Source organism: Dendrobium catenatum, unplaced genomic scaffold (genome assembly GCF_001605985.2).
Source record: "Dendrobium catenatum unplaced genomic scaffold, ASM160598v2 fragScaff_scaffold_651, whole genome shotgun sequence".
Classification (NCBI taxonomy): domain Eukaryota; kingdom Viridiplantae; phylum Streptophyta; class Magnoliopsida; order Asparagales; family Orchidaceae; genus Dendrobium; species Dendrobium catenatum.
Window position 1 is genome coordinate 1011094 of NW_021319113.1, and position 133425 is coordinate 1144518.

Genomic DNA, 133425 nt, shown 5'->3' on the forward strand with positions numbered 1-133425 from the left:
CTAGAACTCAGTACTGCTCGGTACTCGGTACCGTCGGTACTTGTCGGTACTGCTCAGTACCGAGCGATACTAGAACTCAGTGCTGCTCGGTACTGCTTGGTACCACTCAGTACCGAGTGAGTACCGAGTGATACTAGAACTTAGTACCGCTCGGTACCGGAACTCGGTACCGCTCGGTACTGCTCGGTACAGAGGGGTACCAAATTTGTTCCGGGGGCGCTACCCCTTGACCCCGCAACCTGACCGGGCAGGTCGAACCCCTCCAGGGAGCAGCGCCCCCTTGGACCCCCGGCATAGGCGCAACATATCTATACTTTTTATTAAAAAAAATTCATGTTTCAAATTCATGTGGATTAATTGTGTCAATCCTTTGTACTTTTAATTAAAAACTTCATCTACTGGCAATTTATGTTTTTGTTTATGTTGTTGTACTAAACATTTAAAAATTTAATGCTTACTTTTATTTTGATATTATAAGATACAATGCTACAAATGATGTTGCTTTCATTTTTTTTTGTCATTTCAAATATTATGCTTTGATTAATTTGTTATTTTTTATGTATGATTTATATATTATAATGCCATATCCGCGTCGTATCCGTATCCTGTATGTTTTAGAATTGTCGTGTCCCGTATCCATATCGTGTCGTATCCATGTCGCCATATCCATATCGGTGCAACATAGGTTTCAGTGGCCTTGCCCTTGGAATTTCTTTTCCATACAAGCATGGCAATGCTATATGCTAGAGCACTACAACGCTCCAGGCTTAAGCTAGAGACAGAGAGCAGAGCGTTGCAACACTCCAAACCTCGACGTCACCGTGTTGCGAGCCGGTTAGAATAATTTTTCTTCTCTTTTTCTTGTTTCACAAGAGGGTTGCATCCTTTGGTACATTGAAAAACGTCGCTTTATCTACTCCGACTGTAGAATGAAGAGAGTTGAGATGAGAAATAATGATAGAATTTGAGAAGAGTGATTAGTACAATTTCTCCCAATTTTAATAGAGAACTTCTTGGTGTGGTGTGGCTCCATGATTTTATTTTGATTTCAAAATTTTGCACGTTAAATCCTGGCATTCATTTCCGTTGTTTTTATTTCTTATTTGTTTTGCTACATGGTTTTCTTCCCAACACTTTGGGATTGAATTGGGGTTAATTTTATAAAGTTTAGGTACTAAATTGGGACCAATTTTATATCCTAATTAAAACAAGAGGGATCATTTCAGATCAATTTTATATAGTCAAAAAACTATATTGAGAAAATGTAATATTTAGGGACTAAATTGATCACACAAAAATAATTTGGGGACTATTTTGAATTTTTTTTTATGAGAACTTAATTAATTTATGCTTCTTCAATAGGTACCACTTGGCAGGAATAGAGCCTAGTGATCATGGTTGAGAACATTCCACCTCTAATAGGTACCACCGGCTCCCTCTCGGTCTATCTCTCAGCTAGACGGGCACAAAAGACAAAACCAAGCAGGAACTCAATCCCTCTTATTTCTCAAGAGAAGGCCGACAATAAAGGCACAGCAGGAGAACAAAAACTCAGAATTTCGGCAACTATAATGAAGGCTCTGAGCCTCTGATATTATGTTAAATTTAGAGGATTTGAAAGGAAAATGGCTTAATTTTATTGCATAAAGCTCTCCCTATTTATATATCTACACAAGATCTCTTAATAAATAAAAAATAATAATTATAGAATAATTCATAGTTGTACTAATATAATCCTTCCTAAATCAGCCACCCAAATATGGAAGGAGATTGGCGTGATCCAGGTAAGCCTCCCACGAATCCCCATGCTGGCCATGGTATCAAGAAAGGACGACTAGGATGGCTGGGATGATATTTGATAGGATTTTTTTTTTTGCATGTATAAAATATCGATATTTATAAGCATCGTGGAATGCCAAAGAAGAATTAAAAAAATCTTCCAATGAAGCAACCACCAAAAGAAAAAATCCAAAGAGTCAATCAAAGCCATAGGAAAGCAGCTTATCCCATAAATAAGCTAATTCCCATCTACCAAGAATCTCTGCAATAATCCTTAAATAGAAGAACCTCATGAACCTACACAGAAAACAAATGAATAGGACAACAAAACAATAACTAGCCAAACAAACTCCACTAACTACAGAAACATTGCCAAAGGAAGAACCTAATAGTTGTAGTAAACCACCAAAGAAGCCAAAAAAAATAAAAACGATCCCAAATAGCTGCTATTGTAAGAAACAACACGAGTTGCAAAAATAGAGCAGCAGAAATATAAATCCCATAATTTCAACACATCCACAAAATACGATAATACAACCAAAATTCAAATTATAAATATAAGTTTGCCAACTTCAAAATGATCATCTAAATGCAAACATTTGCTTTTCGAAAATTATATACAAGTAATTTTCATTTATTCTGCTAGGCATGAAAAAAATGGCTCCAATGAAATTTTTTTTTATGATAATTGTATAGAAGATCTAGGAATTGTTAGCGAACAGTACACATCATGTATGATGTGTTATTATTATTTACTACTTTACCATTATACATCTATATATACATGTTGTGCACTCTCTTTGGGATATATAATTTCATTTATCTTCTTTACCTTTCTCTGTCTTCTCTGTCCAAGAGGCTCTTGTGGACAGCAATCTAATCTCCGACACCCGCCGACGCCACGACTCAAGATTACAATCAGTGGCATCTTGTGGATAGCAATCTAATCTCCGCCTTGTTCTCAACGATCTCTCCATCCATCCTCCCATACGTTAAATCTTCCACCACCTCTCAAGATGTTTGAATGGTTCCTGAACGTCGTCTTCAACCCACCAGTCGTACTCGAGTCATCCAACTCAAGAACGAACTCTATCACATCCAAATGAAGGATCTAACCATGCAACAATATCTTTCTCAAATAAAAACAATCGTTGACAATATCGCCGCCCCCGAATCAAAAATCGATCAGGAAGACATTGTTCTTTACATCCTCAATGGCCTCCCGTCAACCTACAACTCCTTCAAGACCGCCATACGCACATCTCTTCTTCTCATCGATCTAGGTACTCTCTACACCCTCCTCTGCAGAGAGGAGATCATTATTCACCAAGAAGTCCTTAAAGAAACCTCCTCGGGATCGATGCCACTGCCCTTTATGCCTTCTCCTACAACCAAACGCGTGGACGAAGTCAAACAAGATTCTTCAAGAACAAGAACTCACCGGCTAGATCAAACTCGTCCAACACTCCATCTGTTCCATCCGCCTCCACCAACTCCGCAAGACCAATTTGTCAAATCTGTGGTAAAATAGGTCATATCGCAATCAATTGCTGGCATCGATGCAATTTCAAGTATGCTCCTACCACATCCAGATCGCCACGAGCTATGCTTGCCCAACCGAACACAACCGCAACTCAGGATTGGATTCTTGACTCCGGTGCTTCCACCCACTTAACTCCGGACAACAACAATCTCTACCTCTCCACCGCTTATCAAGGACCCGACACGGTCTCGATTGCTAATGTCTCTTCGTTACCCATCCACAATTCTGGTCAGGATCTACTTCCGCTACCTGACACACCCCGTAAGCTTTGCCTGTGTAATCTCCTTCATGTTCCATCTCTAACTCATAATATTTTATCTGTCTCCAAATTAATGTATGATCATTCTGTTTCAATATGTTTTGATGCTAACAGCTTTGAAATTAAGGATCTCTAGGACCCTCGACCGCTTCTTCGTGGACATCTTCATAACGGTCTCTATCAGATACGGATTTATCCAGGCACCTCTACTATGGTTCTTCAAGCCAACACCACATCCACACAACTCTGGCATGCTCGCCTTGGACATCCGCATAATCATCTCCTCTCAATTCTCGATCAAAGAATTCCTGAATTTAGAAATGTATCTGCTTCTTTTTTCTGTACATCTTGTAATGTGGCCAAGAGCCACAAGATATCATTCAATAAAAGCGTTTTTGTGTCCTCCTCCCCGTTTGATCTCATCCACTCAGACATCTGGGGGCCGGCCCCACAACAATCGCTAGACGAATTTAGATACTACATTGTCTTTATTGATGATTTTACTTGCTTTTCTCCGTTATATTTAATGCATTCAAAACAAGAGACATTTATGAAATTCAAATTATTTAGCAATATCGTTAAAACTCAATATCACTCCACCCCCAAAATCTTTCGTTCTGATGGTGGCAGTGAATTCACTAGCAATGCCTTCAAATTATTTCTTCAAGAGCACGACATAAATCACCAACTCAGCTGTCCTCACACACCTGAACAAAATGGTTTAGCCGAGTGCAAACACAGGCATCTCTTCGACCTTACTCGCACACTTCTACACACGTCCAATCTTCCTAATCAATTTTGGACTGAAGCGCTATCAACAGCTAACTATCTTACCATATCAACGTCTTCATGGAAAATCTCCTACATACTATCACCTACGCACATTCAGATGTCTTTGCTTCCCTTGGTTACAACCCTATACTTCAAACAAGTTCTCCTCTCGGTCTCACGAATGCATCTTTATAGGCTACTCCCCTCTTCACAAAGGATAAAAATGTTTCAACTTAGCCTCCAACAAGATTCATATTTCTAGACACGTTTTGTTTCATGAATACATTTTTCCCTATAGAACTCCTATTTCTTCATCTACACCTTCAACACAACCAAATTACAACACCACCTCCCCTCTTCTCCTAGTACCAACTTCGACTGCTTCAAACTCTATCACATTGTCCCGTCCTTCACCTAATCTCCCCTCTCCTAACCGGGACGCTCAATCAAGCTCATCAACAATCTCTTGCGTACCCTCATCTAGTACTTGTCACATGCCCATCTCCACAACTTCACCCAATTTCCCACGGTCCCCACCTACTCGTCCAAATCATCCTATGCAAACCAGACTAAAATCAGAAATTTCAAAACCCATCTTTACACTTGTAAGCACCACTTCTTCTCAATCCACACCGACCATATACTCACAAGCAGCTAAATTCGAACAATGGCGTGCTGCCATGTCGGAAGAATTTAATGCCCTTCAGAAACAAGGGACTTGGTCACTCGTACCCGCTCTACCAAACAAAACTGTCCTCGACTGCATATGGACATTTAAAACCAAATTGTTTCCTATAGGTCAAGTGGAACGCTACAAAGCTCGTCTCGTTGCTCTAGGCTACGACAAAAATTTGGTGTGAATTACAATGAAACTTTCAGCCCAGTTGCAAAAATGCCAACCATCCACATTCTTCTTACTCTCGCTCTCAATCGACAATGGCCTATGCTTCAACTTACCGTCTCCAATGCATACCTGCACGGTGATTTTCTAGATGACATATACATATGCCAACCTCCAGGCTTTGTGGATCCTCATTTACCAAACTCAGTGTGCAAATTACATAAATCTCTCTACGGGCTCAAATAGGCACCCCGACAATGATTCTAAAAGCTCACCAGTTTCCTACAAACTCGAGGATTTGGGTCCACTCACTCCGACCCCTCACTACTTATATTTCATCAAAATCATACTCAAATTTATATACTAATTTATGTGGTTGATATACTTGTCACAGGGAATGATCCAACCGCCATTCAGGCACTTCTCAAGCAACTACACTCTCAATTCGCACTCAAGCAGCTCGGCCAAATTTCTCTCTTCCTAGGTATACAAGTCCTTCAACACACATCCGACTTCTTTATCATACAACAACACTACGCGACCAAACTTCTCTAAGAGGCTGGATTCACCGATTGCAAGGATGCACCTACACCCATTACTCCTAAATCAAAACACAAGATCAGCAATACTCAATTATTCCAAGATCCAACACGCTATCGAAGACTCATCAGATCACTCTAATACCTCTCAATAACTAGACCGGACATCGCCTTTGCCGCCAATCTTGTCTGTCAGCACATGCACCAACCAACAGTACAAGACTTTCAAGCTCTAAAACGTCTGCTACGCTACATCAAAGAAACTCTGTCCTTCGGTCTACCGATCACAACCGGGGGGTTAAAACTCCGAACTTACACCGATGATGACTGGGCTTCGGACGCAACAAATCGGAAGTCCATATCCGGCTTCTGCACATTTCTAGGTCCCAACATCATTTCTTGGTCAATCAAGAAGCAAGTAACTAATGCAAAATCGTCTACAGAAGCTGAATACAGATCACTATTTGCTGTCACCTCAGATGTCATCTGGCTCCGTCGCTTAGTTGTCGAACTTCATCTAGAGCAAAATCTCCAACAACTATCCACTGCGACAACATCTCGACAATAGCAATTGCAAAAATCTCCAACAACTATCCAATGCGACAACATCTCAATTTCATTTATCTTCTTTACCTTTCTTTGTCTTCTCCGCCCAAGAGGCTCCTCGGCTACACTCTTTCATGACTATAAAATTTATTGTAAAAATACAAATGAATCGTCGCCCATAAATGTTTCTCCCCATTGCACAAGTACCTCTGATACTCACTTTAAGTTATGAATAGCTTTCATCAACAATTATAGCTTCTGGAATTGTGGAAATGATGTATTGGATATAAGTCTAGTATCATCAAGTAAGCAAACTATATGCATTAATTTTGCTTTAGTTATATTTAGTTCTTAGTTTCTAGTTCCTAAATCATGTCAATGTAAAACATACTAGTGATGATGATTCTGTTGAGAACAGGACGTATTCTCTAGTGTTTTGATTACCATGATAGGCAAAGTTATTACTACGAGTGCTTCGATTCAACTCTCGTCAGATTCCATAATTTAAAATTTATGATCCCTTATCTTAATTCAACCATTGATTTGGTAGGTACCATATTATTTTTGACATTGCTCAACTTCACCAGTCAATTTTGCACTAGCAAAGCTCAATGGCGGAGCGCCTTACAGCTATTACTAACTAATGTTTGTAACAATCAACGATTTTTTATTATAGCAAAATCCAAATAGTATCATCTTGATCGTTTCCGCATCGTGTACTAAAATAGAGATTGGACTTTCCTTTTCTCGACCATGAAACCAAAAATTGCTTAGCAATGGAACAATGGAATAGGGAAACGGAAAAGCTAATATTTTTTTATGGAATCCAAGTGAGTTGAATTGAAACTTATAGTATTTGATCAGATCTTAGAGGATTCTTAAAAATTATTGATTTTAGGTCATTTGGGTTAAAATAAGTACCCTAAGACGAGTAAATTTCAATGAATGATCGAATAAAATTTATGTTTTCTTCTCAATTCACATGCACGTTTTTTTATGTGAATTCTTTCAAGCGCTTTGCAAATCTTAACAATAACATTTGGGAGTTACTTTTCCTTGTGCTGGAATAACACCTAGATCTTCAAACTGGTAACTAATATCCTCGTTTTTTTTTTCTCATTTTAAATTGTTTAGTGATTGATTTTGTGCGTGATTGAGATCTTATCAATTTTATTACATACTGATTTTCTTTTTATGATGAGAATATTGATTACTGCATCATTTTATATTCCTTCTCAGATTTCTTATGAAATTTTATATATTATTGACTTAATTTTATTGTTCAAAATGAATTAATGTGTACTATGATTTTACATCAAAAGATATAAATCTGTCTAAAATTAAGTTGAAAAATATAAATTTTACATCCTAAGTTTACAATAATGAACCCTAGAACCCAAGAGATTCTACAAAAAATTGGTATCAAAACTTTTAGTTGCATCATTATGTGAATTAAAAGTAAGACACCTTAATTGGATCAATTTGAACATTAATAAATGAAGAATTTAAATAGACTCAGTAAGCTATGCTCCTAGATGAATACATCTTAACTATCATTAGGATCAAATTTTCATTCATACATTTGATAAGAGCATAAACTTTGAGAAATTTTCAAAATTGATCGGTAATTTGGAATGCTACTTTAAAGATAAATAATCATCTGTTTGAATTGAAAATACTTGAATGGGCTAAAACAAAATTAATGGATCGTACTAGACCATATTGGCAAAATATTGCATTTGTCACCAAACTTCAATGGACTGACCTCAAATATAAACTTAAAGATTAATATATTTCATTTGATAAATATATAGATCAATTGAACGAACAATTTAAACATTATATAAATAAGGCAAATCAGATGTGTATCAATACTTATGATAGACATATATGTCTTGTAACAAATAAAATAATCACCTTGAAATTATTTTGCTTTTATTATCTATTGTATTAAAGGATTTAAACAGGAGATTATAAATGAATTAAGCTACAATTTACCAAAAATACTATCTAATATTCTTGCATATTTAAATGTTGAGGCATGGTATATTAAAACTACCACACAAGTAATTAAAGTCCCAAAAGAGAAATCATTGCCTTCTTCTCTTAAGCTTGAAGTTGAAATGTTGACTCATCTACTAGAGTTTGTTAAGTCAACAAAATAACTCAACCATCTAAGCTTGTTAGTTTTCTTTTTTTTTTCTTTTACCAGTTCAACCCCCAGGCTTGTTTAATTGAAACTTTATATTCAAGCTCGATCCTTAAACATAATATTTAAGCTCAGCCTCTGGATCTATTTAGCTTTGATATTTTAATGTGTTGACACTATTACCAGAGCTTGTTCAAAACACAAAGTAGCTTGACTTTTAGATTTGTGAGCTGAGAAATCTTCGTCAGTTTGACACAGGTTTATGGAACTAGAATCTGATGTTCAAGCTTCTCCAGTGGACTTGATGAGCTTGAAATCAATTAGTTGACTTAGCTTCTTGAGCTTTTTGAAATAACAAAGTAGCTCGACTGTTAGTCTTATGAACAAAAAAGTTTCACCAGTTCATCCTTTGAAATTATTGAAGCAAATTTTGATGTTCCGTGGACGTCTTAAGCTTTAGATTTGTATGTTAACTTGGCTTTTGGAGCTTGTTGAATTAATAAGACAGCTCTGCCCTTAGGTTTGTGAACTGAACGGAATTTTCACGACAATATCACAGAGCTTGTTCAAAACACAAAATAGCTTGACTTTTAGGTTTGTGAGCTGAGAAATCTTCGTTAGTTTGACACTTAGGTTTATGGAACTAGAATATGATGTTCAAGCTTCTCCAGTAGACTTGATGAGCTTGAAATCAATATGTTGACTTAGCTTCTTGAGCTTTTTGAAATAACAAAGTAGCTCGACTGTTAGTCTTATGAACAAAAAAGTTTCACCAGTTCATCCTTTGAAATTATTGAAGCAAAATTTGATGTTCAGTGGACGTCTTAAGTTTTAGATTTGTATGTTAACTTGGCTTTTGGAGCTTGTTGAATTAATAAGACAGCTCTGCCCTTAGGCTTGTGAACTGAACGGAATTTTCACGACAATGAGTAGTTTTGTTTGGTCATAATGGGTTGTTAGTTAGCATTTTTAAATCTCACAATAAAGCATGTTCGAGGTTCTTTGTATAAAATTGTCCCCTATATGGCAGTGGAATTTTAGGAAAAAATCATATTTTACATTTTGCTACTCATGAGCAAATAAGAATTTAAATAGTTTTTTTATCAATGGGCATGATAAAGATAAACAAGTAGCAGCTTCACGCCAATTTTAAAACTTATCATGCCAACCTAAATATATAAGAATTCATTCTTTTGAAAAAAAGTGTTGACCTCGTGAGGATAGCTTGACTTTTGGGCTTGGCGAATATATGTAAAAACACAGCCAACTCTTTATAATATTTCTTACAATAGTGGCCATTTATAGGACGCATAGACCTTATAACCTCCGTATCGACCTCCTTCAAATACTTCTTCAATAATGAAAGGTCATTCCCAATTTAAGTTGGATTTACTATCAATATGATAATTGATAATAATAAGCCTTCGATGCATGAGGGTTAGCTCGCCAACCTTGAAGCTTCTAAGGCAAATCTTAAAATCATGATCCCTGGGCATCCTTGTACTATAATTTTCCTAAATTTTGTTGGGCTTGAGGTTGAACTTTGTCTAGCAATTTTAAGTTCCTTGAACCATGATCAAGCATTCCTTCTTTTGGGAATCCATAATGAACAACAATACAAAGTGAAGTTAACCTCAAAAGGGAATATAAATTTTGCTCCAATCACAAGCATGGTGTAGCTTGTGTTGCAATTTTATGTGAGGTGTGATAGGTTCATAGAGCTTCTATTACTTTGTCATGCCATTCTCTTTATTTTTGGAGATGATTATGAGAAGTTATAACATGGTTTTGTTAAATGCCTCGGTTATTAAAGAATAGCAATCTATCTTAAGGTGTTTTACAAACCGATAAATTTTAGTACCTTTAAAGGCTAAACCATTACCAAATATGATTCTCCATGGGACTCCAAATCGGTAGATAATTTGATCACGGAAGAACTTCATCACATTGTTTTCTTTAACCTCATTAAGTAGGAAACTTCAGCCCACTCCAAAAATAATATGTGGCGGAGAAGATAAGTCAATGGCCTAAGAAAGATAGGGGGAATATAGGACTATATAAGTTAGTGCCCCAACTTCAAATAGTCTTGATGCTACTGTAGGATGTAGTGTTTCAAGAGATTGATATAAAATCTATCCATAAATTTGGCATTGGTAGCACTTCATAGCATGGTCAATATAATCATAAACCATAGTTTAGCCAATAAAATACCATATATTTGACATTCATTTTCATTTTTACGTTAGATTAGCATGCATTGCACAACTTTTCATTAATTTCAACCTCGCTAACTTAGCTTAATCAAACCTAAGGCACATTGATGTTCACAATTATTTGCACCTTCATTCATGCCAATGCCAATGACTTCGAAAATAGGGTGAATTGAAAAGGATAAATCTTTTCAGATGAAATTCAGGATTCACTTTGAAGTTAAAAAAGTCAAAAAGTGTGATGCGTAGCCTATCATAGTTCAAAGGTAACAAACCTGACTAATGATGGCTCATAAGTATTACATGCCTGATTCATACTTCAGTGCCTAAGAAGAACAAAGCACAGTCGATTTTCAAAGCTATTGGACATGACTAACAAATGCTAAGAGGCATGGAATTCCCAGTTCAACCATGCAAGAATGGATCTTAGCTCAAGTTGAAAAGGCAATGCCCAAAAGTATATTTGGTTAGGGATATTTTATGCTATAAGGCGCTGTCCCCTGTCTAGTCGTAGTCCATATCAAACATTGAACTCAAAAGATGTCCCTTAATGACCAATCACTTGCTCATGAGGTGATTAAATAATATGATAGAGGACTTTGCATCATATCCATGTGCTATCTCAAGAAGGGAGCCTTGAATTAAGATTGAGTTTCAAATTGGAATCTGATTTCCTTTAAGAGGTGCCTTTAGGACAAGATTAAGTAAGATTTACTCTAGCGACTTTCGAGCTCACCCTAAGAGATTGATTTAAAGGTTGTGAAATTAGTTAGTTGGCTTTTCAAATGATCTTGGGAGGATCAACATTATCTTTTGGGTTTCAATTGATTCTAAATTTGTTTTGACGCAACAATTTCTAGCTTGTTTGCCATGAATGGGCACGATCCACATCTAGTTTCAACTAAACGATAAATTGCCTAGCTTAAGATGATTGGACCCAAGTCTAACAAAATTTCAACCCTACCGAGTTTAAATAAAACTCAACCCTCTCCAACAGGCAAAGCTCCTTCCAAGCTACTCTGGCTGGACCTCTACAAACCAATATGGCTTGTAAATATTTCAAGCACGCCTTCGCATACCTAGCAGACTTTGTTGACCCCTATCACATGGACTCAACCACCCAACCGATAATACTGTCTCATCCAACCTAAGACAAGTTGACTCACCAAAGTTGGCAAGACATGCTTGGCTATTTAACTTACCCAACTTAACTTCACAATTGACTGAAATTTTTTCTGCTTGGCTTGAGCAAACATAGACCATATTCTAATCCGCATGGGTTGAATTGCCTTCCGGAAAGTACTTGATTTGGGTATTAGTAGGCCAAATTCCACAACTAAGTACTCGAGTTGAGCGTTAGTCAGTTGGAACTGCTATCAAATACTAGCAAGTCGAGCACTATTACTAGTACATGATGAGTTCAAAGTAACCTCACTACCAAAAAGTTAATATTTTCGCAGCAGTTTTTAACAGCGGTTTAAAAATCGCCGCTAAAAATAGGTATAAACATCAGTGAAAATCGCTGCTAATTTTACTATTAAAAATTGATATCCTTCTTTATATTTTATAACAGCGGTTTACAAATCGCCGCTAAGCACCGCCCACTCATAAACTCTCAATATCGCCTTTTTTTGACCTAGCCGACACATTCCATATTTGACTCGTCAATCGCGACCTTCGTCTTAGGAGATCATCCACACCGAATCACTTCTGATGCTGAATGATGAGGGTCGAACCAATGCCAAAGCTTATTTTTCGTAGACGAAGGGTCGAACAGATGACAATGATCTCCTCAAAGCTTCGAAGCTTCGCCAGCCTAAGGACGAAAGGTCGAACGGATGCTGAATGACGAAGGTCAACTTTGGCTCACTCCGGCGATAGCCTCTGTTTCTTATGACCGCAAGGCGGTAATCATTAATGGGCAGAAGAAGATTATCATATCCGGCTCTATTCATTATCCGAGCACTCTAAAGGTGAGAAGGACGTTTCCATGAGAAAAGTTATTCTTTTTTAGTTTATGCTTCAATTTTTGGGCATTCATGTTTATGTTGATTTAGTTTTTGATAGTTCTAAGCTTGTTGTTTGATTTCTTTGGTTGGGCTTTAGATGTGGTCGGATCTTATCCAGAAGGCGAAAGATGGGGGATTGGATGTGATTCAGACAAATGTGTTCTGGAATGGCCATGAACCTCATGTATTGATTTCAAAAAATAAAAATAAAAACAAAACAAGAAGTTTCTTGTTTCAATGAGTTCTAACAACATGTGTTAAAGTTGGATAAGTGCTTTTTTTTTAAATTATTTTCGTGGACTTTTCTATTGATTTATTACAGTACTACTTTGGGGGAAGGTATGATGTGGTTCGATTTATCAAGCTAGTGATGCAGGTCAGTCTATATGTTCATCTACACATTGGTCTGTATGTTCATCTACGCATTTGTCCTTCTGTTTGTGCTGAGTGGAATTTAGGGTATGAACTTTTTCTTTTGCCGATAGAAGTTCTTGCTTATAAAATTTGAGCTTTGGAGTTTCTCTAATTCCTTTACAATGCCTGTTTGGTGTAATTGTAGTTAATAAAAAATTAGCTTCACCAAGAAAGTTAGAACATGCACATATTTGTCTTTATTTATTTATTTTTTTTTTTTTATATTTGTCTTTATCATATCTCTATGTTTCCTTAGGGTGATGACGAAGCTTATATTGCTAAGAAAGTGAAGCATTACTTTGTTTCATTTTCCTAGATGCTTTAGTGCATGATCACCCAACTATATATTAAAATGTTATTGGTACTAAAATCTGAATGACGATGAATGTATGCTTTAGTGCATGATCACCCAATATTAATTTTGTTGATTTCTTTCTTGTCTTTTTCCTTGCATTGTTGGAGTTTTGATTTTTGTCAAAGTAGATGCTAATGAAATTTTAATTGTACAAAATTCAATTAATTACTTTTTTTAATGTTTCTTATTTTGTGTTGATTTCTCGGGATTTAATCAAATTCAATCATTACGTCGGGTTCAAATTCCCTTGCCTTGAATCAGAGAGCCAGCTGCTTCTGGCCTGCTTTGTAACATATGTAGATCGGCGTGGATCAGCTAATGGTTAGGTAGATGATTGGTATTTATTGTTTGCATCTTGGCATTTTGACTTACCTTGTCATGAGAAGGCCTTGATTGATGTTGTAATGGTATTTGAACATGAAAATGTCATTTAGTTGGTTCTCATTCTTTTTTCCTTCTTATGCATGCTTTTCAAGTTATTTTTGTTGGCCTCATTGTTGAACTAGATACATACTTATGGTGGGCGACTATTATGACAACTTAATTCCATTGGTCAACTGAACCCATCTCGTCAGAAGGGCTTCAATAGTTTAATGATCAAAATACCCATGTTAAACACGGTGTCAGCATTTTTAGTACAACAAACTGTCACCCAAGGGGATAAAGAAAATAAAAGGTACAGAAAGAGACGTGGAAAAACTGAAATGTCCTAATGTTTAGGATGCCATTTCTGCTGACCTAAGCCCCTAGTTATCAGCAAATTCTTTAAGCATTTGGCACGTGCAAGAAGGAGAAACACCACCTCTTCTTCCTCCATGTGAGCTTAACCTCGGCGATGATCACATTGCATGGCAAAATGATCTAAATTAAGTTATTAAAAATCTCGGGCTGCATTCAACATCTTAAACATAAATTGGAAAGTTTAGGCCCATTTTATAACATGGAATGGGGCCAGACAGATCCTTAGCTCACTAAAATGGATCAACAAAGATCTGTACAGCAAAGATCAAACAACCTCTGCAGCTTACATTGCCTACATAGCATCCATATTTCCGTGTTTTCAACCACCAGTGTCCTTATTAATACCTTTCTCGCATCCATAACTGTAATTAGAGCAATATTCGCAGATTTGTTCTGCAAAAGTAGCCATACAATAACAGTTCCAAATGGCAACACATTCTTGGCATTGTCATCATAAGTAACAATAATCTAGTATTCTACAATAATAATTAAAAAAATCACCTCCTCCAGACCAGTTCATACCTACTCATCCTAGCCACATTCATTTTTAGCAACCAAAAAGCCCCCCTCAAAAACCAAAACAAAAGAAGCTACAGCTCCACCAACAGAAGTCCCAAAAGAAAATCCACAAATAATCAAAGATTCATAAATGAAAAACGAAAAACCAGAAGATCAAACGCATACACAGTGTCTCACTAAAAAAAACCACTGGCTTACGACCAATCAAAACTTAACCTCATAAAAGTGACGGATAAAACGATGTACCTTCTTTAAGACAAGCGCGAGACGCTTGCTGTCAAGCTTGTGCATACCGCTGAGGGTCTCCCGTGCGCAGTGGAACGCTCGCCGCTGCAGCTCCCGCGGCATATCAGCGGCCCTAACCCGGATATTCTCCATTTCCTTTAGATCATCTTCAATCTTCCGTCCATCGCCGCCATCGTCTCTTCCCTTCTCTTTCTCTTTCTCTTTCTCCCTCTTGTCCTCCTCCTGTTTGGCGTCTCCCTTGACCTTAGTCCTCTCTATGAGAGAGCTGAGGTAGCGGCTCCGCCGCTCAAGCTCCTCCGAAGCGCCATCCATCACCGATTTCTCTCTCATACCCACCGCCGACGACGTCGCCGAAACATCACCGATCACAGGGTTTTCGGTTTAGACTTGGCATAGCCACCATGTCCCTCTCTCTCTCTCTCCCTCTCTCCCTACTTGGAGGAAACCCGGCGGGAGGAGTGGAGAAAGAGGAGATGATGAATAGAAGCAAAGACCGAAGCAGAGATGGCAACCTGAACAAAAATCTTATACACAATTGATAAATACATAAGATTATCAGACCAGTGCAAATTCCTTCGATTTTAAATCTCTGTGTTCACCAGCCACTGGCACAAATCTCAAAGCAAATATATTATAGAGCGGAGGCTATAGCTAACAGCGCTGTTGCATAGGATATTTCTACCGGCAAATAGCCCCATTACGCCTTGCACTTTTTGTTTGTTTTCAGTTTCCTCAGTTCAAATTCCCAAGTTCTAAGCGTAATTATTCTTTAATGTTTTTTAACTCAGCAGCGTAATCTCACTCACATAAGAAAAACGAAAAAAATCCACGTCGCTGTTCGGATTTCGGCGTCGGGACCATGCTACATAAGTGAATATATTTAATTTTTTTTTTCTATTTAAAATTTTATGTTTAATACATCCTCAAAAACTATCTTGATCAAGCACGAATCTCGAGGCATATTTAAGTTGGAAACTTTTAAAATTAAATTTGAGATCATCTGAATTCTAATTTCAGCCAACTTATAGTCAAATTGAACATCTCAAAGATACGAACCAAACAACGCCCAAGCCCAAATGGGTCTGAATCAGGGGCCCGGACCACACTTGGAAGGGTTAAAGTATTATTTGGACAATAAAATGATTTCCAAATATGGCATGTTTATAGTCAAACCGAGCAACTCGGCGAGACGAATCCAACGAGCCTAAGATCTTTGAATTTTGACATCGTTAAGGCACATAAACAGTCAAAAAACTCTCTATGATCGGAGGAATCAATATGAACCTGATGGACCGGTTCACCCTGAACCGGTCCGGCCTGGACCCGTGCGGGTCTACAGGCGGAGGGGAGAGGGGCGGGCGGTCCGATTAGACCAAGGGGCCCCATCCACTTAAGTGGGGGCATTTTGGGGAGGGAGAAATTGTGTGTAGGTATGAAGGGAGCCATTAGGGTTTAGTTGGGATTATTATGAAAAGTGTATTCTCTCTCTTATTTTCTCCTTAGCCTCCTTCTTGCTCTTTTCTAGGGTTTTCTTGTGGGAGATCTTGTCTGTCTCGAAGTGAACAAACTTATCTTGTTTTCTCTTGGTTTTCTTATGCAAATGTTTTTGCTTCTCATCTCAACCCTCTTGTGATTGTTCTTCTTTGGTTTTGGTGGAGAAATTCCTCTTTTTTGGGGGGAAATTAGGGCAAAACCGAAATTGTCAAAACCTAAGGCGTATCAATTTGGTATCAGAGCCCTTGATCCTAGACGGCATGGCGTCAAACGGCCGTTGACAGTTGCCGGACCTTCGTTCGGTCGCCGACTGCCGTCGAACTTCAGCCTGACCATCGTCGAACCATCGGGTGATCGCCGTTCGTCACCAGACTTCAGCTCGAACTTAGTCGGACCATCGTTCCGTCGTCGACCTTCGCACGGCCGTCGTCCACCGCCAGACCTTTGCCTGGCCTACGATCGCTGTCGAACATCCGCACGATCGTCTCCAGACGTTTGACTAGCTCTCCAAATTACTATAATTCGACCGCCTCTAAATCGAGGGACGGGTTAACCCTTGTAATTCACTCAAGTTTAGTTGAATCTTTTCATCTGGGCGAGGCCCCATGATTTTTCCCTCTTCAGGATTTTCACGTAAAAAAGATTTAGTGTTTTACTTCTTTCTTTCTGTTTGTGTGTTGGATATCCGTGCATCGCTAAGACGAAAAGCTTACTCACTCTACCGCCACGAATTTTCCAGTCCGAAACAATGTTGATATATCATAAAAAATAATCTTGAGTGGACATGAATCCTAAAATATACTCAAGCTATTAATTTTCAAAATTAAATTTGGAACCATCCAAACTCTAATTTCAGCAAACTTAAGATCAAATTGAACATCCCAAGAAGATGAACACAATGATACCAAAATCGATTCAAACCGAGCCCAAATTAACCCCAATTAAGGGATCAAAGCATATTTAGAAAGTTCAAAATATTAACAAGTGATCTCTAAATATGGCATGCTTAAAGTCGAATCAAGCGGCTCGATGAGACAAATCCAATGAGCTCAATATCGAGGTAAGTGAATCTAATCATATCTCAGTTTTCAAAGATTTGACCATTGAATTCTCCTCAAAATTGATTATAACCAACCAATTTTTACTTATCTTTTACACGCATTTCAAAAATAATAATAGCGACTAATTATTACTCAATCACATAGTAATATTCATTTTCAATATTCGTATTAAGAGCATGCTTAAAAAAATATCAATTTTCTATATAATGTAAATCATACAAATTTAATAACTTTTATTTTACTTGGTGAAATTCATAATTATTACAGTTAAAATACTGAAGATAATCAATGTGATAACAGAGATATGATTAGAATCACCTACCTCGATATTTGGCTCATTGAATTTATCTCGTCGAGCTGCTCAATTCAACTTTAAGCATGCAATATTTTAATATCATTTTGTCATCCAATTAATGCTTTTGAGCTTTCAAATATGATTTGGTTCCTTGATTTGGACTCATTTTGGCTCGGATTGAACAAATTTTAGTGTTGTTGGGTCGTCTCATTGAAACATTCAATTTCACTATAAGCTTACAAAAATCAGAGTACGGATGAACCCAAATTTAATTTTAGAAGTTTCCAATTCATATACGCATCAAAATTCTCGCACAATCAATGTGATTTTTGATGACGTATCATGATTGAAACATCATTTTTTGTTACTCAGCAACAGTTGAAGCTTTACATAAACGGAATTAACTTAACATCACAATATAAATGTATTATGATATCAAATTGACTAAAGAATAAAGGCAAATAAATGTTATTGATTTAGTAGGAGAGCTTAGATTTTCTATAGAATAAACCAACTAACTAAAATTATGGATTTTTAAGATTTCTTAATTAGAATGCTATTCATGCATGCAATATTAATATTTCATATGATATCAAATGCAATAGCCTTTCAGGATAAAATCGAGAGAGATCAGTAGGCAGCTCCATTGTAGCGAAATAATGTGAAACTAAGGCTTCGTTTGGGACGGTTTTTTTATTGCTTTCTAAAACGGAGTTTTAATACAAAATTTTTTTATTTTTGTACTAAAACTCCGTTTTAGAAAGCAATAAAAAAGCCGTCCCAAACGAACCCTAACTTTGTTGATTGGAACCTGAAGCCAGAAACAGGAAGGAATAAAGAAAGCGAATGCCTTGTAATCTCCTGGGACTAGGAGCTAATGGGTTTTAGAGGGCAGAACATGGAGAAGGGGAATAGGAAGAAAGACGAATAACATATGCATGGAAATGTATTCCACTTGGGTTTTTGCAAACGGGTCCCGAACTCGACCCGCTTTGGGTTTGGGTCAACCCGACACGACCCGAATGACTTGGGGACGTAAAAAAATTACAAGTTTTCGAGTAAAAAAATGGGTCAATCTTCGCTTTTTGGGTCAAAACGGGTCAATCTCGGATTTCTAGGTCAAAAACAGGTTTTCGGATCAAAGGATCAACCTGAACCCGACCCGATTTTAAGTTCGGATTCGAGTCGAATTTTCGGGCCGTGTCAAATATTGACACCCCTACTTACAATCTAGTAGAAAATATTAATTCACCTGGCCATTGATGTGGGGAGAAACATGGAGAAGCAAGATGAAGAAGAGTTAAACAGCCCTTAGAGACCAAAACAACCAAGCTGTTCTAAAATTCAAAATTAATAATTCATCCTTCTCTCTACTGCTCACAATATTATATATAAATACTAATAGAACTCTCTAGAAAATAAGTAAAAATATAGGTAAATTGTTCCTAAGGTCCTCTTTAGATAAGATGCACCGCATCAATCATAAGGGCCATTTGTAGCCATCTTTTTAAAAATAAAATAAAATAATTACATAAATGCTCTTCTCATATATTTGATAATTAAGAAGGTGATTCGAACTTGGGCTGGAGACAAAGAGCAGAGCGTTACAGTGCTCCAAACCCCGATGTCACAACACCATGATTAGGACTAAACAAATTTTCTTTCCTCTTCTTTTTGTTTCACTTGAATGATTGTCCTTTTGCGTATCGAAAAACATATATTTATTTGCTCTAAATGTAAAATGGAATTGTAAGAGCGAGGAAAGACATGGAAAGAATGTTAGTGAAGAAATATTTACAATTTCTCTCAATTTTTTATAGTGGATTTTTTGGTATAGTTTGGCTCCTTGATTTTTTCCCGGTTTCAAATTTTTTCACATGAAATCCTAAAAAGGCCGCTTTAAAAAGTAGTAATAAAGCATTCTCAAATGAAGTCTTATGTTTAGTTTGGGACAGCTTTTTTATTACTTCTTAAAAAAAAAAATTAATACAAAAATTAAAAATTTGTATTAAAAACTATTTCTATTTTTTAAGTATAAAATTTAATTTTTTGTAATAAAAATTTATTTTAAAAAACAATAAAAAAATCATAAACCTTATTCTCTTTTCTAAAAGTCTTTATGAAAAATTAGATTACAATAATCTAGAAAAGAAATCATCCGTCTGAAGATCCAGCAACACCATATTCGCTCTTTCTCTCTCTCTCTCATCAGACTGAACTTGAGCGGTGTTGAAGGCATCTCCAACTGAAATATCATTTTTCACTCCAAAATGCCGCGATTCATTTCCAATCGAACATCATTTTACCCCGTAAACCGTCGTTCTCTTCTTCCACACCTTTCTTCCGAAAGTTCGGTAAAGATAAAAAAATGGCGCAGATGAACAGTACAACGCTAATATTGGCGCCGCACTGTTCATCGGCAATCAAATGGCGCAAAAAATTACAATCGGTTGGAGCAAAACAAGAACGAAAAATAAATATTTGCCGTTCCATTGGAGTTGCCCTGAGAAAATAGTTCCGCAGGTACTGCAACCAGCTCTTTCGTTGCTGGTTTAGCGTATGGTTTCGGTATTGAATGCTGCTTATTATAGCCTTTGATTAGAAATTAATTGTCGGCTGTGATCTGAATGTGCTAATCTATTACTTTTTTGATAAATTGTATTCATGTATTGCCATGTGGACTTTTAAAAGAAAATTTAAAATTTTAATTTAACATAAATTAATAATAATTTGAGTAAGGCTTTATAGTACAAGAAAATAATGTATAATAATTTATATTTGGATAAAACATTTTGTTTGGTATAATAATCTATTTTTTAGATTAAGAAGCAATATTTTAGTATAACTTTTTTTTAAAGATCAATATTTTAGATTAGGACAGGCATATGCCAAACATGAATAGCCCTAGAAGCCACGGTAAAACATCTGGCATCGAGACCCAATTAAGTGAAAAAAATATCACGACTTTGAACTTTTTCAATAAAATCATCACGTAACATATCAACAAAATCCAAAGTCATCTCATATTCCCCTTCCAGTTTACCCACTACTATACATGCATGAATATGATCTCCGTCAGACATACGTAATGCTTTAGCTAGTATGCGAAAATGCATACCATGTCTCAAAATCTTTTCCGCCTACCATTAACAAATATCAATAATCATCATCTCCGATTGGCCTTCACATATAGTTTGCTAGCATTTGCTTTCATGCATCACCTCTCATTATTTATCTAACAATATCACTATTATAGGAAGAGATTATTATGTGCAGAGTCCGAACACTTTGTATCTGTGAACAGTAAAAGCACAATAGTGAACAGTAAAATCACAGTGGTGAACACTGTATATATTATAACTTTGCCTTTACTAGTTAGAGAGATGTATGAATTTTTGTAATCCTCATTGACGAACTATGTTATTTAAATATGATTAAGCCCACAAAATTTTCTTCATCATTTTTCCTTTTAAGAACTCTTAAATTTCTTATGAATTTCTTCTATCACTGCATGTGCAGATTTTTATGTGAAGCAAAAATACAAAATAGTTGTTATATCATCGCAACTTTTCTAGAATGTAAAACTTATTGGCCCTGTCATTTTCCAGCCCCCCAAAATTTACTTTGCTCTCAACGTTGAACTACGAAGCAAGAAAAAAAAAAAAAGATCAATGAGGGAATTTTAGCAAAATTAAGGTGGGTGGCCATCTAGCCACATCTCCTCTCGACTATCTGCTGATGATACTGGAGGTGGCCTCCATACATCTAATTGCTTATTTGTTTCATGTGATTGCTAAGTCTTTGATTGGAACAGCCGTCGACAACTGCTTTTTCGTTACTTTCAAAAAAAATTTCGTTATAAGAAGCTACTGTAGAAAACATAAAGAAAACTATCTTAAATAATAAGAGAGAGAGAGAGAGATACTACATTGATATGATTCCATCAATATTTAACAATGCTTTAATTTTACCGTTTTAAAAGATTTCTTTACTAATTGAAAATACTGATATGATGACTATTTTATCGATTTGACATATATATTAGTTTATTAGATTCTCCAATGTATTATTTACTAGCTTCTGTATCATACTATTTTATTATTTACAAATTTTACTTCTATTGCATACGAGTTTTACTATTTATGCATTAATTCTTAATCATATAACCATTATTATTATGAAGTAAATGATAGCATGCATATTGCTTCTTTATCATGTTTTAAATTCAATTATAGGATTTTAGTGACATGCTAGACTGTTTAGCTCATTATATGTTGTTTGAATGATTTCAAGCCATGAAGAGATTCAGAAGTGTAAGACTGATCAGGCCAGGGCTCCTCAGGTTCTGTTTCTTTTTATTTTAGTTATTCTTTTGTAATAAAAATAGAAGGAAATATTGTGATTATATAATTCTTGAGTATTGTTTATGATTTACGTTTAGATCATTGAATATAAATGTGTACTGATTTTTTAAATTATATAATTTATTTGTGTTGTTTATTATTGAAAGATGAAATTAGATAACTCTAGTTGTCGTATAATAAAAAATAAAAGAAAGAATAATTTTTCAAATTAAATTCTTGGACATGGCAGGATGATAGTGATCAGAGAGATCATAATCATGCAATTGAGGTATGAGCAGTTGTCGATCAACAAAAAATTAACTTCACAGGGAGATATTGAAGAGCAAATAAGAAACGTTGAAGTCGCAGAATTAGAGGACATCGTAGAAAGAGAGACCTGCCAAGGAAGAGATTATTAGGTGCGGACGGGGAGAACCGTTCCCACAAGCATTGGATACCTAGCTAGGTATCACTCGGTACCGCTATGTACCTAGTACTTGTGCGGACGATGCACACTCTGCTCCTAATAATAAATCCTGTCGGGAAACGACCAACAACACCATATTCGCTCTTTGTCAACCTCTCTCTCTCTCCCTCTTTCTCTCTCTCTCTATGTTTCTCTTTCATCAGAATGCACTGGAACAGTGTTGAGAAAATAGTTCCGCAGGTACTGCAAACAGCTCTTTCGTTGCTGGTTTAGCGTATGGTTTCAGTATTGAATACTGCGGATTATAGCCTTTGACTAGAAATAAATTGTCGGCTGTGCTAATCTATTACTTTTTTGATAAATTGTATTGCCATGTGGACTTTTTAAAGCAAATTTAAAATTTAAAATAAAGATAAATTAATAATAATTTTGAGTAATGCTTTATAGTATAAGCAAATATTTTATAATTTATGTTTGGATAAAACATTTTGGTTGGTATAATAATGTATTTTTTAGATTAAGGTTTCGTTTGGGGCAGCTTTTGCATTGCTTTTTAAAACGGTTTTTTAGTTAAAAAATTTCAAATTCAAAAAAATTTTGTACTAGAAAGTTAGGATTCATAGAAACATCCATCCTCAGCCAAATCCAACAGAGGAAGATAGCCATAGTCAATATTTCCCTCTAACAAACTACCTTTTTTCCTAAAAAATACTTGAAGCTCTAGTAAAATGTACTCTTTTCATATATTTCTTTTTGCTTCCACCCAACTATTTAGGTGCTTAAATATTAAAGAATGATGAAGAATAGGCTTCGTTTGGGACAGTTTTCTTATTGTTTTTTCAAGCATCTTTTTAGTACAAAATTTATCGTTAAAAAAATTTTTATACTAAAAAACTGCTTAGAGAACAACAAGAAAGTCATCCCAAACGAGGCCTTAATGTAATATTTTCATATATGAAATTTTGTTCTAATTATGCACATGACATTATAATTGTAGTGACTTTTAGTTAGATTGGATCATGATGTGCTCGACGGTTATTTCAATAAGGGAAAAAAAGAAAATTTTTTATAGAGGCACAAATTTATACTAGCTATTTAATCACTATAAAAAATTCTTCCATTTTTTTTCGTTGAAACAATCACAAATCATTAGATTGCATTATAATTAAAAAACGGTCGTTATACTGAGCCATATGTTAATGTATTTCACTCTCTCTTCTCTCTGGTCATTTTCTGATGTAACCGAATTTGCTTTTATTAATATATGTGTTTTGTAAAAAAAAAAACTTTTTTTTTATTCATTAATTATTTAATATTTTTCCATCAAAATATTTTAATAAATTGAGTATGATTAAATTATTTTCTGACTAAAACTTATTTTGTTTGAATCAATTAAATTTACTCATAATTTAAATTATAATTGAATTAATTAAATCATAACTAGCCAAAGATAATATTATAATATCATTAAAAAAATTGATCAGTATTTTAAACAAAATTAGTTAGCAAAATATGACACTTCTCTCGACGTTGGACTATGAAGCAAGAAAAAATAAGTTCAACAAAGAAAAGCAAGGGGTTTATATGTTCTTGTCATGGAACATGAGGGAATTTTAGCAAAATCATTACAAAAAAATGGGGCTACTGCAGCACTATTTTTGACCTATCCTAACGGTTTTAACCCCTATTATTTTTCTTGCAGCGGTTCTAAAACCGCTACATATCCGCTGTAATTACAATACGCTGCAATGACATTAATTCCGCAGCGGTTCAAGGACCGGCGGGGTAGAAATGCTGACTTTAGCAGCGGTTATAACTGGTGCAAATCTCCAGAATAGTGACAGTTATAACTGTCACAAATACTGCAAAAAAAAAAATGATATCCAGTAAGGTGGCGGTTTTAACCGGTACAATTCTGCGAGTGTAGTAGCGGTTAAAACCGCTACGAATTATATAAGGTGGGTGGCCATCTAGCCACATCTCCTCTCGACTATCGGCTGATGATAATGGAGGCGGCCTCCATTCATCTAATTGTTTATTTGTTTCATGTGATTGCTAAGTCTTTGATTGGAACAGTTGTTGACTACTATTTTTTGTTACTTTCAAAAAAAAAATTGTGATAAAAAGCTATGGTAGAAAATAGAAAGAAAACTATCTCAAACAAAGCCTAAGTCGCCTTTGCTATGCCATGATCATTGCATATACATAAGACAAAGCTATACAAAATTTATTAGTTAATAGAGAGAGAGAGATAATGCTCAGATTGTTGTTTAAACCAAAGAGCGGGCATAAACAAGTGTTTGCAATTTGTTAATAATTTAGGGCACGTACGTCTCTCCGGATCCATTACAACAACACCTCGACAGCAGCTCTTGCCAACAATAGAGAACTTAACTCTTAATAAGACATAATAGAGAAACAAATTCATTTAGGCTTCATTTGAGAAGAATTTCTTACTGATTCTTAAAGCAGTTTTTTAGTATAAAAATTTTAATTTTTAAACTAAAAATCTATTTTAAGAATTAATAAAAAAGCCGTCCCAAATGAAGCATTAGCTGACTCTACGTACATAGTAGGACTTAATATTATTATTGTCAATGTTGTTGAAAAAATAATAATAACAAATAGAAAAAAAAAAAAAGATGATAGTAAGAGTTACTTATTGTGTCCTTTTTTTTTTGGGACATTTAGATCATTTAAGGCAAACTCACACACACAACGCATACACATGAACTCGAATATTAGACCTCTTAGTTGGAAGCCTTAGCTCTCAACCAATAGACCAAGTAGAGTTGTGTCTTATTGTGTCCTTGACATCTTAAATCTCTCTTTCGTATGACTGTGTATAAAGGCGAGCAGCCAGCTTTGTCACTTTCAGCAGCAAATGAAGTGCTGCAACCAGCTCGTTGTTCGCTGGTTTGGCGTACGGTTTTGGTATTTGAATAATGCAGTAAGCCTTTGACTAGGAAGAAAGGTATTAAAGAGGATAATTAAGATAATATATTAAAAGTAGTGAAAATTATTAAAAAAATAAAAGCAGTCGTATTTTATTTTAAAATAATTAATAATAATTGTGTACTGTATTATAGTACAAAATAATTATCTTATAATTTATATTAACATTTATTGCTTTTAATAAATTATCCTATATTTTATCGCTCCTTGGATCTCATTACTTGTTTAACATCCATAGATAAGCTTATAATTTTTTTTGAAAAAATATAATGTTTGTTGCGTGGTGGAAAATTCATGATAATAGAGAGTTCCTATGGTGGAGCGCGGATGCGAGAGCAGCGGGCGATCACCTGTAAATGATTTTTTTTTGACATTTTGGCGCATAAAAAATTCGATGGAAATATTTTTCCAACGGAAAATCCGTCGGAAATTCGACGGAAATGTTTCCGGCGAACTATTTTGCGCCGGAAGTCCTTTTTCGACGAGAGTGGAACCGGCGAAAATATTTCCGTCGAAAATGCAATTTTCTGACAGATTTTGGTCATTTTCCAACGAAAATGGCCGCCGGAAAATAACGTTTTTCCTGTAGTTAAATAATCTATGATGAAATGATTCAATAGAAGCCGTCCAATAAAGTGTCATAGAATTTTAGCCAAATCTATAAAAATGTCACTATCAAAATACTATAAAAACACCCAAATTCTCCATATGAAGGGACCTAAATTTGAGATTGGAGAGAGCTTGGAAATCCAAAATACTCTACTTGACATTCGATGCTAATGATTATTGCTAACCATCATAGTCTAATTGTTGATGCCAAACTGTTATTGCCCAACCTCATCTTTCAACCACTATTGTTCAATAGTTGTTGTCTGATCACCATCATCCAACTGTTATAATCCATTTTTCATTATTCAATCATCATCATGCGATAGTTATCTTCTGACCATCATCATATGATTGTCAAAGGTTTCTTGATCGACAACGGCTAACTGCAGCCATCATTCTACCACAATTTCTATCTCACAACTACATGAGACCAATCAAGTACTCACAACTTTGTAATTTTATCTTCTATAATTGTTGAGAAAAGCACAAAATCGTCGATTATCTAATTAACTAAGTTGGGCTCCTTAATTTTTTTCCTTATTAAGTTTTTTACATGAAAAATTTATCGCCTCCTACATTTTATTTATTTATTTATATATGCGGGTGTTGGGCCTTCATACAAAACTACGACGTCATGAAAGTCTTTTTCCATCTCCGCAAATTTTCTAACATGCAATAATACCGGTAATTATATTCTTTTTTAAAATTAGTTTTATATTAATTCTTTATGCGCTAGATGAATCAATAAATTAATATTTAATTCTTAGTATCCCACATTCAACACCTCATCTTACATATGTTCAAAAGTAAAATTTATCACTCACAATTAGTAAATAATATTTTAAAACTGAGAACTAATGAAATATATCTTGTTTATATAAATCATTTTGCTTGTATAATAATTTGTTTATTAAAATACTTCAAATTTAACTAAATAAAAGATGGGAAATTGGACTTTAAATGTATATAAAGAGAGAAAGAAGCAGACGCACTAAAGGTATTTAACGTTTTTTTTTTTTAATTTGATTTTAATTATCACCTATATTAAATAATATAACAAAATTAGCTATACTATCAGCTAGTGCTAATAATTGAATTAATAAAAATAATGAAAAGCTATCTTAGAAATATTGGAATTGAATTCAATACTCAAATAAAAATAAATAAATAAATAAATAAAATTTGTGAAGATGAGTCTAAGGCTTCGACACAATGGGGTTCCGCCCCTGATTGTTGTAGGAAGTTATTAGCAGAGCTGTTAACGGGTGTTAAAACTGCTACTAAATGATATAATAGATTAAAAACATATATAATGCATTAACACAGTATACCACTAAATTTTTAGATATTACAAATTTAATATATTTTTGTATTTATTCAAATAATCATTTTAATGTCTAAATCATTCATAAATTTCTGAATGACTTTATAGAATTTAAGTTATTTTTAAACTACATTCAATAAAAATAAAATAAAGTAAATTCATTGTCCAGTTTCAAGCAACCAAATGAGCCCTTTAACGAGCGAAATTATTATGTGCGGTCACCGGATGATGTCCGGAGGCCAATTAGGACACGTCATGTCATCAATATATTACGTAACATAGTAACAATATACAACATGTTTGTCACGACCCAACCCGACCGGGACGGATCCCGCTCGCATCGGGTCGTGGCCAAACTCAAACTGATTGAACTGATTCCATGATCTGGTTTCGGAATTTGTTTCAGAACTTTCTTCCAAACATTTACACACAGAAACAGACACACAGAGCTACTATAAACATCAAAATACAGCGGAACCGATCATCTATCTTTTTCTTCCTCAAAAGAATCATATACAAATACAGCTCATGACTTTCAGACAGAAAGAAAAACAGAACAGAAAAGCCATGACTGTACAAAAGATCAAAAATACAAAATACATATAATAGATCAGACTCTGAACTCCTACTCCAAGATTTCCTTCCCTTTCTCAGAACCTGAAAACCACACAGAAAACAAAGATGAGCTACAACAGCTCAGCAAGACATCAAACCTCCAATCAGAATCCACATCAAACACATCAGACAAAATCAGTACAGAAATCAGATCAACAGAATCGTTTATCGAATCAGAACAAAAATCACAGAAATCATAATTCCAGAAATTGAATCAGAACAAAATCATACAGATCAGATCAAATCAGAACAGAACAGAATCATAACTCATATCAAAATCATGTTCAACCCTTAAAATTTATAAACAATTGGGGTATTTACATACCACTTTATTTCATGTTACTTACACATCTAAAATCTAAGATATTAACATTACATGTCTATCACCAATACACAATTTTAATATTAAATATATCACTTATATATTTCATTTATACCACTCGATATCATCCTATAAATTTAAATATTTTATTTCATGCATTCATATTTGTTTTCTCGATGGTAAGTATGTAATATTAATATTTTAAATATTATATATGTAAATAACATGAAATAAAATGATATGCATGTAAATTTCCCTAATTTTTTTTAAGGAAATGAACGTCATCGTGAAGATCACTTTCCTGAGAATTCGTGCTTGATGACTTGACTAATGTGATTCTTTATTTGCTGCCACCTGTTCGACGTGTGGCTTTATGTGAGAGCCTTATTTAAATACAATGGTGGCTTGGCAATGTGATTCTCGAGTGGTTTATTACTAAGCCTTTTTTATTTTTAATATAGATCGATCTGCAGGACCTGTAATCGTTTTAGGCTTTGTTGGTTTTTCCTCTCCTTTTGTAAAAGATAGTTTTAGAAATATTGGTTAAGAGTAGGGCTGTCAATATTTGACACGACACGATAGTTTTACTCGAGCTCACGCTGCCGCGTGCCGCTCTCGCTGCCGCGTGCTGCCGCGGTGCCGCCGTCTCCTGCTGCCGATCGTGCCGCCGCGTGCTGCCGCAGTGCCGGGTCGGGTCTGGTCAACCCGGCAACCCGCCGGTTCGGATTTTCGACCCGTTTCTCTACCCGGGTCGGGTTAGGGTCGACCCGTTTTTCACCCGGGTTAGTTCGGGTTCGACCCGAACCCAACCCGTGACCCGAAATTGACACCCCTACTTAGCACCTTAAATGAAAAAAAAAAAGAATTTTATTTTTATCAACGTATTAATAAAATTGAAGTTAAAGAGACTTTAAAGAAAATGAAATGTGGAAAAGCTGTTGGACTAGATGATACTCTAATAGAGGTGTGGAAATGCTTAGGAGATGAAGGAATTACTTGGCTTACGAAGCTTTCCAATATTATTTTGAAAACTATAAAGATGTCAAATGAGTGGAGAATAAGTGTGTTGATTTATATTTTTAAGAATAAAAGTGATGCACAAGATTTTGCGAATTATAGAGGAATTAAGTTAATGTGTCATACTTTAAAACTATGGGAGACAGTTATAAAGCATAGGTTGTAGTGTGACACTTATGTTTCTCAAATTCAATTTTGATTCATCCACTGTGAAAGCTATGCATTTATTGAGAGGTTTAATGGAGAAGTATAGAGAGAATAAGAAGGATATACATATAATTTTTATTGATATAGATAAAGCGTACTATAAAGTTCTAAGAGAAGTGTTATGGAGAGCTCTACATAAGAAATGGGTTAATAATGCTTATGTTTAAGTCATTAAGGATATATATGCAATATTTGTTACTTGTGTTCAAATAGAAGGTGGTTTGACAAATTATTTTCAAATTTCAGCTGGATCACATCAAGGATCAGCCTTAAGCCCATATCTTTTTGCTTTATTCATGGATGTTCTTGCTAGACATTTGCAAGAGGTTGTACTCTAGTGTATGCTTTTTGCTGATGATATTCTTCTTGTTGATAAGACTAGATAAGGAGTTGAAGGTAAACTTGAATTATGGAGTTCAACCTTAGAGTATAAAGGCTTTCATTTGAGTAGATCTAAAATTGAATATATAGAGTATAATTTTAGTAATAATAGATCTAGCGGGGGGATTGTGACTTTGGGCGATCAAGTCATTAATAAGAGCACATATTTTAGATAATCTTGGGTTTATTGTTCAGAGTGATGTTGAATAGATAGAGATATTATTAGTACAATTCAAGTTGGATGGTCGAAGTAGAGGAATGCATTAGACTTGTTGTGAGATAGAAAAGTTCCTCTCAAACTCAAATAAAGGAAAATTCTATAAGATGGTAGTGAGACCTGTAATGCTTTATGGTGCAGAATGTTGACCGTTAAAAGAGAAGCATAATATTGAGTTAAGTGTTGTAGAGATGAGGATGCTCAGGTGGATGAGTGGCTTTACTCTTAAAGACAATATACGAAATGAGCATATACATGAAAAGGTTTGAGTAGCTCTAGTTGAAGATAAGATTAGAGTGAGTCACCTTAGATGGTTTGGTCACATAAAATGATAAAATCATGACCTTTCGATGACACGGTTAGGAAAGTAGAGTCACCTTAGATGGTTGGGTCACATAACAAAGTCATTTCTAATATTTTGTAACTGTGGCCTTCAGATGTATTATATTTGACTTATGTTATGAAAGGTAAAGGTACACCTAAAGAGACTTGGTTACAAAATATTAGAAATGATATTTCTTTATTAGATTTACATGAGAATTTAACTCTTAACATGAAACATGGAGAAACATGATTTATGTAGTCGACCCCACATAGTGAATAAAGGCTTATTGTTGTTGTTGTGTTAAAGAAAGATATAGGTAGGCCTAAAAAAATTTCATTAAAAGTATTGTAAATGACTTTTTTATTAGATTTAAACGAGAACGTAACTCTTAATATGATATAACAGAAAAAAAAAAAAAAGTTTATAAAGCTGACTCACATAGTGAGATAAAAGCTTGATGTTATCATAATTAAATTAAATTTTATCCTGAATATTCTAACCTAATTTTTTTCCATTTAAATATTAAGTGAGAACTAGTTTATTTAAAAAAAAAAAAAGAGAACTAGTTTAATTGTTAAAAGCGTGAGCTTACTGCGGAAGCTTCACACAAGATGGATAATCTTTATTCTTTTTTTGGGTAAGATAATCTTTATTCTTTACCACTGCGCGTCGTACGTCAACGACAGCAAGCAAAATTTGAAGACACGTGTCACAGCCCGTGGCGGCTCATAAATCAGAGCTGTCATTTGGCAACGGTCAACTTCCAGGTGAAAAATCAAATGCAACCGTTGTTTTTCAAATTAAAAAGAACAGCCATTCGGACTATAGAATCTGCCTCGAGGAAACAGGAGAGATTATTGTGTCCGGATACTATGAAGTACTGAGTATCAAGTAGGAAGTGATGTGGTGCATTTTCATTGGGCTCCGAACATGTCCGATGACCTGACCCAATAATTTTCCCCCAACTGTTGAAGCCAATCCAATGGACCAGATCGTGGTTACTCCGCGCATTCTCACCCATCAAGCGAGTTTATTTAGATTGGTACACAAATTGACAAAATTAAATAAATCAATCTAATGTTCAATTTTTCGGGAAAAAAATCCCAAATTGAACCTTTAGTGAGAGAACAAATTTGTTTTTATCATAAAATTTATATATTTAAATATATACAGAATATTTGAAATAATTTTTTAAATTTTATTTTTCTCCTAGAACTCTGCAATTAATTTTATAAATATTTATAATTCTCTCAAATAAACTCTTTATATTCTTCCTTATTTCTTGAAAGCTTTAAAATGAGACGAGCCGAGTTTAGGGTTGAGTTATTAGCTCATCAAACTAATCTTATGAGCCATTTATTAGCTTGAGCTAAACTAACTCACCTGCTAATATGACTCAATCATATCACTAATCATCGATAATGAAAGAAAAAAATTGCAAACAATAACGATGAATTAGATATTTAAATTATTAATAAACTCTCACTGATAAATTGACAATATATTTTCTATAAGAGATTAATTAAGATTTTTATTTTCAATAAAGTTGTAATTTTTTGTTTTGCATCGATTATTATCATTTTCTCACTCGCTATATTAGTGAATCTCAATGTAATCTCCATTGACACAAATCATTTAGTTATGAAGAAAAAAAATTAGACTTATGATCAAATTTAATTAGACCAATGATCACACTAATAATTTCAAAGATAAATTGAAAATTAATATATAAATGAGTCTTATTCAAGCAAATCAAAAAAGACTTAGCGTCAGTTTGTGATAACTATAACTTTTTATATAAGTGATTATAAAGCTGCTATGGAGAAAATAATTTTATTAAAAAATTTTATAGCGAACGAATAACTTCCTAATAAAAAAATTTTGAAAATAATAAAAAAATAATGATCAAATAAAAACTGTGATGAAGATTTGAGCGCAAAATTAAAAGAAAGCTATCCCGAGTGAAATTTTAATGGGACTTAACTCTAAACTAAAATGCACATGTTTTTTTTTTTATATATTTTTTTTTAATTTTATATTTATTGATTTTTTTTTTAAAACTTTTGAATGAGTTTAATCGCAATAAATTAATAGTTAACGTATTAACATGCTACAACACGGTTCCACCGTAAGGAGAAAATTTCTCAAAGCCACTGACGCCCACCTCTAACCTCTACACAGTCGTCTTTTCTTTCTGTTTTTTATTTGCTTAGGTTAGCTATGACGGTTATGAGAATTTCTACATTTGATGAACTAATTATCCTTATAACACATAACGATAAGGTAGCAAATCAGAGTCCTGCATTGGGTATTCATACCCACGTACCCACGCACGTACCCACCCATACCCAATGGGCATGGGTGAGTATGGGTACATCCATGACTTCGTGGGTGGATATGAGTGGGTACTCAACATCAGAAGACAAACCAATATACATTACTAATCACCATATGCTTGCAGTATGTTACAATAATCCTTACTATGCAGTGTGCAACATTGAACCACGTTGTGACCACGATAAATTTTGATATGTGGCTTAAAAGTTTGCAGTCAGAGAAAAGGGCCAAAAACCTCAAGACCATTAATCCGTGGCTGACTGCATTCAAGAAGCGTGGAAAGTGAGTGGGTGTTGGTGGGTATGACATCCCAAATGTCACCATAGGTGGGCGTGGGTGAGCAAAGCTCGCTAGCTCAGAGCGTGGGTACCCAATGGGTACCTAATCAAGACCCCATGTAGGGCTCTGTAGCAAATGTATATTGACGATCATACAAATTAAATAATAGTTGCGAAGTCTATCAATCAAATTGCTATTTTTATGTAGCTCATTTTGATCTGTTAGTTTGGAGTTTTGATTATAAATCAAGATATCTTGGGCTCGAATGAATTTACCTTAATTGACCTGAAAGTTTCACGAGAAAAAAATGCTCTTAGAAATTCAGGTCACTTTTGCTTGCTTAAGCATGATCTAAACCAACATATCATCTATATTTATAAAAATAATATTTAATACAAATATTATATGAAAGGCACAGTCAGATTAGTTCAAAAAGATTTTAAAATGAGTACAAAGTGGATAACATTAATTTAACTCTTGGCTCTATTAGATAATAAATGTAATGAGTTGTTTATATATTAATATTAGGTATTATATAGTTAATTAGCATTTAATTAATTATAATGGGTCTTATAAAGAGATAAATATCACATAAAATATGAGAGTTTCGATGACTCTATGAGGAGAGTAAATTCATAAATATCACATAAAATATCTTTCCCATAATATTTGAAGTTATAGACATCCCCTAATTATGTGTCTACTCTCTTCCTATGAATTTTTAGTTAAAAAAAAAAGGTCAAAATTGTCTAATTATTTATATATTTTATTATTTTTAATATTTAATTCGTACAAAATCATCCGCGTGCGACGCGGGGCCCGGGGAGCGATCAAGACTATCTCCTACTCTTCGATGATCTAAAGAGACGAAAAAAAGATACTTGCAATAAGAAGAAGAAGAGGATGAAGAAGAAGAAGGAACACAGAAAGCCCCCACACGCGTTCTCATGGCGGGGGACCATACCCTTTATAATCCCCGCATCACAGGCCATGAGGATCAGCAATCACACTTTCTCCTTTTGCCATTTTGCTCACTTTCTTGTACTCACCATCTATTTCGATAAAGATTCGGCTTTTTCCCGAGAAAAGATTCAGTTTTTAGCGGAATTAACTGTCTTTCGATGGATTTGCTCAGAGTAGGCGGTGGAGTGGTACTGCGGATTGTTCCGAAATTGTCGGTGTTCGGGTTCTTGATTTCGGCCTCGGTTTCCTTTGCTTCTTGGTTGGGCGCACGTTCTTTGTTTCGGGTTTGGGAGTTCTTGAAGGGGCAAGAGGGGAAGACTGAGAAGACGATGATGGCGATGGTGGCGAGGCAGGGAAGGGAGCTTCAGAGGTACTCTAGCTGCGGTCGGAGGCTTGTTGTCGGGTGAGTCGGCTTCTAGCGAGCTTAATTGGATTGGAGGATCGAGTTGAATCATTGATTTCTTTTTTCTTGTTCGTTCTGTGGTGTTTTAGATTTTGATTGCATTTTGCATTTGGTTTCATTCTATTTGACAATCAACCAATGTTCTTGTGCCCTAGATTCTTCGAGGGGTTTTTTTTTTCCTGCTTTTGAAAATTTTTCCCTTCTTATCTGCTAAAAATTTGTGAGTTCTTAACCGGAATTTTCATCTTATTTGAAATTTTGGTTTCCAAGTTGCATCATTTTCTGCTATGCATTTGTTTTGGCTTACATTGAACCTGAACAATGGATGGTAAATGCAGTGAAATTTTGCCTTATTTTTAATGTTTTAATGATATATTTGCATTTTATCTTCCATTTCATTGATTTTAGTTTTCTTTTCTCAACATATCTGTAGGAAAATGCTATTATAATTCTGTCTGCATTACGTTTTTGGTTAGATTTCATCTAAATAAATTCTGTTTTCAATCAAACAGGTGCATTCCATATAAGTTAAAGAAGGGTGATCCTTGCACGGAGGGCATAGATAAATTGGTGCAAGTTCTTGTCATAAGCTCACAAAAGGGCCATGGGATGATGTTTCCTAAGGTAAATTAAAGATCTTCCTTTGAGGCATTTGGTGAACATTTTTTATGAAATGCAGCAACTCCATTTACCCTATGTCAAGAACCCTAATTTCCTCATTTTAGGATTTCATAGAGCTATTTCTTTTGTTTTAGATATCTATTTGAGCATCTTATCCTGATGAATCAAGCTAATTTTGTTCAGGGAGGATGGGAATCTGATGAAACTATAACGCAAGCAGCTTCGAGGGAGGCATTGGAGGAAGCTGGTGTACATGGAAATGTTGAGGTTAGTGTAAATAATCATAAAAATTTTATTCTCATTGAGTAATTTCAAACTAAAAATTATATTCAATTGCAGAGCAAACTTGGAAGATGGATGTATAAAAGCAATAGATACAATGTGCTTTATGAGGGCATTATGTTTCCATTGAATGTGAAAGAGGAATTGCCTTATTGGCCCGAGATGGAAGTTCGGAAGAGGAGATGGGTAAGTAGAAGAAAATTTTGAATAATGTTCTATACTAATGATGGATATTTAGACTTCGTTTGAGACGGCTTTCTTACTACTTCTTAAAGCATCTTTCTAGCATAAAAATTTTAATTTTTAAACTAAAAAGCTATTTTAAGAAGCAATAAAAAAGCCGTTCCAAACGACGCCTTAGTTTGCTTAATATTTTTGTTTTTTCTCTGAACTCTTTGCTTAATTTGATGAACAGGTGAGTGTGGCTGAAGCGAGAGAGGGATGCCAACATGTTTGGATGAGGGAAGCATTGGAAGTATTGCTAACAAGACTTGGGAAACAGGTCTCAAATGCTTAGATTTTTATGTTTTTGGGAGGAATGGCTTTCATTTCTTTAACAGTGAGAGCAGAAGAAAGAACAACAATGGTGACAGGTTTAAACACACAGCACAAAATTCTTTGTATATACAATTCTTTGCCTGCAAGTGAGGAAAAATTTAGTTTTTGTTTTTTCATTTTTTTTAGGAAATAGATTCACCATGGTTCAGAAAGAGGGAATGTAGTTGTATGTTCTCATAAGGTTCATCCACTTTTTGTAGTGAATGTTATGAGAATGCTGATTGATGGAAATAGGGAATCGAAGCAACTGTGTTGTAACAAAAGAAAAGGAAAAAAAGAAATCCACATTCTTTATTTTTCTGTACATTGATGTGATTATTGTCTTTTACTAGAATGAATAGCAGGAGTATTGTTCACATTATCACTTTATGATAATTGAAAGGGGAAATCATGGAGTATTACAAACACCAGGGTTCTAATAAGCCAAATGAACTAAAAGATGATGAGATCTATAATATGTGGCTTTTTCCTTATTATTTTATGCGAACATCGAACGCCGTCCGGAAACCAACCAGATTGTTGAACATCAACCTTTTGCTTGGTACCACGGCTCGGTACCGCTGATGTGGCGCATTCTGGTTGGTCTCTAGACAGCATTCTGCATCCGGTCTCCACACAGAATAATTTATCATGGCTTTTTGGCAACATACTAATTGGAACTTTTCTGTTGGTTGTATAGTTGAGGGTATATAAAGGGGCTAAAGTGTAAGGATATCCATCTACCTTTTGTTCTCCTGCACAGCTTTGGAGGGCTGTCTGTGACACTTATCATCAATCTCGTTTGGTGTCTCTAGTTTTAATAAATAGAACATGATTTGTACAATGCTGCCAACTAGCCACCTATCCTTTATGAAAGAGGGCTGGCTTTTACCTTTCATTATGGTTGTGCATTCGGTTGGTTTGAACTTCGAATCAATTGAACTTGAAGTATAATATAATCAAATCAAATAAAAAAACCCTATAATTTGATGGGTTTGATTGAATTTTTAGATAAATCACACCTTTCATATTAATTAAAGTTAGAGGTGTCAATTTTGGGTCAATGGTCGAGTTTGGGTCGAATCCGACATTGATCTGGTACTATACGGGTCAACCTGAACTCAACCCATTTTTAAAAACGGGCAATTTTTTGGACCCAAAGCCAACCCGCTAAGAGCCAGCCCTGTGTGTGTGTTCGTGGTTCATTATCGAAGACTCGAATGAGGCGTTGCAGCAGACAATCGTTGTTGCTGCCGATCAGACCGGAAGGAACGTCGTTGAAGGAGGCATTGGCTAGTTTTGCAACTGGCGGTGAGCATCTTCAGCCAGTGACAGTGAGCTACTTCAGGTAGCGGCGAGCTGCCAAATGACAGCGACGGTGAGCGGAGCGGAGGCCGAACCAGTGGGCGGGATTGACAGAGCGGAGGTCGTCCGGTTTGAGCTGCCAAATGACAGTGATTGAGAGACGAACGACGACGCTACTGAGTGGGACGACACGACCGGCGATTGAGCGGGAAATCCGGGTCAAATCGGGTTAATTTGGGTTTCCGGGCCAACCTGAACCCGAACCTCGGGTTCGGGTCAACCCAAACTTAAAATGTTCGGGTCGGGTTCGGGTTGGATTTTCATGTCATGTCAAATATTGACACCCCTAATTAAAGTGGAAATGGATGTTGGGCTTTAATGAAATATAGAAGTAAATCAGTCGTTAGTTAATGGATTTTTGGTATGAAATGGCATTGATGATCGATCAGTTACAGGATTTTGATACTCACTGAACGTGAAGATATTGTTGCACTGCAGAAAGCAAGAGATCTACGTTGCTTGATTGCTGCGATTCAATAGCTATAAATTCCTCACATGAACGCGACACCAAATATGGCATTTGTATATGCTAAGTGTAATCCCAATTGTCAGAAAGAATACCTTCATAAAAGCATACGGAAGCACGACCAATTCTTAGAAATTATTTCTCATATAAATTTAAGCAGAATCAACCTTATTGTATGAGAAAATTCGAATCAAGCTCTTAATATTTTGGTTCACTGTGTAGAACTATAGAGAATGTTTGGGAGCACTAAGCTATTGAGTCACAGAGAAAATTACTGTGCTTGGACTGGGTGGCAAATTACAGCCCGCTGAGCAAGAAATTATTTTGTGCGGAGTCCAGACCGCAAAAACCGTCCGAATTTGCTATTTACTGAGTATTTTTTGAGTATCCGCTAAGAGCATATAACTAACCCAATCACGTGAATGGAGCGTATTTGCAAAAGCCTCGGACAAATTTTTGAATTTTCTCATTGGAATAAAATATTTTTGTTATTAGTTCGAAAAAATTTCGAACAAGATTTAAATTGTATAGCATGAGGTCTATGATTGAAAAATGTTTGAAGAAAACTTGGATAGGGGTTGAAATAGATCATATATGAAGATCGATCAAATATACTTCAAAGGACATTCGAATATCATTCAAATAAGGGTCTAATATGAATCATAACACAATATCACAAAACAATAAATACAATACAACAAATATGATGAGTTTAGTTATTACATAACAAATATGATACAATTCAATCACGAAATATAATTAATGAGCCATAACATTCATAACACAAAATATATAAATTTAGAAGAAATGCAAAAGGAGAAAAACTCCTATATATTAAATCATAGAATATAATTGAAGAGCTATAACATTCATAACATATATAACATAAATTTCGAAGGAATGTAGAAGGAGAGCAGATCCTATCTATTATCAAATAGATAGGATTTATTTTAAAAATTCTATTTTTTTGAGAGATTTTGATTCTTTAAGAACCTATATTTTTTTGTTATATTAAAGCGTAGGCTCCTTATCCTTACCCCCCTTCCCTTCCACTATGCTTCACACTCCTTTGCAACTCAACTATTTCGACCGTGCACCTCACTTCTAATTCATTGGCCGATCTGATTTTCATAACGATGAACAAAGTCAAACATTTTTTTAATTTTTTTTAAAATATTAGATAGCCGCATATCCATATATCAGCAGCTATGATTTTCTGAACGTCAATGATGAATACTATTTATCAAATTATTACTTAAAGACATCAACAATTAAAATAACTAACAAATGTTCAGTCATTGCATAGCAAATCTCAACGAATCAAACAGCCCAATAAACTACTTTAAAAAAAAAGGGTTCAAACTAGAAAATATCATGACCCATAATAAAGAGAGTTGGCGTTAACATAATCAAACAAGAAAAGGATGACCAGACCCTCTCGCTGATAATCGAATAAAACTGATTAGGATTACCATTTAGCTCAATTCACTAAATACCACATTTATTTACATAGCAGTACATACTCGTTATATATTCAAATCTCTCGTAAAATGCTTGGCTGCTGCTACTTTTCTGTGGGCATCAGACTCAACTTTTAGGCTTCGTTTGAGACGACTTTTTCACTTCTTCCCTAAACAGCTTTTTAGTGTATTAAAAAATTGTTTTAAGAAGCAGGAAAAAAACTGTCCCAAACGAAGTCTTAATTTACAGCAATTGAAGCTCTAAAGGATTCCTGTATATCATACAGATGATCATATAATTATCTCAGTCCATAGTTTCTTTTAAGCTAAGCTGAGCCCATATGTTTAAATAACTAAAACTGATTTCAGTGATAATGATGAAATATACAGACTCCTGCTATCCAATAATCAGGGGAAAGTTCTATTTTATAGGCTCCTGCAACCAGGATCCTCATCAAACTCGTTACTTGTATGATCCTTGTTACTATCTGTTTTAATTTCAGCTGAACTAAATCTCCCAACATCATCAACCTTCTGAACCTCTGGCTTGATTTCAGTCGAATCCGAATTCTCAGGACTGTTAGAAACCTTAGTATTTTGCTTGGTTTCTCTCAAGGGCGAGGAACAAGAAGCATCACTACGAAGAGCTGAATCCTGCTGCACCAAAGCAGCAGAAGCTGATGGGCTTTCTAAAACTAAATGGGAACCTTCACTAGCTTTACCAGTACTAGGATCCTCGCCAGATACAGCCATTTCATTTACGTTTGATGACTGGGTAGTCCCTGTCTCTTCAAAATGCTTAACAGCATGGTCATAAGCATGCAACGATAAAGCTTGAATTCCTGACTGATCAACTTCAACGGTATGATTTTCAATAGCCTTATCTTCTCTAGCAGCTTCCGTTATTTTTTTATCACCACTACTGCTCCTTGCTTTCATATCCAATGCTGTAGTAGCTTTCACTGGTTTAATCTCTGCAGTATCAGGGTGTACTTGCAGGGGTTCAGATTCAGTGGGCAGGGCAAGTACAATACCATCAACCTTTTTCAACACATCTGTTTCTTCTATGTAAGCAGAAGCTCCATTCCTGATGTTATCAGTGTTCAAATGCATTTTGCTCCCTTCTATTTTGGAAATTACAGGAGCTTCACCAACATTTTCTTCATGGCAGTTCTCAACATGTATATCTACTTGCTGATTAAACTGAATATTCTTATCATGAACATGCGTAGCTTCAGGAGGAAGGGCATCAAGAGATTGACCTGGAGCGCATTCCATATCATCAATACTTTCCTTAGGAATATTTGAAAGAGTGCAAGCCGAAGATAACCCTCGACTACCATTATCCCCATCATTATCAGTAAGCATTCTGTTTTCTATCTCTGGTGGTTCATGCCCCACTGAACAACAAACAGCAGTTGTACTGTGTTCTGCAGGAGAATGCTCAATGGATTTGGAAACATCTAAGAGAGGCAAAGCATTAGTTAATCCATGTCCATTGTCTGAACCTGATATAGAAAATGCTGATGTATGGTCATCACTATGAAGCTCCATTGATACACAAACACCAGAGAGAGGTTTATAGGCCACCGATGCTTTGATCTTCTCTGTTGCATGGCCAACTGATTCAGTAAAACCCAAACCATTTAAAGAATCAGTAGCATTGTCGGTTGTATGCTCAACTGATGCAGAAGCGCCTAAGACTTGTTGAACATTTGTTGATGAATCCTGCTCCCTTGCTGCATGCTCAACAAGTTCAGATAATTTCAAATCTGTTTGAGAAATAGCTGATAAATGCTGCTCCTCAAGAGCAGGATCGATTGATTCATTCGCACCAAAGACAGGAGAAGCAGCCACAGCTTCCTGCTGTGCTTCATGTTCAATTAACTCAGATGAGATTGTTAGCATAATAGTTGATGCATTATGTTCCTGCACTGCAAACTTTTTTGATCCTATAAGACTAGAATCTGGAAGAGCAGTTGACGGAGGGTGCTTCTGTGAAATTTCTGGATTATTTTCCAAGGACATCACTTTGACAAGATCAGATGAGGTGCTACTGTTATCTTTCTCATTTTCCACAGAAACAGAGACTTTTCCTTCATTTTCATCACAGGTAACTGAACAAGAAGATGGCGGTATTATCACAGACTGCGATTTTAAATTATCTGCATTGGAATCATCGATAACCCTTTTTTCTAGATGAGAAGATTCCAATTCCACAACAGGTTTGTCGACTTCCAGAACAGAGGTCACAGAACAATCTTCTTTAGTACAACTCTGGGAACCAGATTTCTCCTGGTTAGTTGGATTCAAATCTGAAATGACACGCAAAGTTTTAGAAACATGCAGAAATTAATGCACAGAAATATCCAAAACTTAATGACATTCAAGCATATGTGTTAATATCAAACCTGCTGGGTGTGTTTTAGAGTTCTGTGCATCACTTTTCACTAAAGATCGGCCTGTAATTTTTGCTTCAAGAATCTCAGGCACAGTATTTCTATCTGGGGCTGAAGATTTACTTACTGAAGTCAGCTGCTTGACTTCTGCCTCAGAAAAACCTTCGGGTCTTATACATGTCACGCTAGATGTCACGGGCTCTTCTAGTAACTGATCAATCTCAGTATTTTTGAAATTGTCAGTTAGCTTAATAGTTGCATTAGCAGGAAGAACCATATTTGACTTTCCCTCCAATGGGTTGATTTTTGGTAATGGAAACTCTCTCAAAGATGGAAGACCCAGAACAAGCCCACCTTCCATATTGCTTGAAGATGTAGTATTGGTTTCAACATTACCCTTTGACGTCACAGACAATGTTTTATTTGGATCAAAAGCAGAAACACCAGTAACACCTTGGTCAAGTTTGATTTCTTTTGTCACAGTTTGTTCAAAATTCCTTGAAGCTGAAGTGACAGCTTTTTCAGACGACATTATCTGCCTATTACCTTGCTTTGTTGGATCTAACTTCTCCAATGAAGTTTCTATTTGTTGGAAGGAAATACCAGGACCCTGAGCAGTTTTAAACCTGGATGTACCAGGCCCAGCTTCTATGTTTCCACTCTCCTGTTTTGTTTTCATGGTAGTTGCCTTACCAGTTCTTCCTCTGCTCTCTGCCTTCTTAGAACCATCTGCAAGCTTCAATCCTGCTTGTCGGGCACGTCGTTCACAAGCTGCTGTTGACGAGTTGCATCTGCTTCTTGTTTCACGAGCAGCTGCCTTTTTTCTTGTTACTGAAGCTCTATTTTCAGAATCTCTATGGATTACCACACGATCTGCTCTATAATCTAAAACTGGGGAGTCCTGTACTTGGCAAGATGGGATCGGATCTGCCAAGTTTTCATGATTCATGCTTGTGGACGATAACATTGGAGTTCCTGTGATGCTAGCATTGTCCTGAAATTTGATAGCTTCAATAGATACTGAACTTTGAGATTCATCGCCTGGTGCTTTATCACCAACTGAACTACTATGGCTTGCCAATAAGCTATTACCAGAAGTTGATTTTGAATTTCTTAGAAGGGATTTATCAACTGATTTCAACTTATTAAAGGCTTCAACATCTACACTAGGCGTTGTCTCTTGATTCATCTGAGTACATATGTCACTTCTATTCTCATCAGCTGGTTTTAGCATCTCACTTGATTTAGCATGAAGATCAGGTGGAGTCTTATCTAACATTTGAATGGAATTCACATCATTTATCCCAACTTCTGTGTGCTTGTCATTTAATGAGCTTTCAATATTTTGTTCCGTTTTTTGGGTTCTCTCTTGTAAGCTATCAACTGTTTTCTCAGCTTGCCCTTGCTTTGGACTAAATGCGTCAGGTGTAGATGAGCCAAAGGTTTGCTTTGCAGTTGAATAATCTGAGTCAGTTTTCACACCATCAGGATTCTTTGGCTGCAGGACACTGACCTGATCCGGGGTTACCGGTAATTTAGTGCCAATAGAAGCTGATTCAGTCTCAGATACAGTAGTTACATCTCCAATATCTTTCTCCACAATAACAGACATTGTGTTATCGAGTATTTCAGGCAATCGAGAACTGGAGGCTTTAAAAGCAGGTGCATCAACAACAGTTGAAGATCCTGGAATTTGACCAGTTTTGTAATCAATAGAAGCAAAATTAGGAACACCCACTGCCACATTCATGGTAGCATTCCCTTCAGCTACAACATTAGCATCAGGCTTACTCATTGTCGCATCAACTCCAGCCTGAATTACAGTATATGCATTTAGCTGAGCACCAACAGCAGATAAAAAATATTTTTGCTTTCTGCCACGCCCTCTAGATGTCTCTCCGCCATTACTTGGCCTTCCCCTTGCTTTAGGGATTGGGCTACAGCTAGGAGATGGGTAGAAGTGCAAGGCAGTTACGCCCAACTGTGGTGTAGTGTTTGCAATAACGTTGTTAACTGCAGCAGACTGTGGACCAGAACCTGCAGAAACAGCAGAAGGCTCTTTATGAGGTTCCATCTCCCCTTTATTAGTTATAGGAAATGGGGCAGGTGGCACTGATACAGAAGTTGTCATATGTAAAGATGATCTCCTTGGTCTGCCTCTTCCCCGTTTCACCTGCGGTTCCTTGCTGGGTTGCAAAGATTCATTTGGTTGTGTCGAGGAATCCTTTGCTTGTGGTGATGCAAGCACAACATCAATCAAGTTAGGTGGGTTGTAGATCTTTGCCATATATAAACCTTGAGATTGATCAGCAGGAGCAGCTGATTCAGGGGAGTCAACTTGACACATTTTCTCAAATTCTTCTTCGGTCATCTGATCCTCATAAGATCGAATCTTCAAAAAAATATAAAATAATAAAAATAAAGTTGCCGGAAGTAATTTATATGGAGTAAATTGAGCCAAGGCATAAGAAGAAAACCATACTTACCTCACGAGCACGTTTGCCCCTCCCATATTGCTCAGTATCAAGGCCTCCAAGATTCTGACCTTTTCTTTTTGTAATGATGGGTACATTATTTACAATGGAAGTATCATAAATCCTCATCGCTTCATAGAATGGTTTCAAGTCATCTTCCGTAACAAGACGTGAAGGCATTGATAACGGCTTCGATGCATCTATTTTATTTCCCTGAACCAAATTAATCCATGCTGCCTGAAGGTATATTACAAGGCAGCATTAATTACAAAAAATTCACAGAGCTTTAAAACATGAGAAAAAACAGGCATGAGGGGGCTAGCAAATTAAAGCTTAACATACGCACCATCTCTTCTTCACGTCTTTTCTTGTCAATAGATTCAAAAACATCAATCTCGGATTCACTGTAACAATTCCGAAACAAATAAAAATAGTAAAAAAAAAAGCCATTTAAATAAGAAAAGAACAGCCATGTGCACACAGAATCAGGAAAACGACCTATCTTTAATTTAGTAATTCGGAAACTTAGAATAAGGCTGGTTTGGGACGGCTTTTTTACTACTTCTTAAAACAGCTTTTTAATAAAAAATTAAAATTTTATACTAAAAAATTGTTTTAAGAAGCAGTAAGAAAGCCGTCCCAAATGAAGCCTAAGAGTGAAAAGGAAAAACACCTGCGAGCTAAAAGATCGTTGAGAGAATCGTCATCTAAAACAAGTGCTGCTTCTTCTTTCTTGCACTCCCTGAGGAGGGACTCCAAATATTCTCTTCTATCTTCAGCACTGCCACAGACTCAAACCAAAATAAGAGAGAAATATTGAGATATATATATATATATGGCCAAAAGAAAAAAAAGGATCATAAACAAACAAATGGAACCTTGTGTTGTTGTCAAAAAATCCTGCAGTTATGCTCTGATTAGCAACTCCCAATTTGTGTTCAGCTGAAGCTCTAACATGTTCTTCAACCGTACGCACCTTAATACAGAAGCAAATAAATGATACAACAATTAAGTTAAATTTGTCCAAAGTTTTTGCAGCTCACAAACATTGCCCGTGTTATTTTGGGTAAACTCCGATCATCTGGATTTAGATTTTTACTCATTTTGAGAGGTTTAATTAACACATGCTTTGAAGACTAATGAGAGAAAAGTACTTTAGAAACCTACAAAATCAAAGGGTAAATCTTAATTGGCATAAGAATCTAAGAGTCCTAATTAATTGAGAAGACTTCACATATTTAAGTAAACATGCATTCGAGAAAATGAGCAAGCAAGAGGAAGTGATATATGTCTTAGTATTTGTTAGATTAAATAATGCGAAGGCTAATATTATGCATGTCATATGATGTTTAATAAGTGCTTAGTGATTTAAAGATATTAGTCCCTATGAACTTTCTATCGAATTACCAAAACTTAGGAATATACGATATGAGATAGATTTAATTTAAGAATCATTATGGCCTAATTAGCTTTAGTATAATACGAATCATACAAAATCTGTTTTAGTTCATAATGCAGGTTGCTGAATTGCTCAATAAGAAATATATTAGGAAAGTTATAATTCCTTGCGTTGTAATTATTTTGTTTACTCTAAAGAAGAATTGTAGTTGGAGAATGTGTAGGCAGTAGGACTATTAAGAAAATTACTATCAAATTCAAATTTCATGTACCAAATTTGGATGATATGTTAGATATGATGAATGATAAAGTAATCTTTGTTAAAATTAATCTGAGAAGTGATATCAAGTTAGAATGAGAGAAGGTGAAAAATAGAAATCGTCCTTAAAATTAAATAGAAATAATATAAGTGGTTGGTTATACTATTTGAATTAAACAATGCACTTAACATTTTCATGAGAATAATTAATGTGTTGTGACCTTTTAATGAAAATTTTTTTGTTGTATTTTAATTATATTTTAATGTATAGTAAGATGAGTACATCTTAGAAAGCTATTTGAGATATTACATAATGCAAAAGTTATATATGAATATGAAGACATTATTTTGTGACTCCATCTGTAATCTTTCTAGGATATAGCGGTGTTATTTAGCAGAGCCAGGCTAAGAGCACCATGGATTGGACTTGACTTGATCATAATACAAGTTGTTCATGTTCGGCTCTAGCTCAATCTAGATTTTCTTATATGTTTGCACTTTGATTGTTTAAATTTTTCTATAATCAAATTTCAGTAGGCTAACATAAAAAAATTGAACGAGTAGTTAAACAACAAAATAACAATTAAATGAGTACTTGACTTCTTATATTAATTAATAATATTTACAACCACATCAACTATAAAATCAGCCTAAATATCATTTATAATTTGACAACCAAAAGGCGAAAGGGTCGGGATTATAATCAAAATTTTCTAGTTGCAAATTTGAAGCTAGAGATCATGAACTTATAAAATCTTAAGATGATGCAATATATATATACCAAATATTTAACGTCATTTAATGGTTACAACAAGCCATCAAAGGATATGCTGCTTAATTTTAAAGCTATCGTATATTATTTACTTTAAAACCTATCATTACTACGTACATTGCTTAGTTTAGAACCTTGTTAAAGTAAAATTTTCTCATAATTCTCTAATCAAATAGAGCACCATGGGTTCATTACTTCTATTAAAGCAAACTTATGGCATAAATAGCTAAGAGTTACACGATAAAGAAACTAATCCAAGGCAAAAACTTCATATAGCAAGTTAGTTTGAATAATAAATACTAGTGACGAATCAACAAATTATTTTTAAAATAAATCTAAATATTAAAATAGTGTCATACAAACATGAGTTGTATAGAAAATAAAACCATATTAGAAAAGAAAAGCAATATTAACAATTTCAAATCATAATAATTGCAATAAAAAATAGTGATGTAGGACTAAATGTGTTTGTTGATGTTTTATCTTAGAAATTATACGTTTTTAAAAGAGCAAGAGCAATTAGTCACTTCCAACGATTTAAATGATGAATGAAAATAATAAAGCAATAATTTAGTTCAAACAATAGATTACATGATAAAAATTTAGAACACAAAATAACTAATCAAATCAGATTTAGCTTAATGTGGGGCTTTCGAAAGAAATCCCTTAATTAACATTTAGAATAGTCACTATTTAAGATCCCTCACTCTCACTCTTAATAACTGGTTAAGCAGAGAAAGCTTGCATGATCTTTATGATGCCACAATTGAGAGGGACCTAGAAGAAATAAGATTCGGGAGAGAGTTCACCTTTGTCAGGATTCGGAAGAAAGTTGCTACTGAACGGGAGGTTGTCGTTGATCGATAGCGGTGACAAGTGAGAAGAGGATTCGTTACACGTAATCTTCAACGAAGAGGTCGTTCTCTAGGTCAACATCGAAGAAAGGAGATCGGTAGATGTCAATAAACCCTTGTTTGTCGAATACGAAGTCGTGATCACGTTCAGGATCGGCCATCCATGAGAAAGGAGGCCTAACAAGGTGTTGGGGAGGGAGAGATTTTGCTTCTTCTTAGGTGAAGTACCAAGCGTAGGAGAGGAGATGTAGAGGAGGGGGGGAGTTTGGGTGGTCGGCCAAGGCTAGTAGAAGAGGGCTGATTTTTTATTTAAGAGTTGTGTTGTTGGTTAGGAAGGAATCAACTCAAATTTATGAAATTAATTTCAGATTTTATGGTGGAGATGATTAGGGAACTTGATTTTAATTTCTCTAAAATAAAGGAGAGGAGGGAAGAGGGGGCGGCTACCTTTAATGGGCATTGATTGGGGAGTTAATTAGGAGCATTAATGGAAGTAGAATTTAGAGAAGAGAGAGGGCAGGGCCGGCAGCTAAAGGAGTGAGGGAGGAGTTTTGGAGAATTTCAAATAGTTTCCAAGCAAAGCAACTTAAATTAAAAGAAAGAGAATGTCTATATCTCTTTTAATTTAGATTCAAATTCAAATTGATTTGATTGAGAGACTTTCCAAATATAACTCATGTTAATTAGGAAAGATTCAAATTTGAAATTGATTCAAAATTGAATTAATTATCCTTCCAAATTCATCATGATCTAATTTAGGAAAGTAGTAAAGGATAAGGAAATTTTGGATCCAATGAAAAGGTGGAAGTAGCCGGCGGCTAGAGCTTAGGGCGAGGGAGGCTGGCAGCTATGGGAGGGGGTAGAGCTTGGAGCTAGGTGGAGTTAGGGCTGGCATTTTGGATGGAAAGGAGGTGGTGGCCTACAGTTTGGAGGGGGAAGAGTTGGACCATAAGCCCGGATGTTTCCTGCGGCTAACGGGTAGTACTTTGCCCTCACCTAGGGACTTCAACTCTCACTAGAACTCTCAAGCTCTCCCAAAACACAAGTGCAGAATTTTCTTTTCATAATAATCATCATCCCCTCAAAAGGAAGAGGACGGGGCTTTAAATAGCCAAAATAAAATAGCAATATAAAAGAAAAAAGTGCCCTAAGGGTAAAAAGCAACTACTCCCTCAAGTGAGGGTAAAAATGAAAAACTGAGATAATAAATCAAATACACATATTATAATAATTAACCTCATACAAATGACAGCTAAAAAATAAAATGGTGTGATCATCGCCATAGATCGTCAGCCTCTTGTCTGGTAGACTCTCCATGGTCGGAAGTCCTCATCAAATAGTTTGAACATCAACTAATTAAATGTTTCAACATTCAATAATAAATTTTTATACTGTAAAATACATCATTTTTTCACTTTCATTAATATGATCAAAACTTTTTTTCAGAAATTCATTTGATGCAACATAAATAATTAAATATCAAGAAAATACATAGAAAATAGCCATGGCACAAACAATGAGCAAATTATAAAATAATCAATTCAGCTAGCATACCAAAACCAACATGAATCAGGATAAATGTAGTTGGCTAAATTGCAAGATAAAGCATCAATAGATAAAGCCAGTAAAATATAGAAACCAGGGTGTAAGCAACAACAAAAACAATGTCAAATCACTAAACCAATGTTAAAACTAATTATAAACAAGAGCATCAATCAATAACTAAGGAAAATAGTTTGAATCAGAGCGTAAGGGCAATATCAAAACTCCAAGAGTAAAGCTAGTAAGAAAAATCAAATGTTTACAAGTTGACAATTAGTAGTTAATTTAAACAACAATAAAGAAACTTATTGTGTTATTGATGAGGACATCCGACCATGTAGAGTTTAACGGAGATGGGCACCCGATGATCTACAGCCACGATTGCACCGCTTTACTTTTGAGTTATTAAATGTATTAGATTTATTATTATGTTTGTATTGAGCTTATTATTACATATTTTTCATTTGTACCATCACTTAAAGGAGTAGTTCTATACTTCTATGAAAGCTCTAGGGGCATGTTGGTCTTTTGTTTTTCTTCATTGTATGTTGGCTATTTAAAGCCTCCCCCTCATCTTTAGAGGGTAATGATGATTATTATTCAAACAAATTTCTGCACTTGTGTTTGGGAGAGTTGGGAGAGTTCTCTTAAGAGTGAAAACCCTAGGTAAGGGCAAGTATCACCCATCAGCCGCAGGAAGCATCCGGACTCGTGATTACCCTTCTTTCTCTAATTCCCCTCCTCCACTATCTTCTGGCCATATCCCCCCTGCAAAAGCCACTGGCCAAGCCCCATCTCCTCACCCAAAGCCACCGGCCAAAACCCCCCAAAATCCCTCCCCTAGCTGCTGGCCATAAGCCCTCCCCTCCTCCCAAGCCGCCAGCCAAAAAACCCTAAAATTCCTCCCTAGCTACCGCCCTTAAAGCCCTCCTCCTCCCTAGCCACCGGCTAAACCCTAAATCTCTCTCCCTCTCTCTAGTCGCCGGCCACCTCTTCCCCCCCTTGGGTCCCAAAACTTTCCAAACTATGCATTCACATACTTTCCTAAATTAGTTCCTCTAAATTTGGGAACTATTTGAATTCAAACTTCATCACATTTGAATTTAGATAACTTTCCTAAAATAAGGGAAGTTATCTTTGGAAGGTCCATCAATTTATGCCAATTCTAATTTCAAATAGGATTGGAATTAAACCCCTTTCCTAATTTAACTTTCTAAACCTAGCAACTAATAATTCCACCCAATAAATCCCCAATCAAGTCTATCAAGGGCTGCCGCCCCTTCCCTCTCTATCCCTCCTTTCTCTTGTGCCCTAATTATTATCTCCCTCCATAGATGATAATTTCACCTTACCCATGGACGGCCCAAACCCTAAAACTATCCTCTCTCAATGTTACTAATTGCTTCCCTATGATTCCACAAAGTAATCCCCTAGTGCTCTCTTCCCACATAGCTTCTACATCAAGGTTTTGATCATCCAAAGTTGCTGTCCAGAATTCCTGGGCATCTTTAAGGCTGCTGTCCAGAATTTCCAGCGGACATAAATCTGCCGACCTGCTGTCCAGATCTTCATAGTTGCTGTCCAAAGTTTCCAGCACAAGTTAGATTGCTGCCCGTCTTCCCGAACTTGTCAAAATGCTGTCCAAATACATCTAGAAAGTTCATGTTGCTGTCCTCTCTTTATCAACACCCAAAACGACCACACCGGAGCTTCGTATCCTCTTTTTTTGGGTAAACTCTTCCTCTTTCTCTTTTACCTACTTACTCTCCCTTAATTGTGACATCATAAAGGTTGTGCAATTTGTCTCCGCTTAACCAAACATCAAGAGTGTGAGTGAGTGGATCCTGATAGTAACTAGTGTAAATGTTAAGTTAGGGATTTCCTTTGAAAATCCTCCATGCTATGCTAAGTTTGATTGGAAATGATTATTCATGACTCTTAACTCTTATCATGTAATTTGGCCTAAGCTTAAATCACATCTTTCTTGTTTTCAAAATTTGTTTAAATCGCTAAAAGTAAACATAATTATTGTTGATCTAATTTAACGATGTTTAATTTCAACTTTGTATAATTACCTATGCCTTTAGTCGTACATCATTTATGCCTTCAAGATGGACACAGAAACAATGAAATTGGCATGCATACATGCTTAACAAAAAATATAATGGTAAATTTTATGATAGAGCAAAATTTTTAGCTAATAGGAGTAAAACAACAAATTCAAATGATATTGTACAATCTCTTTAATAACATACTCGCTTCTAAAACATATTGCAATGGAACATCATATTTTCACTACAACTAAAAAAAAGTAAAATATGCATCAAGAAATTTTTTGTAAACCCTAATAATACTCTCATTAAACTAACAAAACTTATTCATAAGCAGTAATTCAAGATGCAGGGTGCAAAAGAGATGGTAGGGATAGTTTAACAATATCATGAAAGCAACGAACTAATTAAAGTTTTACACAAGAATAAAAAAAAAAGCATTTCTATAAGTTTGACTGCAAGATATAACTGAGATTTAGTTAAATTTTAGGTTAAATCAAGCCAAATAGTATAGGAGCAAATAGATCATATAATTGTGCTGCAAAATCCTGAGTATTCGAATTTATAGGATTTAAGAGAGTTTTCACTCGTTATTCATCAACACTTCTGTCACAAACTAATCTCCACGTCACCATTCCACTTCCCCTAACAAGTTATTGCAACGATTCCTGGCATCTTTGTCGTCAAGGCCTCAAGGATTTCAAGATCTTCATAATTACTCATTATGTTCATATATTCCTATGTTCCTCCTAAGATGTAAATTATATTTAATCAAATTAAAATTGTTGGGGTAAGTTTGACGACAATAACTTAATATGGGGTAGGCATCTTCTTATTCTGACATGATGTTTTGTTTTTCTTCTATATTTTCTTTCCTATTTACATTTCATTTACATAATTTGACATAGGCATATTTACTGTTATTGATTTGGATAAAAATTTGATAAGTTAAAAATATAATTTATGTAAATTAAATTCAGTTGCGTGTATATTTTAAATATTTGTAATTCATTGCTGAATTTCTCAGACTATTTTGATCATTTCATTCTCGATTGAAAGTCCAATATATGCAGTGTAATGATTTTTAAGAAAGGTATCTGGTATTTAGCATCTCAATAAGTAATATGGGCATTTTGTTCAAGAAAATCTACAACAAGATCAATCTTATCATATTCCGGAGTTTTGCATTGATACTTTTTTTTTTATAGTTTTGCATTGATACTTCTTTTATTGTTCTGGTATAATAATTCATTCTTTACTGGATGAACAACTGGATCAGTTTACAACTTATATAAGTTCCAAATGATTGGTTTGCTTGTGCTCTGATTTTTTTCATGAAAACAGATGTTTGCTTACATTATACATCAAAAGATTTTTAGGAAACAATAATTACAATATTTATAAGTATTTCTATTGAAGTTCCAATGCATTCCAAACTCAAAACTATTGCTAAATAGTTTACCCTAAAAAAATACATTTAAACTACTAAGTTTACACATTATAGCCTAAGAATAATCTAATCCTCTTCACCATCTATACCATAATCATCATTTTTTATTATCTTCATCACTTGATTTGTAGCCTTCCATATCTTCCTATATCTCCTCAATCTCATCCTCTTCTTCCTTAAGTTTTCTTAAGTTTTACAACTCTAAAACTTCAAGCTTTTCCACCATCATTTTGTTTTACTTTTTTGTCCAAGTCTTGATGTTCCTTCCAATGACAAATTGTCATTATAAAAAATAGATCTAAAATTTTTAAATATTAGCACCCATATCCACGCTAGAGTGACACTTTAAAGATAAAAAGTTGTATCAAAAATAATTTGTTTTAGTATAGGATTTGTCAGGATGAGAAGACATGATAAAAACAGTTGGAAGATAAACGCTGAAAGTTATAAGACATTTTATTTTATTACAACAACAACATCAAGCCTTTCTCCCACTACGTGGGGTCGACTACGTTAGTCATTTTTCTCCATTGTGTCATGTTAAGAGTCAATTTCTCATTTAAATCTAATAAATAAAGATCATTTCTAAAATTTTCTAACCAAGTCTTTTTACGCCTACCTCTACCTTTCTTCTTTTTTTTTTACATCTACCTTTCTTAACATATGCAGACTTTTTTATTTTATTGTTAAGAAAAAATTGGACCCTAAAGTCATTTTCCATTTTGGTTAGAATGCCTTTTTAATTTTCAGAATGTGTATTCTAAGGATCATTTGTCTCTATACTGACATTTATCTTTTTCACCTCAAGGCAAAATTCTCATCCGTGCAATGGCTGCAGGGCATTAGTAATGACGCCTGAATAAGAGGCATACGAGATGTTATAGCGACCTCTCACCAAAATGCCTTGGAAAGTGGTGCTTATAAATATTACAAATGCTTATTAGCATGAGATTGGACACCGACATTTGCTGTTTCATCATTTTAGTAGCTTTTTCTAGTAGGAGTTCGATCCTTTGTTGTTATTCTGATTGAAACTAATATTCTACTTAAGTAATAATTGACATTGATGGATATTGAAACTGTTAAATCTCAACCTTACGATCCCAAAGATATCCACGGCTGTAAACAGTAATCCGTGGGAAGACTACATGGATAGCATTAATTCCTCCCATTGATTTAGGAATAATTGTATTCTCATTATTATAAGAGTTATTTGTTTCATTATCGATACACCTTATATAGATCTATAAATAGGGAGTAGATTGCTTAATAAAATTCAAGCTTTTCCCTCTCAAATCCTTGTTTTAACATGGTATCAAAGCACCGGAGGGAAAACTTCGTGAAGAGAGGCCTTAGTTGCCGTTGATGGAAAGTCGTCAAAGGAACGTCGTCGAATAGCCACGAAGGAGCCGAAGGAGCCAAAGAAGCCTCGCGTGAAGCAACAAAACCGATCCGACGGGAAGGAAAGATCGGCGAAGAAGAGAAGCATAATCGAGCAGCCGGTGAGCATCCCAATCCGACAGGAGCGAGCATGCAGATCCGACAGGAAGGAAAGACCGTCGAAGGCGTCCCGATCCGACCGGAAGAGGAGCCTCCTGCGTGCGTACCCTAATCGAGCGGCTCCCTGCATGCGAAAGGAGCGACCGTGAGGCCGAACAGGACTTCTCTGGAGCCCGACCCCTTGCCTAGTCCCGATCTGAGCTTTTTAAAGAGCTCGACTGGTTTGGTTTAGTAAACCAGAGAAAAAAAAAAGAAAAAAAAAAGAAGAGAAAAAAAAACCTTCGACCTTTATTGTCGAACAAAGAAAATTCTAGGAAGCCTTAATTGCTTTCCAATGTCAGAAATTAACTCCTCTTAAAGCGTTGATCAAACTGAGGAGTCAATGGTGCACCAAGGGCGAGGTGACCTTCAAAGCATTCAATCTTCCTATTGTCTAAATGGGAAGAACTACCTGAAGTGGTCTCAATTTGTGAAGACCTACTTAAAGGGAAAGGGAAAATACACTACCTTCTTGGAGGATGACCAAAAGAAGGAGATCCTAAATTTGGGGTATGGGATGAAACAGACTCCATGATTATGTCATGGTTGTGGAATTCCATGACTCCAGTAATTAGCGATACATTTATGTTCCTTTCGACTGCAAATGACATATGGGATGCTGCCAGACAAACCTTCTCCAAAGCTCGTGATGCTGCTCAAATCTTTGAAGTTAAAGTCAAAGTTGGAAGCACGAAGCAGGGGAGTAAGACAGTGATGGAGTATGCCACCATTCTACAAAATCTGTGGCAAGAACTTGATCACTATAGGTGCATTGAAACCAGATGTCCGGAGGATGCTGCGATCCTAAAGAACTTTATTGAAAAAGATAGAGTTTATGATTTTCTTGCAGGACTCAATGCAGAATTTGATCAAGTTAGAGTTCAGATCCTCGGCAAGGAGGAGACACCATCACTCAACGAAACTATTTCTCTCATCCGAGCAGAAGAAAGTCGACGAGGAGTGATGTTAGAACCAAAGGCCGTTGAAAGCTCAGCAATGGTGATGAACAAAGAATCATCATGGAAGGAGAAAGGTAAAGATTCTTCAAAATTCAAAGATAAAGACTCACTTTGGTGCAGCTATTGCAAAAAGTCAAGACACACAAAAGAAACATGCTGGAAGATACATGGAAAACCCCCAAACAAGGAGTGGAATCAAAAGGGTGAAACAAGGAGCACATCACATGCCAACAACACTACAAGTAAGCCAGAAGCACGGTCCAGCCTTGGAGAACTCAATAAAGAAGATATTGACAAATTAAAACAACTCCTGGTATCTCTTGAAAAACCAAATGCTTCTTCTTCACTTGCACTCTCAGGTAAGACACCAATAAGTAAGTGCTTCCAGAAATCATCTAAAGGAATTATGGATAATTGATTCAGGAGCCACAGATCACATGACCCACTCATCTACCCACCTCATAAACTACACTCCTTGCCCAAACAATAAGAAAATCATCACTGCTGATGGTTCTCTTACCACGGTAGCTGGCCAAGGAGACATCATATTATCACCATCCCTCACCCTAAAAAATGTGCTCCACGTACCACAATTATCCACAAATCTAATATCAATACAAAAACTTACCAATGATCATAATTGTCAAGCCTTATTTAACCCTACTTATTGCTTATTTCAGGACCAGAGATCGGGGAAGAAGATTGGACTTGCTAAGGAGAAAGCTGGATTGTACTACCTGGAAGAACCAAACCAATTTAACAATAATTGCTCCATGTTATCCCTAGTAGATAGGAATTCCACTATTTGGCTTCATCATTATAGACTAGGACATCCGTCTTTTGATATCCTAAGACATATGTATCCACAACTGTTTCAGAAAATAGAAACTAAAAATTTTCATTGTGAAACTTGTGAGTTAGCTAAACATAAAAGAACCTCATTCCCAAACAAAAGTGAGAGATGTAACACTCCTTTCTACCTTATTCATAGTGATATATGGGGACCCTCAAAAATCCCCAATATCTCTGGGGCACGCTGGTTTGTGTCTTTCATTGATGATTGCACTAGAGTCTCTTGGATCTATCTCCTTAAAAATAAATCTGATGTTAGCACCATTCTTCCCATCTTTCATTCCATGATCCAAAATCAATTTGGGGTAAAAATACGGAGATTCCGCTCTGATAATGCCAAAGATTATTTCAACCAAACCCTTTTCTCATACTTCCAGAATGAAGGGATCATCCATGAGTCCTCATGTGTTCACACCCCACAACAAAATGGGGTTGCAGAGAGGAAAAATGGTCACCTTCTAGCCACCACTCGAGCCTTCCTATTTCACTACAATACACCCAAATCCTATTGGGGGGAAGCTCTTTTAACTGCAACCTATCTCATAAACCGATTACCTTCAACTGCTTTAGGCCTCAAATCTCCAATGGAGACCTTGTCCTCTTTTTACCCAGAGTTTCGAAACCATCATAATATTGCACCCAAAGTCTTTGGATGCACTGCCTATGTTCATATCCACAGCCATGAGCGAGGAAAATTAGATCCAAGAGCACTCAAATGCATCTTTGTTGGTTATTCAGCAACCCAAAAAGGTTATAAGTGTTATCATCCTCCCACAAGAAAAACCTTTGTTTCTATTGATGTTACCTTTGATGAGAAAAATTCCTACTTCTCAAAAACTCATCTTCAGGGGGAGACTGAACTTGAGGAAGATGAGGAAATTGAACTAGCACCTCTTGACATTCCTCCACCACCTCAAAATAATCCACCTGAAACCCATGAAAGGGAAACAAATGACAACGTTATTAGATTTGGAAAGGTTTACTCCAGACGTACAAGCTCAAGCTGTACTCCAAAGCAGATCCAAGAATCTGAACCATCTCCTGGAAATAAGGTAAGCTCACCACCTCCCTTATACCCTATAAACAACTCTATATCTTTCAACAATTTTTCATCGTCACACCAAAATTTTCTTGTTTCATTAGAAGATATCCGTATTCCTAAAGATGTTTTTGAGGCCTTATCTGATAAAAATTGGAGAAATGCCATGAAAGATGAAATGCAGGCTCTGGAGAAGAACGAAACATGGGAGATCGTCAATCTACCGATAGGGAAAAAATCGGTTGGCTGCAAATGGGTGTTCTCAGTAAAATACAAAGCTGATGGCACACTGGAGAGATATAAGGCAAGACTAGTGGCAAAAGGGTTTACTCAAACGTATGGCATTGACTACCAAGAAACGTTTGCACCTGTGGCCAAGATGAATACTGTCCGAATACTACTCTCACTAGCAGCCAAGTACAATTGGCACCTGGAACAACTGGATGTGAAAAATGCATTCCTACATGGAGACTTAGAAGAAGAGATATTTATGGAAATACCACCAGGCTTTAAAGGGAAATCTGAAGGTAACAAGGTGTGCAAACTGAAAAAGGCTCTATATGGGCTCAAACAATCACCAAGGGCATGGTTCGGAAAATTCTCCAAATTCATGCTCTTGAATGGATATCAACAGAGTCAAGGAGATCATACACTATTCTTCAAACACTCAGACTCAGGGGGAGTCACAATATTATTAGTGTATGTTGATGATATTATTTTGACTGGAAGTAATGAAGAGGAGAAAGCCAGTTTAAGGAAAAATCTGGCTAAGGAATTTGACATCAAAGAACTTGGTAGACTAAAATATTTTCTCGGAATTGAAGTAGCTCACTCCAGCAAAGGAATCTTCATTTCACAACAGAAATACATCAAAGATCTTCTAAAAGAAACAGGTAAACTTGCCTGTAAACCAGCACCAACACCAGTAGAACCTAATCTTAAACTGGGAGAAGCTAAAGAAGATCCAGATGTAGATAAAGGAGCCTACCAGAGACTTGTAGGGAAATTGATCTACCTCTCCCACACTAGACCAGACATAGCATTTGCTGTAAGCATGGTCAGTCAGTTTATGCAGAATCCAAAGCAGATTCACATGCAAGCAGTAGACAGGATATTGCACTACCTTAAAGGGAGACCAGGAAAAGGAATTCTCTTTAAGAGAGATCGCGGAATGATCCTAGAAGTATACACGGATGCTGACTACGCAGGATCACCTGTTGATAGAAGATTTTCTCCGAATGATTGACAAGCTGGGAATGACGGATCCATATTTCCCAGCTTGAGGGGGAGTGTTAAATCTCAACCTTACGATCCCAAAGATATCCACGGATGTGAACAGTAATCCGTGGGAAGACTACATGGATAGCATTAATTCCTCCCATTGATTTAGGAATAATTGTATTCTCATTATTATAAGAGTTATTTGTTTCCTTATCGATACACCTTGTATAGATCAATAAATAGGGAGTAGATTGCTTAATAAAATTCAAGCTTTTCCCTCTCAAATCCTCGTTTTAACAGAAACAATTTCATTTTTTGAGCGCTTTTATCTCCAGTTTATATTTTAAAATTTCCAAGTACGCCTATGAACATTATTTGGTATTAATACATTTCTGGTGAGTCCACTGGCATGTAGGATAATACATTTAAACTAGATGAGAGCAGACTAATATAGAAAAGAAAGTAGAAGAAAAAAAAAACAGTTTCTGAAACCCTGTTTACATAAGAAAAAGTATTCATGCAGAAAACACAACTAACCGTCTCAAAACGTAGAACAAGTACATCTCTCTTTTGTCCAATCCTGTGTGCTCTGGCCTGTGCTTGTAAGTCGACCTGAATTCATAGTAAAAGTAGTCATGCTTAATGACAAAAAATAAACAGCTTAAACAGTAAAAGTTTTTGGAAGGGAGTTGAGAATAAGAATTGCCTGAGGATTCCAATCAGTATCAAAAATTATGACAGTATCAGCAGCTTGGAGATTGACACCAACACCACCAGCTCGAATGCTACCAGAAATATATATGAAGTCAATCAGTTGCTTAATGTAAGTATTTGAGGTTAATCTTGCATAGATGTTTCAAATGTAAATACCTAAGAAGAAATATGAAAGTTTCTGAGCCAGGACGGTTAAACTCATCAATTAGGGCTCCACGATCATTTCCTGAAGTGTGCCCATCCAAACGAAGGTACTTATAGCGTTTCCAAGACAAGTACTCTTCCATAACATCAAGCAATCTGGTCATTGTTGAGAAGAAGAGAACCTACAAAAATAAGAAATACGTGTGCATAGCTTCTGCCGTCAGCCAAACTAAAAGGCAAAAAAAAAGTGTCATTAAAGATCATCTTCAATTACTAGAGAATCTTTACATCCACAGCATCAGAAAGTTTTCAAGGTCAATTCAGTGTTAAATTTTTTAATGTATTTTATGCTTTCATGAAAAGGAAAACATATGATTCACATATACGGACACTGCAAAATGGATATGACACGACACAAACATGGAACACGTCAATTATTGAAAATATAGGACATGGACACTAGTTAGATATGATATTATAATTTTTATATTTTAAAAATAACATATAAAATTGAATAAATATAATATTAAAAAAATTTAGAAATAATAAGTTATTTAACTAGAATTTATGCTTAAAATGATCAATATTAGAATGTCGAGAGTCGGGCGTCGATGCCGAGTATCTGACATAAAAAGAGGAGATGACAATGTTGTCGAGAGTTGGGCATTGATGTTATGTAGTAAGTATCAGACGTCGATGTCAAGAGAGCGTCTGTCGTCGATGTTGAGAGGGCATTAGTCATCGATGTTAAGACGACGTCAGATAAAGATAAGTTGTCAAGTTGTGGGTTTAGAAGTTGCAAGTGTTGAGTATTAATGTCAAGACCGTGCCTGACTTTGATGTTGAGATGATTTTGAAATATCGATGTTATAACGACGTCAGACATAGATGTTGAGATGACATCGGACTTGTTTTGAAGCCAAAATCATGACTAGTCAAGCTTAAAATAAGGTTTAGTATGTTAATCTAAATGTTTTCCTACTTTATACTGTTTTGGAAAAATGTTCATTTCCTTACATATTGTATACATATTATAATAGGAATAACCGAATAATTATGAAAGCATGTAATAAAACAAGTATGACTTATGAACATAAAAAGTTTAGTGAATATCAATTTAAAATAAAATTTGACTATGAAGGATGTATGACTTATAAGAGTAGGTGAGATAAAAGGATTCTCATACATGAGATTACATTGTAAGTGAGGCAAAAGGGACCGCAAAAAATATGATACATGCATAGCAGGTGTGGCAAAAGGGAACCCTGAAGAGGCATCTTTAGAATCACTAATTTCATCATCAAATTTATGAAAATCATCAAGATCATTAATTTTATAATATCTTCCATCCACATTTATATGTAAGTTCCTACCAGGACACTTGCTAACATAATGTCCAACTTGATAACACACTTAAAACATGCCTTTGTAGAGATTTTAGATCTAGATGCAGTTGATTTTTCTTTGATAATATATCATTATTGACTATGATGTTACTAGGTGCAACAAACTGAACTTAATTACTAGTTCGACAAAATGATGCACTCTATGAATATGAAGTAACCTCTTAGACAGATAATTTTAGCATTTCTTCAATTATTTGCAAGTGAAAAATATGCTTGAGTGATGGAATTCCATAAGATATCTCTCTTGATGTTAGCTCTCAAACCAAACCTAAGCATAAAGAGTTCTTTAAATTTGTTAATGTATTCAGTCATAATCTTACTGCTTTGTTTTAATGAATTAAACTTGTCAAGTGCTACCTCGCAGTATGACAAAGGCAAACATTTTTCTTTTAAAATGTCTTTATTTTTGAAAAAGTTGTTGCAGGCTTCCTTCCCAATCTCTTTTTGTCTCTCCATGCTCATCCAATAATTTATGTTTGGGCTACTTTTATAAATCTTATTTGAAATTCATCTGACATAATTTTTCAATTTAAAAAAAAAAATCCATGTCTAGCAACCAATCAGTAAACACTTTAGAATCAATTTTACCATCTTGGGTAAACTATAACTTCTCTTATTATGCCACCATCTACGTCAAAAAGTTGACGTCTATAAAATCCAAAAATATCATTGTTCAAGATCATGCATTGTATATAGAGATAATTTCCATCTCCTATCAAAATAACACTCAAATGAATAGGATTATCAATGTGATAAGAACCCACTTCTAATTCACATACATGAACTTGATTGGCTTCCAAATTATCAAATTTTTTTTTAAATAGATTAATGTCATCATATAATTTCCATATATATATAATTTCCATAAGCATGATACCAAGTTTTCTAACAAAATGATTTTAATCTCCTATCAAAATTAACATTCAAATGAATTGATCATCACTATGATTGGAATTCACTTCAAATTCACGTGCATGAATGTTAGACCGGAATCGGCCCAAGGAGGGCCGGCTAAACAAGCTCTAGGGCTGGCTTACTCTAGATGGCCAAGCCAACCGCTGGTCCCCTTGTGGGGCCCATTGCTTGAAGAGGAAGGATTGTTTTAGGTATGATTTGATTTAGGGAGGGGTACTTTAGTAATTGGGATCATATTTGTATGCTTTAAATATATGAGATTATTTAGGGTTAGGGTTATCTAGATATTTGCTGAATTTTGGAGAGTTCCTAAGGTTCAATTGGGCTCTAGTCGCGGCTAGAGATTGGGAGAGATGGATCCTCATCTCCAATTGTGGATCCATTGAATCTTGTTCGTTTCCTTTCATCTTTTATCAATAAAAAGGTTTATTTTTTGTTATTTCTTCTAAATTCTTCTCCTATCTATTTTTGCAAGTGCTGATTTCAAATGCAGCAAGAGAAATTCTTATGCCTACAAGCGTTTCCTATCAATGAATGATTGGCTTCCAGATTAAAAATTCTTGTTTTAAACAAATTAGTGTCATCATAGATTTGGTTTTGCTTATTGAGCAGTTTAGCCAATCGAGTTTACAAAATTTTTAATGGTCACTCTCTTTTACAATATGTTAAGTTACCTTAATTAATAGCCCTAGTTCTATGTGACATTTTAAAACAACATAATCCTCTAATAAATTAAAAAATAATTAATAAAAAAAACATAATCCTTTAATAAAAATTTGATGTAGGATGACTCAAAGTTAGGTCTACTAATGTGAGTAATATGATGTATTGTATACTTCATGCAAAGAAGAGTAGAGAATTATCAACACACTAGTTATCAATTACACTAACTTTCTTTAAACGAAAATGGGTAATAGTAGAGTTTAAGCCTAATTAATAATAAATTTCTTGTAAATACTAAAGAATTTTAACAAGAATTTGAAAACAAACAAAATTACCAAGCAAATGAATTACCTATCAAAAAATTAGAATTTGACATAGTGTTTTTTATCAAAATCAAGGGCACTAAAATCAGGGGCACTAAACTATTTAATAAAAATTATGTAGCAGATATAGGCAGAATAAAACAACCGAAGAAAATTAAGCCTCATGTTAATACAAGAAGATGACTTCACCTGAAATCAAGTAATAACATTTGCACCACACTCAAAAGAATCTGACATACAACTTGTGAGGAATAGGATAATTTTTATTTAAACCAAAAGTTCATATTACATGCTCAGATGTAATATTAATAATCATTAAAATATTACCCAAAAGTCAAAATTTGAAAGGGTGATTACTATTTAACTAGTAAATAACATACACATTTATTCTTCCATAACCTAAATCACTTGCACTTTTTATTATATTAAATATTCTATTAAATAATATTTCAAAATCATTCTTTGAATCATACATATATATATATATATATATATATATATATATGTCTTCCTTCTACAAGACAGTAGATTATATTGACTGCAGCCCAAAAAGTAAGATCACATGGAGAATCTTGGAATAGCAGTGTGAAACTCAGAGTCACGTAGATAAGCTTCAAAAGAGTCTCTCAATGTATGCTACAGCAATAAAGAAACGCAATTCCAGTGGCCCCACGCAAATCGCAGGAATAAACCATTCCACTGATCCAAAAGCAAGTCCCATCATCCTCTACAGCAACCAACAATCATGAATCCCCATTATCCATAGTGAAAAAATTGAATGCCGCAAACCCTACATTGCTAGGATAGCAGGAAAAGTTTTTTTATTTTTTTTTTGTGCCACAGGTGAACACCCGCAATTCATGCTAAAGTGGATCAGCCACAATTCATGCCACAGCAGAGAATAAACACAACCAGGGCTCAATGCCACATGGCCCACATTGCAAGCAATTGAGGCCCATCACAACAAATTCCATTTTCGTGCTAGCAGAGAACCAAGCATCTATAATACATTTGAAGCCCAATAAACACAACAGGAAACCATCCAAAGCAAACTATAGGCTGAAATCACAACAACAAAAATAGAGAACTGGGTGGTAGAATCAAACCCAACCAACATAGTGCACAGAACCAAATTAAAGGGAAAAAAAATCAAAACATTAAAGAGCATAATCCGTTCTTAGCCATCATCACTGCAATATCCTCTAAAAAGAAAAACAAATAAAATGAACAAATTAATAAAAACAAATAAACTTTGCTAAGAACAGTACTTGATGCAATGCTTCCAATCGCAATAAACATGAAGTTTGCAATATATATATATATATATATATACCATTCATCAAAGCCAGGCTTTGCTGGACATCTAGATCAGCAAAACTATAGATCTAACACAAGCAACTTTTGGTTTGTTTGCGCTTTATTTTGCCCTAATTTTGCACAAACGGCATGCATAAATGATATGCTAGTATCCAGCATGGATTAAACAAACACTAACCACAATAATGAAGTAACAATCAACTGAACTGTAAGATAACAATTAATTTGGACACTCATTATTTAAAAAAAAAATACTTACCCAAACATTTTATAGTCATCATTCATCAAAAACCAAAAAGTCAAATATGATTTTGCATACCCTATGATCAGTTGCCTTCAGCTTGGGCAGCAAACGGTCCAACATTTCCATCTTACCACAAAGTCTCACAACAGGGGGAAGATAATGTTTGGGTAATAAAGCATCAATCTGCAGAAGTTAATATAAATGAATCCCATGTAAGAAAAAAGTGAGATTCAAAGTAAAAATAGGGAAAAACAGCAATAATAAGTCCTCATGCATGCCTCCTCAGAATTAATTTGACTGAGATAAGGATGATTGCATATATTACGCATCTCCATGACAGTGTTGTGCACCGAGCGACCCTGATTTTTTATCAGCATGTCAGAATCATCTCATGATTTCAAAGAAGAACCAGAAAATATGTCATACAAGAAAGAAAATTGAAACCTTTGCATTCCCTATTGAACCAAGATTTTCTTCCACCCTCTTCATTAGAAGCTTTTGATATGCCGAAGCCTCGCATCGTATAAGTCTCTCAATTTTTTCTGGCAACTCATTCTCAACCTATCAAATAAAATTCATGTACAAAAAAGGGATCAAGTTATCAGTAGAACTGATGTACTCTAAAGTTCCAAAAATTAAGCAGAATCGACAAATCAATAAAAAAAAAAGCAATAAACTATCCTTCCAATATCCAGCTTTCTTTTATCCATTTAAATGAGCAAACCAAAAAAGGAAAGAAAGAACAATACAGGAATGTAGAAGGATTCCTAACATGAACTGCACTCTACTAAGATTTAAAGATCCATCGTCCTGCTTTACAAGGCTTTACATGTCCCAAGTAAGGAACAGTATGGGACTGGAATATATGTGATTGATAGAACTAAATGTGCACAGTGTGTGGAATTCCATGATTAAAAAGTGGGTAATTGAATGTGACAAATAACATAAAATGAAGATGCCAATGACAACAATTTACATAATCCCACCAACCAAAGAACAAACCGTTGTGCACCCACTCACAATCCATAGAGACTAAAAAGTTTGACCCACTCTTGTCTCAATTCAAGTGTAAAGTTTCTGAGTCAAGCGGAAATTAAGTGAGCTAGCCTTAACTTTGAGTTGAATTCAATATAGTTTTGCATTCGCATAAAGCATAATGTAATAATTATAATCTTGAAAAAATTATCAAAAATTCAAATAGATATATAATATTATTATTATAAAAGAGACTAGCGATTCTTCTCATATTGAATTCTAGCCTTCATTTTACTCTTAAATGAAAACATAACCTTCTCATATTCTCACATTTTAAAAATTAATTCTAATAATATTGATTGTCATTTCATTAGACTGATAAAATAAATTAACACCAATTTTATGAAATTGGGACGCATACACTTCCTCTAACACATTGGTATATGTAAGACCTGTGCTTCGTCTTCTTCGGACATAACTCTCCGATGATTGAGCTGCAATTTTTATTTTGCTCTCATTTGCCTTCATTCTTCTCTACCATTCTTCTCCCTCCCTCCGCCTAAATTTATTATATGCCATCACAATAATCTCATTAAATAAACAAAAAATTACCAAGTCTGTGAAATTGCAACTCCTACACTTCCTCTAAGATAAGTTTTATGAAATGTCATGCTGCCTTCTTTCATCACAAGTTCCGACATTTGAAGACGTACTTCTGAGTAGCTTTTACTTATTCAATTCATCTCAATCTCACACATAACTAGACGTTCTTTTCCCTCCCCCCCCAACCGATGCCAACCGACGTAGCCTTCAACGCCATACTTGCACAAGCTGCATGAAATACCCGACCACAGCAACTCCCTTCAGATCAGCGTTCACTTTAAATCCACCAAGAAGCTTATCAACTTCATCACCACCATGCCTCCTTACATTAGTATCAAAGCCGATGTCTTCACCATGTCATTTGTAACATGCTTTAAATTCAGAAGAAACTTTGAAATAAGCAGCACTTAGGAGTTCAAGATCACATCCTAATCGATGTCCACGGGATAGGGGATCAGTAAGTACATTTGATCACGATAAATCTGAAGAAAAATTATATCTAATGTAAGTCTTTATTTCTCTATTTTCTTACAAATCTCTACTGCTTCTACAAACACGACATTATATTTTGTATAAAATTTCTCCCTTAAATTTAATCAAACACACTCCTTACAAATCCAATGCCTTTAGTTTTGGCATTCTAGTACAATGAGAAATGCTTCCCATGGTACTATAGGTGTCTGATGAAATGTCTAAGAAAGATCAAATCCATCTATTTCCTTTAACATTGTTAAAATTGGTGGTATGTAAGGTGTCAAAAAATTTAAGATCATTTGAACGCCAATTGGATACATCAAAATTTACACAATTGATGGCTCTATCTGCATCAAAAGATGACTGTGAATTCAAATGGCTTGAACTTAAATAAATGGGTTCGTAACAATATATTTGATGTATTGGATAATTTAGATAGGTAAACCTAGATTTTTAAAAGGACAACTATTGTCAAATAATCATTCTTAAATTTTTCATATGCTTGATGAATTTTTAAATCAATAAGAATAATAATGAACCTTTATCCACAATAAAATTCTTATGTTGTAGATCAAAATCAGTAATAAGATGATATGATCTTGAGTTTGAAGGCCTATATAAAGCATTAGATTCAAAAAATAAACTGAAAAGAAGAACTGTCATTCTCCTGCTATGAGAAAAGTCCATTATATATATATATATATATATAAAGAGAGAGGGTGTGTGTCTCATCTTAAGTAAAACAAGAGGTTTTTTTTTTTTTTTTTTGCTTTATAAAGAGAGAGGGTGGGTGTCTCATCTTAAGTAAAACAAGAGGTTTTTTTTTTTTTTTTTGCTTACATTTAAATTTTTTATCATTCATATGTTAAAATTAAACTCAAAATTATTAATTTTGCATGTAAGAAATAACTAGGAACAAACTATTAAAATTGTTATTTAGTTAAAAATCAAGCATAAGAAAATAATGAATGATGTAAATTTGATACAACATCAACAAAAAGAAGCCTTTATCCCACTCCATGGGGTCAGCTTTCGCCATTGTATCCTATTAAGGGCCAAGTTATCATTTAAATCTAATAAAAAAAGATATTTTTAATATTTTCTAACCAAGCCTTTTTAGGTCTACCTCAACTTTTCTTAACATAGGCCGAATCTAATACATCTACTACTAACAAGGTCATCGGAAGGCCGACATTTTATGAGACCAAACCATCTAAAGTGACCCTCTAATCTTATTTGACATCGGGTCTACTCCTACCATTTCATGTATATACTTGTTTCGTATTCTATCTTTAAGTGTAAAAGCCACTAATCCACCTGACCATCCTCATCTTTGCAACACTTAACTTAATTTTGTGCTTCTCTTTTAATGGTCAACATATTATGCCATAAAAGCATTGCAGGTCTCTAACAAGCAATCATTAAATTCACCACATGAGTAGATCAGATACCTAACCTCCTGTCACACCCCATTTTGACCTCCACTACAGTCAACTTGGAGTGTAACAGAGAAAAAGAATTAGAATAGACATATCTCTCACTAACACCCATCCTCAAATACTTTTATAAGGATCAAGTTAGTATGAAACAGCGTATCAAGAGTATTTTAACCCATCAAGTTTTTCAAGTCCTAAGATTCTATCCAAATAATTCAATTTTAGAAGCATATTTAAACATATGGAATGAAATACAGATCTTACTAAACTTTCAAATAACATTTACATACCCTAAATTTTGTACATAATCCTAACCTCTATGTACACCCAAAATATATGAATACAAAAGTGTAGTCAAACTCTTACCTAGCATCCCACTGGCTCCTTCCACTTTCTTGCAGTGCAACTCCTACTAATGAGCTAGAGCTCAATGAAATACAATAATGCATAAGCATAGTATAAGAAATAAGAAACATGTATGCAGTGAAATAATATGGGGGTTCTATAATAATCATAAGTTGTACAAGACATCAATATGTATATATAACCTTCCACATTTTCAATTATGTTTACAGTTCAATACTTTAAGTAAGTCATATGATGACTATAGACTTTTGCACACATACACGCTCTAATTCAAGGTTGGGCCTATATTTCCAACTTTTACAATTAGAGGGCAGCTCTCTCATTCAAGGGTCAGAATTCCCAACTTTTAGAAGTGCGAGAATGTAGGGGGTACCTTTTATAGAACCTCCCAAAGTCTTACATCGTCAAGTCTCTCCTTTACTTGTGCGGGTCTATCCCCTATATATTATTTATCTCATTTACATTTAATTTTCACCCAAGCCTGAGCATCTACTCCTTCAAAAACTAACATTTTTAATTTTCTTGATCTTTCATCCATACCCTAATGTTTTCTCCCTCCATTGATTCCTCCTGTGTAGTGGTGGTGTGCTTCTCTCCCTTCTTCCCTTGGCAGATTTGGACCCCATGACTCAGCCCAACCATTGTCTTCTCCGGTCCACCTTCCCTAATGCCTGGGTGGTCTCCAAAAGGGTTCAGCCTCCCCACTTCTTGTTGCCCTTTCTTCGGAACACATTAATACACCTCCCATCGAAACCCCCAAGGTGGTCCTTGAGGGAAAACACTCTCTCCTTCATCCTCGTTCTCCTAAATTTCCTTTCCCTTCGGTTCAACCCAAGGAGTCACTGATGAAGCCTTCGACTGCATCTTAATCTTCTTCATCATATCCTCCAATTACTCAAAGCGATTCTCAATGGAAGAGAGCCATCCTTCCACATCCGAATATTTTTCCTTTGTGTCGGCCCTGAGTTTTGCCATATCACCTTCTAATGCATCAATCTTCTTTGCTCACATTCACGGATCTAGGTTCCAAACTACGAAAAGTAACAAAAAATCAACGAATTTGATCTTCAAATAGTGCAAATTAGCAAGACAAGAAGAAAAACGCAGCAAAGATCAGGGATGAGGACTTATATTTTAGCCCATGACACTACTCTGATACCAATTCGATATGCCTCCAATGTAAAAATAACAAACAATCACTAGGAAAACGGCAGGAATGCCCAAACGGTGGCTGATTTTGTATTATTTCTTTAATGTGAAAGCAAGATACATGTGAAGTACAATTAGAGAGGTAGACCGGCTCTCCCACAAGACCTAAGCTCTCCCACAAGACCTAGACGTTGCTAGGAACTCTCCAAAAAAAAACTACAAAAAAACGAAAAACATATATAATGAAAATAACCCCAAGAATCAACCCTAAATAAGCACTCCTAAGTCTCCCCAAAACATCCTTCTTTCTTTATTAATTTCTCTCTCCTATTTGAATTTAATTAGGAAATCATTACCTAATTAATTACCTCCTTATTTCCCCTCATAACATAATGCATTATTGTTTTGTTGGGCCCCACAAGGGGGGCCAAAATCTCCCTAGCTCCAGGTTCCACCCCCTCCTGCTAGACTGGCCGGTCTAGTCCTCCTACTGTCGTATCAGCTCGCTTCAGTTTAAGATGATCGTAAATTAGAAATGAACAAGATTGTTTGAGATCAAATCATTTAAAACCCAACTTTACACTAGTCTTTGTGAGGTGTGGGAGAAACAAACGTGTCCAGACTCTCCTAGATACCCTGCAAACTAATCAACATGCCATTCATATTTCCCTATATCTCCATGTTGTTTAGTTAGTGGTTGGAAAAGGGTAGGTAAAACTTGAAATTGAGGTTGGGATAACTTGAGGCCTGTTTGAAACATTTTTTTTCTGTTTATTTACTTATTTATTTATTTTTTAACTTGTTTGTGTTTCTTTAACTGCTTTGATTTTTGTTTTTAAAAACAAATCAAGTTTTTTTCAAAAAATACTTTCAGATAATTTTGGGTGTTTTCTTTCTGTTAATGAAAACCACTTCAACCAACCATCTGGATGCCACAACTAGTCACGGGCCACCTCCACCACTGCCCACCTCGCCATATAAATCGACTTATGTAATATTCAATAAAAATAAAAATAATACATATTTATAATACCAAACATTAAAATCTATTGCTAAAAGGGCCTATTTATTAAAATCTACTGCTAAAAGGCTAGGAAATTTATTACCCAATTGGTAAGTATCCAATTACATGGAAAAATATTATTTTGCAAACCGAACAGCAGGCCAACATAAAACAATAAATTACAAAGAGAAAATACAACTGGCACGCATAAAATAAATCAGCAGCAGTTAAAGTCAAATGGATTGACAAAGTATAATTTAGAAATGAAAACTGATGTGAATAACATAATAATATACAAATGAACATATAAGAACTAAACCATGAATATAGCAAGTTAAACATCAAAAGGAAGACCACAGCGGGTCTATGTGATAACCTTTAAAGCAGGTGAAAGATATCGGCACAAACAACAAATTAACAAGCATACCTTGTGCTTTAGCCTTCGAAGAACAAAAGGTCTGAGAACTTGATGAAGACGGTTTATAATCAAAAGATTCTCTTCCTCAGTAAGTAATGCCTATACCATCATCAATCATAAAAAATGTGAAATGACACTATGATGGCATATGAAACTGAATGAAGGAAAAAATAATAAAGATGATAAACACTCTCACCTCATCAGGTGAGGCATCTACATTGCCCTCAAATGGTTTATTAAACCACTGAGAGAAATCCTCAGATGAATTGAAAATATTTGGCAACAAGAAATTCAGGAGGGCCCATAATTCATCCAAATTGTTCTGCATAACCGAGTGACCGAAAGTAATTTGAGAATAATTGAATAGTAAACTACAATGTGTAATCATAGACAAAGATGACAGATATAATACTAATTGAAGCAAACTAGAGCAAGTTGATTGCACATAAAGATACAGAAGGGAAAAAATAAGCCCAAATGCAGCATTACTCAATATGAATTTAATAAAAAAATTGATGTTATTGCACGTGTGCACATGGCATACAAAAACGTATGCAATACATACTTGAAGAGGCGTTCCAGTTAAAAGCAGTCGATGGGTGCTTGAATAATGCTTCAAATCAGCATTGAGTTTGCAAGATGCATTCTTTATTCTATGACCTTCATCGATAATAATATAATGCCATTGAACTTTACTTAGCTTCGGCTTATCATGCTTATTCATTAAGTACTCATACGTAGTGAGAAGAACATTGAATTTTCGATGAACAATCCTTTCCCTGCAGAGAGAGAAATTATCAATTGCCTTCCCCCAAAAACTAAATAAATAAATAACACGTGATAATTGTGGGCTGTTCAACAAGTACTTGTATAGTTTGCGTCTCTCCTCAGGAGAACCAGAATAAGAAATGGCATTTATACTAGGGGCCCAATTACAAATTTCAGATGCCCATCCAGGAAGAACTGAAGATGGCACAACCACCAAAAATGGACCTCTATCATTTTTCTTCTCCATAAGGTAGCATATTAAAGCAATAACCTGCAGAAAATAAAGGTCCTCAGCTCCATCGAACAACAACACTAAAAAAAAACATAAATAACAGCTTTAACTTATAAAAAACTGAATAAGGGAGGAATAATATTGCAGAAAACCATACTTGAACAGTTTTGCCAAGACCCATCTCATCAGCAAGAATACCATTCAAATGATTATTATACAATGAAACTAACCATCGCAAACCATTCATCTGGTACCTAGGACCATGTAGAAATTATACAGCTCATCAGATTTCTTACCACGGCATAAACTACATTCAATATATTGCTATGAAGAAAGCAAGGAAATAGCAATTAAAGGAAAGGTAAAAGTTTGAACATTGAGAAAACATTACTTACTCACGCAACTTTCCACCTACAAGAGAAGACGGTTGCTCATTTATGCTCTCTTTTATGCTGGTAACATATAAAGCAAATCAAATTTACATAGAGAATTTTGTTACATAACAAATGCGGTCAGTCAATAACTCAAATACAATAATTTGAAATTCTGTTGCCAAGTAAATCAATCAATTATGATGGAGTAATCAGAAAACAAAAACAATATCAAGCCTTTATCCCATTATGTGGGGTCGGCTGCATGAATCATTATTCTCCATTGTGTGTTGTTAAGAGCCAAATTCTCATTTAAAGGAGAAAAAAAATACCTGTGGGCCAACATGTAGTACTTCTCATTGCTTTCCAGGTAATGCTGAAACAAGGATAACACGAAAATACAAAATATGGAATTGACTAGCCTGGGTATCATTCAAAAAGTAAAAGTTTAAGAAAATAATCATCAGCTCGATATTTACCTGAGCTTGATCACTTTCATCCTCATTATCAATTGCAGCAATCTCCTTCTCATCCACATCAGCTGGCCGGCAATCCTCCACTTCCATTTCAAACCTTCTAGACATACCCTTGGCCTCCTTTAACCTTGAGCCCAACTTCTGAAGATATTTTTCAGTCTCTTTAAGGAGTTGCCTAACACGATCAGACTTAGCATCCTGCATAGCCACTAAATAATCAAGACTCGGAAGATTCATGTGAAAAGGAAGATAAAAGGCGGAAATAAAGAACCCATTAGGACCTGAACCATTCTTAAATATCCCTCCACGTCATTGTTTTTCAAAAGATTGATCTTTTCACGCTGGATTCTGTCAATCTTTTCACGATATATACGCTCCTTTCTCTTGTGGAACTCCTTTACATATTTATTAAAACCTTTCCATCGCTCCCGCTTGACCTTAAAATAATCCTCCAGCTTTTCCCTGTAATCCATTACTAGTCATGAAATTGCACTATATTCAAGAAAAAACTTACATAACACATACAGAATCTTAGCAAAATTAACAAACTAATACTGCAGTTTGAAATTAAAATAGAACTTAGCATAGTATATTAAAGCAATAAACTAATATCAAAGCACAATTAAAAATTAGAATATAAACTATTGAATACAAATCTCTACCTATGAGCTTCAATTTCAGCAAAGAACTCTTTTTGTCTCTCCCGAATACGCTTCAGCCTTTCTTCCTTCATCTTCTGTTCAAATTTCTCAAGTTGCTTCACTCGTCTACCATGTCTATGTTTTTTGATTGATTTCAAACGATCCATATCGGATGCAATAGGTTTGAAAAAATCATCAAGAAATTCGCTGCTAATAGAAAACAAAGAATAAGGAATGCAGTTCTGAAAATGTAAAACCTATATGCAACTAAGAATTTAAACCTCTTAGATTCAAAATAGCTAGGAATATATAAAGTTGAGTACAGAAAACACCAAGGAAGCTTAATATTCAATTTTTCAAAAATAAGCACCTCCGCAACCGCCGCTGAAGTTTAAGAAGCTGGAGTTTTTTTAACTCAATGACACTTTTTGTCTTGGCAGATATATCTTCAGACGAATTTACATTTTCCTGACGAGAAAAAAAAAAGTTCAGGACATTTGCAAGAGAATAATAATAAAAGCCCTAATCACAGTATATCATGCATGCACTGAAATGATTCGACATTTCTGGAAGATAAGAAAAAGCGTAGGATGCAAATCAAAAGTAGTCCAATTAACATAAGAACTATCATCAATGGCAATATATCGAAAAAAATGTAAGGGAAAATGTTAGTTATAGTATATTCAATGGAATCTACTAAAATATATGGCTTAGAAATAATGAAAACTGGTTAGAAGAGTCAATTTATCTAACACCATATAGCATTTATGCAACAAACTATAGACATCACAATGATGAAATTGGGACCTTGTGTTTGTGTAAGATTTTGAAATGTGTGTATTCTCGGAATATTAAATTTTAATATATTTTCTTCATTGATATGCCTCACTCATACATCAAATTTCAATTCATTTAAAAACTTAATGAAAAGATTAAACTTAGTTTGTTATACACGAAATTTGCCCTTACTTGTTACTAAAACAAGAAGATATCCTGTCCTACTCTAAAAATAGAAAAAATTATAAATTCTTTGCAGATGAAAACAGGCTAATAATCTAAAAGGAGCCAATATAATTTCAAAAGGAAAGTTTAGACATCTGAAAATGATAATTTTCAAGTGTCTTGCTATCTTGAAAATATACTTTTAACTTGGCAAAGCATGTCGTGATCCTTTCATCAGCCTGCTTTTGTTTCAAGAACCATTTTTGTTCTTCAGCAAGTTTCCTTTTTTGATAGTCCGTCATCCACTTGTCGAAGGTTGTGTATTTTGGGGGAGAAGTAGGAACATCATTGGATAATGATTCATATCCCTCCTCTTCTTCGTCATACTCCACAGAAGCTGTATTGCTGTACTTCAGTATATCATCGTTTGTAAAAATCTTGAGCCCATCAGAAGTGGACTGACCATGAATATCAAGCTTTTGGTTTACAGAGACTCTCTGATTGTCCATCCCATCACTACCTTCAGCAGTATCATCTGGGTGATAAGATGCTGCAAATTCAGTAGTAGTTTGAATCCTATTGTTCAGAACCTCATGGGGAAAGAACATGTTGACATCTTTTGAAGGGTTGATCGCATGCTTCGAGTTATCACTGTTTTTTGCAACACTTGGCATCATAAACTCCCTTGACGGCAAAGAAAGGTGCCAATCTGAAGACTTGGTGGCTTCCAACAATGGAGAGCCTGGCCTATGTGATCTGCTTGTGTAATCACTGTCATTCATGATTTGAGAGTGGCCTGAACAATTTTCTGTTTCTTCAAGTGTGGAATCTCGATGTACCATGGAAACTATTGATTCTTTAAAGAACTCAAGACTATTTTTGGTCCTCAGCATATCAGTTTTCTCTACACCGGGAGGCTTGTCTACACAAACAACAGATGGGACCTGATTTGTATGCACTCCTTGTAGGTTAGAAAGCTCAGTAGCACCCCTTCCAAGATGGCTATCGTGAATACTTCTTCCAGAATGTCCAAAGGAATCAGACTGCTGCTTGTTTGATGCTATATATGATTCTGCCATTTCTGATGCCCTTGCTTCATTATCCATTCTTTGCTTAAAAGCAGAAAAATGTTTATTTTCTTCATATGCAATGGGCATGTCTATATTTTTCCTGTTCATCTTCACACTCTCCATGGCATTCAATGATGAATCTCTATCCATAATATTTCCACCAGATGAAGTTGTTGATCCCTTAGTAATATCATTTGCCCTACCAAACATACCAGATCTTTCATGATTGTCAACAGACTCTCTTGCAGATGTATCAGTTCCTCTGCAATCATTCAAAACTCTAGGAGCTCCTTCAGCACCACCCCCTATTTAAATAAAGGAAAATATTAAAACAAGCAAGCAAATAAAAAAACAACAACGATCAGCATGCACTGCACAAATTTGAACTTTTACCTTCTTGTGTGTTGTTTACTCCTAGTGCGATTTCTAGATGCAACTTTCTAGGCAACAAATTATTTCTACAAGATAAACGAGTTAAAACAGATTAAGCTATATGGGTTTATAGCACATGAAATTTTTAGGCATACCTAAAAGAGCTAGAGCATGCAGAATCATACCTGAATGCTAGGAACACCAGGCACTGCGCTCTAAGCTGCCTCAGTTGCTGATCGTTAAAAGGTGTGTTTGTAGAAGTAGATGTTGCATTTCTTGATGCAATTGTCTGCACATTACTAAAAGGCTCAGCGTACGCGTTGGACCCTGTCTTCAGCTTAGAAAATGCATCACGATTTCTTTCCAAAGAAACATAATCTAGGTAGTGCCTATCTTGAACTCCACTGACCTGAAATAAACCGAACCATTTATAATAGAGGTGAAAATGGACAATACAGAAAAGCATATCTCTATCTCACGTCACTGTCATATGAAGGTGCCATTCACTCCTTTATGCACTTTTTCATCACGAAAAAACATACCATTGGATTAGTGTAAGAACTTGCTCCTATTTGTAGGCCGCCTCTCTTTTCCTGCAATAAGGATTTTCCAGAAGCAGCAATCCCTGCTGATGCTTCAGACGCGTGCAAGGATGAATTAGTTGGAGCTTCTGAAAATTTTTGAGGAATGTGAGGTATTCCATCAGAAGTAGGCTTGGCTGAACCAGGAGACCCAGCACTGACATTAATAGAATTTGCATCTCCTCCCTTCTCCAATAATTGAGAACCAGAGTATGAACCCAAATAATTTTCATTTTGCAATTTGGAAGTTGTGTATTGATTCTCAAAAGGAGAACTACTCTGATGAGCTGGAAAGGGAAAGCCCATCTTTGCCATTGCAAAAGAGCTGAAGGCACTTGCAGTTCCAAAGACTTTCCCACTAGCATGAGCAAGATTTGAAGGTAAACTCATAAGCTTTGAGCTATCATTTGACCCTAGTGTAAGGCCCTTTACCTCATTAACATGGTATGGAGAGGCATTGTTCATATCAGAAGATGGCTCCATAATCCCAACATTGGAGCCTTGAGAAACTTGTGATGAAGCAAACCGGTTCTGACTCCACACAGGAGCAGATCCCAAGATGTTACTTCTAGGTAGCATTTTACCTTTCTGAAGTCCAGCACTCTGAACAGAAGACACCTCCCCATCGTCATGATTTTTTGGTGAAACCAAAAAAGGATTTGAGGTCTTTACATCATCCATAATCCTTTCAGAAAAAGAATGACCACTTTCTTGTTTAGCTCTGATGAGGGATGCAGCACCGACAGCATGTTGAACAGGATTTACTTGTGCATGGTCATCATATTTTCCAGAAAGTTGGCCTTGTAACCCACCTTTACTAACTTGCTTACCCTTCCTAGAGTTGGATCCGGTACTAATATTATCAGACTGCTGAGGGTTCTCTGAATGTGCATCAGATGCTGCCTTGGAATCAGCTCTTTTTCGCTTATTACCAGATTTTTTAATATTTTTCTTGTTTGCTTTGTTATCTGATTTTATGGAATCATGAATTTCCTGTGAATTAGCAGATCTTGTGTCATCCATTGGAACACTAGCAGGACTTTCCTGCTCAGATGACTTACCACTTCTGTGAGAAAAAGAGCCCTGATGAGCATCAACTGGCATACTGTCAACCCTACCAAGCCCTACCAGTGGTTTACTTGGATAAATCAACTCATGTCTGGCCATATCTAACCCACCTGGACCTACTTTGGATGGCTGCAGCACCCCAAAATTCTGGAAAGGACCATTATAAGCTTCTTCTTTTGTCTGACTACTTGAAGCTCCATGCCATGCTCCAGAAGAAATACCTCCATGAGACAAATCACTTCGACTAGTAGGCAATTGGTTATCTAGTGCGTCCTTACCCTTTGTTCCATGCCCCGCATCAACTTCTTGAGGCCCAGAAGTCAATGGAAGACGAGATGAACTTAGAACATTCATATCAAGCCCATGCTGATTTATAACTTTTTCCATGGCCCTGCAATCAAGAAATTATTTTACAATAAATTCGACTGCTAGGCAATGCTCAATATGAAATTACTAAGTATTAAAGAACAAAGTACATAAGATTGTTAGAAGTCAAAATTAGAACACCAAACCAACTATTAGCATTACAGGAAAAGGGTTTTTCTGTTTTTTCACTTTTTTATAAGCAGCAACTTAAGTTCGGGCAATACTGATCGAATTCCCACAAATAATCATTTCAGACGAAAATTACAAAACAACAACTAAGCCTTTATCCCACTACATGGGATCGGCTACATGAACCTCTTTTCTCCAATGTATCCTATTAAGAGTCAAATCCTTATTTAAATCTAATAAATAAAAAAAGTCATTTTTAATATTTTCTAACCAAATATTTTTAGGTCTACCTCTATCTTTGTAACATAGGCCAGACCTAATATATCTACTCTCCTAATAGAGCCATCGGAAGGCTGACATTTTATGCGACCAAACCATCTAAGTAAACTCTCTCTAATCTTATCTGCCACCAGACCTACTCCGACCTTTTCACGTACATACTCGTTTCACATTATGCCTCTAAGTGTAAAGCCACCCGTTCACGTTAGCATCCTCATCTCTAAACACTTAATTTTATGCTTATCTTTTAACGCCCAACATGATGCACCATAAAGCATTGAAAGTCTCACCATCATCTTATAAAATTTTCTCTCAATTTAGATGGGTACTTTTCTATTGCACAACAAGCCTGATGCATCCCTCTACTTCAACCATCCAACTTAAATTCTACTAATAATATCCTCATCTATTTCACCATCGCTATGACTAATAGACTCAACATATCTAAAATGTACCCTCTTTTTAATGAATTGAACACCCAATATCAAAGCCACACCTATTACTGCTAAAATTATATTCCATGTATTCAATTTTAGACGTACTCAAATGAAAATATTTAGTCTCCAAGGTTGATCTATATAATTTCAAGTTTTTCATCAACTCTCTCTCTAGTCTTACCAACAAAAAAAATATCATCAGCAAAAAGCATACACCAACATATATCCTCTTACAAATGTCTGGCAAAAACTTCTATGACTAACAAAAAAATATGGGTTTAAAGTTGATTTGATGTAATCCAACTAAAATAGATAAATACTTGGTTAAACTACCTTGTATTTGAACACAAGTAACAGCTCTTATATACATATCCTTAATAACTTGAATATAAATAATATTAACTCTTTTTTTTTCTAGAAACTTCTAGATCACTACTCTTGAACCCTTTATCATATACTTTCTCTAAATCAATAATATCATATGTAGATCTTCTTTACTCTCTCTATATTTCTCCATCAAACCACTCAACAAAGGTATAACTTCCATAGTAGATCTACCCGGCATGAATACAAATTGAATTTTAGAAATATTAGTATTGTGTCATAACATATGTTCAATTACTCTCTCCCATGATTTTAATGCACAACACATTAACTTAATTCCTCTACAATTCATACACTCTTGTGCATCACATTTATTCTTAAAAATAAGAACCAACACACTCCTCAATTCATCTGACATCTTTTTAGTCTTCAAAAAAGTATTAAAAATTTTAATAAACCAAGAATTTTTCTTAATATATTAAACATATCCACACTTCTATTGAATTATAATAAAGTCCTACTACTTATCCAAATTTTATTTACTTTAAAACCCCTCCAAATTTGATTTTACAAATCCGATAATAAAAACAAAAAATATATGTTCTCATTTCGGGTGCTAAAGTTAATTGTATTCTCACAATCTTCATTAAAAGTTTATTAACATATCTCATTCACCTATTTTGAATATCTTCTTCTAAGAAAAGCACTTTTTGATATTCATCCTTAATGTACTTCACTTGAACTAAATGTTTACTTCTCATATCTCTTTTCTTAGCTAAACTCCCAAACCATGCCACAAAAATCTAAAACAAATCTGAAAGTATCTTCCACCATCTAAACATAAAATCAATCTAGGAGTGATTAGATGAGTATGATTATTTGCTAAAGATACAGGTAAGATCACCTAAATAGCCGGAAGTGATGCATAACAATATTTAAACTATAGAAATCTGGAAAAGCTAAATAATAAATGTTCCACGATACATCAAATCAAAATTTCATGCTACACAATAAATTAATTTAGGTTTATCTTCAATATTCCTGAATATACTAGAATTTTAGATGTTCTTACTTATTTAATTAGATTTTTTTAGCTAAATTCTAGGCTGAATTTAATTTTAAGAATTAGATTTAATTTAAATAAGATTAGATTTGAATTCGAATGATTGATCCTACCTTTAAGTCTTATATAGTAATCCTATTTCTATAAATAGGATTCAACACCTGTAATTGATCTTTGCACAACGAATTGAATCAAAAACACTGCTCGTACTCCTTTTTCTTGATGGACTACAACTATTCTTCTCTCTAAGGGTGTCAATACTTGACCCGACCCGAAACTAGACCCAGAAAAGTCCGGGTTCGGGTCAACCTGTTTACCAACCGGGTCGGGATCGGGTTTAATAAATTGACCCGTTTTAAAAATTGTGTCGGGTTCGGGTTGACCCGGAAACATGACGACATCCCGACTTCAACCTGATTTTAATAAAACCCTACATATAAATCGTGATCGCGTGGTTTGGGTCTAGTGTCAATCAACGATTGATGTTGTCTCAACATCGATGCCCAACTCTTGACAACATTGATGTTTCCCCTCTGTATATATGGCACAACATCGACACCTAAATCTCGACATCTTAATATTAATAATTTAAATCACAAATTCTAATTAAATGAATTATTATTTCTAAATTATTCTTACTATTCTACTTCTTCAAATTTTATACATTATTTTTAAGATATAAAAATTATAATACCATGTCCAATCCATGTCCTAGATTTTGAATAATTGATGTATCCCGTGTCCGTGTCGCCATGTCTATGTTTGTGCATCAGAGCTTCAGAGACAATTTCCATCCAAATAAAATTTAATTATTTGAATACAAAAACCACACAAAAAAAATTTACAAGGAACATTTTCATATGAGTTAAGACCAAAGTCACTCATTATTTTTTACGCTTGAGCTAATGGGAGCACTTGGTTGAGCCTTAAACTTGTCATAGGTTGAGCCAGGAACCTTAGCTTGCATGGGTTTTGACTGATCATTATGAATTTCTTTTGTGATTGCTATTTTTGTAGGTTTTCATTGGAAATGATGAGGGCTTAGCCCAATTTCATTAAGTAAAAAAAATAGAAGTGCGGCAACAAAAGAATTATCTAATAAAAATATAAAAAATAAAAGAATACGCCAAAAAGAGTGCTTTGTAAAATCAAAGACACCCACTACAAGGTCATGTTAGGCTCAAGCGATGGCATCTAAGAGGGATAAAACATACACCATCACACAACAACAATCATGATAGAGATGATTTAGTCTCTAAAAGGTATCCAATATTGCTACAATTTATGTTAAACCGATGCGGATACGGCGACACGGATACGACATGATATGGATACGGGACATGTCAATTCTTAAAAATACAGGATATGGGTACGGCGCGGACACGTCATTATAATTTATAAATCATACATTAAAAAAAAAAAACAATCAAAGCATAATATTTGAAATTACAAAAAAAAAGCAACATCATTTGTAGCCTTGTAGCTTATAATATCAAAATCCATCTCGGAAATGAGAGAACCTCGCTCGTAGCCGCAGAAGTAAATATGACACATCTTTTTTTTCATATTTTTTTGTTTTTCAACAGACATGCGTATCGGATACGCGTGTCCTTTTGAAATTAAATAGTATTTTAATTGGATACGGCTTTGACGTATCTGACATGTATCGGTGCCGTATCGAAGGCGTATCCGTGTATCGGATACAACACGCCTTCATAAATAAGTGTATCGGTGCAACATAGCCTACAAATGATCAATCAACCATATTGAAAATCAATTTTGCATTATTGCCCAAAGCTTGACAAAACCCTCAAGTTTGATAGAGAGGCAAAACTTTGATGCGCAAAAAGAGAGCTGTAAACTAAATTTTATAGTAATCCACAATAGTAAAATTGTGCAAAAAGAGCCCATAAAACCTGGAACCAAATGAAATAACTCCAAAATTCCAATTACTGGCCCCGCAACATAAGTCCCAAGTGAAAATAGAAAGCCATGAAAAATCCTTGCATCGAATGACCCAAACAGAAAACAAAAATGCATTGCAGGATCCCTGAACACTTGGGCTTATACCCAAACTTTTCATGTTTTCAAGATACCAATCAAACAAAAAAGAAAACTTGTTGCAATCCACCCGTTCAACAGTACATATCCATATAAGAGGTTCACAAGAAAAGTAATGATGTGAAGAATTACTGAAAACAATAAAATTACTTGAAATCCTCAGCCATTGTGCAAAAAATAACTCAACCTTAGCGAGCCAAAATGCTTCAACTTCCACATATGCAACTTATAAGCTATATAATTGTTTTAAACAATAACAATCCATGAAAAAATCGAATAATGATTGCCATTAAAAAACCTTTCATTTCTCTCACCTAATGACGTAAACCTAAATAAAAGCAATACGAAGAGAAAGTCTATTAATGGCATATTGATCATAGCTCGATGAAGCATTTAAGACTTCCTTTATAGGAGGTTCAAATAGAAAAATGCTTCTATTAGGAATCAAATTCTTAATCAACCACAAAAAGATCGAGCAACAGAAAAATAGATGGGAATTAGTTTCACAAGAGCTATAACACAGTTATAATATAATAATTAGAAGTATTAATTCATAGTCTTCCAAATTATTAGCTATAGAGAATCCCTTATGAGCAACTCTGAGAATAATAGTGTCGATTAACCATATAAAAATCATTTCTATGATCCATCTTAACAAAAAAAAGGCTTATTATCAATATTCAAATTAAATTGGATAGTGATCTTATACATTAATGCAATATTATAAGAAATCTGCCTATTCTAAATAAAGCATATTGAGATTTATGAATAATGGAGAGAAGAATCTCCTTTAATTTATTGGTCAAGATCCTGGCAATAACGTTATAAAAAGAACTACAAAGGAAAATAGGTCTATAATCTAATCTGAAATATAATTTTAATGTTTCATCTTGGAGATCAAAGTAATAAGATTGTGCTTTCTCACATTCTCGAACCATGTATGTATGTTGAAGTGGTAACAAAAAACAAACTATAACAAAGTGGTAGGTAGTATTTTGTTGAGATTAATGATTATAAAAGACTAAGAATATTTAATTTAATGTTTAAAGAAGATTGTGCTTTATCATATTCTAGAGCCAAGTCATTAAGTTTTGTTGAAGTTGTAACAAAAAGGAAATCGTAGTAAAAGTGATAATCATGGGTAGCCTTTTGGTGAGATTAACGATTAGAAAAGACTAATAATCTTTAGTTTAATATTTAAAGAAGAGATATAGAGTTTATGATAGAATAGTGGGGTGCTTAAAGAGGTATAATAATAGGAATACCAAGACTGTTTACTGTTTACAAGTTCTCTCTTTGGCACTACCACACAACATTCTATGTTTTCTACCTCATCAACCCTATTTGAAATAGTGCAGCCTGCAAGGGATTAAGCAAAGATGGGAATCAGTGTCTTCTAGTCATATCCCAACAATTTTGAGTTGGCTTCATGAATCATTACATTTATACTGACTATTACATAAGGAGTTATATCTATTTTGTGCAAATGCTTTTACACTATTTCTATCTTTGCCAACTTTGTTCTATTTTGTGCAAATACTTTTACACTATTTCTATCTTTGTTTTACAAGTTGCTATTCCAATCATCATCTAATATAATCATTTTTTAATGAATCCTTACTAATTTTACCATATATAATGGTCTTTTGTATTGCTTAATTTTCATATCCATAGAAAGCAACCGGTTTAATTGTAAAATCAAATTTATCTCCACCTCCATGAAATTCTTTCACTGAGACCTTGAGGCATGTCTTCATTTTAAACAAGCATACTTAACTTAAAAGTTAAATTTATAATAGATCCAAAAATTGATATCACCGAAGTATCCTTAGATCATCAAGAAATTTTGAATAATAAATAAATATTAAATACCCACAAAAATTATATATAATGTACTTACTCTTTGTTCTACTAATCATATGCCCCTGATTTTATAATATTTTTCTGCAATGCTCTAACATGTCGTTTATAACAGCAGATGTCTCATTGTAATAATAAACACAATGGTATCCTACCTTCAATATCAATTGTAAGTATTTCCATAATCAACTTAAAAAAAGGCGATTAATAAATTATCATAATTAGAATTATAATCCTGGAACTACACCACTCCTAAGTCCTAAGAGTTTAAGACTAACCCAATGAGCATGTTGGTAGTTAGTTGATCCATTTAAGGACCAAACACAGAAATAATTACGTAGTGCAAAACACAGTGGTGAAATTAGCAAATATGAAATTAATTATGTGAGTGATTCTAACTGAGCATATGTCCGTACCTTGATATGACTTGATATGGCAACGAATGCTCCTTTCCACTTAATTTCATATGCTGGCATATCTGAAACATTATAAAGAAGAAAACATGCACGTCAGGTGATAATCCAAACTATGGCAATGCCTAAATCTGGAGTAAAAACATAAAGATTGATTGACATATAAATAAAAACATTTCCAGCATACCACAAAAAGCTTTGTTGCCAATTTAGCAGGCTCATCCTTTGAATCTTGGATAAGTTTCTGAAGAAGCTTGGCTGCGTCCAGCTCAACATGATGTGATGTCGTCATTTCATAGGGAAAGCTGCAAAACTGGGAAAAGACGCATTTTTAGCCCAAGCATACACCTCTTGAAGAACAAACATAACAAATAAGTTCACGTGGAAATCAAAATGATCGCAACAAAATCAAATAATGCTAAAATTAGCCAAGTATCAGCTTGTATTAAGTTCAGATTGTATTAAGTTGTCTTAACATTGAAGACAAGGTGCTGCCATTTTAAAGGATCATGTCGACTGCTATAGAAATATGTGCAAGACTGCAAGCGGCATTGGTGCGGCGGCTTGCAGAAGAGAAGAAGTTCAAACAGGACCTAACGATAGAACAGTAACAGATAAAAACTATTTTTCATCTGTATGTCCCTTGCTAATACATTTTTGTGTATATGTATGCCTAGCTAATCCTAACTACTAAATAAGGTAGTCTGAGTGCAGAAATAAAAAGATACTTATACTAGTATTAACAGAAAAGAAAATATGCAGAAATATTAGTGGAGGAAGAATTAGTGGTATAATGCTCTGCGGAGTCATGTAGTTGAAGTAGTCCGCATCGGGTCTCCCCCGGCTCCGAAGAGTTCACTTCTGGGGAGTTGAGTTGAATCTGAGTATCATCAGGGGGATGGTAGTCATGAATATCAGCCACGTTGAAGGTGGAGGAGGTGCCAAAACTAGGAGGTAGATCGACGACGTATACATTGTTGTTAATTCGATGAAAAATAGGGAACGGGCCAACCTTTTGTGGACTTAACTTCGAACAGGTACCAGTAGGAAATCTTTCTTTCCGCGTGCGTAACATGACAAGGTCGCCAGGCTTGAATATCTTCTGTCTTTTATGAAGATCAGCTCTTTGTTTGTACTTGGTAGTAGCTGTTTGAAAGTTATCCTTTACTGATTTGAGCAATTTAGTTACTTCCGTGGTTGTTTTGAAGGCTGCACTACTACTGCATTTAGGGAGGGTTGCTGAATCAAAAAGATGGTTAGGCATTTGTCTAGACTATGCTAAAAGGACAAAAACCCGTGGATGCATAGAATTATATGCAAACTCAACTTGGTCAAGGAATTCTTCCCATTTTTTTGGTTGTTGTTGGACAAGGCAACGAAGCATATTACCAAGAATGCGGTTGACGACCTCAATCTGGCCATTAGTTTGAGGATGGTATGTCGCGCTTAGCTTAATGTTTATGTTCAATCCTTTCCAAAGCTCCCTCCAAAAAAGACTACTAAATTTCACATCACGATCTGAAGTAAGGCTATGAGGAAAGCCATGCAAACGAACAATCTCATCAAAAAAAGATGGGCTACATTAATGGCATCAAATGTTTCTTTTGCAAGCAATGAAATGCGCCATTTTAGATAAACGATCAACAATGACCACAATCGAGTCAACTCCTCTTTTAGTACGGGGAAGGCCCAACACAAAATCAAGGCTCAAATCTTTCCAAATGGAATCCGGAATGGGGAGGGGTAGATATAGACTGGTGTTTTGAGACGTACATTTGTAAGTTTGGCAAACGAAACAATTTTCCACATAGCGGGTTGATCGTTATGGAAAATTCATTTAAAACATAAGGTGTGAACCTCGCTTTCAATGAATTAGTTTGAACCTCGCTCTTACGAACTTAGGGGTTTCCTTTAATTTTTTCCAAAGGTAGATTGAGCTTAATATTTAACCAGATTTTCCTAGAGAGTAGTGTCAGGGTTTATTTAGATTTGGGTTCTACCCTATGAGTGCAAGCCCTCATAGTTAATTACCTCTCCTAATGCATTAGAAGAGCACTCTCGATTAAAGATGAAATACACTTAGCTTCGTGCAAGGAATGTTAGAATGTGCAACAGAGTTTTAATCTTAACTATGGGGGAATGAAGGTACACCCGATTAAGATCCCATGGTTCTATCGTCCCGGATATACCGTAGGTTCAATCTACTAACACTAACAACCATTGATTGTAGTGTCCAGAGAATCTGATTAGCATCCATGAGTTGCCTCCTCTCAGAGATCCCGAGTAAATTGAAGTGGAGATGTGTGAATTTTAGTTTAAATTAATTTGGGTTGGAATTTATGGCTTCCTTAGAATTTGCCCGTTAATTTATTTAGTTTGGGGATTATGGCTCCAATTAGAAGTTGCATGTGTAATTGGATTTGGGTAAGGGCTTACAGCCTTCATTTGAGAGTAGCCCTAATAGTGGGTCGTACAGCCTCTATTAGAGGTGGCCCAAAGAATTTTGGGTATGAGTGAATTTTATGGCTTCGTTAGAAGTAACCCGAAGATTTTGGGTATAAGTGGTTCTTATGGCTTCCTTAAAAGTACCCTGGAGATTTTGGGTATAAGTGGGTCTTATGGTTTCCTTAGAAGTAGTCCGAAGATTTTGATTGGATATGTCTTATGGCTTCCTTAGAAGTTGTCTAACGATGAATCTTAAGACCTAGCTCTATAAGCTAAGTAGCCCGTAGAGGTGGGTCTTACAACTTGGCCTTATAAACTAGGATGCCTAAGTGAGGAGCCAAGGGTTATGTTATTACCTAAACATTTGCCTCCACAAACTTATGACTTCTATTAGAAGTGGCCGGGTGGTGAATCTTATAACTTAATTCTTATAAACAAGGCTGCCCATTTGAGGTTTAATTATTTGAATATAGTGTCATTCATTTAGAAGTTCCCTAACGTGCGAGTCTTACTGCTTCGCTTAGAAGTAGCCCAAATAGCGGGTATTACAACTTAGTCCTATAGGCTAAGATGCTCAATTAAGATATCTAGGTTTAGGTTGCTTCCTAGCTATTACCCCTAAAGGTCGAACTTACGACTTTCATTGAAAGTAGTCAGATGATGGGTCTTACAACCTAGTTCTTATAAACAAGGTTGGTCATAAGACTTTGAGTTTTTAGATCTAGAGCCGTTCATTTAAAAGTTCCCTGACACGCAAGTCTTACTGCTTCACTTAGAAGTAGCCTAGGTTGCGGATCATACAACTTAGTCCTTTAGGCTAAAAGATGCTCATATGAGTTTGAGTTTTTTTTTTTTTTTTGGATTTACGGTCATTCACTTAGAAGTTCCCTAACACAGGTTTTATTGCTTCGCTTAGAAGTAGTCCAAGTGTGTAGTTGTTTGATAGTTTGACACTAGACAGTGGTTTTGACATCTACTTGCCAGCAGTTTGTTCCCTACTTAGCTTTCAATAGTATGTTTGTTGTTATGTGCTTGTTAGCTCAAGAAAAATGGCGCGAATGCATGAATCCCGCTTAGTAACTATAGGAATTCATTTCCCTTAAGTCAGATTGTAGTTAACCAAATTTTCCCTGAGGGTATTATCATGGTTTAAAGATCTGGGGTGTTTTTGGATAAACGTGAAAGAAATGCAAAGTAAAATTTTGAGATATCAGAATGATCCAAACATCCCACTTTCCCTACAATTAAAAATCAGTAAAATCGTTTGATTTCAAAATCTCATCGCCCGTCATCATCATCGACGATAGGGACCTCCCCCAAGTTGATCCCATAACTAGACCTCCCATAAACCCCCTCCCACCCAATGTGACCACCCCTGAAAACTTATTGTTGCTCATAACCTCCCCTAAGTCCCTCTAAATCAGACCATCCTCACCCTTTCCCACTACCAACCACTCCCATTTGTATCCCCATAGACAATGACCGCCCCCAAGCCTTTTGTCATCAGTGAACCACTCTGAACACCTCCTAATTCCTTAGATCACTCCCCAAGCCCTCCATGTCACACCCAACCCATCCCCAAACCGCTGCCTTCCTCTCCCAAACTCTCCCATAATTGACTAACTTTTCCACAAACACCATCCCATGACCGACAAAATCAATCGAACCGATCCCACGGATATGGAAAAGAGAGAGAATTTAATATAATTAAAGTGTATTCTAAAAAAACACATAAATATCAATGCATTTTATTCACATCTAGCCAAAAAAAAAGAAAAACTCTTGCATTTCTAAGATTCAAGCACTCCAGTTACTTAGCATTTTTAATATGTGTGCTCTTTAAAATATTCAACCAAACAACCCCTATAAGTGGTACTCAAGTTTACATTTATAAAGGTCTGATGAATCAAGGTATATCTTCTTGCTTCAATTTCTCCAAATTTATGTAAAAAATTAGCAAACAAAAACTCAATAAACCAATAAATAAAAATAACATACTATTATAGCTCAAAATATTATTTAAACCTCTTTCAGTTAAGCTATTCAAGATCTAACACAATATTTATGAAGTCATTCAATATCATAATCATAATCTTATCCAAATTACTTGTGCTCAGCTTTATAAATTGTTATTCTTCATTATTCATATTTGAGATGTTAAATCTATTTTGCACAAATCTTTTCCCACCCTTTCTAGCCATGTACCTTCAGTTTATCTCTATTTTTATCCTATTTCTTCTACATTGACTTCACGTACCATCATATTGGTGCATGTGTTATCGTTGTTGAGTGTGTGCAAACATGCTAAGCCTATTTTTCACTACCTTATCAGCTTATCTCAATATGTGCAACTCCAACTAATTATGATATCATTTTTAAAATAAATAGCAAAGATAACAGGCACATAGGTTATAATTTCATGGAGAAGTAATTATTATAGAAGATTAAATAAAGCCGAATATATATTCATAAATGAGGCAATACCATTCTACAACATATGAACACTAATGAATAGCAAAAAAATTTAATGCAAAAGGGTCTTACTTTCTCGATCATAACTATAACAATTATAACACAACTGTAGGTACAACACTTAGTAGCAAAGGTATATTTTCCCTTAACACCCATGTTCCACTATAGTCACCCAAATTCTGCATAAAATATCTTCTCTGTAACAGCCATTACATTATGCCTGTGAATAAAATATTATTCTTGAGTCCTTAAAATGAAGTTCAATGCATAAAGAAAAATGAGGTCACCACACTTGAACTCGTTGATATTATAGTTTCTTTCAATGTTTTTGGAGTCAAGCAAAAGAGAAACGACAAAGGAATGACAATAAAGGCAGAAAACTATGGAAGCTTTTAAAATTGGAAGAAAACGCATGAAGAAGCTGTAGCAACAGCAAAATGACAAGGTCATGTATCTGCCTGGTGATAGGAATATCCCAACTAGCAAATAAGCTATACAACAAAATCCAAAAAATGGAAACTCTTTTGTTTTCTCTTAGTAAGCGTTCATGTGTGCGTGCCTGTATTTGTGTGTCAAAAACATGCTAGCATTCCCAAACTACTTCCCCATCAACATTGTAAAATCAACCACTAACAATGAAACGAACGCAGTTCATCAGCTTTGGCAGAAGCAGACCAGTTATCTAAATAGCAAGCTATTATAAAACTTCCAACCCTAGAATAACACTTGCTGCTCAGACACTGCGATGCACTTCAAAAGCTCTCATTTATAAACTAATCTGCTAAATGGCGGGGGGAATATTCGCATAACAAAAAAGAACACCTACTATATGATTATGCACTTGAACTAATCATGAAATGAAGTAACGAGGCCAAGTCAAGTGTACCTCTTGGCCGAGGAGCAAGGGAATCCGGCTCCGAGTAGGCTCAAGGAGGAAAAGAAGTTGGATCTACGCCGGAATGTAAGGGAAACCTATCCATCGATGCAGTTCATAACCAATATATCCTCCGAAGATGGTTGAAAGAGTTGAGGAAATCGATGCCCGCGTGAGGAAAATTCTAACTATGGCACCTTCGATCTCTGGAGATTTCCGGTTCTACTTCAGCTGGGAGTTGGGAGTTAGGGCTCGCCGGCTCGGACAGAACCCGCCACAGAACGGACTCAGCAAAGGTTGCAGAGGAAATGGGAACGGGCAAACGAGAAACTCTGTGCTCTGGACGTCGACGAAATTGGGTGTAGATGTCGGGTTGGGTGTAAAAGTCGGGCCTGGAAAATGCCTAATTGTAGCACGAGGACGGCACGTGACTGGTTTATAAGAATTTATGGGGTCTAGTTCTTCTAGAATTTTTATTTGGTCCGGTCACCTCACGTAGCTCTAAGTTCAGACATCATTAAAATAGTGTCATGTGTTCTTACTATTTTCCGCTCGGCCTGACAACCCCGACCCAGAACGGAGACGGTATTGTTATGTTCACGTGTTGCTAGGTATTACTCGGTATTTGCTCGGTATTGGTCGATTTTGCTCGACAATAACGAGAAATACCATTATGTGAAGATCAATACCGAACAATATCGAGCAATACTGAGAAATACCGAGCAATACAGAGTAAAGTATTGCTCGGTATTTCTCGGTATTGGTCTTCATAGAGCGATATTTTTCATTATTGCCAAGCAATACCTAGCAATACCGAGCAATATCTAGAGCAATACGCGAACATAGTAATCCCGGGTCAAGTCGTCGTGCCGCACGGTATTGAATAAGATGACGTGGCGACATGTTATTGGCGTCCGAACGTAGAGCTGCGTCAGATCACCTGACCTAATAATTGTTCCTAGTTCTAGGAAAAGCAACCAACCCAAAAACATCATATGATGAAATTTGGAGTTCTATGATTGGAAATATATGATAATTTAATCCATATACTTTAAAAAATATTAAATTAATTTAATTTTTTAAATTTTAGTATACTAATTTTTATTATAAAATATTTTGAATATATTGAAATTTAAATTTAGATTGTAATGACATCAATAGCCAAAGAGGAATGTTATAATATTGGCTATCGTAAAGAGTAGTGGGGAGCACAAGCGGCAATAGGAAGCAACAAACATCAAGGCAAGACCAATGGCAGTGGGTAGCAAAGGTGCATGGGTGGGAGTAGAGAGCGAATGCAGTAAAGGATTTGGAAATCATTAAATTTAAGCTTCATTTGGGACAGCTTTCTTACCGCTTTCTAAGTAAAAAAATTCTGAATTTAAAATTTTTTGTATTAGAAAGTTGCTATGAAAAGCAGAAAAGGCAGAAATATTTTGCCCAGCAAAAGGAAAAAAAAAAGACCACAAAAGGTAGAAAAATTTCATCCTGCGGTCGCAAACGTTCACCAGCGCCTGTCAGTCGTGTCTAGCTTCCAACTCAAGAAATATTTTAAGTTCAAACGATTAGAGCCACAAAGCTTGTTCGGCCGTTCCCCAGCGCCTGCAATCATCTACAATTCGTGCCCAACTCCAAGCCTCCAATCTCTTGCAATTTGTGTTTTGATCTTGAGAAAGGCAGTAAAATCGAAGTTTGGCATTTGGCAACCCCATTTTCCTGTTTAGTATCATATTTTAGCTTGTAATAATTTTCAATTTATCTATCATAATAGAATCATGTCCTCATTTTTTTTTTTTAATATTTGTTTATTTATATTAAAATTTTGCCCACCTTAAAATAAAAGTCTAATTCTTTACTATTTGAATGGCTTCATTAATGGAGTATTATATTTCATTTTTATTTATTTCAATTGGCCCGTGTTGATATGAAATAAAAGAATGCAAAAATTAACTCATAAATAACTAAAATTATAATCAACTGTATTAAAATTATATTTGTGTTTTTAGTGAATTTATTCTAGAGCATTGCATGTTGTAACTTTGGATCCGTTAGGGATAGAAAACTTTGGATCCGTTAGGGATAGAAAAAGAGAACGTCATCAAAGGAGGCGAAGAAGGTTTTGGTGGCAAAGTAAAAAAACGCAGGTAAAGCACAAGTCAAAAGCGCAGGTGACGTGGTAAATTTTTATTGGATGTCCGAACCTATTTTCCGCGTCCAGTGATCAGATGCAATAATTTGCACAAAATCAGAGGGGAAAATTTCTCCCTGGCAAAAAAGTTGAGGATGAAGATTTGAGTATTAGAATGCTCACTATCTAATTGGACATTGGAGAACTTAGTAGTGACTAGTGGGCGTTTACTTAAGGTCAAAGTGAAGAATATAGCAAGGGTCTTTGTTATAATTATATATCCATATTTTTAACTTAAATTTTTAACAATAACTATTTGCGAAGAACTATTTTACTCAGCATACATCCATATGGAGAGGGATTGCTATTAAAGTTTTGTTTAGGACATGTTTTTTTACTATTATTAAAATAATTTTTAATATATTTTTTTTTTACAGCTAAAAAGTTGCTTTAGAAAACAGAAAAAATTACCCCAAATAACACTAAAATCTTCATAAAAGACTTGAGATCAAATTCTACTTGTTTAGGCTTCCCATTTAGGGTTCATTTGAATAATTTTTTACTACTATTGTTTTGTACTTTCAATAAAAATTTATATTAAAAAAGATATTCCAAAAAAACCTAAATGAAACTAACACCAATAGGTCCCTGCAAGGAGTAATTATTGTGTCCGGACATCGAACGCGTCCAGAGACCAATAACAGAGCGCAAAGTCACCTGGGTGCTCGGTACTGAGCACTCGGTATCGCTCGGTATTCGTCCGGATTTTCGATTTTTTTGTCCGGACGTAATAACTTTTCTCCCGCAAGGGAATCAACAGAGCAGTCGAGAATCCAGAGATATTGGAAAGAAAGTTGAGGCTGAGAAAGAATCTTTTGTGCAAACCCAAAAAAACATACTTATCATTTAGGCTTACTATATACTCACATACAAAAATTGGCAAATTTTGTGTGAAGTGAATAATATTATATGAAAGAAAGCAACTTCACTATTTGCTAATGGCACAAATGGTGGCTGCAACAACCAGCTAAAACCCCATTCACATTAAATAGACAAAACATGAAAGAAACCTAGCTTTCTACATCATAATACTTAGAAAGTTCAGGCATCCATGCCCGAGAAATATTGCGCACATAAATTTGATTAGTTTGGATCAACTCAGTAAATATTATGCACTCAGGCTTTGTTCTAAATAGCACTGAAGAAGGGTGGATCTGCACCTTCTGACCATTTGCCTTCACCCTGCCAAAAATTACTTGAGCATGAGTAAGCAGATATTTTAAACTTCTCTAGGGTGGTTTTAATTTCTTCAAATATAGCTATTTAGAAAATGATAGAAACTCGATACCTGTATGATCCATCAGGCTGCTTCTCTGCTGCATTGAGGAAGAATGATGCTGTGAGGCATCTGCGAAACTGAAGCACATCATCACCACATGAAGACAGAGCCATGTCCATTTGTTTAAGATACACTTTTATCTGACTGTTTGAGAGAAGAAAACAAGTTACTATTGCAAAACAAAGAGTTTTAAAACGAGATATCATCATCATTATCACTAACATTGTCCTCTCATTTCAAGTCAATTTTAAGAATTCTTATTTCCATTCATTCCTGCCAAAAAAATTTTTATTACTTCTATAACCTTTAATAGCATAAAAAGAAAATAATTTGAGAGCTGCTCATAAAGAAGAGCGAGATAATCATTCATAAACAAGTTGAAATGTTTCTAATTAATTTACAAAGTAATTTGTCCTATATAAACTATAAGAAAGTTCAACATGAACTACAATTATGATTATATCTATACTACTATATAAAAGTGGCTTGGGATTCCACTCTTAGCAAATCCTGATCGTTCATTTATAAATTTTAAAATAATCTGAAATGTTCATTTATGACTTTTCAAATTCTTTATTTAAGACACTTGCATAACTTTTACATACAAAACATTTATTCACTCATTTAAAAAAATAATAATTTCGCACAACAAAGCTAGCGTTTATATAATAATTTCATACGATATATAAATGCCCCTTATGGCTCATATTAAATTAATTTTAATTCTTCTTAAGGCTTGAGTTTTTGTCCGTTATATTAAAAAGTGACTTCGGATCCTTCTAGAACGCTATCTAACCGTCGATAATGTCACTTCGTAACGCTACCTGAACTATTGATGTTGCAACTCTTCGTATTCCCATTCCACTACTCCTATTCCTTCCCTTCTCACACAACTTCATACCCGACAGGTCTCCCTCTCGAGTTCTTTGGCTATCACGAGAGCTTCGCCTTCTTCGTTCTTCTTCGACTACATTCGCTTTCTTCGGTCACCCTCTCGTGTTCTTCAACTTCCACGAGAGCTTCGCCTTCTTCGTTCTTCTTCGACTACATTCGTCTTCTTTGGTAACCCTCTCGTGTTCTTCGGCTTCCACGAGGGCTTCGCCTTAAGGCCTGTAGTTCCACCTCTTTTCAATTTTTAAATCTGGTTCTTTTTGTGTTTTTTTTTTTGGAGAAAGGAAGCCTCTTGCTATGAAAAGATGGATTTTTAATTAAAAATATTAGTTTGGGACAGAATGATGGATTTTTTTTATTTTTTTTTGCAGAGAGAGGAAGACATAGCTTTGTTCCCTTTAGGAAGTCTGTTGGGGAGATTTCTACTAAGTTGGTGAACATCTGTTTTGTCTTGGCTTCTAAGAAGACTGAGAGGAGAGATCCTCTGAACAACTTCAAAGATTACACTAGGGGTTGGAATATCGGGGCTATGAGCTTTTTCAATCTCTTAGTTAACCTTCATGTTCTTTGTTCTTCTTTTTCTAAGATTCTTATTCATTTTACTCTTTTTTTTTTGCAGTATGTTGGTTTCACTGCTTCTCCTCTCTTTATCATTGCCCTTAGGTGGTTTGTGATATTTGGATTGATTTTGATCTTTAATGCTTGCTATTATTGTTGATGTCGCAGCCCTTTAGATTCTTATTCTCGAGTGGCTTATGCAATCCCTCTAATACTGCTCCTGTTCTTCACCTTGGCTGCAATTAATGTATGAACTTTTCTTCTTCCATATCTTATTTTGATGTTTATGGTTTCTGTTAGGTCATTGAATTGTTATTGATTGTTTTATATGTTTAATTAAATGCATCCAGTGTTGGATGCATTCTTTTGTACAATGGTCAGGGAAAGTTTCACAGTAGCACCTTTGATACATTGGATTATATTGTGGGTCAGGCAAATTTTACAGTGGAAAACCTTAGGGATTTCTCGGGAGATTTGTTAGCTGCTAAGAGGATCAAAGTAACCAACTTGCTTGTACCAGGTGATCTACAAGGTAGGATTGATGAGATTGTAACCAAGGTTAATACATCTGTGGATGACCTAGATAGAAGCGCAGCTGACAAGTACGGATCAAAATATGAGATACTATCGTTATCAATTAATATACAGACATTTTGATGGTTACTAGAGCCAGTTAATCAAAAAGGACGTGTTGAATGGCAAGTTGAAACTGATGTGAAACAATGTGGTGAAACAAGAATTGCTTGCATGAAATTAATAAATTGTGAACTTGACGTAGTTAAACATAAATGAAGCGTATTCAAGATAGATCTTTAGAAAATTTCACGGAAGAACTAAGTAATGACAATTGATTACAATTAAGAGCAATAGAAGACTAGCAAAATTACATCAACAACAAATAAGTAGAGAAAATGACATGTTAACAAAATCCATGGTTTAAAATCTAGATCATTCACCTTGGAATCCCTCACATGCACTCTTGATATCACTCGGCTTAGCGGATGAAGGTTGAAAGCAAACTTAGGGATGCCAATAGAAGACATGTGATGTCGAGGGGACTAGTCGCCGGGGAAGGAGCCAGAGTTGGAGGAGCGGGTGGTCGTCCGATGAGAACCCACGGTGCTTGGGGTTGTTAGAATTCGATCGTCTCGACGAGGCAGTAGAGGATTCGTTTGATGTATCTTTCCACCGTTTCGTCGTATTCCCAATCGGGTTCGTAGAAAGGAGAGTGGAGATATCGATCTCTCCTTGGGCGTTGTAAGCAAAGTCGTGATCAAGCTCCGGATCAGCCATGCATGATCATGGATGGATCTCAGCGTTGTGGTGGTGTAAGATGGATGAACCATCACCTAGGAGAGGTCCGGCCAAGAGGGTGAAGAGAGAGGGGAGAGGAGAGCTCGGGTTGGAGGTGGTGGGGAGAGGGGAAAGAAGGGGCGGCTTGGTTGTGGTGGGATTAGGGAGGAGTAGTAGAAAATCTGAAGTTAATTCTCAGATTTAGTGAAATTGGAGGGAAGGATTTGAATTTGAATTCAATTCAAATAAAAGAATTAATGGGAGGTAATTAGAGAGTCTTGATTGAGGGCAATTAATGAAAATTGGAGAGAGGGGGACATTAAAGGGGGCGGCCATTTAAAGGGAGGGAGGGGATTTGTGTTAATTAGGTGGGCCCCAAGGTTTGAATAACTAATTCAATTCAAATCTGAATTTAATTTCATATTTGAATTAAATATGAGGTTTCCTGTCTTGGAATTTGGCTTTAGGAAAGAATTCAAATTCAATAATTAATTGAATCCAATTTGAGATCTTTCTTAAAGGACTAGGAATTAAATTAGGAAAGGTTTGAAATAATTTGAATTTGGGGAATTCAAATTGGATGGCAAGGTGTGCTGGCGGTGGGTGGGTGGTCGGACAGGTGGCCAGTGATGGACGGCGGCCGGCGGGTAGGGGAGGTGGCGGCGGCTTGCTGGGCGAGCTGACCAGGGGTTTGGGCGGCCAAGGGGGCCTGCGGATTTGGGAGATTTGGGGGAAATGGGGGGCTCGGTTTGGGGAAGGGGATGGTGGAGGGTGTAGGGGAAAGAAGAAAGGATAAAGGACGAGCCGCGAACTTTGGAATCCACCAAAAGTTGACGGGTATTGCTTGTTCCCTCGCCTAGGGTCTCCCCTCTCAAGAACTCACAAAGAGATATAAAATAAAGAGCTGAATTTTCATTTCACTAATCATCATCCATTACAATGCAATAGGCCTCCTATAAATAGGTCAAAATAAAAGAAAACTAGAAAGACACAAATGCCCTCGGGGCTACAATAGTGACTCAATACCCACAGGGGTAAACTAGGAAAAATAGAAAAATGGAAGAACAAATAAAATACAAGATATATCAAAAGTAAAGACTCTGGATCGTAGCCGTAGATCTCTGGCTCCGACGACGGTACACATGTCGAAATCTGATGTCCTCATCATAAACATTGAGGCTAATCCAGGGTGAGGCTCTGGGTTCACATCATTGGTAGGTTGATCATTTGTGCCAAATAAAAGATAGAATTTATTGGAAAAATGATGTTGCAGGCCAAATTTAGCATCACAATTGAAATAAAAACCTTTTTCAAGTCAAAATTGAATTTCAACTAGTGAGAGTTTATTGATTGGAATATTTGGAGGTTTAGGGTTATTAAGGGTTAATGTGGAAGAGGGGATGGAAATTTTGATGAAAGGTTGTGGCGAAGTAGGGGTCAGATTTATGGAAGTCTAGGTTTAAGTCCGGAGATGAAGTAACTAAGGAGGACATATTCAAATAAATTAGGACTTAAAAGCAACGTTTTTTAATGAAGCTTGGTGTTTAAGAATTGAATTTTATTGAGTTAGTTTGAAAAAGATGTCATGTAAATTTTCATATGTAGATTTACCAACAAGTTGTTACAAAGATAAGATAAAATCGGGTTGAGAAAATAATTGACATTTCATTCGTAATTATTGGTACCAAGTAACTATAGAACCTTCAAGATGAAATGAAGCAATTCTGACACGATGATAGCTAGGAGTAGGGGTGTCAATATTTGACACGACACGAAAACTCTACCCGGGTCGGGTTAGGGTCGACCCGTTTTGCACCCGGGTCAGTTCGGGTTCGACCCGAACCCGACCCGTGACCCGAAATTGACACCCCTACCTAGGAGTATTATGAAAATTGAAGTATTCAGGTGCTTTAAAGATCTATATTTCGATGTCAAATCCATTAAAAAGAAGAAGTTGATTTTCATTGATTTAAAGAAAAAAGATTTTGTTGGGGAAGGTGGGGACTATTGAGAAGGAATTCGACCTGCAGAATCAAGGATACCAGTGGAAGATGAAAGTTCTTGATGGAGGGAAGGATGTGGGTGTTCTGTGCGCAAACTATCAAGACGCTTGTTAACAGAGTCCATAAGAGAATGGAATTGTTGTAAGGATGTGTCAATGAAAGCAAACTGATAGCCTGTTAGAAGGATTTTTGGATTTCGAAAAATTGCAATTCTTGATTGGTTTGCATTGTTTGGAGAGCTTCTAGTAAATCAATATTTTTCAAGCTGCATTTGTTCAAGGGTGTAATTATTGCAAGATGGTGCTCTTTGATAAAAAGAATTGGTGTTTGTAAACAAATAGCACAATAAACTAGTAGAAATGTGTATTTGCAAATGAGAAAACGGCAAGAAAACCAACGGAAAAAAGAACCTAATGCAATCTTGAAAAGAAGAACATAAAATTTGCAATCTATAAATGGTGAATAGTAGCTATGTTGTAGGTGATAATAGGTGGTCGACTGATTGCTTGATGTTGAAGGTGATAGAGCTGTTGTTGGATTGGTGCTTAAGGGCTGAACGATTGGAAGATAAAGAAGATCACTGTCTAGATGCTGATGGTTGTGGCTAAAAAGGATTGGTTGAAGGAGATTGCATCCTTGTTGCTGAAAGCATGAAAAAGAGGGAGGCATGATAGCGAAGATGGCTGCCCAGTTTCCGAAGACGATGGCTAAAGAAAATTGTAATCCAGGAGCTGAAGAAGATGCAGAAGGCGTGGAAGATTGAAGCCGAAGAAGAGTAGTTGAAGGCGTGAGGAGCCAAAAAAGATTGGTTGAAGTCAGGGATTTGAAGGTTTGTCAGCAGTAGAGTTGGTTCTTGTGGAGGTTTGAGGTTAGTGCAATAGGCACAACATTTGATATAGGCTTCTTTGCAAACCAAGGAGGGGCATCTTTAGACTAGGTGTAGACTCCAAAAGGAGAGGAGAACAGAAAAACTTAAAATTATTCATTTATCGAACTTTCATTACAAAGTTAGGGGTATTTAAACTATTTTGGTAAACTGGTTTTACAATAAAGAACCAGACTATATTAAAAAAAATACTAGTTCAGTGTAATGAAAAAGTTATGCTTTATACATAAACCCATGTGTATGGACCAAGTGGGTTGAAAACCATGCGGTCTAGACTTCTCTCGGCCGAAGATGGGCTGTTGTCCTTTGCGGTTTGTAATGCTGGTGTGGCATGCTTTTATTTCTTCTTTTATTGACTTAAGAATTTATATATTGTTCTGCCATGTTTGTAGACCAAGTTTCATAATATTTTTGTACTGCCTGAGGATTCAATAGGATATGTTGATGTCTAGTAAGTTATCACCTTAAACTCATCTCACAACATTAGAATAGATAGATAATTCAGTATTTTGAAATGGACTAACAACTTGAGCGCCTTAAATAAGAAAATAAACCTTGCAGAAAAAATATTTTAACTTAAAAAGAAAATAATTAATTATATTGGAGATAGAACATGTCTTTGGTGCCATAAAGAACAAAAAAAGTAACAATAGACAACCGAAAGAAGACGAAAGGTGGTAAGACCAACCTGTGAACATCTAGTGCATGCTTTAACGATCTATTATTGATGAAATTATCCCTGCACCACCTACTTAGACTTTTGTCAATTGCTTTCTCTTTATTAGTAGCAGCCCTAATCTTCTCCCGGTACTCCACAGCAGCACGAAATATAGTCACAAGCGTTAGATGGTCACCATCAGGACTTGAGAACTTCTTCCACGCAGATCTTGCCTTGCAATAGAAAATCACGGGAGGTGAAGAATACAACAAAGCCATCTCGTAGATTATAACAACAAAATTGAAAAGATCAATCATAAGGCGATAAGCATGCAATTGATACATAATAGTTACAAGATTGACAATTTTCTTTTAGAAAATAGAGCAAAAACCTGATGATGAAAGGGTTAATAAGGGTGTGTTTGGGTGTTGATAATTTGAATTAAAGAAAATGAGAACAAATCATTAGAAAGCTCTGATCAGTAGTCATAGATTAATAATTAACACACAAATTGCTTGAATTTCATTTCATTTTCTTCACTTTCCTTCAAATCAAACAAAGGCTAAGTCTCAAAAAAAAAAAAGCAACAGATTGTGGAACAATTAAGGGCAACACCACTACATGAGTGAAATTATCATAAAAACGAGAGCAATATCCTTCGAAATTCTTACAAAAAAGAAACTCAACTTCCCCATTATAAAGAGATAAGCTTATACGAGCATAACTTGTAAAGAAAAACTATAGCATATGTTATTGCATTTACAAACATTAAGCCTGTCTGGCCATTTGCATGCAAAAAGTTTGCATACAAACCCGTTGTATTTTGCATGCATTAATTTTTGTCCAAAAGGGTTTTGGGCTCATTTGGTGGCTTGTAATTAGAAAATTTATTTTAGAAAATCATGAAATCATTTTCATTCATTTTATGTAAAGATAAAATCAGCACATTTGGGAGATTTTGAAGGTATTTGTAGAGTCCAAAATTAACATTTATTTATATAAGTACATCCGACCAAATGACAAAATTTAGTAAATTTATCATTCTTTTCAAAATATGAATGAACACTTCAAGAATCAGCTGGGCCTAAGAACATTTCAATCCCATGCATAAGCATATCATATGCCATATAATCATCTACATACATATGAACTAACCGTACAAAAATAGGTTGACATCAAAGAATTTTACATTAATGTTGTGATAATGACACAGATTTCAGATAATCATGTTAAACAGGGGGATCGAGATGGTTATATAAGGTAAATCTACTATGGAGATAATTTTTTTGATGAGATAATCAAAGAAAAAAATATAAAGAACAAAAGAAGATTTTTCAAATGTTCTTATTAGCATTAAGAATGAATATGACCAAGTACCATAAGAATAAATTTTCAGTACATCACGAATAAAATTGTGTACACCAAAGTTGAAATTACTAATATATGTAAGAAGCATTGATAGGGATTTGAAGTAGTTATGGAATTATCAACATTATTGAACATACAACAAAGCTCATGCTTATAAAGCGGTGCAATGTGAAGCAAGGAAATTTAAGCTTCGTATGTCATCCGAAAGATGGAAGGAGAAGCGTTTTTAACGCATTTTGATATGAGGTAAGCAGTTCCTCACTTTTTTATTCTACTTAAGACATTTGAGTCCTCTAAAGATAAATTATAGTTTTCTTATCTCTCTCAACTATGTTATCAACTTCTCTCATCTTTCCTCCTACTGGCAATTAATAAGCACACTTTTATTCCTCCATCCACATAAGTTTGTTTGCGCAACTCATCGACCTTTTCATGTACCATTTCCTCCTACAACTAATTTTCTTCATCAATTTTTCCGTTCCTCTATCATGTCATGTTATTCTTCCTTTGCTTTGTTAAGAATTTAATAAATCATACATTTAGTAGAAATCAGAACAATCTCAAGCATTTGTCCCTATTTTTTTTAGAATTTTTCCTATGTTTGATTGCACATTTAACAAACTTAGACCTATATATCTGGCAAAAATGAGATGAACAGTGTGCTGCCATTTTTTCTCTACTTTGAGATTATTTTTCGCATTTCACTCTGCATTTCAAACCCATATTTGATAGAAGAAAGAAGTACCATGCATATGAAGTTATCCTCTGATTTGCCTCTATTTTTTTAGGAGATTAGATGCTAATATAAAATTTCTAACTTATGTGGATGCATGCCATCTAATGTTGCTATCTCGCTACTATATTCATTATTAGCATTGTTCGATAACCTAAGTGAAAGATGCCGCGTCGTTTGTTTCTTACACCAAATCATTCAAGCATTAATGAACCCAATTTGGCTTTTGATATGAGGATCAATCAAGATGATGATCAATCAAGCTGTCCATTATCTAGATTTAAAAATTTTGTGACCACTAAAATTTCGATGATTTGGTTTCTTGATAAAGATGCTTAATGATGGTGATTCTCATATCAAGCCACTGAAATTGATGATCAAGTCAACATGAATTAGATGAAGAAGATTTTTTATTTTTATTTTGGATAAATATGTATTTTGACTTTTAAATTCAAGATAGGGGATGCTTCTTTGATGGAATTTATTTATTCCTTTAGGAAGGAAGTTTAGGATGAATAAGACTAAATTCAAATCAAAATTTTGTTATAATTTCCTTTTAAAAATTGAATTTCTACAATAGAAATCAATATGTATCCTCCCAAATCCTCCCATCTTCTCCTAGCTGCCAAAACCATTGACTACAAAACCCATAAGGTCTTCTAGGTTCACCGCCATTTGCATTACCACCTAGAACCAAAAAAACCTACTGTTGTTGCCTTCGGCCTTCCAGCACTTGCCATCTACAAGCTAGCTGATAGACTGGCCGATTTGACTGGGAGGAATTAGAAAGTTTTCTAATAAAGAGGGAGTTGTTTATGAAGGTTCTTAATTGAAGGGTATTAATTAGGAGGCCTAATTAATGAGAGCATATTTGGGGACTGATTTAGAAGGAATTAATTATGAAATATTTTCTAATTGAAGAGGACTGATTTGGGGCTGATTTGGAGGGGATTAATTATGAAATACTTTATTATTTAAGAGGGAAAATTTGAGGGCGGATTTGGGAGGAAAATAATTAAAGAAATATGAGGGAATTGGGAGAGGGCTGTTTGGATATTTGTTGTTTATTGTTTGCGTTTAGTATGTGATTTTCGTAAGGTTAGAGGTATGTGTTGTTTGCATAAATTAGATTGTTCTTAGGGTGTTTGAGCTCTAGCCAGCCAAGAGTCAAATCTCTCTCCAATTGAAGATCCACTTGTATCTTGTCTTTTCTTTCATAAAACTTTCAATTAAAAAAAGTATTCTTGTGTGTTCTATTTATGGTTTTCTTGTCGTTGGTTTTTCTGAAATTATTGAAATCAGATTTCAGCTAAGGCTTTTCCTAAATTTATGCAATCACTTCCTATCAAATTGGTATCAGAGCACTTTTTTGAGACATATAGCGACAAGAAAAGTTGATCCCTTATAAGAGCGTCTTAAGGGAAAAGTTGGCCAACTCAAATCGGTGTTTGAGGACAGGATGTCATCAATGGAGGAAAAGTTTTTCAACCTAGAAGGAATGAAAAAGGTGTTGGATCTTCACGTCAAAGGACATTATCAACATCAACGACACTCAATTCCTATCAAGCAGAATTGTCAACAAAGTATGAAGAAATTTGCTATAGTAGATGAATTTGATGCAAAGTTTTGTTTAATAAATCCTATTTATATCGAGCAAGATTCCAAAGTATGTGTAATTTCTCAATCTCAAGTAAACAAGAATTCAATGACCTCACCTATGAAGAATATGGTTCCCATCAGCTCAACATTACCAGTTACATTGACAGATGACATGGAGGTGATTTTGGAGCCACTTCTGTTAGACCAGTCCTCCATGGACCGGTCCAGCCGGCCCAGCCCCCTGGGCTGGTCCGAATCGTTTACAGCAGGAGGGGGCCAGCGGGCTCAATGAGGGGGGAAAAGGTGGGGTCCACTTGAGATTCAAATATAATCTTGGAGCCAAAAGGAGGAGAAGCAAGGGCAATTAGGTCCTTTTGTATCTATTTTGAATTGTATGTATTAAGTAGGGAGAAAAGGCTAGGGTTAGGGTTATGTGATTTTTTTGTGAGAGTTCTTTGGTTTTCTTTTTGGTGTTTGGGCTCTAGAACGAATTCTAGAGATTTGGAGAGTGCGATCCTCCTCTCGAATAGAGGATCCTTGTATCTTTGCTATTTTCCTTGCATCTACTAGTGAAATACAAGTCGTTTCTCCATTTTTCTCTCAGTTTTCACCTGTTTTTCCACTGTTTTGTTGTTTTTCCTGCTGTGAACAGCAGTTTGCATTGAGATTTGCTGTAAAAGTGAATAGGAAATACTTGATTTTCCTATCAACTTCCAAAGAGGGGTAAGGGTGAATTAATGAGATTTTTGGTGGAGCTACAAAGTTTGGAAGGTGAAGAAGATGGGGAGAAGATGAAAGCACTAGACATGGTTCAACCACTCCTATAGCATTATCGAGAGGTGTTCCAACAAGTTCAGGTTGCCTCTTCTGCGGGAACACAAACATGCTATCATTTTGAAGGAAGTAGCCTCACCTATTAGTGTTCGTCTGTACCGTTATCCTAAAATTCAGAAGGATGATATCGAGAGATTGATAAGGGAGATGTTGGTGGCAGTGATTATTCGACCCAATGTCAATCCATTTTTTGGTCTAGTGCTATTAGTCAAGTGCTTCAACCACAGTTTCATTCGTTCCACCTTAAGGATAAGATGACACTTTGTGAGGGGCGTATTGATGGACTGACTGATTTTATTGGGAGGGAATTAGAAAGTTTCTTAAGTAAACACTCTGCTAGCTGTTCAGTGAGAAAATAATTCAGAAAAGAAGAGGGCCTTGCTGTCTACAACAAGAAAATTAATTTGACATACCTATATTTTGATTTTAGATTACTAGCCTATTAAAGGAATTCCTATATCATTTCATATCTGTTATGGCTTCTCATTGCATGCTTATGCAATAACATTAAAAGGGCAGCATTGAATCCAATTATTATAAAAACATCATTCCTACTTCATAGGCGTATGGTATGAATAAAAAGATGACATCAAGGTATTTGTAGAAATGCTTATTTCCTTGGACACCCATAGAAAGCCAAGAAAGAAATAAGAGGGAGAGAGGACATTATAGTATTTGTAGAAATGCTTATTTCCTTGGACACCCATAGAAGTGGAAGAGATTAAAATGGAAAGCGGATGAAACCCCTCAAAATGTAGTTGAACAAGCGACTATATTCTCTAAAGAAATGGATATTATAATAAAGTGAATGAAGATGCAATATTCTGGCACTTCACCAAATTTTTGTTGCATGAGCCATATGTTCATTTCTTCTATGGCAGCAACAACAAATGCTCACTAGGCAAATGTTATTGGCATGAGTGCACATAAGGATGAAGAAGATGTGGCTATCAAAAATGGAAATATGAGAGAAAGAACTTTCAAGGGAGAGTCAAAGGTGAAAATTCCCTTTTGTAACGAGACAATTGATGCGATACATTACATTTACATTACACACGTGTATTGACCAACAGGAGACTTAATTCATCTTAAACGGTATGATACTCATATCAAAGTGACATTTGCTTATCTAAAACTTAGTTTCATGCTTTTGGTGGTGGAATGCTCACTAAAAAGAGATTAATTATCAAGAACTAAGAGATAGTCTAAGCAATTGATTTCTCACGAATTCTATCCTGAGAGTTATGTCAAGATTCAGTGGAAAAAATTGCACAATACAAGGAAATTTCAAGGATAGTCTATGCAAAAATATATGATGGAATTCAGAAATGGAGTGATCATTTTCAAAGTAAATCTTTAGGATGTGTAGATACTAATGAAGTGCACTTCATGCTTTACTCTCAAAAAATCATGGTTTAAAAAATTGGATCAGACTGGCCGATTCAACCGTGAGTCGGTCCAGCGGCCTGTCCGGTGCCAATAATAAAATTGTCCTGCAGGAAACCAGGGAAAAACCTGTAGAAATTCCGTTTAAACCGACAAATCGGCAAACTAGCCGATTTTGAAAGAATTGCCCGATTCCTGAAGCCGTAAATTTGAGCCTGTCCAAGCTCTTCTTCCTTGACATTTCGAAGGTTTCGTCCCTACTGGCTCGGAGCCTCAAACAGAGTACGATCGGGATGACCTGGAGCATTATGAAAAGGGCTCGTGTGATACAATGTTTGATTATGCAGCTGCGTCGAATGCAGCCAGCAACGACAAGGAGGCCTTGTTCGAATGTGATCGCTAACAGGACCCAATATCAGACAACAAATGGAAACTTCAGACGATTCACACACTAGCAGGGATCCATTCACGAACTTGGAGGGGATTGTGCGTAAGCCGGTCACCCCGAGAAGGTAAGTGTTATTCATGGCAACGTTTTGTGTGTAGACAATTGCCCTGATTTTGCTTGTGTTGACCCCAATAGAATGAAGGTCACTATGGAAGTGAATGCGCTCTTTGAAGCGCCAAACAGGTGTGGAAATCCCAATGAAACATCCCTTAATGGCACCTCTCATCCAGGTCAATGCACACGAGGCATTTGTAGAAGTGCCTTAGTAGCAGCAGAAGAAAAATTTCAACAATTTGTAAAATTTCAGCCACCGGTCCAACAACAATTAGGTTTAGTTCTATAAATCTCATTTATTATCACTATAATTAAATGTAAAAGTAAATTATAATTAAATTATTAGATATTAATACAACAACAACAACCCTTTATCCCACTATGTGCGGTGAATCCTTTTTCTCCATTGTGTCCTGTTAAGGGTCAAATTCTCATCTAAATCTAATAAAGAAATGTCATTTCTCTAATAAAGAAAGATATTCATAAATATAATATAATTAATTTTATGGTTAGATTGTCATATTATTATGTTAATTTTATTAATTTTTAATAATATTCTTATTTATTATGTCATCCGGTTCGACTGACCGGTCGAACCGTGAGCCTCTCCTTCTGGTTTGTTATCCAGTCTAGTTTTAAAAACCTTGCAAAAAATTGCAAATGAACTCCTATTCTTGATTACAAATCTCCATCATGCCAAAAAGATGATGATGCTCATAGGACAAAAGAATAAATATATGTGGGAGAATACCAAACAAACGACAAAAGAATGATCCGCTTTCTCCAAAAATAATAAGAGGGGAAAAACAAGCAATGCTCCAAGACCTATCCCTTCTCATAAAAAACAATTTCTATGGTCTAATCTATGACTATTATTGATCTATAGCCAACCTCTCAAAGTTATTTACAGTGATCCAAAAAGGTTTTTAAAAAATGGAGGTTCCTCGATGATCCATCAATCAATTAAAGGTACCTAAAGTGTCGTTTCATGTTATAAATGTCGCCTTTGCTTATTCGTTGCCTCTTTCTTGCTGTAGACAGCAAATTCGCTCATTTCTGAATCTTCTTGCACTAAACAGCAAACCGGTTGGATTTTTCTCCTGGATTGCTTAAAACTCAAAATTGTTTTCCTTCGATGGACACCAAGCAAATCATGGACAACAACCACGTATTGTTTTCATGTTCCATTTTACTAATAATAATAATTATATTCGATGTTTTCTCCTTTGAACTGCTGCAAACACCACTTCTCTGATTTTGCTTTCAAAAAATCAGTAGCAGCAATATGAATCACCAGTTGTAAATGCAGAAACAAAGGGAACAAGTAGTTGTGCTACATTGTCAAACACAATGGCTACGGTTGCTGCAATACCTGGGAAACTCCTTGCTTCAGCTTTCAACTACAGTTTATTGGAAGTTGCACTCTAAACTCTTCCCTAAAACGTCTATGGATAGGAAAATAAATAAATTATCGCTATAGTGGATAACACCGTGATAAGTCCAGTGAATATGGCGGACCTGTCTCTACCTATGACGGCAATGCCAATGCCGAAGGATAGAGTGATAGGTCATCCACAAATGTTTTCTTCTTAACTTCTCATCACAATAGGTCATGGTGAACTTTTTTTTTCCCTTCACACATCATCTATCTTATCTATATTCTCCCCTAATGAGATCCCATCATGTCTCTTTCACATCTCCTTCATTGTTGAGGTTCTTCATATGTCATTAAATCTCATAAGTGTCCATCATCAATGAGAACTCATCAAAACTTCCTTATTTTAGCTCTGTTGGTTGAGGACTTTCGCACTTAACCAATAGGTCTTGAATTTAAGTCTTATATATATATATATATATGTCAGTTTATCTTAATTGACCTAAATAACAAAAAAAAAAAATTATTAGCTCTTATTTCTCATCAAGGGTCCCCTACATGTGTTATCGTTCTGGCCGACGACCTTCTACCACTAAGATCCCACCTCGAGTTACTCACATTTTCAAGAGTCCTCTTTTTATTGTTAGTGGCTGAAATTCAACTGGCTTCAGATCTTGCATTTCTCTTTGTTGTTAATGTTTAATTTATTATGACAAAAATGCTCTTACAATTTTATTTTGACATAGATTATGTTGAATATTTTGACCCTACGTAGTGGGATAAAGGCTTGATGTTGTTGTTGTTGTTGTTGTATAGATTATGTTGAATATTTTGAACACCATAAAATATTTTCTCAACATGAAAGTTTAGGATGCATTAGTTGTTAGATGCACACTTTGATCAACCAATATGCACGCTTTGTTGAGCTTCACACTTGGTATTGTGTTTTGCATATTCACAACACTAGGACTGATCTAAATTTCCAAGTATAGTAGTTACATCAAAGAAAGCATCAAGTTTGTAACTCTTTTGTATTAGTCATGTAGATGTTTACAAAAGATGTTCTAAGTGAGATACCTTATGAATTATATTTGTAATTGCTCTAATTTTAATAGATGAGGCCACTATTGAAATACATGACAAGTTCTAACAAAAGAGAAAATTTCCAGAAGATAAAGAACTAAGGGTTAACATAATAAAATTTGTATATATGATATACAATTTAAATGAAATTAAAAGTAATAATAATCTCACAATCATATTGGATACCAAACCTCCAAAGTTAAGGTTTGGTAATTCAAATAAAATACTTTAGGATAACTATATAATCATAAAAATAAAAATAAATTTTATAAAAACTATGATTAAATTAACTATACTCTAGGGATCAATGCACGAGTAATAAAAAAGTCACAAATAGCCTAATTGAGTGTGGCATAAATGAATGTCAAAAAAAAAGTGCCATCAATAGGAATAGTTGATAGTGTAATTATTATACTAAAGATATCATGGGAGTAACACTTGTTCCAGAAAATGTAAAAAATATTGAAAAATATAAAGTTAACACCTTGGGCACTACAAGAAGAATGGATGAGAATGTGGTTCGTAATATGTCCAAATGTTTTTATTTTTGTAGACAAACAATACAAGCAGAAACCAATATCAATTTTCATTAATAAACTTGTATAATAGTCACATTGTGAGATTTCCACCATAAAATACAATACTATGCGCTAGCCTTGACATGTCATTTAAAAAGATTTGGAAGTATTGTGTATAGTACCTCTTCTAGTTTTTCACGAGGTGAGTAAAAAATAGACTCCACTGAGAGCATTGCAACCACAATCAACATTTCTTCCAAGCACTTGAATTCCCCCGCCAAGATGAGTGCTTTAGAGTATATGGGATCCAAGGGGAACCTAGTCATCTGAATCCCAACTGGATCAGATAATTTACAATCATCAGTCAAAGCCCCTAAAAGGTACAGCTCCTGTAGGGATTGTTTAATGGAACTCCTGTCATTGGGATGAATTAAGATTAAGTAAATCCAATGCAATGCATAAATTAAGAATGGCAGCAGCAATATGAAAACATTTAAGAAGAAAAATTACTTCTTGTTTAACATAATGATGAAAATTTTAAGTTGTCTTTTACAAATGTCATTCAAACCTCATTGCTAAACTACTAAAGAGGCTCACTTTTCCATTCACATCTTGTAAACTACACCAAATTCAATTAGCATATAATATCAAATTGAGTGGAACTTGCATAATCAACTAAAAGCAAAAGCCTCATTAAGTGCAAGAATATCCCAGACTCCCACTATTGTGGAGTCCAGGGAAGGATTATTTTACACTGCCATATCCCAACATGAAGATCAATTGTTTTCAAGTTTAAATCATGGCTGAAAGATCAAAATAAGCACAACCACTTGAGCCAAGGGCCGCCACATGTATGACCAAACATAACAAAGTAAAGTTAGAATACAATTACAAACTGAATGAGTTTTATGAGTCCCAAAATAAAAAGAGGTATATATATATATATATAACTGGAACGGCAAACAATGAACATAAGCAAAGAGTTACTAAAAAGTAACTCCTAAGGTTTAATCACATGTATTGATAGGTTTGAGTTGAAGGTGGAAGGAATGCAATTAAATTAGGCAAGAAAAAAAGACTTTCATCCATTCCCATGAAGTTGAACATTTATCCTTTTTCTTGAAAGTACGTTAGAAGTGCAATTTTAATTTTATATATATATATATATATATATATATATATATATATATGTGCAATTTTAATTATTGGATTATAGAAAGTACTGCTATGAAGCCAGTAAGCAAAATAACAAGAAAAAACAAATAAAAACGAAGCATACTTCACCTTGAAGGCTTGTCCATGAAATCAAACCCAATAATATCATCAAAACCAAGGCCTTTGAGTTGTAGTACAACATTTGACAGGCTGCACCTTTTGATCTCAGGGACAGTAGAATCTATAAGTTTCCAAAATTCACTTTCTGGATATAACCGGAAGCATTTTCCAGGACCCTCACGCCCAGCTCTACCACTACATTATACATACAAAAAATTCATATTAGCATAAATACGCCACAAATGCAGACCATGTCAGACATATAAAGCTATACTTTTGGGCAACCCGTGCAGCAGTACATGTCAATCCATGCAGCATGATCATTTTGAAAACATATCAATAAGTAAAAGTGGGAAATATACTTTACTCAAGTGTCCAACCAAACACCAAAAAGTGAAAAAGCAAATAATTGGAGAAGCAACACCAATAGTTGGCATATATGGTCATAAAGGATTTCCTACCTCCTTTGAAGAGCTTGAGCTTTTGAGATTGGCATAATAATTAATGACTCCATCCCCGTCACAGGGTTATAATAACGAGATTTCACCACTCCAGGATCTATAACATATTTGACACCAGGGATAGTGACAGAAGTTTCGGCAATGTTAGTTGCTAGTATGACCTGCATAACCATTCAAAAACAATATATCATTGCGACATTACAAGTTTTAGCTAATTTCAAGATAAAGACAAACTATAAAAATTGCATTTCATAATTAAAAAAAAAACATGAGTTTGGTGTTGTTTACACGTGCATTGTAAATGGAATGTTTATGTGATTTGAATACTTAGGCCTGCCCCCAAGAAGAATGCACATTTTATCAACATATATTGCAACTATATACCACTACATCCTCTTCTTCAAAAAGCATGGTAGTAATGCAAGCAAATTACATGTAAATGTCCCATTTCATATGAACCCAAACGACAAAGCTTTCAAATAGAAGAAAATCTATGGATCAATTGATACGGAGGTTGAGATCTGAGATCAGACCCTTAGTAGCTTCAGTGACACTTCAACAATCTTCTATTCTTGGGTATGCATTGATGACCTCTCCATCCTTTATCATTCCATTGTTTTTGCAACTACTATGAGTTCTGTTGGTTGGCTTTAATGAGGTTGCAATCTTTTTAGGTATTTTGGGGAATTGAGCAACAAGATCATTATATTATGTCACAGATTACATGGTTCCAACGAAAATGATACAATTCCATGCATGAAACTTGCAGTACTTATCATATGCAAACTTTTAAGAAAATAGTAGGATTTCAACAGATTTTTTGTGGATTTCAGAGTCCTCGTTACTTTTGTATGAATCCCAACAAGAATTTTGAAATGTAAAATATCTTGGTAGATTAATGGAAGCAATTAATAAGATTTGTGTGACTTTGAGGCAATAACTAAAGGTCTTTTTTTCTCTTTTAGCTTCTAATTTCATGAAAATGTCTTTTTAATAAAAAGAGGATTGTGACCCTAAATAGGGCAATCTGTTTTATTCTGAAGAATATTTAGTCAGATGTGTTTTTCAAAGCAAATCACTAGTGCCACTAATAATAGCCTTGTATCTTCATAGAAGGTTAATATGTCATCCATGACATTTGGTTCGTTCTTTTTTGTATAATTACCAAGACATTGAACAATTGCCTTCCAAGACCAAATAATAAACAAAAAACACTAAAAGCACGAAATTACAAACTATAAACATAAGAGTCAGTTTGTCACTCTATGGAAAAATTGATCTTTAAAGTGCAACTTAAACGCATGCCCAAAAATAGATTAGCTTCAAAATGACAAAAACACATATCTCGAGTGAAGAAATGAATTCAAATACTTAAAAGTGCATTGATCAATAAAAAGTGTATACTGATGATAACAATAAAAGGTTATTCACAACTAAATAATAATAATAAAGAATTTGTAAGATAATTTCATTTTCGAATGGATAAAAGCATGAAAAATTGTCAGATGATGTTTTGCTATAGAATGGATAAATGCATGCTACCTTGCGAAAATTGGATGGAGTTGGTCTAAAGACATTCATTTGCTGCTCCGAAGGAAGGGATGAGTAGATGGGAACAGTTAGAATGTTCCTACTAAGCTCAGGTAATTGTTTAAGCCGCTCATGGACAAGCATGTCTACTAATTCTATCTCTTCTTGACCAGTCAAAAAAGCAAGGATATCCCCAGGGCTGTCATCCAAATGAATCTAACATAAAAAAATGGGACAAAAATAGTTAGAATAATCTACAAACATGATAAATTGTTAATGAAAACAACACCAATGCAGCAATTCAACCACACAAGCCTACAAAATATAAGAATGATATGTGGAATACATTTGTTCAAGGCAGACGAAAGATTAGTTAAAACCAAAAAGGGCGTACAAAATGTATGAGGCTTCTTCCATCAATGAGGATTTCATGCATGCAATTTTAATTATCCCTTCAATGTAAATAGGTTGTTTTAGCTATTAAAATCCGGGTTTTCCAAATTCAAACTAAAGGCAACTTAGGGCAGGTAAAAGACTAACTAAACCATGAATTAATAGTCATACACAAGCTCTTAGTTATGAATAATTGAAAGAATAATAAAGGTAATAAATTACCTAAAAAAAGAAGATGAACTTTCTATCTCTTTATGCTACAAAATATTGCTATGTAACTCGAGTATATTGCTCAAGTATATCAGGATGCTAAAAATTATTTAAAAAAAAAAACATGATGAATAAAGAGAATGGATTACGAAAGTAACAACATAACAAACTAAAAAGCAAATTCTATACCTTAAAAATAGTAATAAGAGTAGCATCAACGTAATCGGGCTCTGGATGGTATGTATAGAGTATATCCACAGGGTACTGACGCCCTTGGACGTAAACCGCTTTCGCACCACAGAAGTACTCAGAAAAACCTTTTGCATCTAAGCTAGCAGACATTATAATCAACTTCAACGGAGAAAATTTCATATTTGAGCTGTGACATTCGTTATCAAACTTGACAACATTGTTTATATATGGCTTGTCAAGCTTGTGTTGTTTTAACCTTGCATCTTGAACCTTTTTCAACAACCCCAGTAGAACATCCGTATGAACTGTTCTTTCATGAGCTTCATCAACTATGATGACGCTATATCTAGAAAGGATGGGATCCAATAACGCCTCTCTGTATGCACAAAGTTGGACACCACTCAGCATGACATTAAAAGAAAGAATATAGACAAGCTATGGATAAAATAAGCTTACCTCAACAATAAGCCATCAGTCATATATTTAATCCTTGTTGAAGTAGAAGTTGCATCTTCAAACCTGATTGCATAACCAACCTTTTGACCTAACTGAACATCACATTCTTCTGCAACACGTTTTGCCACAGTTACAGCAGCAACTCGTCGTGGTTGGGTGATGCCAATGACTTTTCCATCACGACAAAATCCAGCATTGAATAAATATTGCGGCAATTCTGTAGAATTACCTCAAAAATAAGCACACAATAGACATATTATGACCCAAAGAAAGTAGGAATAATCATGAATTAAATAAGGATTCATAGAGATTTTCAAATGTAGATAGTAAAAAATAATGAACAACAATCGACGCACTTTCAAAAAGTAAATTATATTAGCAACTTAAGTTCATGATAGCATAAAAAGAAACAGGATCATGGAGAGAAAAGTTTTTAGTTAATGTTCAATATTGTTCATTATTAAAGCATGTTTTTTAAATACATTTATTGAATAAATGACTCTGAATGATGATATATTATAATAATAGGAAATCCAATCATCTTGTCCAGTACGACAACCTATTATAGAAAATCAAAATTCATCTACCATTGACTTCACATATATCATAAAACTCTCCCATTCATCCCTTAAATTCTCCATATAAAGTATTTTACAAAGCAAAAGCCCGTGATAAACTGCAAATAAATAGAGGAAAATGAATTATGAAAAAGAAGAAAAAGCCAGGTGTTTACGTGTAGTCTTTCCGCTTCCTGTTTCTCCAACAATTATTATAGTATCATTCTTCCTTACTTCATCTACAAGTCTTCTCTCCACTGAAAACAAATGAGAATGAACGCTTAAAACATAAAATAAGAACATAAACACAGTCATCACTGCTTTTTCCTATTAAAAACACACCTGATGCAATGGGAAGAGATCTCCTTTGCTGAAGAATCCAGTGCTTCCTAAAATCAAAATCCGATTAGATGCAACAAATCTTTGAATTGCTTAAAATTAACGTGGAATACACCACATCAAAGAAGTCTGAGAATTTTATTACCTATCCAAAGACTTATTTGATGCCTTACTTCCCTCGTTCAAGTTAACCAATTTTTGCTCTTTTAGAGGACTTCTGGAAATAGAAGGGAAGCACCTCCGCTCACAAGCACCTCCGCTCATAATGCAGGATTTAGGGGCAGTTTGGTGTCGGATTTACAGCGGGATTTAAGTCGAATTTACGCTAAATCCAACTAAACGGTTTTTGTGCGCGGGTTAAATCCCGGCGATGGGTAAATCCCGGATTTAAGGATTTACGGATTAAGTCCCGAATTTACTAAATCCCTCGGTTCGGCGGATTTATGGGATTTGGCCGAAAAAGCGCGCGAAAGGTAGAAAGTTACCTTCACAGCCAGCGAGCTCCCGTTGTTGCTTCCGACCAAAATGTCGTAACTTCCAATCCGACAGGAAGGGAAAGTCGTCGAAGGAGCGAAGTCGAACAGCCACGAAGGAGCCGAAGAAGCGACGCGTGCAATCTCTACACCTGCGAAGCAACGAAGCCGAACAGCAACGACCACGAAAAGAGAAGATTAAAGGCAAACCTAAGTTATTATTGATTAACTTAATTAATATAATTTAAAATATTAATAATTAAGTAAATTAATTAAATAATTTATAATATAATTAGTGCATAAAGTAATTATCTAATTTAACTTAAATAATTCGTAATATAATTAGTTATGAAATATTAATATAATTAGTTAAATTAATAAAACTTAAAATATATACTTAAATTAACATATTAATTTCTTTTATTTATATTTATCTTATTCACATATAAATTTATAACTACATAAAGCCTAAAATATGCTATCAAATAATTCTTCATGATCTAATATTTGTCATAAAAAATCGTTTTCAGGATTTAACACCCTCCGGGGTTGTTTGGTATCGGATTTACAACGGGATTTAAGTGGGATTTACACTAAATCCAGCCAAAATGGTATTTTGAGCGACCGTAAATCCGGCGATGATGTAAATCCTGGATTTACGTCGCAAATCCGCGTAAACCCTAATCTGATTCCTCCGCGGATTTAACGGAATTTACAGTTGAGCGGCATATCCAACTATTTTAAATCTCTAACTGTTTTAAATCCTACAATGTGTTGTCAAATAGTTTCTCATGATTTAACATGATTTAACATTTATCATACCAAAAAATTTTCAGGATTTAACAGCCTTATGATTTACTAAATCCGGATTTACAAGATTTACTAAATCCTACTAAAGTTAAATCTCAGCCCCATAGTCCGGATTTACATGAGATTTTAGTTAAATCCTTCCAACAGCAAAAAAAACGCAAAATTTAAATCTCACAGGAAGATTCACTTCGCAACAATTTCCAATTTTACCTTAATTCCCGGATTTGCTAAATTCGGTTGTTCGGCTGATTTACGGCATTTGGCCGAAGAAGTGCTTGAAAGTGGAGAAAGATCCTTTACCTCCGTCGTGACTTCCAATCTGACAAGAACAACGTCGCCGTCGAAGGAGATGAAGAAAGTAGAAGCAGCAGCGAACGACAAGGTAACCATCCAAACTCTAATTCACATGAAACAAGCAGCAACGACGAGGAATAAAAAAACCTAACGGAATAGAGGTTAATTTTTTTTAATATTATTTGTATTTAATATTTAATTACTAAATAATTAATTACAATATTAAATTTAATAAATATAATTTAATTAATCTAATTATAATTGATAAAAGATTTTAAATTAAAATTAATTATATTTAATCATTTCAATTAAATGCAAATAAATTTTAATCTATATTATGCTAAATATTTTTTAAAATTTTAACTGCCACATAATTTAAAATTTTCATTTTAACAAATATGATCTAATTAATCTAATTAGAAATATAATATAATTATTAAAATAAGTATAATTTAATTAATCTAATTAAGAATATACTATATTGAATAATTACATTAATTGATGATTAAAGTATATTTTATTTATATTATTTATAATTATTAGTTATTCGTGGTAATTAGTATTAAATTAAGAATTAACTCATAAATAACTAAAATTATAATCAACACTATTAAAATTATATTTGCAATTTTAGTGAATTTATTCTAGGGCATTACATGTCGTAACTTTGGATTCGCCGGGGACAGAAAAAGAGAAAGTCACCAAAGGAAGCGAAGAAGCTTTTAGCCACTCGTTTAAAACTCTGCCTCATGGAACCTAGTGGCAAAATAAAAACGAAGATATGGAGAAGAAGATAAAAAAAAAAACCCTAGAAAGGCCTAACAAGTAAAATAATGGACAAATATTATCAATAAATATCATAAATTCATAATAAATTATATTATTGAAATGAAAATAGTGGCGGTCGCTAGTGTCTAGTGTCTAGCAGACACGTGGGAAGGAAGTTGGCTGACACGAAAAAATTTCGGAAAAGTGTAAAGTTTTTTTAATTATTTTTAACCACTCGCTAATAACGATCATCAACTGGCAAGTTTTTAAAAATTTCAAAAAATACCAAGGGGAGAGGCTCGACGAGACGAATCCAACGAGCTCAACATCACTTTGTTTGGATATCATTAAGGCAATTAAATGCTCAATTAATGCTCTATGATCAAGGGAATCATTATGGGTCGTCCGATGGAGCACTCCGAATTTGTCTTTGATCTTCTTCATATTTACAAAGCATATCACTTACAAAAATCTATAAATAAACCCTCACTCTATACATGAAGGGGACTTTTTGGCGGGAAATTTGTTAGAGCTCTAAGGCTTCGAGGATCTTGAACTCCACCCAAGCACAATCGCAGGCTAACTTTTTGTCGACCAACCGAACCACCACTGGACCTTCGTAAAATCATCGTCGGACTTCCGCTCTATTAGACTTCTCCTCGACCATCGTCGAACCACCGTCACTACCGTCTGGCCGTCGACCTCTACTAGACTGCCACCAGAACATCAATGGACCACCGACCAGTTGCCAACCTTTGTTGAACCACGAACTGGCTGTTGATCTCCATCGTATCATTGTTAGACCACCGCCAGGCTGCTGACCTCTACAAGATATTCTCCCAACCGCAGTCATTAGATTGCCGACCTCTATCATCTGATCAAGATCATTATAAACTCCCGAAACACCCATAATTGTAATTTAACAACCTCTAAGTCAAGAGGCAGGTCAACGCTCGTATAACTCATTCAAATATAGTGGAATTTGTTTACATGAGTGAGGCTCCATGGTTTTTCCCTTTTCGAGTTTTCCACATAAAAAAATTTTCTAGTGTTTTTTTATGCGCTCTGTAAACTATCTATTTGGGTGTTGAATATTCATGCAACGCTATGAAGAAAAATTCACTTACTCTACCACCGCAAATATACTAGCCCGCAATATAGAAAATTGAGTTATCTCACACCAAGAGGCTGTTACTCAGTCAAATAACAGACTTCCTCAAATTCATCCTAAACCCTAAACCCTAAGTATATTGACAGGTTTTAGGGACATTTAGAGTGAGTGAATATACAACTCAATTTATTTTATACAACTCAATTTATATATAATTTATACTTTATAGGAACTCATACATGTACATCATTCATGGAATAATTCTTGTTTTATTAAAGGATGTCTGTCTTTCCTTTAGAGCTAAGAAAGGGACTTCCAAGATTTTCCACTCTGAAATGCAGTATAATAACAGACTTTCAAATGGGCAAAATATATGTTCGCTTTCTTATGAGCTTTTATATGGTTGTGAGATATAAAAAGATATTTCTCTTAGTTCAACTTTCACAATCTACAAAGCTTCTCTCCCCAAGGCTATAAATTATCATTTATAATCAAAATCAGTATACCACATAAGAGTCCCCTAAAGATTAGATTTTTATATCAAGATTAATATATAATTAATAGATATTTAGATTGTGAGCAAATCAAATCATGCAAGTAAATCTGAACATAAGAAAGCGAACATATATTTTGCCCATTTGGTTTAGGCATAATTCTAAAGGGTGATATAACCTTAAATACCTATTAAGGATGAGATTTAACACTTATATCTTTACATATCCTCCCTATCTTCCTCCAAAGGAAAGTCTGTTATTATACTGCATTTCAGAGTGGAAAATCTTGGAAGTCCCTTTCTGAGCTTATATATCCTCCCATTTGAAAATATTACTATGATTTCAAAAAATATATGAGCTTATATTTTTTGAAGAAACTTTGTAAGTTAAAGGGTGGAGTGTAAAGAAGATATTTTTATCTTTCCTAGTGATATCACTCTCTTATATTTTTCATATCCCTCTCTAGTCTTACATTTTCCACTCTGAAATGCAGATTCAACTCAATTTCTTTCTCCATTTGTACGTTCTTTCATCTCGCTGCGAAGATAATCACTTTCTCCTCTTTCGAACACTTCTTCAACAAATCCATTAATACAACAGCATGTAATAACCTGTACATAGTATAACTCGTTCAAATATAGTGGAATCATCCTTAATAGGTATTTAAAAATTTTACTATTTTATATTATTATATACTTATAGTTTAATTTAATTAATCAAAACAATTTACATATCTATTAGGCCTTGTTTAACTCAAAAAAAAAAGGTGGTTTATACTATGTTTACTTTATTTTATTTTGTATTTCTTTTTCATCTAACAAAACATCAAAAATTTCAAAACACCTGCATTGAAAACATTTTACACCCATTTGAACTTCAACAAAATAGCCCAAAACAATTTTTGATTTACCTCAATGGTGGCTGATGAGTGGCATCGATTAGGGGTGTCAATATTTGACAAATCTTCAGTGGGAAATTGCATAGCTACAGCAACGGCTAGCGCGATTTGAGCATGGTGAGGGTCGGGGGCGGCAAGTAGAAGAAGGTGAAGATATCAACTCATTCCATCAAGAAGTGTCGAGTGAGGAAGCATCAGATGATGGATGTCGTAGGAGGAAAAGACTGACACTATCGTCGAATTAAGGTGTCAAGATCGAGTTGCCTGATTTTGAAGGTCGCATGGATCCGAACGAATTCATAAGCTGGTTGCATACTGTGGATAGAGTTCTTGAATTAAAAGAAGTTCCAACGGGATGGATCGTCAAGCTTGTAGCTATCAAACTGAAGAAGAATGCGTCCCTTTGGTGGGAAAATTTAACAAGAATTCGCAAAAGGGAAGGCAAGTGTAAGATCGTCACTTGGGAGAAAATGAGAGAAAAATTGCAAGGAAAATACATATTGGATCAATACCGTCAAGATATGTTGTTGACATTTCTACAATTGCGGCAGTAGGCATCAACAGTTGAAGAGTACATTACTGTGTTTGAACAGCTCTTACTAAAATGTGATTTAATCGAGCCCGAAGAAAACTCAATTGCTCGGTTTTTAGGGGGATTGCAACATGCTATCGCAAATGTCGTTCAATTACAATCATATTGGTCCCTTCAGGATGTCATCAACCTACCATCAATACTAGTAGATTCATTTATACTAGGTCATGCGCCCGTGATTTTTCTCTCTTTGAGGGGTCACGTAAAAATGATAGTGCCTCTTATGAATGTTACACGATTATCTTTCATCTATTTGTTTGATAGATCTTCGTACAAAGCAATGACGCTAGACTCATATCTCTCTATCATCACAAATTTTCCATTATGCAACAATTATAAAACATTTAAAAAAGGGAAAAATATAATTTTTAAAATATGATAAAATTAAAATTTTAGATTTATGTGTAATTATAAATTTGTATGAATTTTAAAATAGAATGACAAAAGTGCTACAAAAATCATAATCAACTTAGAATTTGCTTGAAATGGCTACACCATTTCATGAAGTCATACATAAAGTTGTTCGAGACGCTCAGTTTGACTATAAGCTCGCTGAAATCGGAGTTCAGGTGCTCCCAGATTTAATTTTTGAAGTTTCCAACTTGATTTTTGCATCGAGATTCGTGCACGATCAAGTTAATTTTCGCTTGACGTATCAAGCTTAGTTATACTTATTATAAAATATAGCTTTCTATAGTAGAAATTCGTAAAAAGTAGCGTCAAAACAATAATATATCAATGTTCAAATGAAATTGTAATTGTTGTCTAAAAAATAAAGTTGCGAAAAAATAATCACATATAGACCCTTAATCTAATCCAAATTATAATCACCTTAATTGAAAGATTAAAGCTTATTTGTCATAGCTTTTTTACTGTTTCTTAAAATGACTTTATAGTTAAAAAATTAAAATTTTTATACTAGAAAGTTGTTTTTAAAAATTTTAAAAAATTTGTTCCAATCAAATCCTGAATTAAATAAGCAGCTATCTTTTAGGCTGCATCAAAATATTTATGCTCGAATTATGAGCAGAGCTTAATAAATTTGTTGTAGGAGATCAACAGGTTTTAATTATGACTGAATTACACTGATAAAATTTTTTATCAGAATATACTCTACAAATCAAACATTTATATTAAAACAATAAAAATAAATTATTTATATATTTATTTTAAAATAAATTTAAATATTTTAAATTTATCATTATTATATTAAATTAAAATATATCATCATCCATGGACCCCAAACTACTAAAGATCAATTAAATTGGCCCAACCGCTCTCCTCATATTTATTTACAGCTGGTGTGGGCCCCATTCCAATTGGACCGTCGCGCCAAATGAAGTAGCAAATCACAACAAACGATCGCTAGGTTCGTCCCGTCGCCGTCACTATCCCGTGGAACGAGGCGGTTCCGTACCGTTACCAACACCAGCTGAAGCGTAACTCACGCCTCCTTCAAAGAAAACTAAATACTCCATTATCTATTGGTTGAGAACTTAGGCTTCAAACTAAAAGGTTTAAGATTCGAGTCTATGTATATGCGTTGTGTGTGTGAATTTGTCTTAATTGATCTAGATGTCGAAAAATAAATAAATAAATAATATATACATATATATTAGAGATTAAAAGTTTTTTTGAAATGTTGGAGCTATTAAAGTAAAATCACACGTATTATATAAATAAGCTTTATATTTAAAATATCTTAGTTAGTAATCAAAGTCATTATTAGCTTTAAATTATCATATTTTTGCTTTGCTCTTTTGAAGTATAACATATTAATTGGCGGTGTTAAAAAATGAAGTTAGAATGGCTAGGAGTTTGATATTGATGAACTCTGGTCAACCAATAATGTTGGTTGAGAGTAGAAGTCAATTTATAGTTGTTGTGAAGAGTTGTTGCTCAATGCATGTTTAATGTTGCTGGTTAATGCGTGTTGCTCAAAGATGATAATGCGTGTTGGAAGATTAACATTGTCGGACATCATGTTAATGGTGAACATATATTTATGATTTGGGGTAAACATGCATCAATGAATATTTTAGTAAAAAAAATTGGTATCAATTGATTTGGGGTAAAAGCTCTCAATGTTGGTATGAAAAAATATGTATCAATTTATTTATCTTCCGAAGAGCAGTAGCAGCAACAACAACATGAAGCTTGTATGAAAGAAATTTAGTAAAAAAATAAATATAAAACATCATCAATATCTATATATATTTTTGATGTCAACCAACCTATAACTATCAAATGCTCCAAACAAATCGCAAATTTGAGATCCATAAAAGTCAGCAAATGCTTTAAGAAGCTTACATCTTTAGATTTTGTTCAACAAAGTACTCTCAATCATCAAAACTTTTGTTGTGATCCATAAGCTCAATGAGTATTCTCATCGGAAGAGCTTTTCGAAGATGATCCCAACAAATCTAACGATCATAGACAAAGGTAGTCTCAAACACAAGTATAATGAAGGGATTGGAGTAATTTTATCAAATTTTGTCATGTTAGTCCCCCAATAGAGAATTTGATGCTGCTTTGAACATTTTGATTTTTTTTTTTTTTGCTAAATCGCTCATTTTGATTTTGATCATTGGAGTTTACACGGTGATTTTAATTATAAAAAAAATGAAATTTAAGCTCATGTAAAATGAATTTTATTTATTTATTTTATATTTAGATCAATTAAGTCAAATTTTTATATACATCATATCCGTAACATTTAAATCAAAGATCTTTTAATTGATAGTCAAAATTCTTAACAAACAAAGTTTAGAAAGTTATTATGTGAGGACACCGAACGACGTCCAGAGAACAATACAATTGCACCACATCACTTTTTTAATGTACCACAGCTTAATACTACTCGCTACTCGATACCGGCAACGACACTCAGTATCACAACATTCGGATGTATAAATACATTATTTTTTATATAATTAATTTTCTTACATTAGGTTATTCATTTTAAAATTTTAAAATATTTTTTATTTATAAATACATTATTTAATTTATGTATTCTAATGTAATTTTTATTTTATTTAATATATACCTATGTTAGTAAGATTTATTTTTTGTTTAAAAAAAGTTTTAAGCCCAATTTGAAAAATTGATAAACATAAAATTATGATTAAAAATAAATATAAAAAAGTGAGAGAGAATATATATAAAATATTATTTTTTTGATGTTAAGAAATAGAGTTTGGCCAAGATGAGTTAAATGTTATTATTATTTGATATATTTTATCTAGAAAAATAACATAAAAGAGAAAAGTGTGGAAAAAATATTCAAGGATACAGTAAAATAAAGGGAAGGATTTTATTTTCTTAAATTTTATTTAGATAAATTTAAAATTTTTTATCCATTAAAAACTGTATATGGAGTTCTTCCTGAAATAAATTCTTAGATAGTTTTCTTTTCCTCGAGTAGTGCTTATCTTTTTATTGAGTGGGTTTTTATAGGAAAATTTTGATCTAATATACCTGATAATATATATAACTGATCAAATATTTTCATTATTTGTTTTGTTAGAGATAAATACATAAAAAAGTTGTTCGAATAAATTATCCTCAATGAGGAATAGATTCATACATTCGTAGAATGCTCGTTAGACTTACAAGCCGTTTGAGATTTGTTCAAATTGATTTTAATTAAATTTGATTCACATCTCAATTAAAACCATTATATAAGTGCTATTTACTGATATGCCATTGTAAACGTATTAGGGAATAATAATTGTATTAGGTGCTCTAATGTTTTCTTGTTTCTAAATGGCTATATATAACAGCCATCCGTACTGTAATAGACCATTTCCTTTCCTTCTTCCCTCTGGTTCATTCTTGTGAATCCCCTGTCAAGAACTTTATCATTACCTAAATCTTGCCAAGACTCGCCCCCAATGAGTGCCCCATTACAAACTCCTTTTTCTCTTTACATGCCATTTATCCCTTGATGCATGCCTAGCGAGCTCCTATATATATATGCGGATTCTTCTTCTCCTTCAACACTATCAATCTAATTGATTGTTGCCTATATCGGGCACAAGTCATGCCTATATCGGGCACAAGTCATGAGCTTCCGTTATCGTTCACACTCCATGTCTTCATGTATCTGATAGTCACATGCCCTCCACAATCTCTCCTCATGAACTCCTATTCTTTTCACAAGTTGTTGATCTCATTGATGCATGACTTAATGATCTCCTACACTTATTCTCCCTCTCCTGCAAATGCCACTTATCTTGTTGAGAAATCTCCTACATGAACCTATCTTCTCATTCAAACACCATGGTCATGCAGATTGCGACTCCTGATGAGCTTCCGTTTGAACTCCTCTTCTCTATCGAATGTCATTGGCCATGTTGATGTTGCCCTTATTAGTCCTCTCGATTGTTGCCTTTGATAAGCTCTTGTTGAACTCCTGTAATAGTGTGTCAAAATTTGGCCCGACTTGCCAATCCAACCCTGAAGTTTTAGATTTGAGTTGATCCGTTTAATAAACAAATCAAGTATGAGTCCGAAAATTCAACCCACTTAATAAACGAGTCAAGTTCGAATAATAAATTCGACCTGTTTAATAAACATGTCGGATTTAGATCAACCTGCCAACTCAGAGTTAACTCAGATTTGGTCAAAAAAGCACGCACAATTAATGGGAGAAAGATTACTAATGTAGCATCGAGTGAGCTCCCGTTGTCGTGGACTGAAGGAGGCAAAGAAGATCGTCGAGATGTCGTGACTTTTGAGACATGAAATGGAACATCGTACACCGAAGAAGATGAAGAGAAATGCAACTTCCATCAGATGAATATATTAGAATTGACCGCAGAAGCGCACGAAATGGGAGAAAGATGCTTATTGTCGCATCAGGCGAGCTCCCATGACCCGTCGCCGTTAAAGGAGGCAAAGTTCGTTCACAGCTTTAGTTTCAAGATAGCGGGTCATGTCGTGTTGGATCCAGTTGGTAAATGGTCGGATTTGAATCTGAGATTTTAACCCATTTAGATAAATGGGTCGAGTTTGTGTCAAACATATTAAGAGTGGGTAAATTTCATGTTGGACAAACACGACCCAAAAACTTAATTTGACACCCATATCCTGCAGTAACTCCAGTAATCCTATCATACACCCTTAGTCCTACTCCTACACAAACTCTCGACAAACTATCGAGTTCAAATAATTAAGATTCAAATAATAGTTCAATATGTGAATCATATTCGAATAATTTTAAATTAATTTAAATTAGAACATGTTTAAATTCAATTTCAAATTCTATAGAAGCCCAATGAAAATAGTTCAAAAATATAAGAAAATTTTAGATGTGTGTGTGTTTTTTTTTTAAATAAACAATGTGAATATTTAGATAGTTTGTATAATTAATAGTATAAACTATAAAATCAATTTTCCCTTCTAAAATGCTTTACTTCCTCCTCCCTCAGCTGGGAGATTGGTGTTTTATGGTTTAACGGCGGAAGCGATGAGTTCTGCTCGCTGCTCAATGTTTTCAACTGTCCTTCTCCTCCTCCTCCTGCTCCTCCTCTTCCACACTTACGTATCCCCGACTGCAGCGGATAGCGTTGCCGACGCTGCCGCCCTTATGGCGTTCCGCAACGCCGTCGGACGACTTGCACTCCCCTGGAACACCTCTGTCTCGTTGTGCAAGTGGCCTGGCGTAATCTGCACCGGAGACCGCGTCACCTCCCTCCACCTCCCTGCCTCCGGTCTCATTGGCCAAATTCCCGCCGGAACGCTAGGTAACCTCTCAGACCTCCAAACCCTCTCCCTCCGCTTCAATGCTCTCTCCAGCCCCCTCCCATCCGACCTCTCCAGATGTACCCAGCTCCGGAATCTATACCTACATGGAAACCGCTTCTTTGGTGATATACCGGAGTTTCTCCCTTCTCTCACTGCCCTTGTACACCTCAACCTCGCCGACAACAGCTTCTCCGGTGAGATTCCGCTGGCGCTCAATAACCTAACGCGACTCGGAACGCTCTACCTTGAGAGAAACCAACTTATTGGTCAGATCCCGGAACTCGATCTTCCCAACCTCATACAGTTCAACGTATCCTTCAATCGGCTTAATGGATCCGTGCCTTCGAAGCTCCGTGGCATGCCGGCGGACGCTTTTTTGGATATGCCGCTCTGTGGTGAGCCGCTTAGCGCTTGTCCCGGCGGGGATTCAAGTGGTAGCAAGCTTTCCGGGGGTGCCATTGCGGGGATTGCTATTGGCTCACTTGCTGTGTTTCTTATCATCTTCGGTGTTCTGTTTCTGCTTTGCCGGAGGAAAAGGAAGACCGGCGATGCGAAGCCATTTGAGGTGGAAGTTGCTCTTGGAGATAAAAAAATGGAGAATGGCTTTCGAGCGGATGGCAGGCCTGCTAAAGCTGCCGCCGCTGTTGCGCCTGCTGCTTTAGAGTCTCAGAAGCAGTTGGTATTTTTTGGTGATGGGCCTAGAGTTTTCGATCTAGGGGATTTGCTTAGGGCGTCTGCAGAGGTTTTAGGAAAGGGAACGTTTGGAACTGCATACAAGGTGGTGTTGGAGATGGGATTAGTGGTTGCTGTGAAGCGACTCAAGGATGTCAATATGTCGTCGGAGGAATTCAGTAAGAAGATTGAGGCCATCGGCGCAATGGACCACCCCAACCTTGTTCCTCTCCTTGCTTATTACTTCAGCAGGAATGAGAAGCTTTTGGTGTATGCTTACATGCCAATGGGAAGCCTTTCTTCCATCCTCCATGGTAAGCTCCTCTTCTTCTTCTTGGTTTCTTGTGCTGAATTTACTATTTTACTTTAATTCTGCGCATCTGATATGTTCATTGGTTACGAATTGCTTGTGTGTGGATCAAAATATATTGTTTTTCTTTTTATATTGGCTAAACTATTTTCTTTCTCCTATTTATCATGTAATAAGGATTAAAATATTTTGGATTCTTACATTTGTGCATTCAAATTTGTTAGAATTATTTCTAGTAGCCCTTTCATGAAATGCCTTCAATATTTTGGGCAAATAAATAATTCAGGGCGAGATCATACATTCCATCTGCCCCACCTGCAACTCTTTCACATTTACCTTCGCAGTTAATGAGTTAAATAACTTCTTGATGTCTATGTTTAGACTATCTTGAATTGTTTAATATTTGAGAGTTATCCGCTGATCATAATTTAATCTTTCTTCACATGATCTCAGAAGAATAGCTTAAAGAATCATCACCGGGATCAAAATTTGTTCTTTTTTCTTATCTTGTATCAATCACTGATACAGGGAACCGAGGATCTGGCCGCAGCCCTCTCAACTGGGAGATTAGAACCAGCATTGCCTTGGCTGCTGCCCGTGGCATCGAGCACATTCACTCTACCAGTCTCACAGCCTCACATGGCAACATCAAGTCCTCCAACGTTCTCCTTGCCAGCTCCTCCGAGGTCCGAGTCGCCGACCACTGCCTTGCTCATCTCGCCGGCAACTCTATCGTATCGAATCGATTTGCTGGTTACCGTGCGCCAGAGGTCACCGACACTCAAAGGGTTTCTCAGAAGGCCGATGTCTACAGTTTTGGCGTGCTCCTCCTTGAGCTAATTACTGGCAAGGCTCCAGCCCAAGCAATCCTTAATGAAGGTGGTGTTGATCTGCCACGGTGGGTACAGTCGGTCATTCATGAAGAGTGGATGACTGAGGTATTTGATATGGAGCTGTTGAGGTATCAGAACGGGGAGGAAGAGATGGTGCAGATGCTGCAGCTTGGGGTAGACTGTACGGCGCAGATTCCCGACCAGCGGCCGACGATGTCTGCAGTGGTAGTGAGGATTGAGGAGATCCGGCAAGCAAGCCTGCTGGCGAACAAGGAGCAACATCAACATCAACAGCAGGCATTGGCATTTGATGTTGATGATTAGAATTTCTCCATGGCTCTGTTCAGGATTCAGGCATACTTCTTCACTTCCATTTGTATATGTATTGGTGGATGTATGGATGGATGATTTTTTTTTTTTTTTTTTTTTTTTTTTTTTTTTTTTTTTTTCTGAGTGACTTTTGGTATATGCTAGTTTTATTGTATATGGTTTAAATGCACACGAATAAAAATTTAAAAATAAAATTCATATTAAAAATATTTATATTATGTTATCATTATTAAAAAAAAACTAATAACTTTAAATTATTATAATTATTACTTATATTACTATAGATATTAATTTTTTTAATTAAACTATAACTAATAAATATATTGCATTAACTATTATTAATTAGAAGTTAATTTTATTAATTATCATTCCTCATTCATTCCATTGCAATTGGAGAATTAAATGATTGTGATTGAAAGCTTAGTAGTTATATTATTGACTTTATTTCTATGATAAATTTATTAAAAATTCTAAATTTATTTTGTTTATAAAAATATGATAAAAAAGTAATGGTTGACATAATAAAAGATTTGTTGATGGAGATTTGTAGTTCATTTTAAAATTAAGTCTCTTATTTGGCCAAAAAGTTAATCTAATCTTTTCATTTCTTAACTAAATTTATCTTATAATTATTCCTAAAAAAGCTTCACCCATAGTCATTTGATTCATAGTTATCTAATTAATATTGAATATAATAATGCAAAAAAAAAATCATAAAAATATAACAACATAAAAGATATTACAAATTTTATATTATATGCAACAAATAACATATTCTTGGGTGCAATAGAATTAATGGTCAATTTAATACTTCAATCATACACAAATTTTAGATATACCTCTAAAAAATTACATTTTTTTTTCCTCTAAAAAATTACATGAACAATACTTTCATCCAACTCTTATATCTTTAAGCACCTAAATATAAATTTTTTGCATCCAAAATCTCTCAATACATATTTAGTTAAAATTATTTCAGAACTTCAAAATATATAATGAGTATAATAATAACAATGAAAAATAAGTGTCAATAACAATCAATGTAAATAAAAACTCATACAATTATGCTTTTGTGACATAACAAATAAAATGTGAAACCCCTTACGTAAAAAAAGGTAAACTCTTAAACATCGAGACGACTTTTGGTGTAATTGCTGAAATTTTTGTAAGAAACTTTGCAATTAAGCATGCTCATCCCATAGCAATTCTGGGATGGGTGACCTACCCATTTTCTGGTGTTCGGGCTGTGATTCATGGGAAGTTACAACAACAAGATAAAATTGCGAGACTCTTAGGCCAATGCGGACAATAAATTGATAGTTAAGATTTTGGGTTGTTACAAATGATATCAGAGCAATACACCAGCCGAAAGATGAGAACTAAGTGTCGTACAAAGCAAGGTGCTACACCATGGGAGACACCTCTTGAACCTTGTATGAGACAAGGTGCTAAAAAACGGGAGCCGCCACTTGAGCTTGTAGGAGCTACTTCTAGAATCTTATATGCCTGGTGGATGATTTTGGGATATAGATGCTGACGAGGACGTCAATTACTTTAGTGAGGGAGATTATGAAACCCCTTAAGTAAAAGAAACTAAACTCTTAAACATCGATGCACCTTATGGTGTAATGGTTGAAATTTCTAGCTATAAGAAACACTACAGTTAATCGTGCTCATTCTAGATCAATTATGCGATGGGTGACCTACTGGGAAGTTATACAAACATGAAAAGAATGTGAGGCTCTTAGGCCAAAGCGAACAGTATCTCGATAATTAAGAGTTTGAGTTGTTATACAAAATATAGAAGAAGTTCAGTTTATTATTATAGAGTTCCATAAATATTCATCAAGTGATCCAACAAATTTATCCTCTATACTTAAAAAGAAAATAAATAAAAACTTGGTAGGAATGAATATAATTTAAAAACATAACAACAAGAGAACAATGCTTTTATAAAATTTCAGCCAATAAAAAATGAATTCCATTCCAAAATATACATTCAAGAGAAAATAAATCACATCTCTATTTTATTGATCTTTATATTTCAAAAACCATTTAACAATAGTACAATATCCATATCTTATAAAGGGTGGATCAAAAAGTGGAAAATAATTGTGGTAAGTGTAGTACCAAAAAATAACAAATGATTATAAATCTTATAGTACCATATTGCTCCAAATGACCCAACAAATTTAAAACAATTATAAGAAGAGCAACACAAAATTTGCTAAAATAATTATACTACAAGAAAAAAAAACCCTTCATTATCTTGATAACTTTGAAAATTATGTCATAATTTCATTTCAGAACATCTAATCATCCATTAAAAAATCATTAACTACTATCATACTGAAATAATACCTTCATTCCAAAGAATTGCACACCAACCATGATCTACCATTAAAATTGTTAATAAGTTGAGCGAAAAAAGAGCATTTGCATAGTAATATTTATAATCAAATTTTAATTTGATTACAATTACAACTAACCATCTAATCACGACACTACATAACAACATATTTAACATCCAAAATCGACCACATAAAAAAAATTCATACTACCATAATTACTAAACCGCAACAATACCTAAAGAAAACCACAAGGTTAATGATTATATTTCAACCATGGCTATGTATGTTGATGTTTTTATTCATGAATGATTTATATTAAATTTTATAAAATTCAATTATTTTTTGTGTAATGAAATTTTGGTTATTAGGTTTATAGGTCAAACCTCATCTTAATTTTTTTTTGGCTATTTTAATAAATGACAGAAAATTATATAAATGTGTTGGTGAAAAAATATATATAAATAAAATTGACTAAGCTACTTTGGAATGATGTATACCAAATTGATGTGGATATATACATTGGAAATGAGACGTTACTGTAAAACATTAAGAAAATTTATAACAGAGAAAAAAATACAACATATCAAAGAAAATTTATAATAAATATTTAAAATTTTGAAGAAAAATACCTAATAAATGTTTTTAAAAAATTTTATAATCCCGTGTTTCTTGCAGAAAAGTAAATATCTCTGAAATAAACAAAAATGCTAGGTAAAAAAAAAAAAAGAAAAAAAAAATATATATAGGACGTTCCTCTACGTCCGGTCAGAGGACCTAATAATTGTTCTTTTGAGAGACTTAAAGCTCTAAAAAATATTAAACAGCTGCACAACTTTTGAAATATGTTTCAAATATTATATATATTAAAATTATTAAAATGAAATGAAGAATCAAGATAATTTTCAAATAAAGAAAATGAACTATCACTTATAATAACAGTATAGATATGTAATTCGTACCCTTCTATATAATCAATAATTTGTGTGATTAATACGATAAAAAAAGAAAAAAAAAAATCTAAGCTGATATAATGCTAAAGTATAAGCCTGCGTGCCAAAAATTCCAAGTCCAAAAAGTGCCGAAAGGTAACAAGCTGACGTGCAGAATATTTATATGGCATGATTCAATTGAACTTGTCCACTTTTGATTCTGCATTTCTTCTACGGAATTTGATCGAATATTTTTATAAAATATTTATCTATTTTGATTTTTGATAATATATCTTCGAGTTAATATAATAGCACAAAAAACTCGTGATATGATTTATTTATTTTATCCATTCTACTCTATTAATAGTAAAAAATATCTTTTTTGTAAGTGGAGAATACGCTGCTATAATATAAAATGTAGAAGATGGCTTTCTTGATGGATGTAGGACGAGCTTTGAGATGTTAGACGTGCTATCAATAAATAATTGATGGTATATTTAATTATTCTCCTTATATGGTTGAGATAGCATTCATGGGTGACTTGGTGTTGGTGTCGACGGAGGGTAAATATTAGAGTCCTCTGATCAACGTCACGTACTTTCAGCCTATGTCACCCACAAATTAAAGCCCTCTAACAACATTTACCCACCAATTACAGTCCTTTGATCACTGTTGCTTGATTACGGTCTTCCCTACCACAATTTCCCTATTATGGTCTTCCAACCTTCGTCACCCGCCGAATACAATCCTTCAACCTTTGTCGCTCGCCAATTATGATCATTCGACCTTTGTCGCCCGACTATAGTTCTAACATTCATCACTCAATTATAGTCCTCTAATCTCCATCGTTCGACTGTGATCCTCCAACTACCTTCGCCCAACTATAACCCTGTCATGCCTCAATATCTAATTAGAAAAATTATTATTATTTATAATTTACTCAACAATGATCACAACATCCAGAGTCATCTAAATATATCAATTAAACAATAGTAAGTATAAACATATACATAATCATTCATATCATCAAAATAATCATATACCATAATTCAACACACATTCTCTTTGACATCATGTCAACAAACATCGAAAATTGGATTGCCAAAAATGCATCTATGAACATAAATATATATAGTATGGACTTTAACAGTATCAATTATTTTCTACTTAGTTGGAGCTTTATCCTTTCTTGAAATAATATGTAAATAACATAGGATGCACAAATACTTACTTAGTAGGCTACATGAAACCTAGAAAAATTTCATTATTCAACATATAAAATAAATTGCATAAGGGCTAAATATTATCTAAAGAAGTTATACAATTTCAATTAAAACAATATAGTGTTTATGTAATGTTCTGTTACTAATATGATTGCAATATAATTTCATTTAGAGTGACATGATGTTTGTGTAATGCTCTATCATTAACGTGAATATTATAGTACAACTAGTGTCAACAATATGAATATGTCAAAAACAATAATATTAATACATGAGGAAACATAATATATGCAACATATATTCAAAACATATTTTTATATGTTCAACTTATATGAGTGCTATTTACAATGATAAGTTTCACATGCACAATAAATTTAGTAGTGTGCATGGGGTAAAACTTGTATATAAAATTCAAAAGTCATTTATGAGAAACACTCATAGTATCATTTTGAAGTATTTATTGTACTGTAAATTTTTTTAGAAATATCAACATACATAAATACTTAAAAATAGTGTACAAATCAAACCACTTAGTGAATATTCACATGTTTTCTATCAACGTGATCAAAATATTATATTCGACAATATATGAAAAGTCATATGATAAAAACTTTCTAAATCTTAGTAAAATTGCATTTGTTTCAACCAAATCAAATAAAACTCTATAAATACTCACACACATGTTAAAAATTGAAATCTAAGACAAGGTATCGGTAACCTACACCGAGGCGAACAATTTTCTTGATTGGCTTGACATACAAAATTGGCTCCATGTCCTTCAAACTCCACTTCCTCTCTCTAGTCGACGACCCCGACGAATGAAAATGAAGAAATTTTAAGAATAAAAACGTGGATCTTGATATTTATTAACCAAGCATCACAATGCCATCATCCCCACCTTTGCAATGCTCCTAAAGGGAAGTTTCTATAACTCAAAATAGTGAGCTTGATGTTGTAGTGCTTCTTTCGAGGACCACAACACCCTATTTACAACTCTGTTGTGCTAAGAAATAGGGAGGACAGTGCCCCCTTTACAATGCTTCTCAACATATAGATAAGCCAGCACTGCCATTACAGGGTTGCAACTTACCCAAGCAATTTTCAACTCACAAAGAGGGCATCGGCGCCTTAATTAGAGTGTCGCAGTGCTCCCAAAGAATTTTTTACTTAACATATATATTTTCATCTTTTTTAATTCAAGCCACACACAGTTCTTGATAGATATTTTACATTAGAATAAATTCTAAAATCTCATAGAATTTTAATAGATATTAAATGAACTTTGTAAATTCTTACTAGATTTAATTCAGATCATTAGAGGAGGACTTAATACTATATTAATTGTTATTGACTCTCCGACCACTGTCACCTAATTATGATCCACCGATTTACAATCTTTTAATCATTATCACATGTTTACTCTTAACAACTGTTGACTTCATCACTTGCCATCCTTAATAATGTTAACACATATTGTCACTTCTAAGACCGATGTATTATGTCAACAACAACAATGAATTCCAAACATAATACTAAGATTTATGCTAGATTGGTGTCGAGGAGTTCTTCCACCTTCAACCAACTAATGTGTTA

General features: G+C 35.0%; 4 protein-coding genes and 1 pseudogene across 5 annotated transcripts; 2 read left to right on the plus strand and 3 right to left on the minus strand.

The window, feature by feature from the left end:
• LOC110115546 overlaps positions 1 to 15423 on the minus strand; it is a 17710-nt pseudogene extending 2287 nt beyond the window's left edge.
• An 18582-nt stretch (positions 15424 to 34005) lies between these two features.
• LOC110115529 (nudix hydrolase 18, mitochondrial-like) lies at positions 34006 to 36260 on the plus strand. The gene is made up of 5 exons (XM_020848792.2): positions 34006 to 34495; positions 35008 to 35119; positions 35300 to 35383; positions 35456 to 35584; positions 35814 to 36260. Exons 1-5 carry the CDS (start codon positions 34251 to 34253, stop codon positions 35913 to 35915), a joined length of 672 nt encoding a protein of 223 aa, XP_020704451.1. The 5' UTR covers positions 34006 to 34250; the 3' UTR covers positions 35916 to 36260.
• A 2876-nt stretch (positions 36261 to 39136) lies between these two features.
• LOC110115531 lies at positions 39137 to 89826 on the minus strand. 2 transcript variants are annotated; one of them, XM_020848795.2, is made up of 30 exons: positions 89442 to 89826; positions 83826 to 83951; positions 83642 to 83703; positions 75600 to 77097; positions 75243 to 75466; positions 75079 to 75143; positions 73816 to 74990; positions 73044 to 73141; positions 72695 to 72880; positions 72314 to 72494; positions 72036 to 72230; positions 71889 to 71932; positions 71581 to 71637; positions 71343 to 71439; positions 71052 to 71224; positions 70751 to 70964; positions 70382 to 70507; positions 70195 to 70284; positions 64206 to 64322; positions 64040 to 64120; positions 63837 to 63944; positions 58906 to 59075; positions 58742 to 58820; positions 58573 to 58647; positions 44978 to 45075; positions 44773 to 44880; positions 44446 to 44503; positions 44112 to 44336; positions 41638 to 44017; positions 39137 to 41541 (listed from the first exon to the last, which is right to left on the minus strand). In XM_020848795.2, the coding sequence occupies exons 2-30, from the start codon at positions 83928 to 83930 to the stop codon at positions 39653 to 39655; spliced, it is 9978 nt and encodes a 3325-aa protein (XP_020704454.1). In that variant the 5' UTR covers positions 83931 to 83951; positions 89442 to 89826; the 3' UTR covers positions 39137 to 39652. The 2 variants fall into 2 exon arrangements, with proteins under 2 accessions (XP_020704454.1, XP_020704453.1); XM_020848794.2 differs by having other exon boundaries at positions 72695 to 72883.
• Positions 89827 to 92430: 2604 nt separating this feature from the next.
• On the minus strand, positions 92431 to 114475 carry LOC110115540 (pre-mRNA-splicing factor ATP-dependent RNA helicase DEAH10). Its single transcript, XM_020848804.2, has 12 exons — positions 114142 to 114475; positions 114000 to 114046; positions 113834 to 113914; positions 113101 to 113317; positions 112642 to 113020; positions 111862 to 112065; positions 110320 to 110480; positions 109868 to 110053; positions 108766 to 108997; positions 99216 to 99418; positions 92906 to 93040; positions 92431 to 92799 (listed from the first exon to the last, which is right to left on the minus strand). The coding sequence occupies exons 1-12, from the start codon at positions 114258 to 114260 to the stop codon at positions 92628 to 92630; spliced, it is 2136 nt and encodes a 711-aa protein (XP_020704463.1). The 5' UTR covers positions 114261 to 114475; the 3' UTR covers positions 92431 to 92627.
• A 10399-nt stretch (positions 114476 to 124874) lies between these two features.
• Positions 124875 to 127418, plus strand: LOC110115511 (probable inactive receptor kinase At1g48480). Its single transcript, XM_020848772.2, has 2 exons — positions 124875 to 126170; positions 126695 to 127418. Exons 1-2 carry the CDS (start codon positions 124907 to 124909, stop codon positions 127321 to 127323), a joined length of 1893 nt encoding a protein of 630 aa, XP_020704431.1. The 5' UTR covers positions 124875 to 124906; the 3' UTR covers positions 127324 to 127418.
• The last annotated feature ends 6007 nt before the right edge of the window (positions 127419 to 133425 follow it).

Coding starts and splice junctions, on each gene's coding strand:
- LOC110115529 (XM_020848792.2), top strand. CDS start 34,251: ATGGATTTGCTCAGAGTAGGCGGTGGAGTGGTACTGCGGATTGTTCCG. Junction 35,120..35,299: donor ATGGGATGATGTTTCCTAAG/GTAAATTAAAGA, acceptor AATTTTGTTCAG/GGAGGATGGGAATCTGATGA. Junction 35,585..35,813: donor AAGTTCGGAAGAGGAGATGG/GTAAGTAGAAGA, acceptor TTTGATGAACAG/GTGAGTGTGGCTGAAGCGAG.
- LOC110115531 (XM_020848794.2), bottom strand. CDS start 83,930: ATGACGACATCACATCATGTTGAGCTGGACGCAGCCAAGCTTCTTCAG. Junction 75,467..75,599: donor GTTCTTACACTAATCCAATG/GTATGTTTTTTC, acceptor GGTTTATTTCAG/GTCAGTGGAGTTCAAGATAG. Junction 63,945..64,039: donor GTCAAATTAATTCTGAGGAG/GCATGCATGAGG, acceptor TAACTTCTGCAG/ATTGATGCTTTATTACCCAA.
- LOC110115540 (XM_020848804.2), bottom strand. CDS start 114,260: ATGAGCGGAGGTGCTTGTGAGCGGAGGTGCTTCCCTTCTATTTCCAGA. Junction 108,998..109,867: donor TTCATGGACAAGCCTTCAAG/GTGAAGTATGCT, acceptor TCCCAATGACAG/GAGTTCCATTAAACAATCCC. Junction 99,419..108,765: donor CTCGTGAAAAACTAGAAGAG/GTACTATACACA, acceptor TTCTATTGCAAG/GCAAGATCTGCGTGGAAGAA.
- LOC110115511 (XM_020848772.2), top strand. CDS start 124,907: ATGAGTTCTGCTCGCTGCTCAATGTTTTCAACTGTCCTTCTCCTCCTC. Junction 126,171..126,694: donor CCTTTCTTCCATCCTCCATG/GTAAGCTCCTCT, acceptor TCACTGATACAG/GGAACCGAGGATCTGGCCGC.